The sequence below is a fragment of the Chiloscyllium punctatum genome, chromosome 1, assembly GCF_047496795.1.
Source record: "Chiloscyllium punctatum isolate Juve2018m chromosome 1, sChiPun1.3, whole genome shotgun sequence".
In the NCBI taxonomy this organism is placed as follows: domain Eukaryota; kingdom Metazoa; phylum Chordata; class Chondrichthyes; order Orectolobiformes; family Hemiscylliidae; genus Chiloscyllium; species Chiloscyllium punctatum.
This window is the reverse complement of record NC_092739.1, coordinates 101,663,675-101,807,853: the sequence shown is the minus strand read 5'-3', so window position 1 is coordinate 101,807,853 and position 144,179 is coordinate 101,663,675. Positions and strand designations below refer to the sequence as shown.

At 41.7% G+C, this 144,179-nt stretch overlaps 1 long non-coding RNA gene across 1 annotated transcript; it reads left to right on the top strand.

Moving 5' to 3' along the window:
• Positions 1 to 77,954: 77,954 nt before the first annotated feature.
• LOC140482481 (uncharacterized) lies at positions 77,955 to 132,793 on the top strand. The gene is made up of 3 exons (XR_011961729.1): positions 77,955 to 78,114; positions 80,928 to 81,164; positions 132,675 to 132,793. It is a non-coding gene; the product is annotated as an uncharacterized lncRNA (long non-coding RNA).
• The last annotated feature ends 11,386 nt before the right edge of the window (positions 132,794 to 144,179 follow it).

Sequence of the window (144,179 nt, the reverse complement as noted above, 5' to 3'; positions counted from 1 at the left end):
TTGCCCCATGATGTTTTCTATGTTGTTGCTGTTCTTGTAACCCTGTTCCTGCAACCAGTAAAGACTGGTTTCATCTTTTAATAAAACAGAACATCTCTGTGCTAACAGAATGGTTTAAATCTCAAAAAGAGCACAATTAGAGCATCAAAAAATTCTTAAACGTCAGTTCACCAGATGGACACTAATGATCTGAGTATTAGAATGGCAGCCCATTTTTCTTCAAGGGATTGATATGAAGCGCCCAAGGTACCTGCACTCTGAGGAAATTGGCCATCTGGTGAAAACTATATATCCTGCTCAGCTGCTGCTTACTTTTCCAAGGAAACCTGTTGAAGGTATTGACCTTGGTAATAATACAGATACAACTTAATTAATGCTGTGCACTGCAAAATGCCTACTATTTAAGAAACGGAGTCACCATTACTGACTCCTCAGAAACCATAGCAGGTCTGGGCTGATCAAGACTTTTCTTACCTTTACTCAAGAAGGGTCGGGTTCAGCCTTGAAGGCTGTTCATGAGACTGCCTTAACAGCAGAACTTTTATTTTACTTCATCACATGAATCTTGAAAACTTTTTCGCTCCTTTAAAAGTCCAAGCCATACAATCCTATCTTGTGTAATCTTGCCACAAAATCCATCCCTTGTAGTCAAGGTATTATCCTCATAAATCTATTAAGCACTCCTTCCAAGCATGTTATGTAGGGCTCAGAACGGCTCATATTTTTTCTTGCTGTGGAGCAACTAGGGTCTTGCATAGGTGTAGCATATCTCCTACTCCCTTGCTACCAGTTGCCTAGAGAAAAAGACCAGAATTCCATTCCAAAACTGAAGAATGGTGACTGGATCCAAAATGTTAACTCTGCTTTCTCTTCACAGATGTTGCCTAACCTGCTGCATTTTCCCAGCAATTTCTGATTTTGTCCAGGATTCCATTAGTGTTTTCATCATTTTCTGTACATGATATTTCATTGATAAAATGTTTAGGTCGTTCACTGTTTCTAGTGGTTCAGTATTTCAAAAGCACTCTGTTTTATCCTTTGACATCAATATGATTTAAAAATGCAGGAGGTTATGGATGACCTCATATTTGCTACATCAAAATTAATTTGCTGTATGCTGTTTTTTTCACAAAATTGCAGAATCAGAAATTATTTATAATACAGCTCAATATATTTTTGCAAACTCTCCCCAAGAGCAACTTAAGAAGTTCCAGTTCTCATCTTTCTGTGCACCCAGGCAAATCTTTACTCTTCAGATAATGATCCAATTCCCTTTTGAAAGCAAATGTTTAGGGTTAGGATTAGCTCACTCCATCCCACTCTTAGGAGGTACGTTTAAAATCCTAACATTCACTGAGTATTTTTTCCTCACATCTCCTGAGATTCTCCTAAATAATATCTTCTTATTTTTGGATCATTCACCAATTCAACACTTTATCCCTCTCTCATCTATCTAAACCCCTGACAATGCTGAGTGTCTCAATTAAATATCCTCCCAACCTTCTCTTTTTTGAGGACCATGAAGCAACTTTTCCAAACTATCCTATACTGGAAATCCCATATTCATAAATGTCTCCTGCAATCCCTTAATGCCTTCACATCCTTTTCAATATATACAGGGAATTGGACATAATTGTAATGTGTTTAACTGTTTATGTGCTGTGATGACAAAAGACACAATCAGGTAGGTTTTCCTGTATTTTCACAAAGAAAAATTATAGATTTATTGTAGTTAAGAGTAGTCTAAGAAGCATCATAAAATGTGCTCTAATTTTTGCATTGTCACATATTTTAAGTACACATGCACACAAGTAGATTACAGGATGGGGAAAGGCAGATTTAATAAGTTAGAGCCCAGAAAAAAATTAAAGGCACATTCAGTAAATGGAGCTGGATGAATTGACTGCTTGAAGCTGTCTGTGGTAACTCCATAGGCATCACTCAATGGTCCTGTTGCTTCTGACATTAAGATGACTTAAAGATTTTGTCAGCATTTACAGAAGAAAGGTCAGAAATTTGAATAGATGCAAGACTATCAAAGTACTTTTGACAATGTGAAAGTTGTGCTGATAACTACAATAAGCTTTGCAGCACCAGACTGTGAGAAGCCAATCAAACTAACTGTTCATGTTAGTGACATCAGTGTGGCCACTGTTTTACCACAAGAAGATGAAAAAGGGATCGAATTACACCCATTTCATCAGGCTATTTTTCCAAGAAACTGACTCGCTGTCGACATAAATGTTTGGTCAGAGAGAAAGAGACAATGAGTCTTCTGTTGGATTTGTACTGGTTTGATTTTTACATCGTTAAACATGCTGAATGTTACATTTACAGACTATAATCCTTTGATTTTTTTTTGGGTGGAAGTAATTTGGGATAAGAACTTATGGCTGTTTTGGTGAAGTTGAATCCTCTAAAAATACAGTTTAGAAATAATTCATGTGCCTGGAAAAGACAATGTTTTAGCTGATACTTTGTCAAGATCACACATAAAGGAAATCAGAGCAAGACAGACTTCTGTAAATATGATTACTATGAAATAAGACCATAAGACCATAAGACATAGGAGTGGAAGTAAGGCCATTCGGCCCATCCAGTCCACTCCGCCATTTGATCATGGCTGCTGGGCACTTCAACTCCACTTACCTGCATTCTCCCCGTAGCCCTTAATTCCCCGAGACAACAAGAATCTATCGATCTCTGCCTTGAAGACATTTAGCGTCCTGGCCTCCACTGCACTCTGCGGCAATGAATTCCACAGGCCCACCACTCTCTGGCTGAAGAAATGTCTCCGCATTTCTGTTCTGAATTTACCCCCTCTAATTCTAAGGCTGTGTCCACGGGTCCTAGTCTCCTCACCTAACGGAAACAATTTCCTAGCATCCACCCTTTCCAAGCCATGTATTATCTTGTACGTCTCTATTAAGTCTCCCCTTAATCTTCTAAACTCCAATGAATACAATAATGCATTGTATGTTTAAAGCTAATATCTTATTTGTTAATGTAACATAATATGTTACACTATGTTAATATGTTAATGTAATATAGAAGTAAAGTTTCAGAAGAACTTCTTGGTGAGAAACTAAAATGTCTGTTAAAGATACATTTTCATTTTCCTTTGGGGGGAGGTGGGATGAAAGATTCACATAGATATATAATTTTTGGCAGGTGAATTTTACTATGCAGTCACTTTTTGATGGAGGTTTTCTATGAAGTGGCTTATCGTTATAAAAGTTTTCTCTAAAATAAAATAAAGCCAGAGTCCCTGTGAAATAATAACTCTACTCCAATATTGCTTGGAAAAAATAAGATGGCTGTTGTTTCCTGTTTTCTATTGTTGGAAAATGGTTTGTACTGTGGTGGACAAATATTGGTGACTATCGGTTTCCTTTTTATTGCAGAATAAGCAGTAGTTAGTTTTAATTTAGAAAACCCTGAAGACAAAAGCTTTTAGGTCAGTTCAGATGAAACCTTACTGGGATCAGGAGCAAGTTCAATTTACAGAAGATCATGGAAGACAGTCTCCTCAGTTACAAAGTTTACTTTGGTGAAAAAGGTGAATTTAGCTAAAAATCTGCAGATTATTAAAAGATAAGGAAATGTGAGCTCTAGGCTTTTCTTTGTGTTTATGCAAGATGACTATGTAGTGCACATGAAATAAACTGGAGAGAATCAGTTCACAGAATTGCCAAAGTGTTGTTGTGAATAATGCGACTTGTCCCATTGTGTCTGCACAATCTAATGGAACTTTCTTGCATTTTTCCCTTACTCCTTGTACATTATTTCTGCCCAAGCAAACCAGTCTATCATATACCCTTTTGAATGTCTCGATGAACAGCTCCAGCACACTTCCAGGCAGTGCATTTCATTCTCTAACTATTTATGATGTGAAAAAAATTCACATTACCATTTGGTTCTTTTGCAAATCACTTTCAAACTGTGCCCTTTCATTCTTGTTTCTTTAATGACCAGGAACATTTTCAACCTAACCATTCTATCCAGCCAGTTGCTGAAAACCTGTCAGCATATCTGACAGAGATATACTCTTACCCTTCTAGCATTGAGGAAATCACTGGGTTGTGGACAAACTGGTTCACCCCCAAGCTCTTCTTTAGTTGAGAAAAGCACAATACATGGCGGTGTTTTTTCTGTTTACAAAAGGCAGGGGCCTTTGTATGAATTTATATTACATCTAACAATTATAAGTGAGTTGAACTGATTGTGAGTTGAACTGATAGTCTTAAACAAACCCAGAGAATGCTAGGGAAACGCAGCAGGTCTGGCAGCATGTATGGAGAAAAAACAGTTATCGTTTCAAGTCTAGTCTGACTCTTCTTCAGAACACCATTTAGCATCAGCAGTATTTTGCTTTTGTTCACAAGATAGTTTTAAATTAATCTTAAGTAAAATCCTGAATAGAATTGGGATTACAGCATAAAATGAAGGAGGAAAGTTTGGCCCTTCAATCCATCGAGTTCTGCTTCACCATTTAAAGGGATCATTGCTGCTTTTATAATCTTCAACTTCTATTTCCTGCCTTTTCCCCATATCCCCTGATTTCCTTACTAAAGAAAGGGGGAGGCCAAAGTGAGCATATGCCCCTTAATGAATGAGTCAGGGGAAATAATACTGGAAAACCAAGGTACAACGCAAGGGTTGAGCAAATACCTCACTCCAGTCTTCACAGTAGAAGAACTAATAGCAGCGCAGAATTGCGAAATTAAGAGTTAAAGTTAAGGAGGGAATGAATTCAATATCTATCCCTGAAAAAAAGGTATGAAGGAAACTAATAAGGACTTAAGATTAAGAAGTCCCCTGGACCTAATGGAATGTACTTTTGGATATTAAAGGAAGTTGCAACAGAGCCAGTGGATGCACTGGTTGTAATCTTCCCAGTGTCCTTAGATTCTAGAAAGTCCCAGGAGATTGGGAAATTGTAAATGCAACAGCTTTATTCAAAAAAGGAAGGTGACCATAATAGGTAACTGTAGGTTCATTAGCCTGACATCTAACATTGGAAAAATGTTGGGGTCTATTATAAAGGATGAAATAGCAGAGCATTTAAAAATGCACAACAGCATGGCTTCAAAGAAAGAAATGAATGCACTGGTGATAACTTTGTGATGAGACAAACTAGGTGGGAAGGCAAATGGTGAGGATGCAGAGTGATATAGACAGGTTAAGTGAGTGGGCAAAATCTTGACAGGTAGAATATAATGTGGGAAAATTTTAACTTTGGCAGGAAGAATAAAACATTAGAATATTAATTAAATGGTGAAATATTGTAGAAAATTACAGCACAGGGGGACTTAGCAGTCTTAATGCACAAATCACAAAAAGCTAGCAAACCATATCAGCAGGTAATAGGGAATGCAAATTAAATGTTGGCTCTCTTTTCAAAGGGAATGGAGTATAAACATAGGCACTAGCCACAACACATCTGGAATATTGTGAACAGTTTGGTTCCCTTATCAGTACCTATACTAGTATTGGAGGCATTTCATAGAAGATTTATTGAGTTGATTTAGTGCAGGAAGAGATTTTCATATGAGGAGAGATTGAGTAGGATGGGCCTATACTCATTGGAGTTCAGAAGAATGAGATCCAGCCTTAGTGAAATCTGCAATAAATTCTTAGGGGACTTGACAGGATGAATGCAGAGAGGTTATTCCCCCTTGTTGGAGAATCTTTGACAAGATAGCATAATCTCATCCACCTATTGTACTCTATGCTACTTTCCCCCCACCCCCCACCCCCCTCTCATTTATCTCTCCACTCTGCAGGCACTCTGCCTCTATTCCCGATTAAGGGCTTTTGCCCGAAACGCCGATTTTCCTGCTCCTTGGATGCTGCCTGAACTGTTGCGCATTTCTAGCACTACTCTAATCTAGACTTTGAGTAAGGGCTGTCCAGTTAGGGCAGAGGAGAGGCGGCATCCCTTTTCTCAGAGAGTAGTGAATCCGTGCAATGCTTTACCATTGAGGCTGGGTCATTAGGTAAACTTATAGTTGAGATAGACAATTATTGAAATGAAATCAAGAGTTATAGGGCACAGACAGGAAAATGGAGTTGAGGATTATCCGATCAATCATGATCCCATTGAATGGCAGAGCAGGATCAATGTACTGAATGGCCCGCTTCTTTTGTGATGTCTTATAGTCTTATGCTCTAAGCCATGTAATTTGGATGTACTGTCCTATGCTCCCTAAGCAGGTCATGGCGCAAGGGAACTGAGCTCCAGAAGATGGAGACTGCAAGCTTTACACCATTAGGTCACATCGATGATGGAGTGATGACATTGTGAGCATGCTCCTTAAAGGTACACTACGTGTCTTCTGTGAGATATAATACAACAAATATAAGGTGAAACTAGTGTCTTGTTGATGTTGACTTCAATGGACAAAGGGGTAGTAGTTGCTGTTCACGGAGCATGTCATAAAATGTTGGGATATGATGAGCAAGTTGGAGGCCAAGAGAAGACACTGGTGAGCTGAACCCACCAAATAATCATTCAGACTTTCAATTTGGGAATTGGCACTATCGAATTTCTTTCTGGTAGATGGGAAAATAGTGAATTGCATATAAATAAGGTTGGTTTAATTAATAACAAGATATCAGTGCATGGGACCTTGCTACTTACTGGTGAGATTCTCATCTTGCCATTGAAACCTAAGTGGAAAACCAAACTCTTTTACTAACATTGAGAATCTCATTTTGCACCTCACGCCGCATTCTCCCAAATTTCTCACCATTGTCCCCACCGTTCAAGAGCTGGGAAGATTCTGCCAACCATCTCTCCACAGCTTAACTATGATGCATGAGGCATGAAAATATTTTTAAGCTGACATCTCCTAAAATAATTCACCACCCAAACAAAAGCACAGCTTTCCTCTTTCTGCATTTTCCTCTTTAAAGCACCTAGGGTCATTTTGCAGCATCAATTGTGAATTGTTTTTGTGATAATTCCATCTCCAGAGTAAGAGAAGCTGAAAGTACATTATTTGAAATGTACACCTTTAAGAAAAAGAAACTGCTTTTGACATAGGTGATGTATCACATCAAAATATAAAAGTGTTCATGTGATTTTTGAGTGTGCTTTTATCCTCAACACATTTAAGGTTCACATAGCCTGTCAACATTGCATGTATGTTTTTTGATTTCTCCACTGGTATGCTCCTGTCTAGTACATCTCAATCACATACATGAGTCCGCCCCAATGCATTAGCAGAAGTGATGGACGCACTTTGCCTGCCTACATGACCCCCCTGATAATCCTGTTTCGCAGACAGGCTCCCTGCTGCACAGAGCACAAAAGCTGCCTCCGTGCTTCCAGTCGATATTCTGACAGATTTGATCTAGCAAATTAGCATGTTTTGGGAGGGCATGATCAACGACCTTTTTGACACTCTCAGAATCAATACAAAGGCAAACAGAAGCATATTTTTTCTGCTTTAGTTCTCTCTGTTCACTTCTGACAACCCATATTTGTCCACCATAAAGCCAGGTCTCTGGAAAGTTTAAAGGGAATTTGATTAAATATTAACAAATTTGCCAAATCATACACACAGGCAGTTTTTTAAGAGGCATGGTAATTTCTTTGTGAAGCATTTTCATGCACATTAAACTTTATAGAGCTTATTTTCCAGTACTCACCACTCCCACACCCCTACCCTACAACCGGCATCTCAGTCATATTAACGTTCTTGGCTAGGCACAAGACCACAGGCATAACCTAATGTTCTGTTCTGGGCACTGTGATCCTGGTTCAGACCCACCTCCCGTCAGGCTGGAAGGGGTGGAAGTTGATGTCCACCTGTTGGTAAGCCTTGCAACTGCATTCTTGGCTGGTGGCCATGGGCTTTCTGACTGATGCTTGATAGCAGAGGGTCCTTAAGCGAGTGGGCTTAAATACTAACAATTCCCATCAGATCAGAACAACAGTGGGACTAGTATGGGCGGCACGGTGGCACAGTGATTAGCACTGCTGCCCCAGAGACTGGGGTTCAATTCCCACCTCAGGCAACTGTCTGTGTGGAGTTTACACATTCTCCCCTTGTCCATGTAAGTTTCCTCCGGGTGCTCTGGTTTCCTCCCACAGTCCAAAAATGTGCAGGTTAGGTGCATTGGCCATACTAAATTACCCGTAGTGTTAGGTGAAAGGGTAAATGTAGGGGAATGGGTCTAGGTGGATTGCTCTTCGGAGAGTTGGTGTGGATTGTTGGGCCGACAGGCCTGTTTCCACACTGGAAGTAATCTAATCTAAATCTAGTATCAAAGTGAAAAACAGAGGTTTAATACATAGACTGAATCTTTCGTGCTAAAATATCACCCTAATATACATTTGTTATGCCTTTTATGCCATGTCAAGGGTATTGGTGGAACATTCCTAATTTAATTAAGAAAGTAGCCATGAAAGCTTCCATCCACAGGCCAAAGATGTGCAGCTTATGTGGATTGGCCATGCTAAATTGCCCATAGAGTCTAGGAATGTGCTGGCTAGGTAGATCTGGCTAGGTAAATGCAGGGTTACAGGGATAGGTTAGGGGGATGGGTCTGGGTGTGATGCTGTCCTTCGGAGGGAGGGACGGTGTGGACTCAAAGCGCTGAATGGCCTGCCTCCACACAGTAGGGATTCTATGATTATATGATTAAGATTGACACCGACACCTTTATCATCCCTTCATAAAGCATCTTGCTACAGCAAGAATAATAAACCAGTTCTATTCTCTAACACAAGATATGTTGCTCACCATTACCAAAGATTCCTTCAAAGGAATAAATACAGGAAGGAAGGAATGGAAGGAAGGAAGTGGGGGAAGAGAGAGAGGAAGGAAGAGTAATAGAAGTAAGTGAGAGACGGAAGGATGGACTGAGGAGGGAAGGGAGAAAGGAAGATAGGATAAAACTATTATTACTAAATTGCTTTTTATGTTTTCTAATTATCCAAAAGCACTTTATAGTCAATGACATGTTTTGGAGCACAGACGACTGCTGTACTGTAGAGATCTGTGGCAGTTTATTTATACTAAACAATGTCATAAAACCAGCAATGAGAAAATGAATAGATAATATATTTACTGATTGGCCAAGACTTCGGGAGAACTTTTAAATAGTGACATGGGATTTTTTTTTAATTCATCTGAAAGAGCAGACAGGACGTCAGTTTAATATCTCATTTGGAAGATGCAGATCAGTCCCATTTCCTCTAACATTTCATATCAGGACATCATGACATGACAGGAACTATTTGTACATTCCTGACCTATTTTTACAGATCTCAGTTTTCAACATTAACTAAATAATTCTCAACCAGTCTTACACACAATTGTCACTCTTTTCCACAATGCTCTGACAATTTGTTGCTAATAAAGCACTCATGAATCAATATCAAACAAATTCAACCAAAGGAATAAAGAAGAAAAACATCAGGGTAATATCTTGGCAGTTAATGCATTCATGTGCACTGTATCCTGCTTTATGCTGCAATTTCAATTAGAAAAAAACTAACCAGAATGTCCCACAGGCCTGGGAGAATCCTTTTGCTCACATGCAGAGTCATGTGCCTGCATTTTCAGTATTGGAACATGCTGCATCACGGAAAAATAGGATATAAATCTGTGAGGTGAATTCCCACACACTATATCCAGAATTTTAATTAAATCTTGCCACAGAGTCATAGAGCTGTACAGCAGCGAATCAGACCCTTCAGTTCAACTAGTCCGTGCCAACCAGATATCCTAAATTAATCTAGTCACATTTGCCCATATCCCTCTAAACTCTTCCTATTCATATACTCTTCCGGATGCCTTTTAAATGATATAATTGTACCAGCTTCTACTAATTCCTCCAGAAGTTCATTCCATTCACTCTCTGTCTGAAAAAGTTACCTCTTAGGTCCCTGTGAAATCTTTCCCCTCTCACCTTAAACCTATGCCCTCTCATTTTGGACTCCCTTACCCTGGGGAAAAGACCTTAGCTATTTGCCTTATCCATGCCCCTCATGATTTTATACACCTCTATAAGGCCACCCCTTAGCCACTGACACTCCAAGGAAAATAGCCCCAGCCTATTCAGTTCCTCCTTCTAGCTCAAACCCTCCAACCCTGGCAATATCCTTGTTAATCTTTACTTAACCCTTTCAAATTTCACAACATCCTTCTGATAGAAAGGAGACCAAAATTGAATGCAATGATTGTATTCTGGTAACAAGTGAAGAGTAGAGGCATTGACACTGCAGAAAAAGAGCAGAAAAAAATCGAGCTAGTTGTTAAATCACATAATCCTGTTTAAATCCAATATTTTTCACTTGTTGAAGAGAAGAAGGGAATAACTATCATGGAGTTCATTTTTCATTGTTTTCTTTTGATGGAGGAGAAGGAAAAGAAAGAGTGACGCTGTATCTCAGCTGCGCCAACATCCCACAGATGGGAAGGCCATAAATAAATGCCTCGAGGCACAGAGAGCAGCAAGTTGGCCAGAGGGCACATGTGTGAGATGGACCACAAATGGTCCCTTGGGCTGCACAGTGTTTTTTAAAAGAAGTACAAGACTGAACTAAACATGGTTCTGTTTGCTTCTTAGTGAGTCCATTCAACACTTGTGTTTCTAAGAAATGATTAAGTATTGGTACAATAGAGAAGTAAATATATGCCTTCTTGTCTATTTATTTAACATTTGTTTGTGAGGGCAGCAACAAAAGACATTGAAGTGGAATTGCCTCTTTGCATGAATGTGAGCTTGTACCCACAACCATCCAGTGCGGTGAGTTCCTGATATCAATTGCGTTGTCAAAAGTGGCACTAAGCTGAGGAGCTTCTCCATGTCAGAATTACAGGAAACAAAAACAACATTGATAGAGATATCAGAAATTTTGTGAAATTTATTTTTCTGCCTCGGAGCTCAAGGTGGGGCAATACAGACAGTCCCCTGGCTATGAAGGGATTCCATTCTTGAGTCTGTTTACAGGTAAAATTGTTTGCAAGTCAAACACAATGTAGGACAATAACAAATTGCTATTGATAAGTCTCAGGTAATGTTCTTAAGTCAGATCTTTAAAATTATTATCAATACACCCCTTTATGGGATCGTGTATGGTTTGTGGATTCATAAGCCAGGCATAAATAAAGTGAAGACCTGCTATATGCAATTGGAAATGAGTCATACAGGTCTACAGTATAGAAAAAGGCTCTTCATCTTTCCTGTCGATCAAGTCTGGGCCAGTCTAAAACAATCACCTAACTATTCTAATCCCATTTTCCATTTCTTGGCCCATAGCATTGTTTGGCTTTTCATTTGTTTAGTGGGCGGCACGGTGGCACAGTGGTTAGCACTGCTGCTTCACAGCACCAGAGACCTGGGTTCAATTCCTGCCTCAGGCGACTGACTGTGTGGAGTTTGCACTGTCTCCGTGGGTTTCCTCCGGGTGCTCCGATTTCCTCCCACAGTCCAAAGATTTGCAGGTCAGGTGAATTGGCCATGCTAAATTGCCCATAGTGTTAGGTTAGGGGTATGGGTGGGTGGCGGGTCGGTGTGGACTTGTTGGGCCGAAGGGCCTCTTTCCACACTGCAATCTAATCATGAACGTACATCTAAACACCTTTTGAACTCAGAGTTTCTGTCTCTACCACCCTTACTTACAATGAGTTCCAGACTTCACCACCCTCTTTTTTTCCTCATAGCCCCTTGTAACTACCAGCCCCTTCCCTTAAATCTATGCTCCCAATTATTGATTACTCCACCAAGGAGAAAAGTCTCGTAAATAAAACAAAGAACTGTGAATGCTGATAATCAGAAATAAACAAAAATAGAAATTGCTGGCAACATTTGCTGAAAGAAAATAGAGTTAATGTTTCATTTCCAGTGACCCTTTGTCAGAACTAGAAGCAGCGAGGGATAGGTGATATTTATATACATGCGCATTATTACAGAAAAGGAGATCAGAAGATTAATAAGAATGATAGGACTTATATCAAGGATGAGACAATAGATTTGACAAAAAAAAACTGAAGAAATTTTATATTTTTCCCTACAGCAATATTAAAGCACAGTAAATAAAATAAATGGTAAAATGAAACAACCCCCTTCCTTTCACAATCAGGGTGGTGCAGTTGCTCATTGGTTCATACTGCTGCCTCACAGCGATAGGGACTCTTTTCAATTCCAGCTTCAAGTGACTGTCTGTGTGGAGTTTGCACATTTTCCCTGTGTCTGCATGCATTTCTGCTGGGTGTTTCAGTTTCCTCCCACAGATGTGCACATTAGGTGGATTGGCCAGGGTAAGTTAATCCATAGTGTCCAGGTTTGTGTAGACTAAGTGGATTAGACATTGGAAATGTGGGGTTGCAGGATGGGGAGCTGAGTTGGGTAGGATGCTTTTCAGAGGGTCAGTGCAGACCCAATGGGCCAAATGGCCACTTTTTGGACTGTAGGGAATCTATGAAGAATATTGAAAAGGCGAACCATTGATAAGTAATGTCATAATTAAATCCCCATTGAATGGCAATAAGTGGGCCTAGACTCAGGATTACAGTTATTGAGTCATAGTCATAGAGATGTACAACATGGAAACAGACCCTTCGGTCCAACTTGTCCATGCCGACCAGATATCCCAACCCGAGCTAGTCCCACCTGCCAACACCTGGCCTGTATCCCTCCAAACCCTTCCTATTCATATACCCATCCAGATGCCTTTAAAATGTTGCAATTATACCAGCCTTCACCACTTCCTCTACAGAGAAAATCAACAAAATTTTACATACAGAGGATTGTTACACTATAAGATGCCTTATTATAAATGCTTATTGAGCTGCAGATCATAATACTTTATAAAGAAGAAGTCTCACTTAAATACGTGAAAAGAAAGAATGGAAAAGAATACAACAATAGTGAAGGAACAGTCAGGGTGGTGGAGAGGTAATTCAAATGACATAGTTGTCTCCTATGCTGAAAGTGTGTTGCTGGAAAAGTGCAGCAGGTCAGGCAGCATCCAAGGAGCAGGAGAATCGACGTTTCGGGAATTCCTGAAGAAGGGCTCATGCCCGAAACGTCGATTCTCCTGCTCCTTGGATGCTGCCTGACCTGCTGCGCTTTTCCAGCAAAACATTTTCAGCTCTGATCTCCAGCATCTGCAGTCCTCACTTTCTCCTAGCTGTCTCCTATGTGTTGTAACTTGTATGATTCAATTATTCTAACAGTAATGGTAACTTTCCGTTTTAAAACTTGTTGAAGGTGAAGCATAGAAAAGTAATTTTATGTTGGATAGATTATTTGGAAGTTAGAAGAAATACAAGAATTAAAGATTGCAGTTTCTGGAAAACTGAAATAAAAACAGTAAAAGCTGGATATTTTCAGCAAGCTGTGGCAGCAACTGTGAAGAGAATTAATAAGCAGATAAATTTTAAAAAGAGTTCATATATTCATATGTGCTGTCTTTGAAGGCAGTTCCTTTGTGCATGAATAGGAGGGGAATAGAAGGATATGATGAATAAGAAGGGAATAGAAGGATACAGTTCCTGTGAGTGAAGACAATTTTAGTTTGGAAGGGCTAAATTTATCTGCTTAGAGGGCCAAAGGACCTCTTCCTGTGCTGTGTTGTTCTTTGTCTGCTGATGCTTCACGCTTAGCTGCTTCCTTCATCGACTTTTCTTCAGTGGTATCTTGCTGTTGTCCTCTGTTCTCAGGGTCAGAATATGGAGGCAAGTCCCAAGTCTCCCTCCACCTGAAGAGGAATCATACACTAGCCATCTAGTCAACTGAACTAACTGACCCCATCAAGACCGTATATAAAACCATAAAGAAATCAAACCAAGAGTGAGATGAAATAAATAAGTTGTAGCCACTGATTGATGTGATTGATATCTTTGATAATCTGCAAATACTTCTAGCAAGACTTTCAGATGATTTCCTAGTTTTTGTGATGGTGCACCTCTGACATCAAATGCTACATTGCAAGCGCACCATCATCTTGTAATCAAAGTGCAGCCATTTGGCTTTTGAATCTTCATATAATAACAGCTAGCTATAGATAAATTGCAGATGTGTGGCTCCATTCTGTTATATACATGTGTATTTATTCCTGCTTCACTTAAGAACATACAGGCCCTAACCCGACTCGTACATCTGACTATTTGTTCTCCTAAATGTAAACTGTTTACTTTGAACATCTTTTATATTTTTCTTATACTTAACCAATATATTGTCATTAAATCCCCAAATTAGGCATGTTTATTTACAGTGCACTTTGAAACATAAAGCAGTAAGATAAATCTTGACTTATGCTTGAATAATTATCAATAATGTTACAGTTATGTTTAATGACATAGGTGACCTCATGTGTATGTATTGGAGATAGAGATGATAAACATTCATTCCCGTTGACTGAAAGCTATAATTATGTATATTCAGTAACTATAACCCAACTGTAATTTTGTAGTGAAATAGCAACATTCTTGGCATACTGATTCAATAGTACAATAGTTGCAACGTTACAGAATATTAAAAAGGTAACTGTGCTTTTCTGGATGAGGTAACAAGAATTCCCTGCTGAATTGTTCATCTCTTCAACATGATTTTGTCATAAAATGAAAATTAACTCAAAGGATTATACCAATGCAACCAAAAAATAAATCAAAAATTAGAATAGTTCTGGCTTCAAATTGATAGTCCTTTATTTAAGTTTAAGCATTGTCACAATTCAAAATGTGGGGAAGAATCTTATAATTTACAATGAAATCACACACACACACACTCCATAAGTTCACATAAATTCATTTCCATCTTTTGTATTGTTAAAATTACCAGGCATTCATGCATATTTGTCATACTAGGTAAAAACAATGACTGCAGATGCTGGAAACTAGATTCTGGATTAGTGTTGCTGGAAAAGCACAGCAGTTCAGGCAGCATCCGAGGAGCAGTAAAATCGACGTTTCGGGCAAAAGCCCTTCATCAGGGTCTGAAGAGTGCCCAAACTTCCAATTACTTAGTTGCCAGAGATCTTAGGGCTTGGTGGTGGTGTGGTCACAGTGAGTGGGGAGGGGGTGTCATGTTGAGCAAATGAGGACCCACAAGGTCTGTTTTTGGGAAGGCCCACCAAACCCCAAATCAAGGCAATTAGAAGCATTCCCTTCCTTTCAGGTATGGAGTTGTAGATGGAGCATTGGGGGGTGGTGGAGATGGTAATGTTGAGGGTTTTGGGGAGATGTGAGTGTGTAAAACTCACCAATCAGAGCTTGGCAGCTCTTGCTCTTGTGCTTAGCAACACAAAACCCCAGGATCGGAGAAAGACATAGCACAGGTAGAATAAAGTGGAGGTTTCGTGGACTTTGGGTCACTGGGGTGGTTGTTAGGGGACAGCAGCCCAGAAACAACAACAACAACAACATTTTGAATGGCACATACTAGTCCTTTTGTCTTCTATGTTTCAAAATTCATTTCCAAATATTACTTATTTTTGGCTGGCTCTTCTCTCAGGGTTTAATGGGGTTAGGGGGGCATGGTCAATAGCAACAAGCACAGGGTGGGGTGTCCCTCAATGAGCTTCTCTTACTGGAGTCCAATCCCTGGATCAGGCAAAGGAATGCCTTTTATTGATGGAAAACACTTGCCCTAAAACTCCTCCTTCCAGAGTCCGCTACCCATGAAGGTGAATAAACGAAGCTGCATCAGAACATTATTTCAACAAGCCACCACACACTGCAGCACAGGGGAACTACACAGAGCAGAGGAAAATCACCTAGACAGTGTATTCAAAAAGAATGGGTGCCAATTAACACAGTCCACCTATTTCTTAGCAACAAACCCAAACAAACAGACAAAACACGTCCAGAAACCCTAGTCACTCTCCCCTACATCAAAGACATCTTGGAAATGACTGCCAGACTACTCAGACCCCTTGGCATCATGTAGCCCTCAAACCCATCAACAGACTAAAACAGCAGCTAATGAACTTGAAAGACCCTATACAGACAACAAACAAAACTAATGTCATTTACAAGATACTGTGCAAGAACTATAACAAACACAACAGTGGACAAACAGACAGAAAACTAGCCACCAGGATACATGAACACCAAGTAGCCACAAAAAGACATAATCCTCTCTTACTAGTATCCTTACATACAGATAAGGAAGGACCCCACTTCGACTGGGCCAACACATCCATCTTAGGTCACGTCAAACAGAGATACGCAAGAGAATTCCTAGAAGCATGGCATTCCAATTGGAACTCTATCCACAAGCACATTGAGTTAGGTCCCATCTACCACCCCCTGAGAAAAAGAACAGGAAATGACATCACTAACTCAAAGATACCCAAACATATAAATAGAAAGCAGAACCATGTACTGTGCTTCGCCTGGAGGCCCACTGAAAATGTACCTATTAGGGTGACAAAACATCTGGAAATGAACCTTCCACCTCACACAGCAATAGGCTGCCTGCTATTGGATGAGTACCAGCTAATATGAGCTGAGGTCTTCAATTGTTCATGAATTAGCCATTGAAAGCATTTCTAATGGCAGCAAGGTAAGTAGGCCAATCAGGGCTTTCTTGCCCAGCACTTAATATTTGCCACCATCCCAATGATTAACATGCTCTACCCACTTTCAAGCTAACCATTGATGAGAGCAGAAAAATTTAACCCCTGAAGTTGCCAGTGAAGTGCACCATGAGCTATTGAATGCTTTCTGGGACTGATTCATTCTAAACTCCTGCTACCCTTTCATATTGCCACAAGAAGGTAAAACATCGAAGTTCCATTTCCTGATCTTCCACGATAACTCTCGTAGAGAAAAACTTCGGAAAATTGGATAACTGTTAACCCGGCAAAATTTCAATCCCATTGAGTTTGGAGATTCTTTTGCTTGGAATTTCCATGGAAATCTAAAGGAGCAAAGAGTTGATTGATAAATGATACCAAATGACTATTTAATGTACCAGTTTCTCTAGGGTTTTCTTTCTGCTGAAGTAGACTGGGAGAACCCCATGTAAATCCCCAGTAAGCTCCACAATTAGCCCCTTAGCTTAAGCACGCTTATAAAATAGGACAACAGGACCTTGACAAAGCATTGAACACCATGTTCAATCTTTATTTCAAAGCCAATCAGCTGGAGTTGTGTAACATATAGCTGCTTCACTGCCACCGAAACATTTGCCTTGACCAGCTGGCAGTAGTGTGCTTATCAACATGCGCTCCTGACTCTAATCTCAATAAAGTAGGCACTGACATATCAGTGACTAAGCTGTGGGAGTTTGGAGGAGGCAGCATTGCCGGTGCATTCTCTAAGATATCCGTGCTCCTTTCCTCTGAGGTAAAAGAGGAGAATATCTTGCAGAATCACCCTCTTGACTGTGGAGACCATGGTGCTGCCAGCTGCAAGGAGAAAAAGGCAGAATATGTCAATGAGGGGGCTGGAAGTTGTGGCATGTTATGAGTACATTCACAGTGTGAGTAATGTGAGAGTCACACAGTAATGGACAATGGTTCTTACTTGGTTGCCACAGGACTGGTCCCAATCCTCGTGTGCAAGGGCTGAGATCATCTCCTCACGGGAGGTGAGAAGCCAAGCTTTGGACACCCCACCATCTCTCCTGGCTCTTTCAGCCCTATTATGGACCATTTTTCTTGAATTGAGAGAAACAGAGGGAATCGTGTCAGATGAATGTGGATGGCACAACTGGTAGTGCTGGTGCAGGCAGAAGAAAAATGGTGAGGTGTCCCGAGTGAGTAAGTAGTAAGCACAGGGAGCTTACAAAATGAAATCTATAAGGAAGGTTGAGGTGGGTAAGAGCAAGTGCAGGAAGTTGGTATATGAAGCAGTGAGATTGGCAAGGCTGAGACTTTGTGGGAGGTGGGTACAGGAGCAGAGAAGGGGTGAGTACGAGGTAGCAGTGAGGAAATGTTGACACTTACTCAGATGATGGATTTGTAGCATCGCTGGGCATTTTACCAGCCAGCCGATGTGCACTGATCCAGATGGCAACCTTGCCCCAGACTTGCAGGGGCTGGTATTATGGCCACTTCTGCTGGCCCTGAGAGAAGAGGACAGGACTCTTCTGCAGAACCCATCCACCAGGCCCCCCGAGGAATCTGTCTGCAAAGCAAGCTCCCAATTTCTCCTGGTTTGCTGTACCTGAGGAAATGATTTGAAGTGTGCAAGGCAGCTCTGACTGCCAGTGCTTGACAGTGTGCATGACATCCTTTAATATGATGCCAGCTCCACGGATCCCAGAATATCCAAGTCATGGTGAGTATTTCCTCTTACAGCAAGTGGGAACATCAGGCTACTTTTAACAAGCTGAGCTGCATACAGAAGTAAACACTAGTTAATGCAGTCCATCTACAAAGGCAACATGAGAAAAATCACTAGGACTCACTGTGCAAACCCTCAATGAAACTCGATGAAAATGATAATTTACTGATTTCTGATAAGTTTCAAAACAATTGGTTTTAATCAATGCAAATAAGTTGGAAAGTGAGGTAAGAATATAAACAAACATGCCTTTTTTCAAAGCTATTCTGTAAAAAGATTCAGAAGTAGCAGATTCAATTCAGGGACAGTACTGTATTATCAGAGTGAAATCAAATTGATGACTTAGATGCTGCTATTGGCTTTGGTGATGTAGTTAGAGAGATGGAGAAACATGGGGGAGGGGGACATATTCGACAGGCACCATTACCACCACCAGCCCCAAATCTGACCTGTATTTGAAGGCCATCCCATCAACTTCCCTTATAATCCATTCTACACTGGATGGTTAAGGAATCAACCATTCTATCCACCCCAAGGTCTATTAAAGTCCTTAAGGGACTGCTTCTGCTGCTTCTAGTGTACTATCATTGTAAGGAAGGGCTTTGTAATGCTAGTGGGCTGAAAATCACCCCATACAATTCGCTCAATGATTGCAGACTCCAGAATCATTATCCAGTGATTACTGATAAACTATCTGGAGTTCATTAGTGTTGAAATATGCAGGTCATTTCCAAATGGTGAAGAACTGGAGCAAATCCTATTTGATAGAGCATCTACTAATAACACTAAATATCCCACTGTGAACTCACTTGCACAATTATTTGTGATACTAGGTGTGGAATCATGTATTTAGACAGCACCCTGGTGGCAAGCAAAGAAAATTGCATACATGCCAAGTTTAAAAAGCTGGGACCAATTAAAGAGTCACAAATTGACCTTTGACTGCAGGTACCTATGGGAGGCACAGAGCATCATTTAACATCTCCTCAAGGTATTTGCTCAGTTTGTGAAGACCTTCAGTTGGGGGAATCCCATGGGAAAAACATTGATGGAAGTACTATTGCTGGGTCAAAAATAATTGTTAGAAATTAACATGAATTGGAATGAATGTGCAAGTGCTAGCAAAAACAAACCTTGATGCATTAAAAGAAAACTAGAAAAGGCATTAAATATGCATTATTACTCCACATCCGTTAGCAACATCAGCTTGGCGGATTGAAATTGGAAGATTTATTACGCATCACTGTAAAGGATTCCATGAGAATGCTTTAATTGTGATTTCTTGTTTTCCATACGAATGTCTTCGAATCCTATACCCTTACAGGGGAACGAGTCCACTATTGTTGAGGTGAATACTGGCCTGAAGCATTCATCACTAGCAACCTTGAGCACCAGATTCCTTGGCCGGCAATGACACATGAGATGTTATTTGGGAAAAGTGACAGGCATTTCACAGTTGCCTGGACAAACGATGGGACTCCTGTTTTGGTGCTTTTGGAGGAAGCCGATGAAATTAAAGGCCAGTCATGCAATTAACTGCAGAGTGGCTGCCTTTCCCATGATGGGAAAGTGGTGGCTGCTGTCTACATAAAGCCTCGTAGATCATACTTCTGAATGCTAGGTCCCACAATTTGGTGCTGAGTGCCTTGCAGAAAAGTACCACCTACCCTACCCAGCTCCCACAGTGGGAGCCTGCAAGCAAACTGCATGGGCTTCCTTGCTGTGCTCCCCTCATGGTGAGTTCCATGTCAACTACTGAATTCATACCAGTGGCATACTGTGTCCTTTGAGGGAGCATTAACTGCCAGTTAAGGGTGTCAATTGGCCTTCCCAACACTATCCTGTTCGTTGTGAAGATAGAGATGGAAATGGCACAATCCTGTTCAATTTAATATCCCGCCCATTACAAACATGGCACACAGGAGGACATTAAATTTCACCCTTGGTTTCCATAGGTCTGACTAAGAAACAAAAGCAGAAATTGCTGGAAAAGCTCGGCAAATCTGGCAGCATCTGTGGAGAGAAATCAGAGTTAATATTTTGGGTCACATGACCCTTCATCAGAATGGTTCCTCTGGTTCAGTTCTGATGAAGGGCCACTCATCAGTATAGAGGGCTGTTGTAGGCTGCAGCAGGACATTGACAGGATGCAGAGATGGGCTGAGAGGTGGCAGTTGGAGTTCAACCTGGATAAATGCGAGGTGATGCATTTTGGAAGGTCGAATTTGAAAGCTGAGTACAGGATTAAGGATAGGATTCTTGGCAGTGTGGAGGAACAGAGGGATCTTGGTGTGCAGGAACATAGAGATATTAAAATGGCCACCCAAGTGGACAGGGTTGTTAAGAAAGCATATGGTGCTTTGGCTTTCATTAACAGGGGGATTGAGTTTTAGAGTCGTGAGATCTTGTTGCAGCTCTATAAAACTTTGGTTAGACCGCACTTGGAATACTCCGTCCAGTTCTGGTCACCCTATTATAGGAAAGATGTGGATGCTTTGGAGAGGGTTCAGAGGAGGTTTACCAGGATGCTGCCTGGACTTATCTTTTGAAGAGAGGTTGACTGAGCTCGGACTTTTTTCATTGGAGAAAAGGAGGAGGAGAGGGGACCTAATTGAGGTATCCAAGATAATGAGAGGCATAGATAGAGTCGATAGCCAGAGACTATTTCCCAGGGCAGAAATGACTAACATGAGGGGTCATAGTTTTAAGCTGGTTGGAGGAAAGTATAGAGGGGATGTCAGAGGTGGGTTCTTTATGCAGAGAGTTGTGAGAGCATGGAATGCGTTGCCAGCAGCAGTTGTGGAAGCAAGGTCATTGGGGACATTTAAGATGCTACTAGACATGCATATGGTCACAGAAATTTGAGGGTGCATACATGAGGATCAGCGGTCGGTGCAACATCGTGGGCTGAAGGGTCTGTTCTATGTTCAACCTGAAACATTAACTCTGATCTCTCTCCACAGATGCTGCCAGACTTGCTGAGTTTTTTCCAGCAATTCCTGTTTTAGTCTCTGATTTACAGTATCCACAGTTGTTTCAGTTTTTATTTAGATCCAGCTAAGAAATTGAAAGGGAGCAAAACAAATAAGGAATCAGAATGAATTTCTACCCAAGTTTGATGTCTTTTTTCTCAGGGTCAAAGAAACTGAATCCTGCAGAAATGTTGATGTTCATACAGTTGGTGTGGTTATTTGGGTCACGTGCTGTTTATTGACTAACACGTGTAGCACTATATCTCAGCAAATAGATTCACAGGACAGAAAAAGGCCATTTGGTCCATAATGCCAGCACCAGCTCTTCAATGTCAAGCACCAATCTCTTCCTTTCCCCCCCATATCCAAATAATCATTCAATGCCTCAAATGAACTTGCCTCCACCACAGTGCATTCGAGACTCTAATTACTCACTGACTGAATGGATTTTTTTCACACATCATCTGCACACCAGTTTACATGTCGTCTTGTTCTTGCTCCTTTAACAAGCAGGAAAAGTTTTCCTTATTTACTCTGTCTGACCTACTCATGATTTTGAAAACTCCATAAAATCTCCTCTAAGCCTTCTTCTTTCCAAGCAGAACAATCCTAACTTCTTCAATCTGTCCTCAAAACTGAAATTGTTTATTCCTGGAATCATTCTTAAAAATCATTTCTGTACTCTCTGCAATACATTCACGTTTTTCCTATAATATGGTACCTACAACTGTAGACATATAAATGTAAGGGAGAAGTTCCTGTCAGACAAAGCAGTACAAGAATCTATAGCTAGAGATAGCAGCTTACTTTTCAGCCCATCTCACCTTCTTTATTGAAGATAATAACAAATAAAATTAGGAGTCCAAGTCTGGCTGAAGACTCGTTACTGCCCAGATCGACATAGCAACCAGGTTGAATTTCCTCCACAGAAACGTCAAGAGCTCAGGGAAGAAAGTTGGGCACAGAATGTAGTAAAATTAATGAACAAAATAGAAAGACTTCTGTTCATGTAGTCTCTTTCACAATCAGTGAACATCTCAAAGCACTCTGCAGCCAATTAGATGCTTTTTGAAATGTAATCATTCTTATAACGTAGAAAATACAACAGCTAAATATAAACAAGGATGAGACAACCTGTTTTATTTTTTGATGTTGACTGAGAGTTCTTGTGGTCATGTCCTTATCTCTGAGCCAAGAGATGTGGGTTCAGGTCCCACATGTTCCAGAAGAACGTAATAACGTTGCTGGACTGATTCATTGAGAAAATGTAATGTTGACGGAGAGATAAGAGACAGACATGAAAGTTAACTCCCCTGCTCTTCTTCAAAGTAATGCCATGGGATCTTTCACACCAGGTCCCAGTATAATATCAGCTCCCAGACTGGAACCCAGTCTTAACATCGGTGATGATGCTCTCACTTTAAAAAAGGTTATTTTGTCCTCGGTTTTTTTGAAGAGTGATTGGAAAGGTAGAGGTGCACAAATGGCAACTGGAGACAGACTAAGTCAGTAGTTTATTTTTAAAAGAGTTGTAACAATGGAAGGGGAGTGGTCAGCTCTCACATGTAAGGCTTTCTAATTTTTTTTAGCAGTCAGAGCTGTTTGGGGTTTCAGAAAAGTTGGAAGCTTCAGAGAATGATTTCTAGCTGCTTTCCTTTATTGGTCAGAGTATTGAGTGCAGGAGTTGGGAGATCATGTTGCAGCTGGACAGGACATTGATTAGGCCATTGTTAGAATATTGCGTGCAATTCTGATCTCCTTGCTATCGGAAGGATGTTTTGAAACGTGAAAGGGTTCAGAAAGGATTTACAAGGATTTTGCCAGGGTTGGAGGGTTTGATCTTTCGGGAGAGATCAAATAGGCTGGGGCTGTGTTCCCTGGAGGCTAAGGGGTGATGTTATAAAGGCTTATAAGATCATGAGGTGCATGGATAGGTTTAATAGATAAAGTCTCTTCCCTGGGGTGGGGGAGTCCAGAACTAGAGGGCATAGGTTTAGGGTGAGAGGGGAAAGATATAAAAGAGACCTAAGGGGTAACTTTTTCATGCAGAGGGTGGTACGTGTATGGAATGAGCTGCCAGAGGAACTGGTGAAGGCTAGTACAATTACAACATTTAAAAGGCATCTGAATGGGTATATGAATAGGAAGGATTTGGCGGATATGAGCCAGGTGCTGGCAGGTGGGACTAGATTGGATTGGGATATCTAGTTGGCATGGATGAGTTGGACCAAAGGGTCTCTTTCCATGCTGTACATCTTTATGACTCAATGACTCTATGACTTTCTCTGAGATCGCTCTTGATGTTGTTTCCTCCTGGATTGGAGAACTGTGTGTAAGAATTAGTGTCTGAATTTACCTTTTTGTCAAGGGTGTGTTTATGGGATGTTACTATATTGGAACAGTAATGGGTGCTGTATTTATTATTCAGTTAAGTTGTCCAACAGTTAAGTTATTCTAAATTCCTTTTTCTTTTATTTGTATTTTAACTACAGTGTTTAAATAAATTGTATTCTGCTTAACATCGAGTAATTTGACTGGCTGCATCACATCTGGAACACACATTTCATGTCTACCTCTATAATAAGAAAAGTTAGGGTCTAGGTTACCTTCTTAAAATATTTTGAGGACGTCTGGTCTGATCCATAACATGTCTCATTGAAACACTGAGCATCCAACAGTGCAGTATTCATTCAGTACGGCACTGGAATGTTACCGGCCTTGTGTGCTCAAACCCTGGATTGGAATTCTTGGTTATCATCTCAGCCATGGCTGACAGTGTTGACAGATAATCAAAGAATTTCTCATTCAAAATACTGCTACACAATTTTTTGTGTCTTGGAGCATGGCAAATATAACCCCACTTTTTAAAAAAATGGAGTGAGGGAGAGAACAGAGAATGATAACCTAACATCAATTGTGGGGAAACGTTGGAGTCTATTATAAAGAATGCGAGGAAAGCATGCCGAGAAAATACCAAGGGAGTGAGACAAAATGCATGAGGATTTATGAAAGGAGAATCATTTGATAAACCGACTTCTGTGTTTTGAGGATCTAGTAGATGTAATTTGTTTGAATTTTCAGAAAGTATTTTATAAAGTTATGAGAGGTATTTTTCTGCAAATTCAAAGTATATGGGATTGGGGTAATACATGGGCATGGATTGAGAATTGGTTATCAGACAGACACCAGAAATTAGGGATAAATGGGTTTCAAAGTGGAAAGCAGTGACTAGTGGGCCCCAGCTATTCAGACTATATATGAAAGATTTGGATGAGGGAATCAAATGTAATATTTTCATATTTGCTGATGATACATAACTAGGTGGGATTTTGAGTGATGAGGTGAAGCAAAGAGATTTCAAGATGATTTTGAACAAGTTGAATGAGTGGACAAATACAAGGCAGATTCTCCAAAGCTGTTTGAACAGCATCCTCCAAACCCATGTTGCTGAACATCGACAACAGCTCAGCAGGTCTGGCAACATCTGTGAAGAGAAATCAGAGTTAACATTTCAGGTCGAGTGACCCTTCCTTGGGACTGAGGGTCCTGTTCCGAGAAAAGGGCACTCGACCTAAAAGGTTAACTCTGATTTCTCTTCACAAATGCTGCCAGACCTGCTGAGCTTTTTTTGATTTACAGCATCTGCAGTTCTTTCAGTTTTTATGCCTTCCATCTAGAAGGACAAGGACAGCAGATACATAGGAACACCAACATCTGCCAGCCCCTCTCCAAACCACTCACTACCCTGACTTTGAAATATATTGCCATTCCTTCAGTATTGTAGGGTTACGACTATAAATGGATTGCAATAATTAAGAAAGCAGCTTGTTAAATGCTGGCCCAGTTGGTGTTGCCCACTTCTCTTGAACAAATACATTTTTTAAAAATGCAGTATAACATGAATAAAGGTAAAATAATCCACTTCAGTCAGGTAAAGGAATGGCAGAATATATTATGTAAATAGTGATAGATTGGGAAATGTTGATGTGCAAAGGGACTGAGGTGAATTTACATGCCAATCACTGAAAGCAAGCACACAGGTGCAGCAAACAGGGAGGAAACAAATAGTATGATAGTCTTCATTGCACAAGCAAGGAAGTCTTACGGCAGTTATACATGGCCTTGGCGAGACAACACCTGGACTATTGCATGAATATTGGTCTCCCTATGTAAGAAGGTATATATTATCCATAGAGAGAGTGCAGTGAAGGCTCATTAGACTCATTAGACAAGTCTGAGCAGGGATTGGGGCAATGGTGCCTGTATTCAATGCAGTTTCATCAAATGAGGGAGGATCATTCAAAAAAAGATAATATTATGATAGGGCTGGACAGACAGGATGTAGGCTCAGGCATCCAGAAAAAGGCCTCACAGTTTCAGCATGGTAAACCATTTCATACTGAGGTGAGGAGAAATTTCTTTCCACAGAGGATGGTGACTCTGTGGAATTCTCCAGCACAGAAAGATGTAGGGGTGACAGCACTGAATATGTTCAAAAATGAAAAAGATTTCGAGAGACTGAAGGTTTCAACGAATATGGGGAGACCAGGAGTGAGGCAAAGAAATAAAGGACCAGCCATGGTCATGAATTAGTCTCTGCCTTTCGGGTCAAATGGTCTACTCCTGCTTCAATTTTCTATGTCCCGACGAAAGTAAATTATAATACGTTATAATGCAATTACAGGTGTTTTGGTTCAAAGTTACACTATTTGTTAATTAATTCCAAAATCATTACAAAAGTACCAAAGATAAATATTTCTGATGCAACTAAAGCGTCAGTTGCAATTCAATTTTCCATTTCTTTTTATGAATGTTGATCCTAATGTTTCTGCAGCACCCCACTTCTAATGTTCACTTCGGCTTTCCTTTTCCAGAGTAAAAGATAAACAAGGAAAACCACATTGCAAGATTAAGGTTTTCAGAAGGAATGTCACTTGATCAAAAACATGAAAGGTTTGTAAAAATGTCAGGCATAATTTTAAATGGATTAGTGGCCTCCCTAGCAGTGGTTCCTCGTCAGTGCAGAAATTTGCTCTTCTTTATATTTCTTTGTGGCTTCTAATGTGTGCCACTTACCTCCAGCTGATATGAATTTCCCTAATATTCAATAATCACTTTCAACTCCACTGGGGATGTCTGGTAGCATCTGTGCAAGCATATGTTAGACATCTCCAAGCGGGTCACTACTTCATTTTGTCACAGGCTCTTTTATCATCTGGAGAGTTACAAACATCCCTCCCCAACAGGCTCTTCCAGATGACACAACATGGCTCAAATAAATTTGGAGCAGTACACATTAACCCATCATATCCTGAAAACCTTTTAAGTATACAGAAGGCCAAAAATGTTTTTAAACTTATACTCTATGTTTAATATTGCCATCTAGTCCATGAAAACAGATAAGCAAATCAACAGTAAAAAGCACTATGTTTGAAATATTGCATATACAAAGCAATTCTTGCCACAAATGACACATCAGCAAGAAAATGTGACTTTTGAGGGTTCTCATTGAAACTTCATCTACTTCACTCAACACATCTATTATATAAAACATACGTAAAGACAATTGTCAAGTTACCATCTGAATGAGAGAGATATGGATGAGAGCTATTTTAATACAAAATTGCATTTCCACTTAGCCATTTCTTTTGTCCCATGTCTTTTACATCAAATATTCAACTATATAGTGGAATGCTTTGTCACAAGCTTTTGGTATGTCCAAGTCTCTACTTACGTTCTATTTGTGTTCTTTCAAAATATTATGGTGATCAAAGAAAGGGTTAAAGATCTAATGCTGCTCAAAGATCTCCGATACACAACAATTCAATATAACAAGGTTACCCTCCGACGTTATTGACAAAACAATGCTTTCTATCAATAAAAATGTTCCTTCTCATGCTCGGTGAGTTTTACTGTAAACAGTACTCTCTGTTTCTTTTCTCCCTTGACATCAGTAATGATGTTTTTACAGAGTATGAGTTTCAGATTCATAAAAGATTGACAAAACGGTGATGCTCTCTCTCTCTCTCTCTCTTTCCCTGAAAGGGTGGACCACTCGTTTCTAAAGATAGAGAAGAGGTTGGGGGGATTGAAAGAAAGAAAAATAAAGCTGCCACTTTACAGAGCTAACAACAAAGCTTGTGCTCAATAGGTAAGGGTTCAGTTCATATTTGTTTAAATCCCAAGAAAAAATGAAAAGAAATCAGGTGGCACAAAGTCCATTTTTGTCGCTGTGTTGTTGCAATGAATATCATGCTCAGCAAGACACTGTGGCACCTGGTTGACCAGACCTTGTGCACCACAAAGCCATCTGGGGGTAATTATGACAAGGTATTCTTTTAGTACCAGATGGGACCAAGGAACAGAAGCTCTACCACTCCCAGTCATTTACAACATAATTCCTTTCAATGATATACTTAATCCTCCCACCAGCTAGGCTTTTCAGATTGCTGTTGTTGCTGTTCCTTTATGTTAATTCAGTTGAGTGAGCCACCGGCTCCTCGAGGGACTAAAGAAATTATTCATCCACAAATTGTTTCCACTATGGCAAGTACAGTAACTAAAATAAAAAGAGAGAGAGAGAGAGAGTTGGGAGGGGGAAGAGTGAGAGCTGAAATTACCCTAACGAAGGTCAAAGCCGGCCTCTGCGTAACACCAGCTGAGCTCACTCAGCCACCTGTTAGTGACAAGGATTCTGCACACGCTCACCATGCATTTAACCAGTTTAAGGGGCCTTTATTGACAAGCAGCCTTTCCTGAATCTGCGGGCACTGACACTCGCCTTCTTTGTCATTATGGACCGCACAAGTCTCTTTATTCAATTACGTCCATAAGCCTATCCAGTTCACATCAATGCCCTTTTATTTTTATATCACTTTCTTTTGTCTGCCAAAGGGTTTGGTTTTATTAGGGAGAAATAAAGCAAGCTGGGATCACAGTAAAACTGGATGATTAAAAGGAGCGGAATTTAAATTTTGGGGCTGTCAGTAGCAAAGACTTAAACTGAACTTAAATTCTGGAGACTGGACAAATCAAATTGATCTTGCTGTAACAAGGATTTGTTTTACTATGAATTGGGATTGCATTGTTTTTAAAATCCTTCTTGAAATGCCCATGATTCATGCAACACAATTCTTCTCGCATTAAAATGTTAATTTTAATATTCGTAGACAAAACATATTCTAGGTGTTTTTTCATCGATCAAAAATACTAATGCTTATTCCCCTTTTGCGATCGAACACAAAGGTACATACGCAGCTGGGATCGATAGTGGAAATCATTTCGGTTGGATTCCGTCCTGACTAGGGCCTATTTTTGGACTTGGGATCGATGTCTTGGAGGTCCGTTGGAAGTCTTTATGAGATTTAATTCCTGGTACTGAAGGGAACAGAAATGGAAGTTACATCTTCCAACCCGAGTGTGATAAATACAGTGCTTAAAAATATTCTGACAGAAAACTGCACAAAGAAGATCCCATCCTGACCTGGGATGGCCTTTAAAAGTAAGGGTGCTATTAGAATTCATAACTTCAGGATGAGATGGATTACAGGTGGGAAGGCCTCAAAATTAAAAGGTAAATACTAATATAACATTCAAAGACTTGGAGGTGCCGATTTTGGACTGGAGTGTACAAAGTTAAAAATCACACAACACTAGTTATAGTCCAATCATTCAAAATGCCTTTGCATATTTTTTCATGTTTTGTCTTTTTGGCACAGGTTTACACAAGCTATTGTAGCATACTTTACTTATTCATGCTCTGCCTTGTGTTCCACCCACACCCACCCCATCCCGCCTGACTGAGACCAGTAGAACGGTCAGTGGTGGATTCTCAGAACTGACATGCTCAAAGAGGAGGAAGAACTGCTATGAGTGAGTGTCAGAAATCCAGGTTACCGGAGAGATGTTCAGTCTTTCCAGTCAGAACCTGCTTGACTGCAACTACTGAGAATCACATTCATCTAGATTTGGCTCAGACTTTGCTGATGGAAAGTTTCATTTTGCAAAGAAGGTTATGTAATGAATGCCAGAAGTGTAGTAAATGCTAATGTCACTAGACTGGTAATCCATAGGCCCAGGCTAATACTTAGGGGATAAAAACAATGACTGCAGATGCTGAAAACCAAATACTGGATTAGTGGTGCTGGAAGAGCACAGCAGTTCAGGCAGCATCCAACGAGCAGCGAAATCGACGTTTCGGGCAAAAGCCCGAAACGTCGATTTCGCTGCTCGTTGGATGCTGCCTGAACTGCTGTGCTCTTCCAGCACCACTAATCCAGTAATACTTAGGGGATATGAGTTCAAATCCACCCACCACAACATCTAGTGGAATTTAAGTTCAATTGATACAACTGGAATTGGCAGTTAGTTTCAATAATGGTGATCATAAAACTCATCTTTTTTTTAAATCGCAACCATTTTAACTGTTCTGCAGAGAAGGAAATCTGCCATCCTAATCTGGTCTGATCTATGTATAACTTGTGACTTGAGATCCACAGTAATGTTGACTCTTAACAGCTCTCTAGAAAGTCTTGGAAGTCATTTAGTTCAAGGGCAAATAGGAATAAGCAATAAATGTACGGAGAAAAATAGAGTTCACATTTCAAGTCCAGTGATCCTTTGTCATAACTGAAAGCAGCTGGCTAATGGTGGAAATAGTGAATTTATGTCAAGGACAGTGATGGGGTTGAGATGGAGGAGTTGAATAGATAGAGACGGTTCCCAGAGAGAGAGAGAGAGAGAGAGAAAGAGAGAAAGAAGGAGACAAAGAGAATGATGGTAATAAGCCAGGAAAGAGATAAATGCTGAATTGGTACTAATGGAAAGTTTGAATAGTTGGACATGTGTTGGCTGTGCTTGGAGCAACCCAAACAGAACAGGACCTGAGAATGTTGAGGTGGGTAAGGAACGTGAAGGAAGGTTTTCATGCTCTGAAATTATTAAATCCAATGTCAAGTCCTGACAGATTGCTCCTAAGGAGCACCCAAGGAGTAAAAGGCTAACAGGAAAGTTGAGGAGAATTTTATTTGACTCAGAGTTGTTGGCGGTCAGGAACTGTCTGCCAGAAAGGATGGTTGAGTCAGAAACTCTCATAACATTTAAACAGCATTTAGATATTTACTTGTGTTACCTAACCCTCCTGGACTACTGGCCAAAATCTGGAAAATGGGATTAGTGTACTCAGATCTTTGTTAACTATTATGGACGTGATGGGCTGAAGGGCCTTCTGTCGTGCAAATGTCTATGATTCTACCTGAGAGGGCATTGGAGACTATTTTTAATATCCCATCTAAAAAGCAATCTAACAATGAAGCTTGATGATAGATGACTAGTGGCATGGTGGCTCAGTGGTTAGCACTGCTGCCTCACAGTGCCAGGGACCTGGGTTTGATTCCCGCCTCGGACGACTGTCTGTGTGGAGTTTGGACATTTTCCCTGTGTCTGTGTGGGTTTGCTCTGGTTTCCTCCCACAATCCAAAGATGTGCAGGTTAAGTGGATTGGCTATACTAAAATTGCTTATAGTGTTCATGGATGGTTAGATGCATTCGTCGGGGTAAATGTAGAGGCATGGGTTTGGGTGGGATACTCTTTGGAGGGTTGGTGTGGACTTGTTGGGCTGAAGGGCCTAATTTCCATACTGTAGGGATTCGATGACTCAGTTTTTTGTCTGCAGATTTATGATAGCACTGGGAATTTATTTTTCTTACTATTTCTGCCCATTCACCCTTTTATTGCTTAGTTGAAATATTGTTTAATTCGGCTGCAATTTTTTCCCATCAATTATAATGCATCCTTTAAGTGTTCTCGTTCATTTAAATTACACTCACAGGTATTTTCTCCTCTACCATCAGAAGTCTCCTGATGCATCTGTGTGAATAATTATGCGAGTGAACTCAGGCCAGATTTAGTTAGGTATAATCACAGTGCCAATCAAAATATCATTTAATATCTGCATCAAGGTCAGGTTGTAGCTGGAATATGGCTGCATCTTCTTGCTGCAAGCTGTAATGCTGAATCAAGGGATGATATCAAGTAGTGCCTCATATCCACACCATGCAGCATACCTTCAATTTAATAGTTGTCAGTGTGTTCAATGATGGATTGTTCTGTCATCTACCTGTAAATGCATATTGGAAATAAGGTTTCCTTTCACTTCATTTTTATCTTGGAAAAGGTGGATGCTAGGAAATTATTTCTGTTAGACGAGGAGACTAGGACCCGTGGACACAGCCTTAGAATTAGAGGGGGTCATTTCAGAACAGAAATGCGGAGACATTTCTTCAGCCAGAGAGTGGTGGGCCTGTGGAATTCATTGCCACGGAGTGCAGTGGAAGCCGGGATGCTAAATGTCTTCAAGAGATTGATAGATTCTTGTTGTCTAGAGGAATTAAGGGCTACGGGGAGAACGCTGGTAAGTGGAGCTGAAATGCGCATCAGCCATGATTGAATGGCGGAGTGGACTCAATGGGCCGAATGGCCTTACTTCCACTCCTATGTCTTATGGTCTTATGGTCTTATCCAGCATTTCTTAGTCCCTTACTCCATTAGCCAAAGCGAAAGTTAGTTTTAAGCTGCAGTGCCTTTTGAGGATCTTTAGTTTTTCAGAACTTTTGTTCCAATCACTGTAAGAGGCTTCTAATAATCTTATGAAATTCCCAGTTTCTTAACTTTTCCTTGAATAAATTTTCCTTTTTAAAGTCATACAGCACAAAAACACACCCTTCAGTCCAGCCAATCCATGCCAACCACAATCCATAACTAATTTAATCCCAACTGTCTACTCCTGGCCCATATTCATGAACTTTTCCAAATATCTTTTAAATGTTGTAACTGTACCCACATCCACCACTTCCTCTGGAAGCTCATTCCACGTATGAACCACTCTGTGTAAAAGAGTTGCCCCTCGCGTACTTTTTAAAACTGTCTCCTCTCACTTTAAACATATGCCCCCTTGTCTTGAAATTTGCAATCCTAGGGAAAAGACCATTCACCTTATCTATACCCCTCCTGATTTTAAAAACCTGTAAGGTCATCTCTCAACCTCCTACCCTCCAGTGAAAAAAGTCCCAGCCTATCCAGCCTGTCCCTCCATTCCTAGCAATATCCTGGTAAATCTTTTCTGAACCCTTTTGCTTAATAATATCCTTCCTATAACAGGGTGATCATAACTGGACACAGTTCTCTAGAAGAGTGGAGGAGATGATGGCCTAGTGGTATTATCGCAAGACTGTTAACCTAGAAATCTAAATAATGACCTGGGGACCTGCACTGGAATCCTGCCACAGCAGATTGTGGAAGCTGAATTCAATAAAAATCTGGAATAAAGAGCCTAATGATGACCATGAATCCATTGTCGAATCTTGGGAAAGAAACATCTGGTTCACTAATGTCCTCTAGGGAAGGATAATGCCATCCTTACCTGGTCTGGCCTACATGTGACTCCTGACCCACAGCAATGTGGTTGACTCTTAACTGCCCTCTGGGTAATAAATGGCCTGGCCAGCAATGCTCTCATCCTGTGAATGATTTAAAAAAGAGAGGCATCACCATTGTTCTGTACAACTTCAACGTGACTTCCCAACTCTTTCACTCAAAGATCTGAGCAATGAAGGCAAGCAGGCTAAACACCTTCATAACCATACAGTCTGCATGTGACACAAACTTCAAACAATTATGTAGATAAACCTTGAGGAATAAACTCATTTTTGGTGATACTGAAGACAGATGTTAGTGATTCAGCTGCTAGTTTTATATTCCACCTGATTCTTCTGCACAATAATACAAAGGTTCAGCAACCCTAACATGTCCCTTGGAGTTTATACCCAGAATAATATGTATGATTATAGAAATGAGTTCATATTGCAGAATTGAATACAATTAACAACTGTCTTTAGATTTTACATTAACATTATTTATTATCCCTACACATTAAATACTGCTTAACCTCATGACGTAGATATTCCAGATTCTGATTTGTAGGCCAATGGCAAGAGAGTCGAGAAAATGGTGAGATTGGGAAAATGGTGAGATTGGGAAAATGGTGAGATTGGGAAAATGGTAACATCAGGAAAATTAGATCCTCAACATGGAAAGAGGCTTGGTTTTAACTGATGGAGGAGATAGGGTTTGCAAGGAAGACAGAAACATGAAGGTTTGGGGTTGGGGGTCACCTAGATTAATGGCTGAGCGTGCGACTCACTGTGCAAAGCATGACCTGTGTTGCCTTTCATCCTCATCCAAATTGCAAAAGCATAATATTAATGAGAAATGACTACCAACTAACCTGCAATTGCATTAATCAAGCACTCATAAAGTGCAGGCTTTGGACAACTGAAATGATCAAATTCTGCATGTGAAATGCAAGCAGTAACCAACTTCGTCAAATACAACTCCTAGTCACAAGCAAACTTTGCTATGTCATTTGTCATTACAAATTGATCATAATCATCTCTTTGAAGTAGAAGTAACCTCAGGAATGCTAAAATTGTCACCTGCAGGCCACAATTCACAAAGCAATCGAAGGACTCATAGGCTGCACAAGGGAGTAGAGTTGATTTCCTCTCACCTTGAACCGGAAGTTTTTGACAACATGCTCTGATATGCATCACTGTCTTTCTTGGTTGACATGGGGGGGTTGGTAATGGGAGGCATGTTTCAGTAATCCTACTGCCCTCATAATCTCCAACTGTATCTCTGCAATGTGGTCTTTACTGCAAACATTGGGATAAGGTCCATGGTGTCAAAGGTCCATATAGAGATATTCCATGGCCCTCCTTGTCAGAATCTTCCATTTCCCACTGAATCAAGGACTATAATTAACTGTAATTGATGTGTAATGCAAATGCTGACTGCTCGCATTACCAAGAACCTGTTTTGTTTCTGATATCCCTCACATAGTTTCATTGAAACCCTGACTGATGAATCTAACCACAGCAAGGGTCATCTTCACTATTGCTGTGATACAATGAAGGTACAGAGAATTTGAGGAGAAACAGTGTAAAGAATGTATTATTTTTGTGTTTTTCATTGTGGAAAATGAAAGGAATGTTATTTTCAACATCAGGGAAAAGGTCCTCCTTCAAGTTTAACCATGAGCTGTGAATTTCAATTGTTAGCAATGAACACCTTATTTCCTTACATTTGCAACTCAGTATTAGCTAATCTTGCCTCATTCTAGGTTCCCTTTCCTCTCAGGGAGACAGGGAATCACCAGCAGGCACCCATAGGAAGGAGGATCCTGACACAGACCTCAAAACTTCCCTCTCAGGACCCCTCCAGAGGTATCCAGTTCTTTCTGCCACCTTCTTACCTGTGGTGCTGAAGCCTGCAGAAATCCAAGCCAAGGACAGTGAGCTTGCACCTGACCAGACAACTCTTAGTATGCCTCAGTATTCTCAGCCAAAGCATCTTTGGGAATGACCTTCCAAGTCTTCAAGACTAACAATGCTACTACAGAGCAGTTGCATGCATGAGAAAGTACTCAGTAGTTGAGGGAGAGAAGTGAGAAAAAACATATGAAGACCACATAAGTGGCATGGGTGATACAGCATTGTAAGGGTTAATTGTACATATGTAAACATATAAGCACTTTCACTCTTAACAAATGATTTTGTCACTGTCAAGTGGATGTTGGTTAAGTCACACCCATTTCGAAGAAAAACAGCCACTTCAGACATCTCAAGGATGAAAGAGGTTGTAATGGCCAAGCAATGCTCATCCCTCATGAGTATAACTCCTTGAATGCAGATAGCATCAGGCATCACAAATCCTTGAATTATGACATTGAAGGCTGTAGCCAAGGCATTGAACTTTCACTTGGATAATACTGAAGCTACAAACACAATGTGTGGGTATTGTATTAGGTCGTTGCCCACACATGTCATCTGCACCCACTTTGTGAGTGAGAACATAGACTAAATTAAGATTCTGCACACCTCTGGGAGAAAATATTATTTGCTTTTCAAGGGAGCACATGCCGTTCAAGACTGGGAGATTTATATTGGAAAGTATCCATGTTGACTTGCCTATAGAATGCAATGGATTGCACAAAACTCTGCTTCTCCCTGGTTATCTGACAAAGGAGCAGCACTCCGAAAGCTTGTGATTTCAAATCAATGTTTTGGACTATAACCTGGTGTTGAGTGACTTCTGACCTTGTCCACGCCAGTCCAACACTGGCACCTCAACATCATCCCTCTGGTTAAACACTAATGTACAGAATGCTCAAGCTTTTCAGCACAATTTAGGAGTCTATAGGAAATCTGAAGCATTGATGGCTAATTGACGATGAAAAGGTCAAAAGCAGATGCCTCAGGATTTCTTTCAGCTGTGTCACCACTCAACAATCACCTTGGTTCCACTTCCTCACCCCCAACTTCCTGTAGGGACTCCATGCCATTCTCCCAGTTTCATTATTTCTTTGTATCTGTTCTGATGATGCCACCTTACACAGGTGGGCCTCAGAAATTCCCACTATTTTTCTAAACTGATGATACCCAACCACCATGGTTGATCGACTGATTTCCCGCACTTCTGCCCTCATCGTTTCCCTTCTCTCCCATAAAAATGATAGGGTCCTCACTTTTCCCCCCACTAGGGTCTGGTTTCAAAAGATCATAGGACACTTTTACCACCACCTCAGGTGGAATGCCACCACTAATACATACTCCTCTCCCCTCCCTTGTCAGCATTGTCTCCCCTCCCTGGTTCACTTCTCCTCCACTCCCAAGCCTCCCCACAGCCCCACCTACCTTCCCATGGAATTGCAAAAGGGCCACTACTTGTGTACCTGTGTACCTCCCCCTCCTCACAATACAAGGTACCAGACACGCATTCCAGGTTGAACAGTGATTCACCTGAGCATTACTGAATTAGTCTACTGCATTCATTGCTCACGATGTGGTCTCCACATTGGAGAAAAATAATACAAACTTTGTAGAACACCTTTGATCTGTCAGTAAAAATAACACCGAGCTCCCAGTTGCTGCGGCTTTAACACACCACCGTGCCTCCTGGCTACATTTCTATTGCAGGCCTGCTGCAGTGCTCCTATGCAGCTTAACATACTTTGGAGGATCCCCTACCTTATCTTCCACATGGGTACCTTACAGCCCTCATGGAAAAACATTGAACGTAACAGTTTCAGAGCATGAGCCCTTCCACCATATTCACTACCCATCCCCAACCCCAGGTTCTGTTTTGTGTGGGTTGCTCCCAGCACAGCCAACCCATTTTTAACAATCCCATTAGCACCCATTTAGCACTTTTCTCTTTTCCAGCTTATCATCAGCAATCCTTTTATATACTTGTCCTTTTTATTCTCTCTGCGCCATCTCCATCTATTTAATGCACTCCTTCCCCAAGATCCACCCCTTGCCCACTATCAGCATAAATATTACACTTTCCCAACTGCTTCCAGTTTTAATGAAAGGTCACTAGATTCAAAACATTTTCTCCACAGGTGCTGTCAGACTAGCTGAGTTTCTCCAACACTTTCTGTTTTTGATTCCAATATGATATGCTGACTAAAGCTTGAAGGCTACCCAACCTAAACCATGTGAGGTTCATCCCTTGTCTCACTGACTGATGCTTTTTCCCTAATGTCAGTGGGACCTGCAAAGTGCAGATACTTGAACGTGAAAATCACTTGAGAATATCAAGCATGCAATCAGATGGAAAATAAATCATTTATTCAGCAACAGAAAAGTTCAAGAACTGCAAAAGTAATCAGTTCCACAGGTACTTAGCACAAAGCAAGGAATGCTTGCATTTTAACCAGAAGGAAGTTACACAATTAAATGATATCCAGACCCAGGCTCATTCATCCTGGAAGTGGTTTCGTTGAAGTACAGTCTGGCTTCCGTCCTGCTATATAATCTCATCATTATTTTCATAAGATTGCATTCAATCCCTGCTTTTTTGGCTTTAATAGTGAAGGGCCCACTATACCATAATAATATGGTACACCCTGTCTCAATTATATTGCAAAGCTATCTAGGCCAGGCACTGAAATGTCATCTTAAGGAGATCAATGGTTTTTACCATATGACTCTGGTGGAAATCCTGATAGCTTTGTGTCTTAACTCTGCATTAGTCTGATGGCTTTGTGAAGGTGTCATCAGCCATGCTTGGTGTTGAAAAACTCTGCAGATGGTAATGTGGCACTCTCAGTGCACTACACCTAAACTAAGTCAATGATATTAAAGAATGTAACTGCCAAGCTACTTTACTCTCCTCATCATAGGGGAAGGATATAAATGGCTGTAATCTGGAGACTGTAGTATCAGTGACATCTCAGTGTCTAGGGTTCTACACTGTCTACTACACCACTGATACCAAGCAGCTTGGTAGTTGGATTGTAGAATGCTCCTTGATGCCAGATTATGGAGGTCTATGCCAGGTATCCTTGGGAGCTGCCTGAGGCACACTTACAAAAGAACTCACAGCATTATCTCAGAGTACAATGGGACCTTGATCTGATAGGCCAATGGGCCAAGGAGTGGCAGATGGAGTTTAATTTAGATAAATGTGAGGTGTTGCATTTTGGTAAAGCAAACCAGGATAAGACTTATGCAATTAATGGTAGGGCCCTGAGGGATATTGCTGAACAAAGAGACCTAAGGATTCAGGTGCATAGCTCCGTGAAAGTGGAGTCGCAGGAAGATAGGGTGGCGACGAAGACATTTGGCATGCTTGCCTTCTTTGGTCAGTGCACTGAGTATCAGAGTTGGGATGTCATATTACGGCTGAAGGCCACTTTTAGAATGTTGCTAACAATTTTGGTCCCCCTGCTGTAGAAAAGATGTTGTTAAACTTGAAAGTGTGCAGAAAAGATTTACAAGGATGTTACCAGGACTGGACAGTTTGAGCTATAGGGAGAGGCTGAATAGGCTGGGACATATTCCCCTGGAGTGTTGGAAGTTGAGGGATGACCTTATAGAGATTTATAAATTATGAGGAGCATGGATAAGATGAATAGCCAAGGTCTTTTTCCCAGGATAGGCAAGTTTAAACTGGAGGGCATGGGATTAAGTTGAGAGGGGAATGATTTAAAATGGAATAGAAATTCAAAAGAACTGCAGATACTGGAAATCTGAAATAAAAACAGAAATTGCTGGAAAATATCAGCAGGTGACCATTCACTGGACCCGATATGTTAACTCTGATTTCTCTCCACAGATGCTGTCAGACCTGCCAAGACTTTTTAAGAGACCGGAGGGACAACATTTTCACACAGAGGGTGGTGTTGTATGGAAAGAGTTGCCAGATGAAATGTAGACGCAGGTTCAATTATAACATTTAAAAGGTATCTGGAGGGTACATGAATAGGAAGGATGTAGAGGGATATGGGCCAAATGCTGGCAAATGGGACAAGCTCTATCTTTTCTCTGGGGTGGGGGAGTCCAGAACTAGAGGGCAGAGGTTTAGGGTGAGAGGGGAACGATATAAAAGAGATCTATGGGGCAATTTTTTCAACAGAGGGTGGTACGTGTATGGAATAAGCTGCCAGAGGAAGTGGTGGAGGCTGGTACAATTGCAACATGTAAGAGGCATTTGGTTGGGTATATGAATAGGAAGGGTTTGGAAGGATATGGGCCGGGTGCTGGCAGGTGGGACTAGATTGGATTGGGATATCTGGTCGGCATGGACGAGTTGGACCGAAGGGTCTGTTTCCATGCCGTACATCTCTATGACTCTACGATATATGGTCGGTGTGACAAATTGGACTGAAGGGTCTGTTTCTGTGCTGTATGACTATGAATCTGTGACTTTAGTTCCTGTAGTTGCAGGGTTTTATCATTCTCCTCTGCTTCCTTAGTTGACCTTCACTTGCTGCTTGTCCTTCTCATTGCCATTGAACATTACTATTCTGGCCAATGAAGTTTTGTTTTTGTTCATTTGTGGGACATGGGTGTTGCTGGCTGGCCAGCATTTATTCCTCATCCCTAGTTGCCTTTGAACTGAGTGGCTTATTAGGCCATTTCAGAGGGCAGTTGAGAGTCAACCACATTGCTGTGGCTCTGGAGTCACATGTTGCCCCACGTAGGCCAGGCCAGGTGACAATAGCTGACTTTCTTCTATGAAGGATATTAGCAAATCATATGAATTTTTTGTGACAATTGGCAACGGTTTCATGGTCATCAGTCGATACTTAATTCTAACAGTTGAGCTGGTAGCAGCCAAGCACTGAAGCTAAGAGCCGTGAGGTATATCTGTAGATGCGTGAGCTGTGTTTGCACACAAAGTGACCTGGCAGAAACATGCAAGGTCACAAGTATTCCTGATCTCCAAAGTGATGTTCTGAAGTGGTAACTTTATGTCAGATGATAATATAGTGAGGCTGGTCATTTGTTGAATCCCATTTACGTGGACCAAGTGTAGAGGAGGATGGTGTTCATGAAGCATGCTGGAATGTTGTGATGGAGATTGAATTAGCCAAAGGCCCAGGGAAAGCACCTAGTTTCTGGAGGAAGGAGAGAAGAAATAGAAGCTTCATAGAAATTAGATGATTTGGAGCATGCAAATGGATGGAAATAATCTAGCGATTACTAAATAATGATATTCTGAACATCAAAATGATAAAGTTTAAGAAGAAAATTAGAAACTCTTTCTTCATAGTCAAGCTTCTGATTATTGTTATTTTCACTATGTTTTCCCACAGTCGCCCACATAATCAAGGGAGCAGATAATGTTGCCTCATAGAAGTTTATGATACAGAAAGACATCATTTCAACCACTGCACTGGCTTATTGAAAGGTAGTCATGTTTAGTTTCACACCCACAATTTGTTCCATAACCATAACATTTCCTCATCCTCAAGAACCTGTTGAACTCTCTTTTCAATTATTTATTGATGCACTGAAAAAAGCCATTTTTAAAAAGTTATTGAAAGGAAGAGATTTATTATATCATAATAAAATTATCATAACTATCATCAGCTTTGGATCCCTACTATTTATGCTGTAAGTAGCAATCTATACATAACTTTTTATTTGGTATGGTCTACATAATGCTCAGCATCATGCAAAATGTTTCCTGCAGGGGCTATATTAAAATGTGTTACAGTTAGTAGAGTAACAATGCATTGTTTGTTTTTAATTGTGAGGTTGAGTTGATGCATATCAGAAAGAAGTAAGTTATAAAGATTTTGAATAACATGCTCTTATGAATACGCTTACAATACATTGCAATAAATGACACCAATTATAAAATATCCCTGGCAAAGTCAGCATTCCAGAGATGCACTACTGCAATTGTGCATCGACATGAACACAAATTCAGCAGGCACAGTAATCATTCATACACTCCACGTAATCTCTGGTGAGCTGGAGAGAAAAGTGCTGCTTATTCATACTATTCTTAATGGATGCAAAAAGAGAGGAAAAGAAATTGGTTACCTAATTGAGCACTGAATCTCCAGAGCACATGTTTTATTTCTCCTCAAAGATTTGGATATTTTGCTGGCAGATGACTCCACAACAGCTTCATCCAAGAACTATTTTCATTTCAATCAGGACAGCCAGCTATTTGAATATAGAGGATTGCCATCGTCATATGTAATGAAATCTGAAACATCCACTGCCTTTTGCATGCCATCAGTTGATTCTTGGATAGGGTCAGCCAAATGGATACCCTTGTTGATTTTTCTTTACATTGGCCGAAAAAGAAGTAAAGAGCTTGTATTTTCATAATACCATTCAGGACCTCAAAATATTCCAAAGTAATTTTGATATGTAGTCATTGCTCATGTGTAGATAATCCAGCAGCTAATTTGAATACAAATAGCAATCAGATATAAGACTTGATCATCTGTTTAAGTGATGTTAATTGATATTGGTCAGGACACCAGGAAGAACTGCTATGATTTTCATCAAAATGGCTATGGGATTTTCCATATCCACCTGAGAGGGCAGATAATTTCTCTACTTAATAGAATTATATCTGTTTAAGACAAAAGGAGCACTAAACACAACACAAGATCACTGAATACTGTACACAATGTTCAGCCAAGACAATGTAGTCAAGAATATTTCGTGGAACATTGAACCTCACAACTTTAAGAGTTGGGAATCAGTTGTGCCAAAGCTGATGCACAAAAATCAAATATCAAAACAGCCATAAGAATTTAGGGACCAATAGTGTGTTAGTCATGGGAACATATTTCAATCTAGTCCACCTCTGAGGTTAAACTGACTGGTCTATAGCTATGAACTTTACTTTTTTTTTAACAAGGTGTAAAGCCTGCAATTTCCCAATGCTCTAGGAACACCTCAGAGTCTAAGGAAGCCTGGAAAGCAATGACCAGTGATTCCTCAATTTCCATTCTCACTTGCCTCAGTATCCTTGGATGCATTTTATCTAGTCCTGGTGCCTTATAAATTTTAAGCACAGGCAGCCTAACCAGTACATTTTTTTTTGATTAGATTACTTACAGTGTGGAAACAAGCCCTTCGACCCAACAAGTCCATACTGACCTGCCGAAGGGCAACCCACCCAGACCCATTCTCCATTTACCTCTTTACCTAACACTATGGGCAATTTAGCATGGCCAATTCACCTAACCTGCATATTTTTGGACAATGGGAGGAAAGCAGAGCACCCAGAGGAAACCCACATAGACACGGGGAGAATGTGCAAACTCCACACAGTCAGTCGCCTGAGGCGGGAATTGAATCCGAGTCTCTGGCGCTGTGAGGCAGCAGTGCTGACCACTGTGCCACCGTGTCACCCATAATTTGTAATCAATTTTAAACTTTTCTAAGATCTGAATCACATTATTTTTCTCCTTCAGCTGGGAGCATCTTCCTCTTTGGTAAAGACAGATACAAAATCTTAATTTAATACCTCAGACATGTCTCCTACCTCCATATGCAAATCCACTTTTTGGTTTCTTATTGACCTCACTCCTCCTTTTGTTACCCTTTTTTTATTTAAATGCCAAGAGAATACTGTTGAATTTTCTTTTATATTATCTGTTAGTCTCTTTTCATACTTGCTCTTTGCTTTACTTATATGATCTTTCCATTTTTCCACTGTGAGCATTTTATATTCAAACTTGTTCCCTGTTGTATTATCACCTGATATTTATAAGCAGATATTTTACTCTTCATCTTAACCTCTGTCTCTCCTGTCATTCAGAGGGTGTAGGATTTGTTTTTTCCTGTATTTTCCTGTCTTTGAGGGATTATGTCATTTTGGTGAGCTATCTCTTCTCTAACGCAGCCCATTGTGCAAATGTTGTCCTGCCTGCCAATTGTTGATTGTAATTAATCTGGATCAGTTCTATTCTCACTCCTTTAAGTTTGTTTTCTCCGAGTTAATTATTCTCACTCTGGATTGCTTCTTGAACTTTTCCATAGCCAGTTTAAACCTTTTGATATTGTGGTTGTTGTTCCTTACATATTCCCCACTTGACACCTGATCAACTCGGCCGGCCTCAATCCCAAGAGTTAGGTATAGCAATGTCTCTTTTCTCTTTAGACTAGAAATGTGGTGCTCCATATACTTTTTTTCTGAACACAATTGAGGAACTCTTGCCCCTCATTATCCTTTGCACTATTACTGTCCAAATCTATATTAAGTTATTACAAGTCTCACCTTATAATTTTCTCATATTTCTTGCTTCTCTCAATAATTTCTTTGCAAATCCATTCCTATGCACTATTCCAATGAGTTGGTAGTCTGTTGACTACACTGACCAATGCATCTAGCTGAATAGGATCTGTCTTCGACCTAGTGGAGACATCCTCTCTCTCAAGCAATGCAAAGCTCTCCTTAAACTATATCATCAGCTACCTCCTTTTCTTGCTTTCTAGTGTTTTCTCAGCACTTGTATCCTGGAATATTTAATACCTAGTCCTGCTCTTCTTTGACTTGCCTCTCTGACGTAGCCATAGCTTCATATTTCCCTGTGTTAACCCATATCTGTAATTTTCCATTGTTTTTCATGACAATCTATGCATTCACACAATTTCACAATGATCCTAATTCCAAATTTATTATTTTCTCCTATATTCTGAATGCACTTAATATCTTCCTATCTTTTTCTTTGCTGCCTTCTATGTAACATGGACATATTCCCCATAGCTGCCCTGTATTTTAACTTCATGCACCATATTCCCCTTTTCGATTTTAATGCACTTTGCTAATTCCTCTGCAAATTTAGTTTGATCCAGGCTTGTCCAACAGTCAGCTGACAAGCTAAAATGTGGCCCATCAAGGGGTCCAACCCAGCCTGTGACAAGGGTTTGAAATAAAGAGAAATACACATGGAAGATTCTACAAACAAATGCCTCTCCAGTCACAGGCCGTTTCCCCTCTGCATTTTTGTGAAAAGAATTGTTGCTGAGACCTTCAACAACAAAAGCCAAAGAAGTCCTTGGTTGAAAGACTATCGTGTAAATGATTGTAGCTTTATTAAGACTGAGGCTGGGATCAGAGGGACCTTGGAATGCATAACCCCAGACTAAGATCCATATGGATGGGTTTCCTTTGGAACCTTTAACTGGCTGGTTACCTTCGTAATAGTTAATATTTGCTTTACCTCTCACGTTGGTCGTGCTTCTTGACTGGCCTCGCTGGAAATAGCAGCAACAATTTTTATTGATTGACTAAATCGATCAAAAGAAAAGACGAGATGGTTAGGGTGGAGACAGAAGTAGCTCTCTGGCAAGGACAGAGATGGTTGCGAAATATAGACATCTATTCCATGTGATCAAGGAGTTTGCAGGAGGGTCTGAACCCACCCACTTTGGTTTCATTACGGGAGCAAGGGGGAAATGGTTTGAGCAAAATAGCAGCCTTATGACGCTTCTTGGAATTCCATAGTTTAAGTCATTTGTCCAAGGTATCTCCTGGCTTACCATCATCCCGATGCTGGAGATTCTCCAAATCTTCAATGATGGATGAGAAAGATTAATTTTATTTGGGGTCCTCATCCATCCTGGTACTGGGACACAATGGGTATTGCATGGACACTCGTTATAGGTATCGGTAATGGGTTAAGTGGTGGTGGGACAAAGAAAGTAGGATTGCTTTCATATAATGCAGATTTGTTTGCAATACAGTCAATTTTCAGAATATAGGTAATTTTTAGATAGTTAGATAGGTGATGGGATTTTATCATTAAAAGCATTGAATCAATCTATTCAGTAATCTGATCAGAATGACCGTTCCTTATTGGTAGGTATGTTCCTCACTGCGTGCGACAGATCCCTTCATTTTCTGGTGTGGCTTGTAGTCCCATCCTCTATAGCACCAGTGATTTCCACTAGAGTTACTTAACTGTGGATAGGCAACATTAATATCTAGACAAGACACTTACACGCATGTTCTCCAAACAGTAGAAAAGATAGATAAGGAGGTTAAGAATGCATAGGGAAAGCTTGCCTTTATTAGCCAAGATATACATACAAAAACAAGGAGGCTAGGCAGGAACTTGTATAAAATACTGGTTCGAGCACAACTGGAATATGGCATGCAGTTCAGATCACCACAGCATAGGAAGGATGTGATTGCTCTAAAGAGGTGGCAGAGGAGATTTACCAGGATGTTGCCTGGGCTGAGGAGTCTGAACTATGAGAAAAATGTTGGATCTGCTGGTTTGTTATCCTTAGAGCCATGGAAGGTGAGAGAGACATGTTTGAGGGCTATATAATTGTGAAGCACATAGATATGGTGGAAAGGAAATATTTTTTTCCAACAGTGGAGGGGTCAATAACCAGGAGGAATAGATTTAAGGTAAAAGTTAGAAGACTAAAAGCAGAGTTGAAAAAGATTTTCACCCAGTACATCCTGACAGTCTGGATCTCTTTGCCTGAAATGGTGTTTTGTTTCTTGCTGGCTTCCTGTGAGACTTCACTCTCTCCATTACATCAGGCTCAGTCCTGGTCCTGCTTGGCAGGTACAGGCAACCTTACCCTCGAAGGGGGGTGTGCAATCCTGTGACAGGGTCGATCACCAACGTTTTGTTGCACTCCCTCGTATGAGCAGTTTTCTCTGTAGATATACAGAAGGACTGAGTGGCATCCTGATAATGTGCATGAGTAGCTTTCCAGTAAGTGTTTACCATCCACACTGTCTGTAACTCAGAAAACATTTTCAGAAAGCATGGACTGTCTCCCACATATTCAGTTTATATCTCCCACCTGCTACTGAGCTTCACACATAGTCCTCCTCTTGATGTCCGTGTGCACTTGTACTCTTACACAGCCTGGTGCCATGAAGTTTGTCAATTTACAGTAATTAGATAGTGAAACGTACTCTTGCAGAGCACCGCAGGTTGTTCATACCCTACCTGCACCAGACTCAGTTTCCTGTAGGCTTCATTGTGCTGACCTATGCTGCTATCTCCATCCACACCAGCTTTGTCAGACAGAACAGCTCCCTGCTGCCATCCCTGCAGGACCTCAGGTCTTTCCTGGATGGTCAGGAAGAGAATTTGAAGCAAGGCAGTTCTGAAATGTGGAGCCACTTGTCTTGACTGGGACATCCTGAACAACAAAACTGTAGTTTAGGGGTGAGGGATACAATGGGAAATTATAAGGACAAGAAAATGTGGCTGCAGCACCAAACCCTGATTGAAACTATTAATTCTCAGCTAATATCCTGAAAAGCCATGGCCGAAATTCCTGAAAATTTTACAATGAAGCGTAAACAGGAATGCAAAATAGCTTAAGAATGACGGTACAACTCAAAGTAGCATAAAGGGAACCAAGACATAAGGCAAAGGTTGAAACTATGCTCTCTAATAAAATGATAAAGTCAGACTTTGAGAGAGGAGCAGAGCCAAGCAGCTCTTTGATTCTCACATGATAATTTACAGCATTTTACAACAAGATGTTTTTATCTCCTTCCAGATAATATCGGTTAACTTGACATGCTTGGCAATGCCATTCATAGAACATGTTTAAAAGTTTGTAGTTTTGTTTAATACTTTGTGTCTGGATTCCACAAATTTGAACAGAATTATTGTTTCAAATCTAATCCACTTTTTGAAATATAGTTCTATTGGGAAAGTGATTTATTCAGTGCGAAAATAGACAATTTGTGCTTGCATACCTGCAAGGTTAACTCCATAAAACCATAAGAAACAGGATCAGGAATATGCTGTTCAATACTCTTGATACACAGATTCACAATCCTCTCAGAGAAGAAATTCCTTTTCATCTCAGTCTTAAATTGACTCCCTTTATTCTGAGACAATGACCCCTGGTCCTAGACTCTCCATGAGGCGAAACATCCTCTCAACAATTACCCTATCAACCCCTCAAGAATTGTACATGTTTCAATGAGACCATATCTCATTTTTCAAGACTCTTGTGAGTAGTCTCAACTGCTCACAGACAATTCCTCTATACCAGGGATCATCTGAGTGAACCTTTTCTGAACCACCTCTAATGAATGAACCGCCCACTAAATAATAAAAACTACTCACTGAACTCCAAATGTGACTCACCAGCATGTTGTACTGTTGTATAAGACTTCCAACATTCCATTAGCCTTCCTGAGTACTTGATGCACTATGTGTCAGCTTTCTGTGTTTCATGCACAAGTAACTCAAGTCGCTTTGTGTTGCAGTTCCCAGCAGTTTTTTTTCTCATAGATTAGAATAATAGAAGCCCTACGTGTGGAAAGAGTAATTTGGCCCATCAAATCTGCACCAACCCTCCTAAGAGCATTCCACCCAGACCTAAACCCTACCTTATCCCTGTAACCCCACTTACCATGGCTAGTCCACCCAGCTTACACATCCTTGGACACCATGAACAATTCAGCATAATCAAGCAACCTAACCTACACATCTTTGGAATGTGGGAGGAAACCAGAGCACCTGAAGGAAATCCACGCAGACACGGGGAGAATGTGCAAACTCCACACAGACAGTAGTCCAAAGCTGGAATCGAAACCGGATCCTTGGTGCTGTGAGGCAGCAACTCTAGCCAATGAGTCATCAGCTGCCTAACTTTGATTATTATTTAATTATTTCATGGCATTTTCATTTAAGTAACATTCTGTTCTTTTGTTCTCCATTCCAAATGAACAAATTTACATTTTCCCACAATATACTCCACTTGCCAAAATTTTGCCCATTTACTTCACCTCTCTGCATCTCTCTGTAAACCTCTCACAATCTCCCTTTCCACTTATTTTTATTTGTCTGCAGATTTGGCTACAGTACAATCACTTCCATTCTCTAAGCAATTCAAACATATTGTAAACAGTTACAGTCCCGAACTGATTCCATTGGAACCCCATTGGTCACATGATATCAACCTGAAACAAAACTCTTTATCCTCACTTGTAGTTTCCTGACCATGAGCCATTACCTGCAAATATACTGACTCCAATGCTATCTTATGAATGAAGCTTGGATGAGATACCTTGGCAAACACTTTCTGGAAGTCCAGATGCAACACATCTGGAGACATGCACAAGAAATCCCAGAAGCATGGCATTCCAACCAGAAGTATATCAACAAACACATTGACTTGGACCCCATTTACCACCCCTTGAGAAAATAAACAGGAAATTACATCACCATAGGAAATAATGTCACCACAGGAAATGACATCAACAACCCAAGGAAGCTCATACATATAGACAGAAAATGGGCTGCACCACCTGTGCTTCATTCAGAGGCTCACTGAAGGTGTTACCTAGTATGGTGAAGAAACATCTGAAAACGAACCTTCCAGCTCAACGAGCAAAGCTACATCCATATCCGCAACACATCTATTGGTTCGCCTCTATCTACTCTGGTTGAGAATTTCACAAAAATCTCTAAGGCTTGATTTCTCTTTCATGAAGTTGTGCTGACTCTGCCTGATTGGATCATGATTTTCCAAATGTGCTGCTATTACTTCCTTAATAATTGATTCAAATGCTTTTCAAATAATATGTTAGGCCAATTAGCCTATAGTTACCCGTTGTTTGCCTCCCTCCATTTTTGAATAGTGTGTGACATTAACAGCTTTCCAATCCACCAGAATCCAACAACCTTTGAAAAATTACAACCAAACCATCCATTTTCTCTGTAGTGACCTCTTTTTAGATTCTAGGGTGCACATCATCAGGCCCTAGAGAGGTATCTGACTTTAGCCCCATTAGTTTATCTACTACTATTCTTTAGTGATGGCGATGGTTGCTTAATTCCTCCTCCTTATTCTTTAGTATTAATGGAATTTTCTAATTATCCTCCACTGTAAAGTCAACTACTTACCAAATCACAGGTGAATCTTTTAAGATGAAGCGGAAGAGGAAGAGGATCTAAATAACTCCTAAAAATGGAAGGGATAATAGATAGTCCATGAAGAGCAACCTCCACAAAAGCAAATCGACATGCAAGGACAAAGAACCCTGTGGAATATCTGTTGCTAATATAGCAAAAAATACCAAATAATTGATTCATAGGGCAAGAATATTAGCTACAATGTCAAAGAATTTATACTTTAATATATTCATCTCAAATGAAGGACTGAGTGAAATTTGGATTGCTTTGTTCTCCCATCCACACCTAACTATAGCCATTTTAAAAATTTTAATACTTTTATTGATCATAGAAATTGGTCTACTTTTTTTTCTAATTGGTAGTGACTCTTTGTAAAGCAAATCATAGCCTTGGATTCATAACCTGTTCACTACCTAATAGTCAAAGCTATCCAATAATGGCAGAGACTGTTCCATATTGTTCTTTCACTTACCCATATTTCTAAACCTTTCCTATTCATATACCAATCCAATGCCTTTTAAATGATGTAGGCCAAGTGCTGGCAAATGGGACTAGATTAATTTAGAATATCTGGTCGGAATGGACAAGTTGGACTGAAGGGTCTGTTTTCGTGCTATACATCCCTATGATTCTATAACTCTATGCTGATGCTATTTGACATACTTAATGTCTTTGCATTATTTACAGAATCTGCTGAGGTAGGGAAGACAATACTATTAACTTCAAGAACCATCTGATTGTGGCTTTACTTTGCCATGAAGCTGTAGAATAGTGCAAAACAAAGTTGTTATGATCCCAGCTAATGTTATTTCTGGACAAGTCAGATCCCAGGCTGAAACTTAGCTTAGGCCTAGATTAGAGTGGTGCTGGAAAAGCACAGCAGTTCAGGCAGCATCCGAGGAGCAGTAAAATACTCAAAAAAAACTTCTAACTGAAAGCAAGCTTCAATATTTACTCACTTTGCTTGTAAAACTCTCATGCTGTATACAAAGTCTCATAAGAATGTTTCTTACTCATAATTATAAATTATTCCCATAATTCTAATAAGTTAATCATCAAACCTCTTCATACAGACAAGCCACAAGTCTCTTGTTCAAACTACAAATGAAACACTAATGACATATACATTTTAAAAATTAACACACCTTACATTACATCTAATTGGCTTTCACACTGTTAAACCTAATTCTTTGTACTACACCCTCACTTAAGTTACTGGTTGTCCCCACTGCATTACACAACCAGTCAGCTCTTTGTGATGACATTGAAGTCCCCAATCAAAGTACATTGCATGTCTTTTTTGCCCTCAGATTCTCTCAAGTGATGCCATATCTTGTGGATCCATCCTGCTGGTAAGAAAGGAAATGCACAAGACCGATAGTGGTGGAGCCTGATGCATTGGCTATAAGGTATACTTTGGTGAGGTTTTTCTTTGTTCATCAGGGCATGTGGGCTTCCCTAACCAGGCTAGAATTCTTTGCCCATCTCTTTGTGCACTTAGGAAAGTGGCTGTAAGTTGCAGCTGGTGATATTCCAATATATCTGGTGCCCTTGTCCTTCAAAATGGAAGTGTGGTGTGTTTAGAATGTGTTGTCTAATTATTTTTGGTGAATCTTTGCAGTGCATCTTGGAGATAGTACGCACTGCTACTACTGACCTTCAGTGATGGAGGGACTGAAGGTTTCTGGATGTGATGTCAAGCAAGTGGGCTGCTTTGTCCTGGATGATGTTAAGCTTCTTAAGTGTTGTTGGAGCTGCACCCATCCAGGCAAGTTGACATTGTTCCATCACACTTCTGACTTGTGCATTGTAGATGATGTAATGGCTTTGTGGAGTCAGCAAGTGTAGGGTTCTAGTTTATGATCAGTAATTTGCCGATTTTAAAGTGGTTCAAATCACCCTGAGATCACTGACTCTTGACACTGACTTATTTAGGGAATGTGAAATGAAGAAAGCAGGTGACAGGTTTTTCAGGGCAAAATAATCTCTCCATTTATTTACAATATGAAGGGTAAGAATTATACAGGAAATATAGATAAATGCAATAAACAGTGAATTAACACTACCACTTATACAGAGGACAGTAATACTATTTGATATAATATTAGCTATATTAAATAAGATTAGAACTTAAAACAAGAGTTTTAATCACAGAAACTTGAATCAGGTTTCCTACACTTAGGGTCCCATACACTCTCACACCTGCCTTCCTGTCCCTGCTAGTGAGGTAGGAAACTTTGAGGTCTCGGGCGTTGTAGCCTAGCACTGAGGAAAACGTGATTTTAAAGTACATCCAGTTACTGAGGTTCTCTTGGTTCAGAACAGGCCCGTGTCTCCAAGCTGGTGTTCAGATCGCGCTTGGTTTGTCTTCTCGTGTCAGTTTCTCTGTTCGGCCTCTGTGGTTCTTGGTTTCGAAGCTGCTTGTTGGGGTTGGAAGCCTGTGGGGAAGCTGTTTCTGCAGAAGCTTGTTGTTAAAAATGGCTCTCTGTTCAGGTCAGATCAAGGCTAGCAGTTATACAGACTGTGTACCCTGTTAACTCCCTTCGAATCTGTGTTGTCCGTTATTCTTCCTTCTGAAGACAATTGGTTTCCCGATGGCTAGAGTATGTGTGAATGGATTTTGATTGAAGTCAAATATCCAGTATCTCTGTAAACTCCATACTGTCTGTGCTGTGTAAGCCAATGAAGGGCTTTTGCCCAAAACGTCGATTTCGCTGCTCGTTGGATGCTGCCTGAACTGCTGTGCTCTTCCAGCACCACTAATCCAGTATTTGCTTTCCAGCATCTGCAGTTATTGTTTTTACCAAGTTTAAAAGTTAGTTCCAGTCTAGTGTTGGTTTGATTGCTTGCTCTCTTAGAGTCGAGGCGTATATTGGACTTCCAGGCTGAACAATAGTCCCAGATTGAAATCATTCAGGCCCTCTGTGTGTTTGTTGCCGCCTGAGCTCAGGATTTTGTTCAGTGTTTTTACATATTGGATGAGTCCAGGGTTTTGTCCAGTATTTTAGATGATGTGGATTGTTACTCAATCCAAGAGAAGTGAGTGACTCACGCAGGATTCTTAAGCTGGTCCTGAAGATATTCAATTTATATGACTGGTCCAGTTTAGGTTTTAGTTATTGCTACCTGCAGGATATTTTTCTTTATAGGCTAGAACACCAACCTGGAAGTAATTCCCATTAAGATTTTGACCATTGAGAGCAGTTTATAGTTCTATAATAGAACAAAGGCTTACCATCAGGAACATGATTTGCAATTGCTGGTGTTGGGCTGGGGTGTACACAGTTAAAAATCACGCAACACCAGGTTATAGTCTGACTGGTTTATTTGGAAGCACTAGCTTTCGGAACCACGTGATGAAGGAGCAGTGCTCCAAAAGCTAGTGCTTCCAAATAAACCAGTCAGACTATAACCTGGTATCATCAGGAACACATTAGCTGCAATTCTTGGATAGTCTGAAAATACCCTTTGCTCCACATACCCCTTCACACTTAAGGTGGAAACTTTTGTTCCCAAAGCTTGCGTAAGAAAAGGGCCCTTAGTAAGGCAAAGTGATTCCATACCCAAAACCCCATTGCCTTTTCACTGCCATTGAAGTAAATTCAGTATGGCAAGGCCAATTGTTGACCTTCCTGACCCATTACCGATCAAGGCCACGAAATGACCTATTAAGGGGCTCTGGTAACCACCTACAAGCTACAAGCAGGACTGTCACTATGTAGCTTGCCTGATTGTCCAACCTATGTGCACAGCTTTTCAGCTGGAGGTGGGACCCCTCAAAAAAAGGCAATCAGTATCTTATTAAAAGATTGACACAGGGCAGGGAGGATATATACAGGCAGCCAATCCCCCTACACTTATTTCCAATCCTTGTTGTACTCTTTCCCTCTGATCCTCAACCTGAGAACTTCTCGTTCCCCACAAATAATTCACCTTCTGCCTTTGTCCTCTGTGATCCTCAGTGCTCTCCAGAAACACCGAAAACCTCCTCTGTGGTGCAATTGAGTACAAGATGCAGCCTGCCTCGAATTGGCTGCTAGTTCTCGTTGGGTGAGACCCGCACTCCTGGCGTCTTAATTCCAGGTGAAGGTCCAACAGTGGGCTCATGAATGCCTGATTGGCATTAAATTCGATTAGACTTGCTTGCAGGAGTCAGGATGGCTGTCTTGCTGGCTCTCTAGCCAGTTTTCATGACTTCTGCCAACTCAATAAAATTTCACCCATAAGCCAGACTGCTTGTGAGGGGCATATAGAGGTCAACAAAAAGGTCCTCCTACTCCTGGAACGTGAACGCTGGTGACTCAAGATTATACTCTAAATTCCATCCTTGTCCACCAGATTTACAGTGCACAGCATTAAACCTGTAAATAGCAAAGAAGTGTTATTAACTTCAATTAACACATTACTATTTAAGCACAGCAACTTAGAAGGGAAAATACACTTAGTTTATTATTTATCACTGTCGTGGTGTCAAGCAATATATCGAGAAGGTAATGACTAATCATATGTTTATTGCATCATGAACACAATGCCAATATCTATGAAACATATATCAAGAGCATGAATTTTAATAACCATCCTTTTTTTTCATTTTGCTTTGTATGATAGCAACCTACTCAGTAGTAGGGACTTGTGCTAACAAGAACAAATTGAATAACATACTGCCTCACTCTATTAGCCCTGACTAGCATGTCTGATTAGGACATTCAGCACACTCCCCATTGTAAATGTGATTGATAAATGCTGAAGAGAATTTGTCAAAACAACATAGACTACACCCAGTGGGACATCAATATGCTCCATTTATTCACCAATTCAGTGCCTCTTGCATTGGTTTGTCACATAAAATTAAGACTAGCCACTAACCAGCTATGGAGACATCAGGCAGACTGTGTTATATATGCATATTAGTCACATGCTTAACAATTTGGGCTGTCAAGCTTGATTGGTGCAGTGACCTCTGGGGCAGGAGTTGAAATTTCCAGTGTGGCTGAGACAAGCTCAGCTGTTCCAGTTCCCAGTCCATTTCCTCTCAGATCTGTGCACAGATGCACAGCCCTAAGCTATAATCTCTGGCCTCGTCCAAATGACAAACTGCGCAGCATAGATTATTGCAGTATATTAAGTACCACAAGTCTGTAAATTACTGTGATCTGCTGAGCAGCAGAACAGTCTGCCTGCAACCTACACAGGATTTGGCGATGAGCTGTTCTGCCAAAAAGAAACTAAGCTGCTGATAAATTTCTGACTAAATGTTAGATTCTAATGTCTACTATGTAGTCAATATGTTTACCCCCTTTTGCTATTTCTCACTAATTCTCAAGGCATTGAGAATACACTGTTGTGCTCCATTACAAAACATTCTAATTTTTTTTTGATAATGTAAAAGAATGCACTACATCATTAAATTCACTACAGTTGTTCATGTTGACCAGCACTAGAAGTAAACATTTGTGGTATTCTCAAAAAGTTGACATCGGCTCATCTTGGCTGAAAGGTTGGCTTAGAATCACATATGAGGAGAAAGTGAGGACTGCAGATGCTGGAGATCAGAGCTGAAAATGTGTTGCTGGAAAAGCGCAGCAGGTCAGGCAGCATCCAATGAACAGGAGAATCGACGTTTCGGGCATAAGCCCTTCTTCAGGAAGCTCTTCCTGAAGAAGGGCTTAGCCCAAAACATCGATTCTCCTGCTCCTTGGATGCTGCCTGACCTGCTGCGCTTTTCCAGCAACACATTTTCAGTTAGAATCACATATGGCAAGGAAGCATTGAATAATCATTCTGATTTTTAAAAAACTTTTATTCTCTTTTATAATGTTCCTTTTACATAACAACTGCAAATTTCAAGTTCTGCTTGAAATGTTTGAAGAGACAAAAGTAATCTTTGTCTTCTATGCTGGTAATGTCATATAGAAGATACAGCATGTTAAGGGTAGCTCTGATGATGAGATTAAACCAGGTTGAATTTCTTACAGATTTGGAAATTTCAGAAATAAATTATATTTAAACAGAGGCAGAAGGTGAAACTGTACATTTTTGCTTTCAATTTTATTGGTTTATCATACTCATCCTTGGCTGCATCTCACTGTCCACAAATCCATTGACAGTGCACTTTGTGTTACACTATCCCATTAATCCCATATAATTCCCAAACTATGCTACACAGTCTTATGCTTTTCATAACAGTATACTCCAAGCATACAGCAGCACATCGGAATTTTCAACAACCAGGGAAAAATTGACTAATATGACCTCTATACAATTCAGACTTACAAGAATCAGAGAAATATTATGGTTCATCATACTGCATTGATTCTATTAGCTAGTCTCGTTCTGTTATCTCGTACCAATCTCTCAGTTCATTCTTTCTCAAAAATGCTTTGGATTGTTGTTTAAAGTCACTAATTCTTGAAACCAGAGGGTAGCTGGTTGCCTTAATAGAATCACACAGCACAGAGGGAGGGCATTCCACTCTGGTTGTCTCTACAAACAAACTAGTCAGTTAGTACCACACCCCTGCTTTTTAATAACAGTCCTAAAAATTATTTCCCTTTAAATATTTATCCAACGCTATTTTGAAAATCTCTATTGAAGTTACAGTACATTTCAGATCAAAATAATTTGTGAAAAACTAAACATACATGTTATTCATAGTTTGCCAGCATGCTGGCATATTTAACACTTTTTATGTTATAAGAAATATTTTATTGAATCATTAAAGTTGCTTATTCTGATTCTTTGTATACTTTTATGGTAACATTGAAGCATACTTCCTTTTGACTTGGTTTAAGTAAACATGGATTATTAAAACAGTAATTCTGCACATTGATAACACCCAAAACTTATTGAGAATGAACTTTTTAAAATTCATTTGTGGGATGTGGGCGTCACTGGCTGGCCAGCATTTATCGCCCGTTCCAACAATTATTTTTATTCGTGGCCACAGGAATAAAGCTTACTAATGATAATCTTTCACTAGGAAAATGACATCCGGGCAAATCTACCGCAAACAAATCTTGAACACATGCTTGGAAGGATTTCCAGCTCAATTGCACAGATCTAAATCCAAAAATATAAAGGTTGTTCAATAGTCTGCTTATGATGCATGCTGTGTGAATGACTTTTTCCTTCTTCAAGTTCCTCAAAAGTTCTCAGACAAAGATTGGTACAACAATTGGGACTAAAAAAAACAGTAATGTCATTTTCCTGAGAGTTCCCTAATCTCACCCTGAAAAAAATGATGAAAGATTGAGAAAATGCATCAAGAATTCTGGGCATCTTTGTTTATCAATTTCCCACAGCATTGTATGTGGATGAAAAACCAAATGGATTTTCAGGAGAAGTCATGATAGAAAGTTTGGGACGATGATTGAGGATATGTAATAATATTTCTGAAGAACCTCCAGCAAAGCCTTTAGCCATAATATTTTGATTTGGTTTGATTTATTGTAGTCATATGTACCTTAGTACAGTGAAACGTTTTGTTTGTGAGCTGTTCAGGCATATCACAGTTAGTAAGGACACAGGGTGCTTAGACAGAGTGAGGCTTACTGGTCACACTACAAAGGAAGTGCATGAAGCAAGATCAACATGAGCAAGATCAACATTATTTGAAGTTAGACAGTCCATTCATCTGTCTAATACCAGCAGGAAAGAAGCTGTTCTTGAACCTGGTGGTGCCTGCGTTCAAGCTTCAGTTTCTTCTGCCTGATGGAAGAGGTTGTAGGAGATCATTATCGAGGTGGGAGGGGCCTTTGATGATATTGGCAGTCCTGCTGAGGCAACAAGAAGTGCAAATGGATGGAAGTTGGCTTCTGTGATGGCCTGGGCTATGCATGCAACCTTCTGTAGTTTCTTACTGTCATGGGCAGAACAGTACTATACCAGGCCGTTGTGTGCCTGGATAATGTGTTTTCTATGGTGCATCTGTAAAAGTTAGTGAGAGTTCTTATGGACAAGTTGAATTTCTTAAGCTGCCTGAGGAAGATAAAGCGCTATTGTGACTTCCTGACCATCGTATCTACATGGGAAGTCCAGGACAGATTGTCAAATATGCACATTCCATAATAAGCTGATAGAGATCTGCTGAAGTATCGTGCAACATAATATTTAGTCTAGTATTCACAACTTGTAGTGATGCTACCAGGGGCTTTTTGGCAGAAGTCACAAATTGAGTTGTGATTTCTCCTTTTGAAAAGATAAAATAAAAGCTTCTCCCTGCTTTGGACTGGAGCTTGAAAGACTCTCCTCAAGGTCAACCACATTATGGGTCAGTATCCTAGTTTTAGAGAATCCAGGCAGAATCAATTCAGTATAGAAAAGATTCTAAGATCTCAGCATCTTGCTTACACCATGGATCATACCCGACATTTACATTTTTTTGAATGCAACAAGAGTTTTATGACTGAATCTCATGATTGCCATCATTCGACATCCTTTGCTGCAGTCAGTTTTTATAGAGTTGTTCCATCATTCACTGTCCCTCAAACGAGTATTAAACAACAACCCTTTGGGACATTAGGTTCACAAATAATTTATTGAAACTATTGTCATATGAACCATTTTTGAAGCTGGACACTTTTGTGAATTGATATCTCTGACCAAAATGTGTTAGATGAACTATTGAAAAAAAAACTTGTGATCCACACCCCAAACTGTTAATCAATTCATCAGTCCCAGCTGTGGGCAGCCTCAGGTCTGACTGAATGTACAAAATCCTCTTGCGCAATGTCATAAGAACATAAGAAATAGGAGCAGGGGAAGGCCATCTGACCCATTGAGCCTGCACCGCCATTCAATAAGCTCATCCTGATCTTTTCATGGACTCAGCTCCACTTAATTGCTGGCTTACTATAACCCTTAATTCTTTTACTGTTAAAAAATCTATCTAACTCTGCCCTAAAAAACATTGAACAAGGCAGTCTCAAATGCCTCCCCCCACCCCCCTCCACCCCAGGGAAACATAGACTCGTGAGCATGACGTCGGTGGTGGGCAAGTTGTTAGCGGGAGCTGAAAATGTGTTGCTGGAAAAGCGCAACAGGTCAGGCAGCATCCAAGGAACAGGAGAATTGATGTTTTGGGCATCAGCCCTTCTTCAAGAATGAGGAAAGTCTGTCCAGCAGGCTAAGATAAAAGGTAGACTTGGGGGAGGGGCATTGGGAATGCAATCGGTAGAAGGAGGTCAAGGTGAGGGTGATAGGCTGGAGTGGGGTGGGGGCGGAGAGGTCAGGAAGAAGATTGCAGGTTAGGAAGGCGGTGCTGAGTTCGAGGGATTTGACTGAGACAAGGTGGGGGGAGGGGAAATGAGGAAACTGGAGAAATCTGAGTTCATCCCTTGTGGTTGGAGGTTTCTCAGGTGGAAGATGAGGCCCTCTTCCTCCAACCGTCGTGTTGCCATGGTCTGGCGATGGAAGAGTCCAAGGACCTGCATGTCCTTGGTGGAGTGGGAGGGGGAGTTGAAGTGTTGGGCTACGAGGTGGTTAGGTTGGTTGATCTGGGTGTCCCAGAGATGTTCTCTGAAACATTCCGCAAGTAGGCGGCCTGTCTCCCCAATATGGAGGAGGCCACATCGGGTACAGCGGATGCAATAGATAATGTGTGTGGAGATGCAGGTGAATTTGTGGTGAATATGGAAGTATCCCTTGGGGCCTTGGAGGGAAATAAGGGGGAGGTGTGGGCGCAAGTTTTGCATTTCTTGCGGTTGCAGGGCAAGGTGCCGGGAGTGGAGGTTTGGTTGGTGGGGGGTTTGGACCTGACGAGGGAGTCACGGAGGGATTGGTCTTTTCGGAATGCTGATGGGGGAGGTGAGGGAAATATGTCCCTGGTGGTGGAGTCCGTTTGGAGGTGGCGGAAATGACGGCGGATGATACCTTGGACATGGAGGTTGGTGGGGTGGTAGGAGAGGACCAGTGGGGTTCTGTCTTAGTGGCGGTTGGAGGGGTGGGGCTCAAGGGCGGAGGAGCGGGAACTGGAAGAGATGCGGTAGAGGGCATCGTCGACTACGTCTGGGGGGAAATTGCAGTCCTTGAAGAAGGAGGCCATCTGGGTGGTATGGTTTTGGAACTGGTCCTCCTGGGAGCAAATGCAGTGGAGACAAAGGAATTGGGAATATGGGATGGCGTTTTTACAGGGGGCAGGGTGGGAGGAGGTGTAGTCTAGGTAGCTGTGGGAGTCAGTTGGTTTATAATAAATGTCCGTGTCGATTCGGTCACCCGAGATGGAAATGGAAAGGTCTAGGAAGGGGAGGGAGGAGTCTGAGACGGTCCAGGTGAATTTGAGGTCGGGGTGGAAAGTGTTGGTAAAGTGGATGAACTGTTCAACCTCCTCGTGGGAGCACAAGGCAGTGACGATACAGTCATCGATGTAGCGGAGAAAAAGGTGGGGGGTGGGGCCAGTGTAGCTGCGGAAGATGGACTGTTCCACATATCCTACGAAGAGGCAGGCATAACTGGGGCCCATGCGGGTGCCCACGGCTACTCCTTTGGTTTAGAGGAAGTGGGAGGATTGGAAAGAGAAGTTGTTCGGGGTGAGGACCAGTTCAGTCAGTCAAAGGAGGGTGTCGGTGGAAGGGTACTGGTTGATATGGCGGGAAAGGAAGAAGCGGAGGAAGAAATTGTTGGGGGGAGTCCTGAGGAACAAGATATACATGTATTAGGGATAGTCAACATGTCTTTGCGCATGGGAAATCATGTCTCACAACCTTGATTGAGTTTTTTGATTAAGTGACAAAGAGGATTGATGAGGGCAGAGCGGTAGACGTGATCTATATGGACTTCAGTAAGGTGTTTGACAAGGTTACCATTGGAATACTGAGTAGCAAGGTTAGATCTCATGGAATACAGGGAGAACTAGCCATTTGGATACAGAACTGGCTGAAAGGTAGAAGACAGAGGGTGGTGGTGGAGGGTTGCTTTTCAGAGTGGAGGCCTGTGACCAGTGGAGTGCCACAAGGGTTAGTGCTGGGTCCACTGCTTTTTGTCTTTCATAGAAATGATTTGGATATGAACATAGGAGGTATAGTTAGTAAGTTTGCGGATGACACCAAAATTGGAGGTTTAGTGGACAGTGAAGAAGGTTACCTCATATTACAATGGGATTTTGACCAGATGGGCCAATGGGCTGAGAAGTGGCAGATGGAGTTTAATTTAGATGAATGCGAGATGCTGCATTTTGGAAAAGCAAATCACAGCAGGACTTATACACTTAATGGTGAGGTCGTTGGGAATGTTGTTGAACAAAGAGACCTTGGAGTGCAGGTTCATAGGTCCTTGAAAGTAGAGTTGCAGGAAGACAGGATAGTGAAGAAGGTGTTTGGTATGCTTTCCTTCATTGGTCATGGAACTGAGTATAGGGTTTGGGAGGTCATGTTGTTCCTGTACAGAACATTGGTTAGGCCACTTTTGGAATATCAGAAGGATGTTGTGAAACGTGAAAGGATTCAGAAAAGATTTACAAGGATGTTGCCAGGGTTGGAGGATTTGAGCTATAGGGAGAGGCTGAATAGGCTAGGGCTGTTTTCCCTGGAGCATTGAAGGCTGAGTGGTGACCTCATAGAGGTTTATAAAATCATGAAGGGCATGGATAGGATGAATAGACAAAGTATTTTCCCTGGAGTGGTAGAGTCCAGAACTAGAGGGCATAGGTTTAGGGTGAGAGGGGAAAGATATAAAAGAGATCTAAGGGGCAACTTTTTCATGCAGAGGATGGTACTTGTATGGAATGAGCTGCCAGAGTAAGTGGTGGAAGCTGGTAAAATTGCAACATTTAAAAGGCATCTGGATGGGTCTATGAATAGGAAGGGTTTAGTGGGATATGGGCCAAGTGCTGGCAAATTGGATTAGATTAGATTGGGATATCTGGTCGGCATGGACGAGTTGGAGCGAAGAGTCTGCTTCCATGCTGTACATCTCTATGACTCTTTAACTCTGTGACAATTAAATTATTGTTTATGTCAGGGGAATTAAAAAAACACATAAAGTTCATTAACGTCCTGCAGGAAAAGAAGCTGCCATCCTTTCATGGTATGGCCTATATGTGACTCCAGACCGTCAGCAATATGGTTGGCTCTTAACTGTCACCTGGCAATTAGGGACAGGCAATAACTGCTGGCCTGGCCACAACACCCTCTTCCCATGGATAAAAGTATAAAGAAAAACTCAATGCCGACATCTCTCAGCTAAATTCCAATCTTAATGTGATTTGACTTCTATGAACATGTAAACATATGAATTAGTAGCTGAAATAGACAATTCATACCCTTGATCCTGCTCCACCTTTCAATAAGGTCATGGCTGATTTGAGTTAGTTCTGAATTTCACATTCCCATCTTCCTCCAAAAATCTTCAGATTCTTGTTCAACAAAGAATACACTTCTGCCTTAAAAACACTCAATGATCGAACCTTCATTACCTTCTGAGGCAAAATCAGACAATCCTGTGAAAGAAAAATATTCCCTTCATCTCTGACCTAAAAGGATGACCCTTAATTTTTAAAGAGTGCTCTTTAGTTCTGGACTGACCCATAAGAGGAAACAATCATTCCACATTTACCTTGTCAAGACTGTTCAGGATCTTACATAATGTATTCGAGTCTTTCCTCACTTTCTAAACTCCAGTGGAAACAAGCCCATCATGTTCAACCTTTCCTCATAAGATTAGATTCCTTACAATGTGGAAACAGGCCATTTGGCCCAACAAGTCCACATCGACCCTTCGAAGAGTAACCCACCCAGACTCATTCCCTTACATTTACCCCTGACTAATGCACCTAACACTATGGGCAAGTTAACATGGTCAATTCACCTGACCTGCACATCTTTGGACAGTGGGAGGAAACCGGAGCACCCGGAGGAAACCCATACGGACACAAGGAGAATGTGCAACCTCCACACAGACAGTGCCCAAGACGGGAATTGAACATGGGTTCCTGGGATTCCTGAAGAAGGGCTCATGCCCGAAACGTCGATTCTCCTGCTCCTTGGATGCTGCCTGACCTGCTGCACTTTTCCAGCAACACATTTTCAGCTCTGATCTCCAGCATCTGCAGTCCTCACTTTTTCCTGGGTATCAGCCTAGAAGACTACCACAGAAAGCAGTTGAGGCCAAAACATTAAATATCCTGAATGACTTAGATATAATTCTTAGGGCTAGAGAGATCAAGAGGTATAGGGAGAAAGCAGGAACAGGACCTTGAGTTGGATGATCGACCACGAACTTATCAAAAGGCAGAGTAATATTGAAGGGCTGCATGCCCTATTCCTGCACCAATTTTCTGTGTTTCTAAATTTCTATATCAATCTAGTAAACCTTTTCTAACTGCCTGTAATGAATTTATATCCTTCCTTAAATAAGAACAAAACTGTCCACAGTATCTGAGACCTTATCTCACCAATGTCTTGTAAAACTGAAAAATACCTTTGCATTTATGTTCAATTTCCTCTATAATAAGGGACAGCATTCTATTTGCTTCTTCATAACTTTTATTCCTTATCCAGCTGCAAACGGAATGTACTTTTAATTTTTAAAAAATCGTTTACAGTTGTAGCAGCTTCTGCAGAGTTCCAAATGAGGAGGATCCATTGATAATTGCCCCAGTTCCCATGAAGGAAATGGTCAAGTGACTGTTTTCAGCAACCACTCAGGTCCTGTTGCAGTGAGACCAATGTCAGTGCTGATTAGGAACACGATGTCTCACTACTAATAATGCATGCTTTGCACCCATTTTAAATCTGTAAAATGGGCATGAGGCATCAATTTGTACTCTATGATCATAATGGCACTTGGTTTCCCCTTTCCATTTAATGGCTTATTCATCTTCTACTGAGGGTGATAAATCAAGCTAGGATATAACACTGATATTCTTTTTGCTACTATTATTTTAAAGGGAAGTACTTGTTGGAAATGATGAAGTTTGTCGAAGGTATCATATTTAAATGAATTGAGATAATCCTGCTTTGAACTGATTTTAAGTTTCTCTTTTTACCTCAACCAGCTGCAAAGTCAAATATTAAACTTCCTCCAAATCGAGACGAGCAAACTCAAACAGAGTGAAAGCTAGAACTGCAACTCCCAACCTCCTGGTTGAGAGTATTTAAGTAATATTTTGAGTAATGACCATGTGTGTGTGGTTAGTATTCAGCAGGTTAACTATGCTACCTTCTCATCCTAAACAAAGTCTTTTACAAGACAAACATAATGACACTGCTGATTAATTAGCAGGCCTCAACCCCCAGCACTCAAGCATGATTTATTAAGACATGTCTCTAACATGAGGCATTGTGCTGGCTGGATTAATGTAGTTGGGTTCAGGATCTCACTGGAACGTTGCATTTATAGTACATAAAGTATTAACCCTCTGAGATCCCTTATCTACTTCAGCTGACAGAATATCTATTGTATGAAAAACACATAAATATACATGTTTCACCAAGTTACTTTCCAATAAATCAGATGCACAGTTCTGTTCTAGGATCGTGACAACTGTGAATATGTCAAAAATGTATATGCATGTAATTAAGTAACTAATTATATTAGCACATATACTCAGAATGTCTCACAATGTCCTTCCCAAATTGAAACCTTGTTTGAAAAGAATTACTTATTTGAAAAGAAATTCTGTGTTCCCTGACACCATTGTCAAGACATTGTCTCCTTTAATGGGCGCCACCAAGTTTGTTAAGTAGTAATAGAAAATTAATGAGTTGTGTGTTTTCATTACTCTAATGAAAGGGTCTGTTTCCATGCTGTATATCTCTATGACTCTCGTCCCTCTTTGTGGATTCCATTTAGAAAAAAATATTTGAATCTTGTCAGTGCAATGCACTCTGTTACTTATGACATTGATGTTATATGTCTCTTTTTAAGCAGCTGTCCTAAATTTTGCAACATTGTAGCTGGATTCAAAGATTGATTTCAGTATTTAGTAATTTCCAAACTGTTGCAGATCTTTTCCTGTGAAAGATTCTACTATCTTTAACCCCTGCAAAGTAAACCTACGGAGTCCAATTGATGGTCAGCTTGAAACTTCAACTATGAGAAATTTCAGATCATCAGTCTTTAGCTCATCAAGTTGACTAAACTCCCTAGGAGATTCAAACCAGCAGGATTGTTTCATCGTAGAATATGTCTACAAGTATATTTCAGCAGAATCAACCTTTTTTTAAATTTACCAATATTACCCTTCAAATTCCTTTTAAGAATTCTAGGATATCGCTGTCTTGATTCGGGCTTGTGAGCATAAAAGTATGGGACTACAATCTTTTATACTTGCTGATAACTATTACTGTAAAACCAATTCTAGATCACAGAGATGACTACAGTATCATATAATATATAATACTTCAAGGCAATAACTTCACTTAAGCAGAAAGCAATTATTTTAGGAAGACTAAATATTCAATGTTACATTTTTTCGATGAGTGTTGGTTTTAACGTCAATCAAATATTGTTATAACATGATCATACTACTTTCAAATATACATAATTTTTAAATCCAACTTGAAAACCTTTTTTAATATTTAGAAGATTTAAATAAAACTGTACTCGCAATCCAGTGTAATTGCTTTAAAGTGTCTTTTTCCGAACCTTCAAGGGGAATTGGTGGTAAAATCAACTCTGTTCTGATCTATATCGCTGTGCTGTGTGTGTCTATGTTTTGTGCCAGTTTTTAGGAACTGATGTTTATCTCTGCTGCTATTGAACAGGAAATCATTGTTTATTGCATATCTCAGAAATATTTTGTAAAAAAAATCTTTCACGTTTGTTACAACTGTCTTTTTATGAATACTTGAGGTTCACTACTCCTCTGTCTGGATGTGGTGACAGTGTTTGGTCATTTCCAACAGTAAAGCTTTCAAAGTTCTTATGTGTCCCATACAATATTTTCTCATTGACTTCTTAGCATATATTCAAATGATAAAGATACATATGCTTTTGATATGATAAAATATGGAGCAAAATATTCATACAAAATGATGGTTCATTTCAAACTATATCACAATAATAAAATTATTCAGAATTTTAGCAGAAGATTTTTTACAGATGTCCATTCATATAGGCAATGTAATGACTTATGTGTTCACCCTGGTCCTTTATTCAGACCATAATTACACAGAAATTAATTACTTACTCCTTTTTATAAGGATATTGGGGAAGCTGTATCTTGAAGTAGACAAGGAATCTGTGATATTACTCTTCTTATATTCCTGATTTAGAACACAGTTAAAAACTTCACCTATTGTCCTTCATCTAGTGCAAAATTCAATTTTAAAATGTGAATTTTTGTATTATGTATGGCCAAATTCACACAGATCACAGAGAGCATTTCTGCGTTTGTACCATTTTTTCTTTTATATACCGTACAGATAATGCTGGTGTAAAATAATTTACTTCCTCCCCATTCCAAAATAGACTAATGCAATATTAAAAAGCAAAGCAAAAATGTAGTTGCATTGTACCACCAGTGTGTTCATTTCTCCATTTGATCTTTACAAAGAGGTGAAAATTATAAAGTTGCACAGCGTCTGAAAGAGAAGAGGCAGACTAACTATTGGGCTAAAGACCCTTCATCAGTTACTAATGACCTCTATTCAGTCCTTCGGATATGAACAGAAATATTACTTTTATTTTCTTTCTTTATTCCAGGTTTGAAATACACTTATATTATTATGATTTCTTGTTGCATTTCATCTTTTGTTGTTTGCTGCATCTCTTTCCATGGAGTGGCTCCTCTATTAAAATGCTTTTATGTCTTTAGGTGACTTCTCACTTAAGGCCGAAGGGCAGAATTTGATGAATAAATGATTAATTTAAAGCTAGTTTTTTTAAAAATCCACTTTTCAGTCGCTCTTAAAGTTTTCATCTGTGATAAGTGAATCTAAGTAAGTACCAGATATACTCCTACATTATGTGTAGATATTAAAAATCTGAAGCAATCACAAAATAGTCAGGAACATAATCAGAATTCTTGCTTACTTCACTCAGTCTCTCCAGTTATCCTGCCAGATCTGAGTATACAATCTCGGCTGAATACTCCAGCGCAGCATTAAAGGGATCTGCAATGCTACAGATATCATATTTTAGAAAATGTTCCCATTTAGATCAATATGTAAGATGCTGTGGCATTATTTGAAAACAAATTGAATTATTTGTACCAGGGCTAACACTTGTCCTTCAGCAATCTAGGCTGCTCGTTGGATGCTGCCTGAACTGCTGTGCTCTTCCAGCACCACTAATCCAATCTAGGTTAACTGGCCATTGTTACAATTACACCTCGGTTCTCTAATTTGTCACAGTTCCAGATGGGATTCCCCAAACTGGAAAGTTCAAAGGAGAAGACAGATAAATTGTATCCCTGTCTTTGTTCAAGAATTGGAGATGCCGATGTTGGACTGGGGTGTACAAAGTTAAAAATCACACAACACCAGCTTATAGTCCAACAGGTTTAATTGGAAGCACACTAGCTTTCAGAGCGACGCTCCGAAAGCTAGTGTGTTTCCAATTAAAGCTGTTGGACTATAACCTGGTGTTGTGTGATTTTTAACTTTGTTCAAAAAGGTTTACTTTAAAAGGATCCCTTGATAACTTTCCCCTAGACCCAGTTTAACATCTATTTTAAAAGAAGCTAACTTAATGGGCTTTCTTGTGTTCACAGAAAAAGTGAGCTTATTACTCCCTAAACATGAGCAACACACATACTCACGGATAGAAATAAGAGGTAAATCAAAAATAAATATCCTTTTTAAATAAAAGATACACAGAACAATCTCTGAAGTGTTCACAAGGATGATGAAAGCAGAGAGGAAAGAGTTAATATTTAAGATATTGTAACAATGTCATTAACACGGTAATACCTCAGGAAGACTCCATAGTTATCTGTAATAATGTTAGTGAGTCACAAAATGAGCATCAGACTTGTAATGACCTTGTGAATGGAAGTACAGCAAATCAAATCAGGGAGGACAAAGGACAAGGAGGCACTTGCGGAAGACCTTGTGAATACAGCAATTAACACCTGGTCTACAAATCAAATCAAGGAGGACAAAGGCTATCAATCTGGAACATCTGCTGATAACAGTGATGGGGAACAAAGGTGGTTTTTGCGAAATGTACCCGTAACTTGTAGATTCATAAAATTGTATAAATAAACCAGCCCAAACTGTATTTGATGAGAAGTCGGTGCAATTGACTTCTCCCAAAAAGTTTTGTCAATAAATTCGGTGTTTGACCCACTATCGATCTGAGTGTGGCAATATTTTACCGACCACAGATGGGTACTTGAATGATGTGGATGAGCAATAGGATTTATTAATAGCATTGACTTTGATAATTGTTCTTTAAGATTCTTGGTTTTATAGATTAATTGAAATTTCTTCATCCTTATTCTTTTTTCTGTACTCGGAGAAAGAATCTTTATCACCAAAATAGAATAACTAGACATAGCTCTTCATAGCATGCTAATGCTTGCACCCGGTGATACAAGGTCATTCAGCCCCACCTGTCCATTCCAGTAGAGTTGAAGCTGGCTTTTCAGCTCATATCCAAATGTATTCCTGGAGGGGAAAACAGACTTGTCTGCAAGAGGTGGCTTTCTGTCAACAGGGGAGAGACAGGTAGGCTCATCCATATTGTTTCTTGTTAACTCTCTTAATGTTTAACATTTCTCTGACAATTTAAGTGTGACATTCAATTGGTGGCACACAAGACTTTGACAGTGACTGAATTTAAATCCATAGCTTATCTGTAGTAATGCACCTTTTAAAAATAAGACATTTTGGAATTAGTAGTAAAAATGTCTATATATATTTTGGGGTTTTGTTCCATAATTATAACATTTATTTAACCTCTTTGTTGTTTGTAAACCTGAATGAGTGGAAGCTCTCCACTTGGTTGGGTGAGTGCAACTCGAAAAACATTCAAGAACTCCATACCATTCAGTGCAATCAGATCCACATTTACCACTTTAAAATTCCACCCCTTCTATCACTCATATAATGTGGCAGCGGATGTACCACCTCTCCTTGACCATAGCCATTCAAACCCATGGTCCCAACCATCTAGAAGAACAAGAGCACCATGGGTTCCTTCAAGCTTTCCTTCAAGTCACACACTATCAACATTGACTTGGAAATACATCAACATTCTGTCACTGTCACTGGGCCAAAAACCTGTAACTCACTTCCCAACAGCACTGTAGATGTAGCTGTAGTGCAATACTTGAAAATCACAGATTACCATCACCTTTTCAGCCACAACTAGAGATGACACTAGATGGTGGCCTGTCCAGTGCTGCTCACACCCCATGAAAACAGTAATATATCCCATTCAGTAACTGCAGAGAATAAATGTTGACAGTAATTAAATGGCTGTAGGATGTCCTGAAGATTGAAATATGCCTCTGTAAAATGTAAGCTCTTGCTCCAGGTTTCATACCTACCTACTGTATTTCTATCCATGTAGATACTTGTGACAACTGTTAAAATTTACTGGAAAACTATTCTCTGCATTGCATCTGTTTCAAAGTGATAGTGGTTCTGAGGTGACATATAGAAGTTACTGGTTAATGTAGCAAAAGACATATTGACAAAATGGTATGTATTTCATGCAGTGCAAAAAAGGTGTACAGACAACTATCCCAACAAGTGCCACAATATACTGGATAAGAATAATATAGTATTGAGTATATAGCAAAAATCGCTCCAAACATTGCTCATATACAACAGTCTCTTTCATTAATCACTGTATGATCTGTATAGTCATGATTAGAAGGCACCATCATTAGCTGTTGTGTTCATCCATCCACAATTATTCACAGTATTCAGGATTGACACCCGATACTAGATAAATGGTCAACAAGCTTCTGTCAACTGTAATGGTGCACTTCAGGTTGCAGCAGATGGCTGCACAGGATGCAGTAAAACTTAAGCCTATCCCACTTTTCTTCATTGCTTAAGGAAGAATAACTCTTTTCAAGATAATTTCATGACTAAGTGATGTGAACACCATTTTTCATGTGCCATGCTCATATGCACAAATAAAAATTTGATAAATACAGGCTTTAACTTCTAAGATGTGTTTCTCGTTCTAATAAATCACCATTTAATGAAATGTGTGTTTTGTTTCATCATTGTGTGCTTTGCTTTTCTATATTTTTCAAATGTAACTTCATACCAGTTTTTGCCTTTTAAAATCAAACTCAATGTTTCTTAATGGGACTCAGCGCTGATAATACCGAGCAGTTGTATCACTTTACAAACAAAGGTGAGGGGACAATTTTCATCTTCAGCTCTATTTAGCCAGATGGTGAGCAAGGTTACTGTGATGGCCAATCATCAGAATCAATGAAGGATTTGTTGGAACTGGGTTTATTTTCCTTCAGGGTCTTAATTACAATTAGGTTTTTGAACTGTCAGTGTAAAGCATTCTCCATGTAGCTAGCTTGCCAAATTATAATAGGAAATAAACTGGAACAGGCAAACTTGAAAGACCTAAATCAACACCCCAAAGGAAAAGGTTAGAAACATTAGGAAAAAAGTAAAGCACTACTTCAGAGCAACAGACAAATTTATCAATGCAGCTGATATTATTTTTGGAGATTTCAGATCCCACAGTGAAATCTACCTTGATAGAACAGATATGGTCTTATCAATAATTAGACAATTTATTACACAAACTAAATTAAGGTAATCTTGAATAAACTAAATGATTTACTTATAACATGATTTTGAAAGATTTTGAAATACACAATAAATACAAATTCATCTATCCCAACACTCATGCATTATAGTAGTCAAACCCAGAGAGACCTCCCTTCTCTATCAAATAGAGTTCAAAGAACAAAAAACTATACAGCACAGGAACAGGCCCTTTGGCCCTGCAAACTTAGACTGACACATTATGTCCTTCCATACCCATAAAACTGCCTTCATTTACAGGATCCGTATCCCTCTATTCCCTTCCTATTCATATATTCATCCAGGTGCTTCTTGAATGCTGCTGTTGTGTCGGCTTCCACCACCATCTCTGGCAGCACGTTCCAGGCACTTAGTACTCTTTGTGTGAAAAACTTACCTCGCACATCTCTTTAAACTCTCCCCCTCCCCACAATGCACCTCGAACCGATGTCCCCTATTAATTGACCCCTCCACCCTGGGGAAAAGCCTCCTACTTTCCAATCTATTTGTAGAGTCTTACAGAACAAACCCTTCAGTCCAACTCATCCATACCTACCAAGTTTCCCAAACTTAATTAGTCACACTTGCCTGTATTTGGCCCATATCCCTCTAAATATTTCCTATTCATGTACCTACCCAAATGTTTTTTAAATGTTGTAACTGGACCTGCATCTATCACATTGTCTGCAGATTATTTCAGATATGAACCACACTCTGCATAAAAAAATTGTCCCTAAGATCCAGTGACCCTTCTTCAGATCTGATTGTAGCAAGGAAATAATTGGTATTTATGCTGAAGATGGAGTGGGGGAGGTAGAGGAGTAAGCAATAGATGGAGATGGGGCCCAGTGAGAAAGAGCAAACCAGATTGGCAGACAAAGCAATGGGTAAATTTCAGCCTAGGAGAATAAATAACTGCTAGTGGAGATTGTCGGTAGCTGACAATGAGTTGGTTGTGGTAGCAGCCCATGTGATGATGAGCTCTGGTGTGTGAGGGTTGGGGTAAGAACATGGAGAAGGTGCTCAGGCCCGAAAATTATTAAACTCAACATTGAATCCTGAAAGTTGCAGGGTTCCAAAGTGGAAAATAAGGTGTTGCTCTTCCAGCTTGCACTGGGCCTCGCTGGAGCACTGCAGCAAGCCTGATTGACTGGGGAACACAGTGGTGTGTTGAAGTGGCAGGCAACTGGAAGCTCAGAGTCTTTTTTGCACACAGAATGAAGGTGTTCTGCAAAGTGGTCATACGGTCTGCATTTCAGCTCCACAGTGTAGAGGAGACCAGATTGTGAGCAATAAAAACAGAAGACCAGAAACACAAACAGAAATTGCTGGAGAAACTCAGCAAGCCTGGCCATAAGCCTGTGGAGAGAAAACAGAGTTAACATTTTGGATCCAGTGACAACTTTTCAGAACTTTTGCAGTTCTTTTTTTTTGTTTAGTGTTTAACTCACTGTAGACTAGATTGAGTGAAGTTCAGGTGTATCACTATTTGTAGCGAGGAAATGATTGGTATTTATGCTGAAGATGGGGTGGGGCGGTGGAGGAGTAAAGGTGGAGATGGGGCCCAATGAGAAAGAGCAAAACAGTTTGGCAGACAAAGTAATGGGTAAATGTCAGCCTCGGAGAATATAAAATTTGCTCGTGGGGTTTGTTGGTAGCTGACAATGAGTTGATTGTGGTAGGAGTGGAAGGAGTGACTGGGGCTTTGGATACTGAAGAGAGAGGAAGTAAATGGACAGGTATTACACATTCTTTGGTTGCAGAGAATGTGCCATGGGGCAGCTGGTGGGGAGCTGGAAGTGGACAAAGAATGGACTAAGGTGACCTGGAGGCAATGGTCCCTGTGGAAGGCTAACAAGACAGGGGAGGGGTACATGTGTCTGGTGGGGTCATCCCACTGAAAGTGGTGGAAATCACAGTTAATGATCTTTTAGATGTGGATGCAGGTGTGGTGTATGTGAGGACCAGTGGGACACACTAGTATTTTTGTAGGAGGGAAGAAAAGGGATGAGGGCTAATGTGCAGGAGATGGATCAGACATGACAGAGCAACAGGAAACCCTTGGTTGAGGAAGGCAATAGACATTTTGGAGGCCCCCTTGTAGAAGGTGGCATCATTGGAACAGATGTGACAGAGACAGAGAAACCAGGAGAATAGAATTGACTCTCTTTACAGGGAGCAGGCTATGAGATGTCTAGTCCAGGTAACTGAGGAAGATAGTGGGTTTGTCGTGGATATTGGTGAGCAGCCTATCCCCAGAAATAGAAACAGAGATGTTGAAGAAGGGAATGGAAGAGTCAGAGATTGGCAAGGTGAAGGTGAGGATGTGATGGAAATTGGAAGTGAAATTGCTAAATTATTCCTATTCTGGATAAGAGAGGGAGGCAGCACCAGTGAGGTCATTGATGTAAGAGTTGTGGGTGGGGACCTAAGCAGGACTGGAACAAGAAATATTCCACATACCTCACAAAGAAACAGGCAGAACGGGGGCCCATGTGGGTACCCATGACCACACCTTTGACCTGAAGAAAGTGGGAGACGTAACCGGAAAACTCGTTCACAGTGAGGACGAGCTTGGCAAGACAGAGGACAGTGGTGGGTGGGGTCAGTTCAGGCTTTTTTTCCAGGAAGAATTGAAGAGCTGTGAGAGCATCCTGCTGGGGGATGAATGGTTTAAAGGATTACACATCCATGGTGAAGAGGAGGCAGCTGGAACCTGCAAACTGGAAAATCTGCAGTAATGTTGATGTAACATTTCAAAGGGATTGCAGGTGTAAGTGGGAGGGAACCGGACAAGGGGAGATAAAATCAAGTTGAGATCGGAGGAGATTAGTTCTGTGGGGCGGAACATTAAGTCTGCCCAGGCAGTCCTGTTTATAGATTTTGGGAAAGAGTTAAAAGTGGGCTCCTCAGTATCCAAAGCCCCAGACACTCCTTCCACTCCTACCACAATCAACTCATTGTCAGCTACCAACAATCCCCACTAGCAAATTTTATATTCTCCGAGGCTGACATTTACCCATTGCTTTGTCTGCCAAACTGTTTTGCTCTTTCTCATTGGGTCCCATCTCCACCTTTACTCCTCCACCGCCCCACCCCATCTTCAGCATAAATACCAATCATTTCCTAGCTACAAATAGTGATACACCTGAACTTCACTCAATCTAGTCTACAGTGAGTTAAACACTAAACAAAAAAAAATGAACTGCAAAAGTTCTGAAAAGTTGTCACTGGATCCAAAATGTTAACTCTGTTTTCTCTTCACAGGCTTATGGCCAGGCTTGCTGAGTTTCTCCAGCAATTTCTGTTTGTGTTTCTGGTCTTCTGTTTTTATTGCTCACAATATTGGGAGAGTATTAACTTGGAGGCAGTAGAGGGGAGATCACAAGATAAAATGAGATTAGTGACTATTATGGACACAATAGCCTAGTGTGACATGATGGGGTCATGGTTCGGGGGAGATAAGACGAAGTGTCTGAGAACTGGCGTTCAGTCTCTGCAATATAGAGGTCAGTATGCCAGACATCAACAGCACCACACTTATCAGCAGGCTTAATGCCGAAGTGAGGGTTGGATTTGAGAGCAGTCAGTTCCGAGAGCGATAGGTTGTAATTGGAAAGGGGGGAGGGCAGAGAAATTAAGGCCACCAACGTCACATCAACAGTTCTTGATGAACAGGCCAAGTGTACGTAAAAGGCTACAGGAATGGGCCCAGGTGAAGGGAGAGTGTTGGAGCTGGGTGAAAGCATCTTTGGGATGAGGAATAGAATATATTTTCACCCACGTAAAAATGTGAATCAGCATATAGACCGTTACCTAACATAGGCTGAACATCAACATTTTGATATGTCTTACCTCCCCCGGGTCATGAACATGCCAGAAAAAGTAAAGACACTGTTTTCATGACTTTCATTGACATCATCCCCTCTTTCCTCTACACCTTCCCACCACATTGCTTCCCAGTCCTAAACAGCCCACATCTTCCAAGATCTGAGGACAGGAATACCCAGGTAGATTCACCTTTCAGCTTATTCATGTTTTACAAAACCCACCCTAACTCTATTTTGACCCTTCAACCCCAGGGCATCAATGTGGACTTCAACAGTTTCCTTATTTCCCCTCCCCCTACCTTATCCCAGTTCCAACCTTCTAGCTCAGCACCATCTCATGACCTGTCCTACCTTCCAATCTCCCTTTCCACCTATCCACTCCACCCTCCTCTCTGACCTATCACCTTCATCCCCACCTCCATCCACCTATTACACTCTTAGCTACTTTCTCCCCAGCCCCACCCCCCCTCCCATTTATCTCTCCACCCTGGAGGCTCCCAGTCTCATTTGTGATTAAGGACTCCTGTCAGAAACGTTGGTTTTCCTGCTCCCCGGATGCTGCCTGACCTGCTGTGCTTTTCCAGCACCACTCTAATCTTGACTCTGATCTCCAGCATTTGCAGCCCTCACTTTTGCCTCCATTTTGGCCCTTGTCCAGTCTGTTCCTGCTTACACCGATGACTCTTCCCAAAGCCTCCACCTCTTTGCTAGATTCTTGGCTCTAGCCATCCTCTTTTTCCATGGAGGTCCAATAGCCTTAACTGCAATCTGCTTTGAACATGCTTGTTCCTTCCTTAAACAGAGACTAAATCAATTCCCATCCACCAGCATGACCTACCTAATGCTTGACTTGCCTCACATTATAAACCCTCTTTAATTCCACTCACTCCTTCAGTTAAAATGTATTGCAATCGGATACTGTATGGTTTTTAACTGTGCCTTTTAGTGAGATGTGTGACACATGCTGATTCCATTCTTGTTCAGGCCTAATGCCTCACCCTTTCTCAGACATTGTTGATTATATTCTGCTGTTTCCTACTCTTGCTACTAAATTTAATTAACTTTGTATCCAATTTTCATCCTGACATCACTTTCACAAGTTTCATCTATAACTCTTCCCTTCCTTAACATTTCTGTCTCCATTTTAAGGGATAGACTTTATTCTCTTAGTTACCTCAGCTACACTTTTTCTGCCACTTAATGTCAACGAGTTTTGAGAAGATTTGCCACTCAGGTTGAGGTTCTGGATGTAAGTTTGCTTGCTGAGTTGGAAAGTTTATTTTTAGATGTTTTGTCACCCTACTAGGTAACATCTTCAGTGGACCTCAGGCGAAGCACTGCTGATAATTCCTGCTTTCTGTTTATATGTTTGGGTTGATATGTCATTTCCTGTTGTGATATCATTTCCTGTGGTGATGTCAGTTCCTGTTCTTTTTCTCAGGGAGTGGTAGATGGGGTCTAACTTGATGTGTTTGCCGATGGAGTTCTGGTTGGAATACCATGTTCCTAGGAATTCTTGTGCGTGTCTTTGTCTGAGGATGCATGTGTTGTCTAAGTCAAAGTGCTATCCTTCCTTATCTGTATGTAAGGATTCTAATGTCGTTTTGTGGCTGGTTGGTGTTCATGCATCCTGGTGGCTAGTTTTCTGCCTGTTTGTCTAATGTAGTGTTTGTTACAGTCCTTGCACAGTATTTTGCAAGATAAAAAGAACAGGGAATGACATCATCATGGGAAATGACATCACCAACCCAAACATATAAATAGAAAGCAGGAATTATCAGCAGTGCTTCGCCTGAGGCCCACTGAAGATGTTACCTAGGAGGGTAACAAAATGTCTGGAAATGAACCTTCCAGCTCAGTGAGCAAACCTACATCTAGAACGCAATATCAAGGCTATAGTCCAGTTTCCCAGTTTGTTCAGTCTCTCCAATACATCTGTTCAGATGATGTAAACTTCCACATCAGTTTTTCTGAGTTGTTTTCCCTTTTCACCAATCAATACACCCTGCACCTGCCCTCCACATCCCATACTCCACCCAACTCCTCCCTCCCTCCCCACCCCACCCCAGCCTCACCTTGACAGGGCTCTCCATTTTAATTCCTGCCTTCAGTTTTCACCATTCCCTGCCCTTGCCCATCCTGCCTCTGGATCATGAAGATTCTGAAAAACTTTCATGTTTGACATATCATCCTTCATTATTGAAGCCATAACTAGCTTCTTGTCACCATCCATTGCATGTTTTCCTCAACTATCTTACAAAATAGTAATTCCCTCTGCCCTATGTATTACCTCTCCTACTATTACCCCAATATTCCCACTTCATCCCACTGTGTCTTCATCCCCAAGCAAATCGCCTACAAGATAAAATTCAATGGACTGAGTACTATGTCTGATCCTTCCCCATCAAGTCCCATTTTCTAAACTCTCCCTGGTCCAGGTTCCAGTGGAGAATATAGAAAGTTCTTTGAAGTTGCACTTGGTTCACAGCATCATTTGCATGAATTACTGACAGGACCATGTGGCCAAATGTTCAAAATGGTGACAACTTATCACCAGGTTGCATTACCCTTTGGGTTGAAACGTCTTAATGAAGAGGCAGAGCAACTACAGAGAGAGAAAGAAATGCAAGGTCATCGTGAACTCCAGATCCCAGTACCTTCTGGGACACAAAGCCCAAAGTGTCCTATCATCATTTTAACAAGGTCAGCCTAGTGGACCTTACAGAATATAAGTTCCCTGATTGGGGCTGTTAATCTGGACCAATCAGGGACCTGTAGCTGATGGATAAGATCAGGAGTGCCAGAGGTTCTGTTCACTCTGACAGCTGGCCCTGAGGAAGCTGGATCAGTATCAAGGACTTTCCACATGTAAATAAAGGGTGACTTGGTGATGGGATACTGGCCTCTATGATGTTATTTCATGCCCAATATCTGTACATCAAGTATTGGCCAATTTTGACATATAAAAAAAGGGGAGGATTGCAGGTGCTGGAGATCAGAGCCGAAGAATGTGGTGCTGGGAAAGCACAGCAGGTCAGACAGCATCCGAGAAGCAGGACAATCGACGTTTCGAGCGTAAGCCCTTCATGAGGAATTCCTGATAAAGAGCTTATGTTCGAAACGTTGATTCTTCTGCTCCTCAGATGCTTTTCCAGCACCACATTCTTCGATAGTTTTGTCATATGAGGATCTATGACCAAAATTTGTGACTCTCAACGGATGTCACACTTGAATTGACAGATAGCTGGTGATATATTTCTTCAGAAGAATCAGAACTGATGTCTCATTCAACATTACCTGTATTACATTTGTCACATAAAATCAAAATTATCATGCAACTTTATTGTATATTGTCAACCCATGATTTTTTGAAAAAAGTGTAGTGTCATTTTTGGTGAAATGTGCCAAGCTTAAAATTCGTAGGTATGCACTTAAATGAAATTATTTTTCTATTTTATCTTTTGCAAAAACTCCAGGACTCACTTAACAGGACTAGTACTTTTATGGAACTGGCAACACAACCAGTTGGAGCCCATCCATAGTTCAGTAACACACTCATTTACCAGTGTAATGCTCCACATTTGTTTATAGCCTGAGGAAGCTTTGCTCAAAGATTATAATTATACTATTTTGGAGTGATGGTTTTCCTGCTTTGTGTGTGTTCACAGACTCAGCATGAAATATAATCCAGGTTATAAAATAATTCTGAATGAGTAATTTTCTACTCTTTGCTATCCCTACTAACAGATGTGGGGAGATGTTTTAGAGCTAAACAGCTGCTATCAATAATGGATTTAATGCATAAATACTAATTGCTGCATATCAAATAGAAAATCATGTTTACATTCACTATGGCTGAAACTGCATTATTCAAGCATAAATTTGATGAAGAATCACTGATCAGCATTCTTCAATACTTAAGTATGTAGCTAGCTCTCATCACCCCACCACCTACCTGTTTTGTTTTTAATTAATGATGCATTTACTTGACAAGCAGTGAGATGGCAGCAAATCGCTGAAAAGCACTCACAGGTTGACCTCCAACTATAGTCAGTCTGAAAACTCTTGCTCCCAAATGTGACTATACATATACCCAACTAATTTGTGTAGATTGCAATGTGAAATAGATGGTTTCAAAAAGTCTACAAGACAAAGCACATGTTCAAACAGTCAGAGAGCAATAATTTTCCAGTTAAGACATTACAGAGAAGTTATACCTGAGTTCAAGTTTCTTGACCAACTGAAAGAGTTAAAGATGTGACTACTATATCCCATTAAACAGCACTTAGGTAACACAGCCACAGCCCACAAATCTTTTCACTTCAACATTCTAACAATACATCCTGTTAACTCTCGCCACAGCCCCACTGCTATTCCAAGCACACTGTCACACAGACTGGTGCCATGGTTGACCCTGAATATATGCTTTGTAATGTTACTGTAGCATGAAGGAATTGAGAAAAGAACTGTGTGTATACATCATAAGAAGGTAATAAGGCATTACAAGGCCAACTTCACACTCAGTTTGTCTACCGAGGGCTTTTTTCATTTACAACAATAACCCAATGTTTTGGTAGGCAGGCTCCAGTCCACTTAGCAAGTGAGGCGGCATGGGTGGAATGCCAGGTATGTCTACAGAGCAGCACAACGCAGGCAGGCTGACGCCAGAAGAGAATAGGCAGGTACCTATTGAATTACAGGATTTCTACAAATCTAATCCACATGTAATGCGAGACTCATTATATATCCAGCCTCAGCCAGAGCCGAGGACGACAGGAGATGTGTGTGACCCATGGGCAGTGATCCCAGCTAAAAACCGTTAAAAGGCAGCTTGGCCCTGGGAGAGAGTTTTCTTTTTTTCTCTCAGGAAAGGTTATACGAAGCATGACAACTGCTTGTTTTGTGCTCACCAAGCAAGCAAATACCTCCCAGCTCTCCACCTCCTTTTTTTTTAAAACGATTGTTGTCACACTTCCTTTCCTCAACAAAATGCCTAGAGATACTGAAGCTATCCTGTGGTGCTTGACACGAGTTGACTGGTTGTCAGGGTGCTGCTCCAGGCTGTCAGATACCTGAATCCCATCACTTCTCACACTTTGGAAGCTCTTTCTTCTCTTCAACCCCTTGGTGTGGCCTCCCTCACCCAACCTCTGTGGTAGGTAAGGACAAAAAAAAATTGCTAATTTAGCTGTAGACTTTATGCACAACTCTCAAAGGTGGCATGTCGAATATGCATTAGCAAGAATGTGAAGGACGAAATGCATTAATCTCCCCACACAAGAAACACTTTGGATTTGAGCATTTTTCAAATGTTTAAATGGGTGTTCTCAAGCTAACTATTGTCTGACCTCTTTTAGAACTCACATTCAGTAAACATAACCAGAGGCAAAACTTGATGCTGTTGAGGTATCCAAAGATTAAAGAGATTTTGATGTAACTTCGATTTATTTCATGAAATGTATTTCTTCACAATATTTTGAAGTCATATGAAGACATTTTAAAATCTGAATGTTGCTATTACATTTCATTACTTTTTCTTATTTGTCTCCAACAAAAAAAACCTATTGGCTGCTATCTAATCATTGCCATATTGTTGTTATCTGTATGTTAAACCAAATAAAGATTTGTTACAGCACACAGGGAGTGATTTGGGATTGGAATGTACTAAATGGAAGTGTAGTGGAGGCAGGTTCAGCTGAGGCGTTCATAAAGGCAATTGATGATTATTTAGATAGAATCAATGTACATGAACATGGGGAAAAGATAGGAGATGGACAATAAGTCAGTATGCTCTGTGAACTAGTGCAGGCACAATAGCTAAATGGCCTCCTTCTATACCATAACAATTCTGTGATTTTCTGACTAACTGTGTTCCATTTATGCTACATCTTACATAACATATATATCTTGCAAAGAGGTGTGCTTTCAATGTCATGCCTTTAGGCTTCTGTTTAATCCTGCTAAGATATCATTACACATTTACTTGAATAGTCTGTGCATATTTCATTAACCAGGAAAGTACACTATTGTACACCACTATAATAAAAGAGGCATTGCTATTAGGTTCACATGACAGGTAGGGACAGCTTCTCCTGAAAATAATATATTGCGAGTTATTAGGATTTTCTGTATCAAATACACAGTCTAACAATTATAGAATTTCAATAGGCTTTGAGGAATAAAACTTAGTAAGCATGGTGTTTATATAAGATAATGCTTATTTCACCAATGTAAAAAAAGTCCTCAACATCAGTATTTATTTGCTGGAACATTGGAATCACTAAAATTCAATTTTTCTTGAACATACATCCGCAAATGTCTAAGATTAATGCATTGGTTTAATGAGATCAATACATACTAGATGCATAATGGATTAATGCATACAGGGGTACAGTGGCTCAGTGGTTAGCACTGTTGCCTCACAGCATCAGGGACCTGAGTTTGAACTTAGGTGACCGTATGGCATTTGCATGTTCTCCCTGGGTCTGTGTGGGTTTCCTCCAGGTGCTCCGGTTTCCTCCCACAGTCCAAACATGTACAGGTTAGGTGGATTGACCATGGTGACCAGGGATGTGCAGGCTTGGTGGATTAGCCATGGGAGATGCAGGGTTACAGTGATGGTGTGGGAATGGGTGGGATGCTCTTTGGCAGATCGGTGTAGACTCAATGGGCTGTATGGCCTGCTTCCAAATTGTGGGAATTCTGTGGAAATAAATCTTGATTTACCATTGTAAAATGGGACTAAAGTATACAATATTTCATGTTGCTATCTGGTATGATTGAAAGTGCATTGTCCCAGCTGTGGACTTCAACCCCAAACTCAGAAAAGCCACTTCTGCTATACCAGTGATTTTAACATTTCTTTCATCAGTTGCCTGAACAAGGTTCCAGAAGAATGTTATATGAACAGTTGATCAAACTAAACCTGCAGCGCTATGGTATAGGGCAGGGGAATGTACTTATTGGATCGATTTGCTGAAAACTAACATGATGTGAATGATGGACCAAATGGTCTCCTTATTTGCCATAATGAATCTGCTACAATTTGTGTAGCTGAACCTTCTAAAGGAGAATACAGTCATTTCTTCTATAACGTGATAGTCGTATTCACATGCAAACCCACGTTATAAAAAAATCACACAGTACAGGTGCACAATCCTTTATCTGAAATGCTTGGGACCACTGGTTTTCAGAATTCAGATTTTTCAAATTTCAGAGTAAGTGACATCTTGATCGTGATATCTTTAAAAATCTTACCGGAGAAGCAGACTCGCTGTGGGTAATGGGCCTTGAGACAGAATTGAGACCTGCCAGTGCTGGGCCACACCCACCCACGTCGCATCTGAGTGATATGCATCGGGTGGGTGTCAACTTGGCTTAACTGTTTGCACACCAAACAACCTTGTTAATGAGAAAAAACTTCACTAAAAAACCTTCACACTTTGGAGATTCTCAGATTTTGGGATTTCGGATAAAGGGTTGTTTACCTGTACAAATAACATTTAAAGTGTTGCCGATCTAATTGTGTTATAACCAACACACCTTTTACAAGTTTGCATCTTCGAAACAGAATTCACCAATCATGTTAAAGCCAATTCAGGTTAACGAAAGATGTGTTACAGCAGAACTGAGTGTATGAAAGTCCTGCCAAGTATTGTTAAAAATATTTTTAGTCAACCTGTTCAGCAGTGTTATTACACATTACTAGAGCAGGAGGGACTTGAACCTGGCCTCTGGCTCAGAAGCAGGAATGCTACCACTGCATCAAAAGAACTCTCAGGTATAATTAAACTCTGAGCAAGTGTGTGCAATGTCACCTGACAGCTCCAAAACACATTTAGGTTAAGAGACTCAAAGAAAATTTTAAAAATGTAAATTTATCCATCTTTCAAACACCCCAAAAGCGAAAGGACAGTATTCACTCATTGTGCCATCCAGATTGCTCTTATCCTGCATTTTTTTTAATTCCAAGTTGGAGTGGGACAAAATCCTGGAATACCCTCCCTAAGGGCATTGTGGGCCAGTCTACTGAACATGGACTGCAGCAGTTCAAGAATATCCCACCGTATCAGGCAATTGGACTCTGTGTGAGAACATCAACGGCTATGTCGCGGGCATCTTGAAACCCAGCTAGAGCGATCTCCGAGCCTCATGAACTTCAAGGTGAAACCTGGCGTGGTCTGGAGCCAAGGCCCATTGTGGACGAGAGGTGAGGTGCCAACGTAGTATGCATCAGAAAAGACTGTTGTTCTGAATTTTTTTTTCTCCGATGCTGGACTTTATGTTTCTCTATTTCCTAAGGTCTAGTAACTGAAGAAGCTGTACCTGAGCACCTTAGTACCTAAGGTGGTGCTGTAAGTGGCAACTTATAAATTTTTCACTGTACTTATTTGAGTTAGTGACAATAAAACTAATTCAATTCCATTCAGTTCAATTCAACATGACTTTATAAAAATTTGGTAATGAAACTTTGAAAAGTAAGTCAAAAAGAAAAAAAAACGTTTTATTTCTGAAGAATCATGTAACGATTAACTAGATGTCTAGTGTAAGTATTCAGGAATTGTTAATTACATACCAGCTTTTAAATGAATGAGATATCCAAAACTGTCCATGCTGTGCGATTCCATAAGCACAGACATAGTGCAGGGGAAGGAGAAGATCTGGATTTTATTCCACATGTGATTTCTCGCTCATTCTGTGAAGGAGGGGGAAAGGTTTGCCCTTTGCTCATACCACAGGGGGATGGCCTCGTGGTATTATCAAGATTGTTAATCCAGAGACCCAGGTAATGTTCTGGGGACCCAAGTTCGAAAACCACCATGGCAGATGGTGGAATTTGATGTTGATAACAATCTGGAATTAAGAGTGTAATGATGACCATAAACACTTGCTGATTGTGGGAAAAACCCATCTAGTTTAGGGAAGGAAACTAACATCCTTAACTAGTCTGACCTACATGTGACTTCAGACCCACAGCAATGTGATTGACTCTTAACTGCCCTCTGGGCAATAAATGCTAGCCTAACAAGTGATGTCAACATCCTGTGAATGAATAAGCAATGTCATGCTGATGTACTTGAGGAGATGGAAATAGAGGCCAAGTCTAATGGAGAACAGCATCAAAATCTCCAGAACTTCTTAATAATACATGCATTACCTTTTTGGTAAGATTATTACTTCTTCTGTGTATTGATGGCTAAGTGATATTGAATCTTGAGAGTTGTAGAAGGCATCTTTGAACCTGGGTAAATCAGAGAAAAACAACATAAATCTTGCAAATGAATGAATGAATGATTTATTGTCACATATATTACCCTCCGACCCCCAAAAAATCCAGCCACTATAGGCAGCGCAAGAAAACATCATCTAATCCTAAACAATTTTTCGGACATTGTCTTGGTTCAGAGATGGAGCATGAGAAAGAAATTGATCACAGAAAATGAGACCACATATGACTCAAAACAAGCGATGTAGCATGTGGGCTTGTCATTAGCTTACAGTCATAGAGATGTACAGCATGGAAACAGACCCTTCGGTCCAACTCGTACATGCCGACTAGACATTCTAACCTAATCTAGTCCCATTTTCCAGCATTTGGCCCATACCCCTCTAAACCCTTTCTAGTCATACACTCATCCAGATGCCTTATAAATATTGTAATTATGCCAGCCTCTACTATTTCCTCTGGCAGGTCATTCCATGCACGCACCACCCTCTGTGTGAAAAAGTTGGCCCTGAGGTCCCTTTTAACTGTTTTCTCCCTCACCCAAAACCTATGCCCTCTTGTTCTGGACTCCCCCACTCCAGGGAAAAGACCTTAACCATGCCCCTCATGATTTTATAAACCTCTGTAAGGTTACTCCTCAGCCTCTGACACTCCAGGGAAAACAGCCTTAACCTATTCAGCCTCTCCCTATAGCTCAAATCCTCCAATCCTGACAACATCTTTGTAAATTTTTTCTGGACCCTTTCAAGTTTCACAACATCCTTTCAATAGGAGACCAGAATGCACACAATATTCCAAACATGGGCTAGCCAATGTCCTGTACAGCTGCAACATGACCTCCCAACTCCTATACTCAAAGCTCTGTCCAATGAAGGAAACCATACCAAATGCCTTCTTCACTACCCTATCTGCCTGTGACTCGACTTTCAAAGAACAATGGACCTGTACTCCAAGCTCTCTTTGTTCAGCAACACTCCCCAGGATCTTATCATTAAGTGTATAAGTCCTGTTCTGATTTGCTTTTCCAAAATACAGCACCTCGCATGTATTTAAATTAAACTCCACCTTCCACTCCTCAGTCCATTGGTCCATCTGATCAAGATCCCACTGTACTCTGAGGTAACCTTCTTCCCCGTCCATCTCCAGTTTTGGTGTTATCTGCAAACTTACTAATTATACCTCCTCTGTTCACATCCAAATCATTTATATAAATGACAAAAGCAGTGGACCCAGCACAGACCCCTGTGGTGCTCCACTGGTCACAGGCCTCCAGCCTGAAAAGCAACCCTCCACCACCACCATTAAGCCAGACATGTATCCAAATGGCTAGTTCTCCCTGTATTCCATGAGATCTAACCTTGCTAACCAGTCTACCATGAGAAACCTTGTTGAATGCCTTACTGAAGTCCATATAGATCATGTCCACCACTCTGCCCCTCATCAATCCTCTATGTTATTTCTTGAAAACATTCAATCAAGCTCATGAGACATGATTTCCCATGCGTGAAGCCAACATGTTTGTAAGTTGAGACAAAGGTCAGTCCAAACATATTTTACCCAACTAGTCAACTAAGAAACATTATTTGATGACATTTTCTCTGGCTACACACCAACACAATTCATGGTGAAGTCTCATTATTCTTTTGCTACCACTAATGCGCAACTCTAAGAAAACATAAATGGCAGCACAGTGGTTCAGTAGTTGGCACTGCTGCCTCACAGTGCCAGGGACCCAGGTTCGATTCCAGCCTCAGGTGACTGTCTGTGTGGAGTTTGCACATTCTTCCTCTGGGTGCTCTGGTTTCCTCCAACAGTTCAAGGATGTGCAGGTTAGGTGAATTGGCCACACTAAATTGCATATAGTGCTCAGGGATGCATAGACTAGGTACAATAATCAGGGGAAATGTAGAGTAATAAGGTAGGGGAATGGGTCTGGATGAGATTCGGAGGGTCGGTGTGGGTTTGTTGGGCCAAATGGCCTGTTTCCACACTGTAGGGATTCCATGATGATAAATGTTACTGTCTCTTGTGATACTGTTTACTTTAATTTGTTTCTATATTCATTTTCACAGATACTTCCCTACAGTAAAAATACCTAATGTTAGCTCTGAAATTGAGGCCTCCATGTCTAGAAGATTTAATTCAGTGGGCAGGCCATAGGTGAGGAATTAGTCTCCTCTGGGCTTCCAGTCTATTCTTAAGTTGAGGAATTCCAACAGGATGCAATGCATACTGCTCTTACACATGCTCATTATGGGGCCACTCCTCCCACCTCTGTCAGGAACCACCAATTCTGCCTTAAGCAATTAAGATCAAGTGAAAGACAGTTGAAGTACACAATTTACCATTATGCTATCCTTGCAGAAGTTGATATTGATCACTCAAGTGCTACTGGAAACACCAACAAAAACAAAACACTTACATTCAACTTTTCTAAAGAACACTCTTTTGTATCTTTGTGGCAAGATTCCAATCCACTAAGTCTGAAGCCTCCTTTTACTATTGTATTAGGTTCATTCTCTATCTTTGCTGTTCCAATAAGGATTGTCTTAACTTTTCAACATCTTGTCATAGTCAAAATCCCTTAGCCCTGATAACATTCTGCAAGTTGTGGTTAATGAAACCTTTTCTGAGTTGTATGTATATTCCTGTAAATATGCTGATCAGAATTGCTCACAATACTGCAGTTGAGGCTTTTGGTTTCATGTACTTCCTTGACATATAAGAGACACTAACATTTGACTGAGTGAACCCTTGTACAACTGAGTTTTGTGTTTCCTCAGAAAGGAGAGAAAGAAGAGATTAATGTGGGCCACAATCCACGAACATGCCCCCGCTCAGAACTATGGGTCTATCTACAGCAAATGGTTCAAGAAGGCAGCTCACCACTGCCTTCTCAAGGGCAACTAACAATGGGCAATAAAGGCTGGCTCAGACAGAAGCACCCACACCCCATTGTTAAACATTCAGCCAGGATCTTATTGAATGGTATAACAGGCTTGAAGGATTAAACAACCTACTTCTGCTCCTCAGTCTTAGGTTTCTCTTTCAGAGCCTTGTGGTAAAATCTGCCTCACTGAAATTGTTTTACAATGCTATCAAAATGATCATTAGAAATGTGACTCATTTTGAAATTGTTTATGCTGAGAAACAATTTTATTCAATTATCAAAGGTTTGACACCAACGGAAAGCAGCATAAATGATGGTCCAGATCTTATGAATTGGCAATGACAGTCGGATTGCCAACAAACTTGAAAATTTCTCGACTCAAAACCGCTGCACGTTTTTCCTGGTTCTTCTGAGCCCAGACTTCACTACGCCCCTCAGAAAGTTGTCAGAATGTATATAGTCAGAGAAATCAGGGATCATATAAAACAGAGAACAGTGAATGCTGGAGATCAAAAAGAGAAATTCCTGGAGAAGCTCAGCAGATCTGGCAGCATCCATGGAGAGAGAAACAGTGTTAATATTTCAATCCCTTCTTCAAAATAAGATAGTAGCTCAGGAAAGGTGACATTTATGCTGATGATGGTGATGCGAGATAAAGCAGTGAGCAGATAGATGCAGAAAAGAGGATACCCAATGAAGGGAATGTTGATAGTAGGTTTGGGAAGCAGGGACTATAGATGGGTGTAACGGGGACTATGTGTTTTTGAAAATGGATTGGCTATACTGAAAGGAACTGATTTCAATATAAGGTCTGTGAGCACTGGGTAATTGAGAAGGAATGGGCTGTTCATGCTCTGAAATTACCTGATGATGAGTCCTGAAGGCTGTAAGGTGCCCAAGTGGAAGATGAGGCATTGTTGCTCCAGGTTGCATTGAGCTGCACTGGAGCACTGCAGCAGGCTGGAGATAGAAATGTTGGTATGGGAACACAATGATGTATTGAAGTATGAGCAACTCAAAACTCAAAGTTGTTTTTATTGACTAAACTTAGGTGTTCCACAAAATGGTCACCCAGTCTGCATTTTGTCTCACCATTGTAGAAGAGACTGCATTGTAAGCAGTGAGTTCAGTGAATTCAGATTGAATAAAGTGCAGGTAAATCACTGCTTCATCTGGAAATGCCCATGGTGAGGACAGAGAAGGTAAGTGGACAAGTATTACCTCTTTTGCAATTGCACGCAATAATGCTTTGGGGATGTCACTGAGTCATAGAGTCATAGAAATATACAGCACAAAAACACTCTTTAGTTCAACTTGTCCATGCTGAGCAGATATTCTAAATTAATCTTGTCGCATTTGTCAGCATTTTGCCCATATTCTACTAAACCCTTTCTATTCATATATCCACCCAGATGCCTTTTAAATGTTGCAGTTGTACCAGCCTCCACCATTTCCTCTGGCATCTCATTCCATCTCACACCACTCTCTGCCTGAAAAAAGTTATCCCTCAGATCCTTTTTAAATCTTTCTCCTCTCATCTTAAACTTACGTGCTCTCATTCTGGATTCCCTGACCCAGGGAAAACACCTTAGGTATTCACCCTATCCATGCCCTTTATAAACTTCTGTGAGGTCACCCCTCAGCACCCAACACTCCACGGAAAATAGCCCCAGATTATTCAGCCTCTCCCGATAGCTCAAATGCTCCAACCCTGACAACATCCTTTCAAATCTTTTCTTACCCTTTCAAGTTTCACAACATCCTTCCGATATCAGGGAGACCAGAATTGCATCCATTATTCCAATAGTGGCTTTACCAATGTCCTGTACAGCTGCAACATGACCTCCCATCTCCAATACTCAATGCACTGACCAAAAAGAGCAAACTATCCTGTTTACCTGTGACTCAACTTGCAAGGAACTATGAACCTGCACTCCAAAGTCTCTTTGTTCAGCAACATTCTCCTTGACCTTACCATTAAGTGTGTAAGTCCTGCCCTGATTTGCCTTCTCAAAATTCAGCATCTCACATTAAATTAAATTACATCTACCACTCTTCAGCCCATTGACCCATCTGATCAAGATCCTATTGTACTCTGAGGAAACCTTCTTCGCTGTCCACTACATCTCCAATTTTGTTGTCATCTGCAAACTTACTAACTGTACCTCCTATGTCCACATGCAAATCATTTATATAAAAGATGAAAAGCAGTGGACTCAGCATCAATCCTTGTGGCACACCACTGGTCACAGGCCTCCAGGCTGAAAAGCAACCCTCCACCACCACGCCCTGTCTTCTACCTTTGAGCCAGTTCTGTATCCAAATGGTTAGTTCTCTCTCTATTCTGTGTGATCTAACTGAAATCCATACAGATTATGTTCATTGTTCTGCCCTCATCAATCCTCTTTGTTACTTCTTTAAAAATCTCGATCAACTGTGTAAGACATGATTTCCCACGCTCAAAGCCATGTCGACTATCCCTAATTAGTTCCTGCTTTTCCAAATACATGTAAATCCTGTGCCTCAGGATTCCCTCCAACAACCTATTTTTCCTGTCTATATTTCCCTGACTTTTCCTTACCACCTTTCTTAAATAGTGGCACCACATTAGTCAATCTCCAGTCTTCTAACACCTCACCTGTAGCTATCGATGATAGAAATATCTCAGCAAGGAGCCCAGCAATCCCTCACTCCCATAGAGTTCTAGGGTACACCTGATCAGGTGCCAGTACTTATCCACTTGTACACATTTTAAGACATTCAGTACCTCTTCCTTTGTAATATGGACATTTTAAAAGATATTGCTATTTATTTTCCCCCACGTTATCTATCTTCCATATCCTTCTCCACAGTAAATGCTGATGCAAAGTATTCATTTAATATCACCCTCATCTCCTGCAGTTCCACACATAGGCAACCTTGCTGATCTTTAAGGGGCCCTATTCTCTCCTTAATAACCCTTTCGTCCTTAATGTATTTGTAGAATTCTTTTGAATTCTTCTTAATCCTATTTATCAAAGCTATCTCATGTTCCCTTTTGCCCACCTGATCTCCCTGTTAAGTGTATTCTTACTGCTTTTATATTATTCTATGGGAATCACTCAATTCCTGCTGTCTGTACCTGACATTTGCTTCCTTGTTATTTTTGACCAGTAGGGAGATGCTGGGAATGATGGAGTAGATCAGGGTTTCCCAGAGGGAACAGTCCCTGTGGAATGCTAATGTAGGGAAGAGGGGAATATGAGTGTGATGATAGCATCCTGCTGGAGATGATGAAAATGATAGTGTCTGATTCTTTGGCTATGGGATGGTGGGATGGGAAGTGATGACAAGGAAACCCTAACAATGTTGTGGAAGGGAAGAGAAGGGTTGAGGGCAGAAGCACAGGAAATGAAGTCAGACACAACTGGGGCACCATCAACCATTGTAATAGGGATTCTTTGATGGGGAGAAAGGTAGACATTGCTGAGGATACCCTAGAAGAAGGTGGCAACTTCAGAACAGAATCAACAGAAATGGAAATAACTGTGAGAATAGAATACATCTAGACTTCCACAAAGTCCCATGTGTATCTTCAGTTGTATACCAATTCTCTGACAATTCAGAGACACAAAGATTTGGCTCAATCTTTGTGACACCTGACTGAAGTGCAGCCTTCTCCTATGCACATAGGTGCCAGTATAGAAAGTATCAGTCATAATCTTCACTGTGCACTTGCAAATAAGAAAATAACACTGTTGTCCTTTCACTCCACTTATTACAAAGATTCTTCTTCCCTATCAGTGCCTTCTGCAGTTACACAATGATATGAGCAGTTGACTCTCCATTGTCCCAGCATGCTGATGCTGTGCTGTGCAATAGCACAAGGAAAGTTAAGCTGGATGATTATTCCAAAAACATTTGAAGCAATATAACTTTAATGCTGTTCAAACCATAAAATTCGATATGTCAAATTCTCTGCTCAAAATTAAATTCTGACTAACATCTTGGCATATGTTCTACACATGACCCATGAGTATTCTGCACACTACATACCTGGTACTTGTGGTTACACCCTGTTTTTAACACTTGGCCTTTTGTAGAGTAGCTTTAACAAAGGGATGATGACAGTTGCTTGACAAATATTCTTGGGTCTTTTAAACTTAAAACACCACGTGGCACCAGTAGGCAAACAATGCTTTTCCCTCACCTGTTATCTCACCTGACTTAATTTCCACTTCTTGCTATTTTTTAAAGTATGACAATTCCTCCATTTCAATTGGCACTGGAACAAAACTTGACTTTTGTCATTTGAGCTGTTGCTGTTCACACATTTCCCTTGCCTTTTGTTGAATTCTATAGCCTATGCTTCTGATGTCTGTGCAGTTCTCAGTTTACTTGACTGAAATAGGTTACCTTTTGTAGAATTGTCACATAGTTTGAGTTTAACATTTAAAAAGCAATGATAGAAGTTGAATGATGTGGGCCTTGGCAAGACTTATGTCAGAATCAGACAAGAATTTGGGTGAGACCGATCTCGATGTCAGAAGCATCTCACTGCATCTTTCATGTTTTTGCTGAGTGGCAAGGTAAATTTCTTGCTTGAAAGAAATGAGTTGCCAATTAAGGGGGATAAGTTGTTGAAGACTTTGATAAGTTAGGATATTAACAGGCACTTTAAAACACTAGTTCAGCATTAACAAGAGTGTTCTGACCAATTGTGGGGCGATGTGGAGTATTTGAGATTTGAAAAGAATGATTCGTCGGATAAAGGACTTCAATTATGCAAGGTCAGTTCTTCATAGAACACAAGAGATTTGATTGAGGTTTTCAATATCACTTGGTATCTGGATAGAGTAGATAAAGAGAAATTGTTTCCACTGGCACAGAAGTCAAGAGCAAGAGGGGACTGATTTAAGGTGAATGACAAACAAAGACAACATATGGATAATGTTTTTTTTCAATGCTGTAAGTGATTAGTGTGCTTCCAAGAATGTGGTTAAGACTGTGCAATTATCTAAAGATAAAAAATTTGCAAAGGCACAAGGAAAAGACTGGGGATTGGGTCCAGCTGAGTTAGTTTTGTAGAGCATGACAAAATGACCTCCTTTGTATTGTACGTTTTCTGTGATTTAGATGCATCAAAAGCAAAGAGTAATATACTCTCTCAAATGGTGTTGCCAGTGTATCAGCATATGCACAGAGATACACAGATCACTGTCTGGTATGCTGTGGAGGTGCTGGTGTAGGACTAGGATGGACAAAGATAAAAATCACACAACACCAGATTATAATGCAACAAGTTTATTTGGAAGCATTCGCTTTTGAAGCATATAATATTCCATGACACTGTAATCCTGTTGCTGTAAATTCTGTGTTTTAGGATTATGCTCCATAACTCCCTGATGAAGAAGCAGTGCTTTGAAAGTGAATGCTTCTAAATAAACCTTTTGGACTATAACCTGGCATTGAGTGATTTTTAACTTTGGTATACTGACAGCAGTAATGATGCCTTTGTTTTGACATCTGCATTTGAGCTATTGTAACTTACCAGAGGGTTATACTAGGTGTTAAAGACAGATGACATACCTCAGAATTATAACGTGCATCCCATGTACACTTTAGCAGCACACGGAGAATCAAAATTTGAGAGGGGGGACCTTTTAGCATGCTGAAATACATCCATTTTGTAGTATGCTGGAGAAGCCGACAGGCAGAACGGTTGGTAGAGGATTGCAAGAAAAGGAATTTGTGGAATGTCCATGAGATGACTTTTTGGAGCGGCTTGTGGAGGACCCCTCTAGGGAAGAGGCAGTACTGGAGTTAGTGTTGTGCAATGAGGCAGCTTGATAAGGGAGCTTAAGGTGAAGGAACACATAGGTGGCAGTGATCATAACATGATACAATTTACTGTGCAATTTGAGAGAGAGAAGGTGGAATCAGATGTAACTGTATTACAGTTGATAAAGGCAACTACAGAGGCATGAGGGTTTTCTATATGCTGTACAAGATCTCCAACATGAGTGGCCAACACTTGATAACAGCTTAATGGTAAATAGCTCATAAACAGGAGTCTGCAAATGTTGAGGTAAACAAGAAATTGGAGAGAGGGAAGAGGCTATCTGGAGACTTCTCTCTGGTCAGATTCTGTATGATGAAACTATTAAACACAACCTACATCATTTGACAACACTCCACACTTTACCTTCTCACTGATTGACTATCGCAGCATCTGTTTGACTAACAACGCACAAGCAAAGGCTAACATTCAAAAAATATTCTAGACCATTTGAGATTATAAATAAACAGTTGAATTTCAGTTGAAGAGACTGCAAATGGTAGGAGTGGTGATTATATCACTGGATTAGTAAACCAAAGGCTCAAGCTAATGCTTGTTCAAATTCCAATATGAACATTGGTGGAATTTGAACTCAATTAATAAAAATTTGGAATATGCAGCTTGTCTCAGTAATGATGATTGTCATCAACTGTCATTTGATTCACAAAGTAAATGTGCCATCCTTGCTTGGTATGGCAGCATGTACCTCCAAATTCACAACAAAGTGAATGACTCTTGATTGCTTTCTGAAATGGTCTGGTACATCATTCAGTTCAAAAGCAATGAAGAATGGGCAATGATTGCTGATCTTCCCAACAAATGCTTGCATCCCATGAAAGAAGTTTTAAAAAATGACTATGGAGGACAACACCAAGCAGATCTGATACTAGAAGGCCCAGTTTCAGCTTGCACAATCTATGTGTGTGTGGAAGTAGTCTGAAATGCTGAGTAGCAGAGACCGAAAGCCCTAATCACAGTTTCTTCAACAATGACCAGCATGACGCAACAGCACACTGGCGCATCTGAGCCCCACTGGTTAACTCTTGCTGTCTTAGTTTATATACTAACTTATCTTATAAGAGACTAAAGAAATATGTGCAAACTTCAAGAGGGGTGTAATGATGATGATGTGCATTTTAGATCAGAGTCCAGATTGAAAACATTTGTAGGTGAATCATGAGTGCATGGTGACCTGAGTGGAATTTATGGCGAATGATTCAGTTGACAGGGTCTGGTACTTGAATAATTTTATGTCTTTGAGTACGATGTGAGGTCATCAACCGACATCTGGCACTGAATCCAGAACTTTGTAGATTGTCCCCCAATATTGATTGTCACAACTACTTGGTTTCATTGCCCTGTCAGTGAATAATGAGAGGGCTCTGGCTCCTGCAGGTATAGAATACTTTTCCTTCTTATTGCATCTTCTAACAAGTGCAGTGCCCAAGGACCTTGAAACCCCAGGTGTCCCATGTTGTGGGATGTCTTTACTCTCTTTACACATCAGAACAATTTGTACAATGGCTTCCACTACCTGCTCCAGCCACTACACTATACTACCCCTTTTATAATTGGAATGATATTATAACCTGTATCACAAAGCAATCCCAGTTACAATGAACAGCTTTGTATTTGTAACAGTAAAGGTAGAGCTGAAAAAGATCAATTTTATTCATTTAAATTAATAAAAATTTAAATTTAGTTTTGAAATGGATCCATATTCTATTGATTTCTAAAAATGATAAAAGTAAATGTTTTATCTTTTCACAGGGCATGGCATATATTTTCAGAAACCACTGCATCTTGCTGGGAGATAAATGAGCCACTTTATCATATTACTGATTGAAGTAGCAACACAACATTTTAGAAAAAAGCTTTATGTAAAATATTAATTTGCTGTGTCATTGTTATGTCAGTCTAAAGTGCTTCATATAACAGAGACTGTTTAAGTGGCTACCATTTTCAGGTTTATTTTTATCATTTGGTGGTACCATCATAGTTGCATTGTAGAGAAAGAGGCGCCTCAATACTGGCAGACATTCCATTAGTTTTATTGATCAGTCTGATTTGCATTGTTTTCAAAGAGTTGAATTTAATACCCGAACATGTTGTAATTTCTGCAAGAAAGTAACAGAGGATATAGAGCCAGTATTATAGAAACTATATTGTGTGTATTGTGCCACCTTCAATGCAATTAGAGTCTGAAAGTTTTCATCAGTCATAGTCACTGATCAACGAGGAGCAGCTAAACGATATGAGTGTTTGTTGCTTTAATCAGGAGCATAATTCAGAAACATGAACTTTTCAACAGCTAAGGTAGCAACATGGAAGCAAAGAAGTGTTTTTTTAACCTTAGGAGAAAGTGAGGACTGCAGATGCTGGAGATCAGAGTTGAAAATTGTGGCACTGGAAAAACACAGCAGGTCAGGCAGCATCCAAGGAGCAGGTGAATCGATGTTTTGGGTATAAGCAATCCTGATGAAGGGCTTACGCCTGAAACATTGATTTTCCTGCTCCTCAGATGCTTTTCAATGCTGTTTTTTTAACCTTGTCTGTTCCTATGCTATCCAATATACTCACACATCTGCATTTGCATTTGATGGAAATCTATCGAATCTATTGGCCCAGGATCATCCTAGTAAAATTTCTGAAAATAATTTGGCACAAATTTAATCATGGGATAAAGCTGTCCTTAACTGCCCTTGCACAGGTATTTGCAAACAGGGAACAAGAGTACAGCACTTGGCGATTGGAGCCTGCTCCATCATTCAGTAAGATCATGGTTGATCTTACTGAAACTCCATAATTCTGCAGTTTCCCAATAGTCTTTCATCTCCATTGTAATCAAGAATCTATCTGCTTCTGCCTTAAAAATATTTATATTCTGCAAGCCCAGCCTTTAGAGGAAGAGAATTCCAAAGACTCACAACTCTCTTTTAGAAATGAATGATTCCTCATCGCTGCTTTAAAAAGGCACCCCCGACTTTATAAAATTGACCCCAGGTTCGCAAAATTCTTTCAATATTTACCCGATCAAGTGCCTTAAGATCTTACTTGTTTCAGTTAAGTAATCTCTCATTTTTCTGAACTCCAGAGGCTTCAGGCCTAGCCTGTCTCGCCTTTCTTTGTATGACAGCCCACTCATTTCTGATACTAGTTCACTAAACCTTCACTGAACTGTTTTCAATACTTTAACATTGTGCTATAGGTTCAGTGAACAGCACAGATGCAGTCTCACAAGTACCCTGAGTAACCTAAGCATAACCTCCCTACCCTTGCGTTCATTTCCCCTTACAATAGAATGTAACACTCTATTAACTTTCCTGATTGTTTGATGTACCTGCATGTTAATCTTCTGTGATTCCTGCACTAGGACACCCAGATCTATCCAGAACTTAGAGATCTGCAAGCTATCACCATTTTTATAAGCTATTTCTTTTTAATTCTTTCTGTCAAAATAGACAATTTCACTCTTTCCCATATTGTACTCCATTTGCCAGATTATGCCCATTTACTTAAACTATTTATATCTCTTTGTAGGCTCCTTATGTTTTCTTCACAACTCATGTTCTTACCTACCTTTGTGTTATCAGCAGGTTTGGCTACCAAACCTTCAGTCCTTCATCCAATTGATTTATAAATGTTGCAATAAGTTGAGGTCCCACCACCGACCTGCACAACATCACTTATGACATCCTGCAAGCCTGTAAAAGCCCAATTTTCTTTCTACTTTCTGTTTCCTGTTAGCCAGCCAATCTTCTATCCATTGTTGGAAAAGTGCAGCAGGTCAGGCAGCATCCAAGGAGCAGGAGAATCGATGTTTTGGGCATAAGCCCTTCTTCTCCTGCTCCTTGGAGGCTGCCTGACCTGCTGTGCTTTTCCAGCAACACATTTTTCAGCTCTGATCTCCAGCATCTGCAGTCCTCGCTTTCTCCTAATCTTCTATCCATGCCAATATGTTACCCCTTACACCATAAGCTTTCATATTTCGCAATAACATGTGATGTGGCACAATATCAATTGCCGATGAAAATCTAAATATAATACATCCGTTGGTTCCGCTTTATCTACAGCACTGGTTAGTTCAGCAAACTATTCCAAAAAAAGATAAACGTGCTTTCTCTTTGACAAATCATGTTTGCTCCATCTGATTACATTGAACTTATCCAAATGCCTTGTTATAATAACACTTTTTCCTATGACAGATGTTATGCTAACTGTCCTGTGGTTTTCTGCTTTCTACCTCGCTTCATTTTTGAATAAAGGAGTTACGTTAGCTATTTTCCAAGATTAACTCGATAGTGGTGAGCTGCCTTCTTGGACTACTGCAATCCATGAGGAGTAGTTACACCCACAGTGAAGTTAGGGAGTGAGTTCAGCAATTGTGAGGGACCAGCAAAATAGTTTCAAGTGCAGGTGGCTTGGGAATTTCTAGGCAGTTGCATTTTCACACATCTGCGATCCTTGTGCTCCTAGGTGGGACAGGTCACTGGTTTGGAAGGTGCTGTGGAAGGAGCATGTACCTTGTTGATGGGATATGGTGGAGTGATTGCTTTTTGCAGATGTTAGATAGCATGCCAGTCAAGTGGGCTTTTTTGTCCTGGATGGTGTTAACCTTCTTGAGAACTGTTGGGGCTGCATTCATCCAGGCAAATGGGGAGTATTCTATCAGACTTCTAACTTGTGCCTTATAGATGGTGGCAAAAGTAGTACTGCAGATGCTAGAAATTAGAGCCAAGAGTGTGGTGCTGGAAAAGCACAGCAGGTCAGGCAGCATCCGAGGAGCAGGAAAATGGACATTTCCTGATGAGGGGCTTTTGCCTGAAACATCGATTTTCCTGCTCCTTGGATGCTGCCTGACCTGCTGTGCTTTTCCAGCACCACACTCTCTTGTGCCTTATGTTGGTGGACAGACTCCGAAGAATCGGAAGGTGAGATAATCATTGTTGACCTGTCGGCTAACTTGAATGGAGGCAGAACTTAACAGATCTCTGCCTTTTTTTGATAACTGAGGAAGACAAGCTATAAGATAGAGAAATTTACTCAGGTTCACTGAATGAAAATTATTGCTCGATGACAAAATGATCATCAACTAAAAAAACATTTTAAGAGGACTTTAATGTTCATATTGCTCTGAATACAAATCACACTTCAAACTTAGGACTATCTGTGCACTCTTTGTGATTGTTTCAGACAAAATACTATTGCAATGATAACTTGCCAAGTTTTTTGAAGTGCGAAATGTTTGGGAGAGAAAGGAACCAAAGTGCTAAACATAAAGAGACTTTAAAACCACAAAGAAAGTGCTATATTTACATTCTCACAATTAGTGCTTTGTTATTAGGATAACCAGCAGTACTATGCTCTCAAAAACAGAGCAGTGGACATGATCTATATGGACTTCAGTAAGGCATTCAACTAGGTTCCCCTTGGTAGACAGGTTAGATCTCAGGTAATACAAGGAGAACTAGCCACTGGGATACAGAACTGCTCTAAGGTAGAAGATAGATGATGGTGGTAGAGGATTGCTTTCCAGACTGGAGGACTGTGACCATTGGTGTGCCACAAGGATTGGTGCTGGGTCCTCTGCTTTTTGTCATTGAGATAAATGATGTGGATGTGAACATAGGAGGTATAGTAAGTAAGTTTGCAAATGACACCAAAATTGAAGATGTCATGGACAGCAAAGAAGGTTACCTCAGAGTACAATGGGATCTTGACCAGATGGGCCAATGGGCTGAGAAGTGGCAGATTGACTTTAATTTAAATAAATGTGAGGTGCTGCATTTTGGAAAAGCAAATCAGAGCAGGACTTACACACTTAATGGTACAGTCTTGGGGAGCATTGCTGAACAAAGAGATCTTGCTGTGCAAGATCATTGAAAGTAGAGGCACGGGTAGATAGGATAGTGAAGAAGACATTTGGAATGTTTTCCTTCATTGGGCAGAGCATTGAGTATAGGAGTTGGAGGCTCATGCTGTGGCTGTACAGACCAATTCTGGTCTCCTTTCTATTGGAAGGGTGTTGTGAAACTTGAAAGGATTCAGAAAAGATTAAAAAAGGATGTTGCCAGGTTTGGAGGATTTGAGCTATAGGGAGAGGCTGAACAGGCTGGGGCTGTTTTCCCTGGAGCATCAGAGGCTGAGGGGTGACCTTGTAGAGGTTATAACATCATGAGGGGCATGAAAAGAATAAATAGACAAAGTCTTTTCCCTGGGGTGAGGAGTCAAGAACTAAAGGGCATAGGTTTAGGTTGAGAGGGGAAAGATATAAAAGAGACCTAAGGAACAACATTTTCACACAGAGGGTGTATGTGTATGGAATGAGCTGCCAAAAGAAGTGGTGGAGGTTGGTACAATTGCAACATTTAAAAGGCATCTGGATGGGTGTGTGAATAGGAAGGGTTTAGAGGGTTTAGAGGGATATGAGCAAAGTGCTGGCAAATGGCTCTAGATTAGGTTAAGCAATCTGGTCATCATGGATGAGTTGGACCAAAGGGTCTGTTCCCATACTTTACCTCTCTATGATTCGAATAAATTTACAAATATGCATTCCTATTGCATATTTAAATTATTTCTACAATTAAAATAATGGATGTATTGTTTTACCCTAATTTTAATAATAAACCATTTAGGCAATTCTTAATAAACATCTTGGAATATTTTTTGGAAATCTTTAGTTAGGAACCATTCTCAGAGTAGCTCTTTCAGTCCTGCAAAAGTTTCTTCAACAACCCATAACCACTTTGTAAAACATTTGCTCTTTAGCTGAATATTATATAGCCAAGTGGAGATGGAGAACAAAATTCAAAGCATTTTGCTGTATGCATAATTAATAATTATGCAGAGCTCATAACAAATTTGCAGACCTTGAAGCTAAGTAATACTCTTTTTAATATACTGTCAGATGCCATCTGCTCTTTCTAATCAATAGTTTCTCTTCTAATTCGATAACAATATTTTGTGAATTCACACATAGAGATGTACGTAGAGATGTAAGCACAGAAACAGACCCTTCAGTTCAACTTGTCTCAGAAAGAATTGCAAAACTCTGTCAAGTCTGATTGCTGTCTTGGAATTTTTTGATTCTCAAAATGAAAGCACATATAGAATATAAAATAATATCTTTGGTTTCTGGACAGGCTCACATATTTTACTTTGTTTGAATGGTAAAAGGCATGCCTAAAACCAGAACTGAACTGATGAAAAGCCAATTATCTCAATGCTGCCTTAATTAAGTTTGCGTATCAGGTCACTCAATGCCAGATATGAAAAATTTAAACATCTACTGGTTCCCTGTATCTATCCTGTCTTTTACCTCCTCAAAGAACTCTAATAAGTTTGTCAGGCATAAGTTTCCCTTCATGAAGCTATGCTGGCTGTTTGTTTCTGTTCTGTATTTTTAAATGTGAGCTATCACATCATTTATAATAGATGCTAATAATTTTTGCAATAAGAATGAGACATTAAATGCTGGGGAGAATCTGAGTCATGATTTAAAGTCCAGAAGAGAAATATTTATGTTTGCTCATATCATTTGACAAGATAGTGAGACAAATAAAGTCCACAGCTAAAACACTGGATATTACAATTCACTTTCAATGGAGGTTTCCAGAGATTATAACTGTAAATAAAACTAAGTTGATTGCACATGAGTTACTGCCTTGGGGTATGTAGGTAAATCAAAGTTTAAGGGAAGAGCCAGGGCATACCGATATTGAGTTTGAAAGGGTTAAGCAACGTACATTTGACAGGTGGATGCGAGCATTAGAAACTGAAATCACTTATGAAGCTCTTAAACAGTTTGTTCTCTTAGAAGCTTTTAAAAAAACTCACTACCTTCTGAAATAAGATCACGTGTTAAGGAAGGAAATGAGATTGTTAGACTGGCAGCAGTAATGGCTGTTGATTATATAATAATCTATTAAACTATATCCTTCTTCTGTCACCAACCACCCCCCCCCCCCCACTGCCATCTAAAAGGGATAGAAAATGGATAACTGGGAATGCCCTAATGTCTGCTCCTCAGATCAGAAGGAATAGGGATGAAAATCAGAAGCTGAGGTTCTTGCATTGAAACAAGGTGAGACACATTCATTTAGAAAGTTGGAAGTTGTGAGGGAAATCCATGGGATTTATTGCAGTTTAAAAGGATGAATCTGAAAAAGAAACTCAACAGGAAAACATGATAGATCAGGTTCTAGCTTTTACTACAATTAAGAGATAAGCGATAAATGCTGCTGTGAATGCAGAAAAATACATAAGTTAATGAGAGATATGAAGTGTATTGATCAAAAGAGAAGATAATGCCTTGGTCTTTAAAGGAAGTATTCAAGCCAATTACCATATTAAGGGAATGGGCTACTCCAATTCTCTTGATGGAGAATGATTTAGCTTTACTCCAGAGTTCAATGAAAGCCAGTGGTGGCATATGGGATTGGTGGAGAATATATCCCAGTTCCGTTGTACAATGTCTAGTTGGAGCGTGACTTGTTCCTGAAGTAGTGGAGTGGGATAGTTCAGACATTGCCTGTGGATGAAATAGATTTGATTCTGTAGAAGGAATTAGCAAGAGTGGAAGTTGTAGCTTCATCTATAATCATAAGTCCAGTTACAGTTAAAGAGGCAGAAAAGTTGCAAAAACTGGTTGCAGATACTTTTCCCTAATGTGTAGTGGCCAGAACAACGGCTAAACAAAGTGCATCACCAATAGTAGAGCAAGCAGATTCTAGGGTGGCTGAAATGTTATTTAAGAATGAGGGTAATTCAAAATATGTGAACAGCATGTCTTCATTAATTCGGGTTCAGGAATTAGACCCAAAGTTAAGTCAGCTAGCAGAGCCAACCCACGCTGAGGCTGAGGCTGAAGGAGGTCCAGAGCACTATTCCATGAAAAATGGAGCTTTGATGAGGAAGTGGCGACATCCTCATAGACCCACAGACAAAAAATGGACTGTTGTTCATTAAATAAGAGCACTATCCTGATGCCATAAGGAGACATTGCAAGCAGCACTTGAAATTCCTATGGCAGGAAATATAGGAATACTGAAAATGCAAAAATCATTGAATAGAATCATTGCATCACCAAGACTTTGTAAAGACACAGTGCGGTTCTGTAAAATTATCTTACATGTCAGGTGGTAGGAAAACTTCCACTTGTAATTGAATCAGCACCTGTGATACACCTAGCAGTTTTTGAGGAACCATTCTTTCAAGAGTTAGGAGACTGTGTAGGAGCGTTACTGAAAATGAAAGCAGGTCATGTATATATTCTTGCACCAATGGATATGATAACCCAATACCCAGAAGCTATTCCTTTAAGGACAGTAACAGCAAAATTTATTAGTGGAAAAGTTAATTCAGATTTTTAATTGTTCTGGACTACCAGTTGTGTTACTATCTGATCAGGTAACTTGATATGTAAAGTTTTTGAGAAAATCATTAGCAACTTGCTTGGGAAACATTTGAAGTCAACTGTATATCACCACAAATACAAGGAACTTTGGAAAGATATCATCACAATCTCATACTGTCTTGAATATCTAAAGGATTAGATTTCTTACTATTTGCTGCCAGAGATTTCCTAAATGAATCTAATGGTTTTAATAATGATTAATTGATTCATGGTCAATAGATTAGAAGTCCATTAAAATTGATAAGTGAGAAGTCTTGAACTACCAAAATAAATCCTTAATGTTGGATTATGTATCCATGTTTCTAGAAAGACACTCAGTATCATATTCATTAGCACAAGAGCATTTGAAAGCTTCATCTGTGAAATGAAAAAAACTGGGCAAATCCTGGCAAGGATATAGCTAAGTTTACATCAGAGTGGTGCTGGAAAAGCACATCAGGTCAGGCAGCATCTGAGGAGCAGGAAAAGCAAAAGCCCTTCATCAGGAATAGAGGCAGGGCACCTCCAGAGTGGAGAGATAAAAGAGGGTGAGGGTTTGGTTGGGGAGAAGGTAGCAAAGAGCACGATAGGTGATTGGAGGTGGGGATGGAGGTGATTGGTCAGAAGGGAGGGTGGAGTGAATAGGTGGGAAGGGAGGTTGGCAGGTAAGACGGGTCATGAGGACAGTGCTGAGTTGGAAGATTGGAACTGGGGTAAGGTGGGGGGAGGGGAAATGAGGAAACTGGTGAAGTCCAAATTGATGCCCTGGGGTTGAAGTGTTCCAAGGCATAAGAAGCACCACTCTGATCTAAACTCTGGTTTCCAGCATTTGCAGTCCTCACTTTTGCCAAGGAAATGGCTTATCTCTCTGAATCCTGTGAACAGGGACCGTTGAACAGACCATTAAAAACCTTTCTTTGCATGCAAAACACCATTATATTTTTGCCTGTATGTGTTTCGGAAGGTTTTGTCAGGGTTAGAGTTGAAATAGTAAAGTTATATATCACTGTTTAATAGTTGTTTACTTGCATCTACAATTTTGTTTGCAATAAATATTTATTCCTGTTAAGTAGAAAAAGTTGATTCCCGATGTCAGTTAATTTGGTCTAAAAGACAGACAAATTGGAGAACTTTGCACACTTTAATAAAATCTTCAACTTTTTGATGAATCTGAAACATTCTGAGGCTCAATTTCCATATGTGTCATCCCAGTGAGGTGAGACAACATGATATGTGATAGGTTTGCTGCCACCATACTGTTTAACTACTGAGATCGATCAGAACTACTTACTGCGAACTCACTGTGGTCTGCGACCACTTGCTGGTCTAATTAGAAAAGTCGATTGCTTTGAACAAGAATCAGTTTACTGGTTGTTAGCAACAAATTGTTACATATTTCATAAATATGGTACACATTGTTACTTAAACTTTGAGGATCTTTATATTACATCTTACTCAGAGAGTCATAAGTTATATGCACAGAAACAGACCCTTCAGTCCAACTCATTCATGCTGACCAGATATCCTAAACTGATCTGGTTCCACTTGCCAGCATTTGAACTACATCCTTCTGAAGCCTATTCATGTATCCACCCAGCTGCCTTTTAAATATTGTAACTGTACCAGTCTCCATCACTTCCTCTGGCAACTCGTTCCACACACTCCTCACCCTCTGCATGAAAATGTTGCCCCTCAGGTTCCTTTCAACTCTTTGCCCTCTCACCTTAAACCCATGCCCTCTAGTTTTGCATTCCCCTATACTGGGAAAAGGCCTTATCTAGTCACCCTATCCATGTCCCTCATGATTTTATAAACCTGTACAAGGTCACCCCTCAGCCTCCAATGTTCCAGAGGCAAAAACCCTAGTCTATTTAGCCTTACCCTGTAGCTCAATCCTTCCAACCCTGGCAACATCCTTGTAAATCTCAAGTTTATCAATATCTTTGGTATAGCAGGGAGATCAGAATTGAATGCTGTATTTAAAAGTGGCCTACCCAATGTTTTATAGCTTCAACATGAGATCCCAACTCCTATACTCGAGCACTGACCAATAAAGACATGTACCAAATGCCTTTTCACCATGCTGTTTACCTGTAACTCCAATTTCAAGGCACACCACTGGTGTGCAGCCCTTCACCACAACCCTCTGTCTCCTACCTACAAGCCAATTTTGTATCCAATTGGCTAGCTTCCCCTGGATTCCATATGATCTAACCTTGCTAACCAGGCTACCATGCAGAACCTTGTTGATTGCCTTGCTAAAGTCTATATAGACAACATCTACTACTCTGCCTTTATCAATCTTGTTTGTCACATCTTCAAAAAACTCAATCAAGTTAGTGAGACACGATTTATCACGCAAAAAGCCATGTTGACTCTCCCTAATTAATCCTTGCTTTCCAAATACATGTAGATCCTATCCCTCAGGATACCCTCCAAACACTCACCCACCACCGGTGTCAGGATGACCGGTCTATACTTTCCTGGCTTCTCCTTACCATCTTTCTTCAATAATGGCACTGCATTAGCCAACCTCCAGTCTTTCAGCACCTCATCTGTGGCTATCAATGACAAAACTATCTCAGCAAGGGGCCAAGTAAACTCTTCCTTAGCTTTCCACAGAGTTCTGGGATACACCTGATTAGGCCCTGGGGATTTATCCACATTTTAAGATGTCCAGCACTTCCTTTTCTGTAATGTGGACGCTTTTCAAGCTATAACTATTTATTTCCCCAAGTTCTCTAACTTCCATATCCTTCTCCACATTAAATACTGAACACAAAATACTCATTTAGTCTCTCACCCATCTCCTGCTCCACAGCCTTGTTGATCTTTAAGGGGCCTTATTCACTCCCTAGTTACTCTATTTCCCTTCACATATTTGTATAATCTCTTTGGGTTCTCCTTAACTCTATTTACCAAAGATATCTCATGTCCTCTTTTTGCCCTCCTGATTTCCCTCTTAAATGTACTGTCTGTACCTAACAATACTCCTCCTTCTTTTTCTTGATCAGAGCCTCAATTTCTCTAGTCATCCAGTATTCCCTACACCTACTAGCCCTACCGTTCATACGAACAGGAACATACTGTCTACTCCTTCAGGATTCTAAGTAGTTCTGACATCGAATTCATATGAAATTGCTTATATTGAGTGGTGCTTATGGATCTCCTCAGTATTAATACTTTCAACCCTTTCCGGCATTAACATAATAACAGGCTCTTTGAAATTACACAAGATAAGAGAGTTTTGGGAAAGAGAATGAAGATATTTATGAGCAAATTATAATGAGTCATAAAGAGTTTTTATTCTGTGATGAACAAAGTACTCATGGACACATCTAACTTTGAGATGTTGGTTAGTGCTTATAATTTGACATATGTGAAACAGATAGATAAAACATAGACTATTTATTAAACAGTGAAAAGCTTCAGAAATCTGAAGCAAAAAAAGACTTAGGAGTACAAGTTCAGGATTCACTTAAGGTTAACATGCAGTTTCAGTTGGCAGTTCAGAATGCAAATGAAATCTTAACATTCATTTCACGAGGGCTAGAATAAGGAGCAGAGATGTACTGCTGAGGATGCATAATACTCTGATCAGACTTCATTAGGAATATTGTGAGCCCCTTATCAGAGGAAGGATGTGCTGGAGTTGAAGGGGTACAGAGGAGATTTACAAGGATGATCCTGTGGATGAAGAGCTTGTCACATCAGGAGCAGTTGAGGATTCCGGGTCTGTGTTTGATGGTGTTTAAAAGGATGCGGAGGGATCTAATTGAAACTTATAGAATACTGAGATTCCTGAATAGGGTGAAAATGGACAACAGTAGGTGAGACTAGGACCCAAGATTGCAGACACAGTATGCAGGAATAACCCATTAGAACAGAGATGAGGAGGAATTTCTCCAGCCAGAGGGTGGTTAATCTGTGGAACTCATTGCTGTAGATGGTTGTGGAAGCCAAATCGTTAAGTATATTTATCACAGAGATAGATAGCTTCTACATCAGTAAGGAGATTGGGGTTCTGGGGAGAAGGCAGGAGCATTGTATTGAGAATCATATCAGTCATCATTGAATGGTGGAGCAGACTCGATGGGCTGAATGGCCTAATTTTGCTCCTAATGATGGTCTTACAGTCTATATAACAGTGCAGTGTCTGTTGTGAAAAAAGGTCAGTGTCCTGAAATAGTAGCTGATTTTCTTTCCATAAATGCTGAGTAGCTTGAGCATTTTTTTGTTTCAATTTCCAAAAATGCAAGTATTTTGCCTTTGTTGAATTCTTATGAAGTTTCAGTAAGTAGTTAGGATGGATACAAGGTTAAGGAATATAAAAATGCTACTGGCTTAAAGTAAGGGATTGATATCACTAAACAGGTTTGTAGTTTTATATTATACAGCTGGAGTAATCCATCTTATGAGTACTGATGTAATCTTTAATGAAATACTACACTGCTGAGTAAAGCTTCTATGAAGGAGGCACAAATGGCATTTGGTATGGAGCATGATAAGCCTTGTCTTTTGGGAAGACAGTGGATCCACATTTTATCCTCACAATTAATTGTAATTATTGACAAAATCTTGGACTCTGAGCAGCTGATAAAGTAAACCCAAGTGCTCATGTATTTTGTGATAATATTCCTGAAAACTAAAATATGGTACATAAGTACTGGATCATAATAATGTGAATGATAGATATTGATCAATTGGGCCAATGGGCTGAGGAGTGGCAGATTGAGTTTAACTTGGGTAAATGTGAGGTATTACAATTTGGTAAAACAAATAGGACGTATACAGTTAATGGGGAGCATTGTCAAACAGAGAGATCTAGATGTTCAGGTACATAGTTCATTGAAAGATGCATCACAGGTAGACAGGGTGGTTAAGAGGGCATTTAGCACACTTGCCTTCATTGCTCAGAGCATTGAGTTGGGACATCATGTGTAGGTTGCACAGGATGTTGGTGAGGCTACTTTTGGAGTACTGTGTACAGTTCTGATCACCCTGCTTTAGGAAGGAAAGTAGTAAATTGGAGAGAGTTCAGAAAAGATATACTACATGTTGGCCAGGAATGGAGGGTTTGAGTTGTAAAGAAAGGTTGGATATACTGGGTTTTTTTCCCTGGAGTGTACGAGGTTTTAAGGGGTGACCTTATTGAGGTTTATAAAATTATGAGGGGCATTGACAAGGTTAAAAGCAAATATCTTTTCCCAGAGTGGAACTGGCATGTTCAAAACTCGACCGCATATTTTTAAGGTGAGAAGAGAAAGATTTAAAAGGGATCTAAAAGCAACATTTTCACATACGTGGAATGAACTGCCAGAGGAAATGGTAGCTGCAGGTACAGTCACAACATTTGAAAGACATTTAGAAAGGTATATGAAAAGGAAAAGTTTAGATGGATATGAGCCCAATGCAGGCAAGTGGGACTAGTATAGTCTGGGAAATGTGATTATCATGGACTCATTGGACCAAAAGGTCTGTATGATTCAATGACTCTATGACACACACTTCAGAACTATCATATCCAAAGGCAAAAACACTAAAGCTAATACTCAGGTAACATATTATCGAGGGCTCCAAGATATGGTAATTTTGAGACCTGCAAGAAAAAATACTGTTGGGAAGTTTCAGTATGGTTGACTGTTCAAAATGACAAACAAGAAGCAAGTGCCTTGGACAGGCTAATGTACAGAAACTGTGGAGAGTAAGAAAGTGCAAGATGAATAATGGGTCCAAAAGTCAACCTTGCATCAGATAATGCTCTAAAGAATAAAGATCATCAGATGATGTGTGGAAAACACATTGTCATTTTAGTTCTCATAAGAGCAAGTAGAATTGATAATTTTAAATAGCTTACACAATAAAATATAGATCCTAGAGCATGTTCAAAACAGGAATGGATGCAAACATCCTCATGATTTTCAACCTTTTGTGATTGCCAGTAAACTTAAGATAAAAAAATCAGAGAGGCAAAACGAAATTAATCAATATGTTGGGCAGTTGTATATTGTAATGTACCAAATAAAGAGCAATGAACTTTGTCACATGGGTGGATTTGTACTGAAAATGCCTGTTCATCTAATGTCATCTAATAAGGCTAAACCCAGAATTGTTGTTTGGGATTTTGAAGAGCAACTGGGGAGAGAAATGTTAGAATACACTGTGCCACAACCAGAAAATAAATCTTTTAGTTTTAGCTCTTTGTTCAAATATTTGTTGAAATGGTGAACAATTGACATGAATGCAACATACATTTCAGACAGAAGTGCCTTTGAAACCACACCAAGAGGCAGCAGATGCTGTAGGATACCTATAGAATGAGATTTCCATATTCTCGTTCAAAGTATTCCTTCTTTATCCATTAAATGATAATTTTTATATGATTTGCTCTGTGAAACATTAGCTGTGCATACGAACTCAATTGTTCTTTCAAGCAAAAGGAATTTCTTAATTGTATATTAATTACAGACAGATGGTGGGAATAAAATGGACATTTAATTAAGTGCCCGATAAATAGAGACAGGTCAGAATCTGCCCATTTACAGTTCAACTGTTTCATCAATTGACAGTCTTGGTGTCCAGTCCGCTCCAAGAACAGCACCCATCTAATCAATTCAAAACCATCATATCAGACATATACAAAGACTGCATGTCTAATAATATAATTGATCAGAATTAATGAATGTCTAAAAGTAAAAAGCAAAAATATGAAGCCATGTGAACCTACTGTGATTTCTTGACTCTTGTTTGGTGGTACATTATGATGCTTCTCACTTGTGGCCAGCTGTCATGACGACAGGTTAATGACCCTGTTTGCCTGTAATGGCCTTTGATTGCTGTCCTCTGTGTGTGAATGCTGCAAAATGGTGGAGATGTTCTGTACAATAGCATAAAGCTCAAATGTCATCCTGGAAGTGAGTTGTGGGCTGGAGCGGGAGCAGAACGTTCGTGGGCCCAGTCCTGGAGGCGAATCACAGGTCGAAGCCCAGTGTGGTGACTGGAGTGAGCACAGATCAAGCTGGGTGTCGAGTCATGGTCAGAGCATGGAGTGGGGAGCAGAGCGAATGCAGATCGAAGTCGGTGCTGAATCGTGGGTGAGAGCCCAGTGCGGTGAGCCAGAGTGAGCACAGACCGAACTGCGTATCGAGTCACTGTCAGAGTCCAATGCGGTTGGCCAGAGAGAGCACAGATTGAGCTGGGTATCGAGTCACTGTCAGAGCCCAGTGCGGTGAGCCAGAGAGAGCGCAGACCGAGTTGGGTATTGAGTCACTGTCAGAGCCCAGTGCGGTGAGCCAAAGAGAGTGTGGATTGAGCTGGATATCGAGTCACTGTGAGAGCCCAGGGCAATGAGCCAGAGAGAGCATGGATCGAACTGGGTATTGAGTCACTGTCATAACCCAGTGTGTTGAGACAGAGAGAGCGTGAATCGCGCTCGGTATCGAGTCACTGTCAGAGCTCAGTGCGGTTGGCCAGAGAGAGCACAGATTGAGCTGCGTATCGAGTCACTGTCAGAGCCCAGTACCTTGAGCCAGAGAGAGCGCGGATCGAGCTGCGTATCGAGTCTCTGTCAGAGCCCAGTGTGTTGAGACAGAGAGAGCATGGATCGCATTCGGTGTCAAGTCACTGTCAGAGCCCAGTGTGGAGAGCCAGAGAGAGCACGGATCGAGCTGGGTAGCGAGTCACTTTCAGACACCAGTGCAATAAGCCAGAGAGAGCGCAGATCGAGCTGGGTATCGAGTCACTATGAGAGCCCAGTGCGGTGAACCAGAGAGAGCATGGATTGAGCTGGGTATTGAGTCACTGTCATAGCCCAGTGCGGTGTGCCAGAGAGAGCACAGATTGAGCTGGGTATCAAGTCACTGTCCGAGCCCAGTGCGGTGAGCCAGAGAGAGTGCTGATCGAGCTGCGTATCAACTCACTGTCAGAACCTAGTACGATGAGCCAGAGAGCGCCTAGATTGGGCTTGGCATCAAGACACTGTCAGAACCCAGTGCGATGAGCCAGTGGGCACGTAGATTAGGTTTGGTATTGAGTCACTGTCATAGCCCAGTGCGGTGGGCCAGAGTGAGCGCAGATTGAGCGGGATATCGAGTATCTGTCAGAGCCCAATGCGGTGAGGCAGAGAGAGCACGGATTGAGCTCGGTGTCGAGTCACTATCATAGCCCAGTGCGGTGGGCCAGAGAGAGCACAGATTGAGTTGGGTATTGAGTCACTGTCAGAGCTCAGTGCGGTTGGCCAGAGTGAGCACAGACCGAACTGGGTATCGAGTCACTGTCAGAGCCCAGTCTGGTGATCCAGAGTGAGCACAGACCGAACTGGGTATCGAGTCACTGTCAGAGTCCAGTCTGGTGAACCAGAGAGAGCACGGATTGAGCTGGGTATCGAGTCACTGTCAGAGTCCAGTCTGGTGAACCAGAGAGAGCACGGATTGAGCTGGGTATCGAGTCACTGTCAGAGCCCAGTGCAGTGAGCCAGAGAGAGCGTGGATCGAGCTGGGTATCGAGTCACTGTCAGAGCCCAGTGCGATGAGCCAGAGAGAGCGCGGATCGAGTCACTGTCAGATCCCAGTGCAATGAGCCAGAGAGAATGCGGATCGAGCTGGGTATCGAGTCACTGTCAGATCCCAGTGCAATGAGCCAGAGAGAATGCGGATCGAGCTGGGTATCGAGTCACTGTCAGATCCCAGTGCAATGAGCCAGAGAGAGTGCTGATCGAGCTGGGTATCGAGTCACTGTCAGACCCCAGTGCAGGGAGCAGAGACAGTGCAGAGAGAGCTGAGTATTGAATCATGGATCAGAGCCTGGAGCAGGAAGCAGAGTGAGCATGGATTGAACAGTGTGTCAGGTCGCAGGATGGTGCCTGGAGGGGGAGCAGAGCGAACGCGGATTGTGTTGGGTGTCGAGTCACAGGTCAGAGCGGAGCGTGGAGCAGACAGCGCAGATCGAGCTGGGTATCGTGTCACAGGTCAGAGCCCGGAGCAGGGAGTAGGGAGAGTGCGGATCAAGCTGGGTGTCGAGTTGCAGGTTGGAGCCCTGAGTGGGGAGCAGACTGAGCATGGATCGAGCTGGGTATTGAGGTGGGGGGTCAGGGAGCAGGGAGCAGAACGAGTATGGATTGAGCTGGGTGTCACGTTGTGGGTTGGAGCCTGGAATGGGGATAGAGTGAATGCAGATGGAGCCGGGTGTTGTGTCGTAGGTCAAAGTTCAGAGCGGGAGCAGAGTGAGTAGGGATCAAGTTGGGTATAAGGTTGTAGGTCAGAGCCTGGAGCGGGGAGCAGAACGAGTGTGGATCAAGATAGGTGTCGAGTCGTGGTTGGAGCCTGGAGCAGGGAGCCGAGAGTGCGCAGGTCGAGCTGGATGTCTGGTCATGGGTCGAAGTAAAAGCAGGAGCAGAGTGAGACCAGGCTGGTCAGTCGGAAGAGTCCTGGTGGCGAATCGTAGATGGAGGCCAATGCATTGAAGCAGCATGGTCCCATGTTCTGAAGCCTGGCAGGCATGGACTCAGTGAGAAAGGGCTATATTGTGAGGACTTTAAAGACACATTTTAATTCTCATTCTGGGCTACTTAAACTTTGTCTTCCCATTCTAGTCTTTTTCATTATTTCAATTCAATAACAATACAACAATAAAGGCTGTTGTATTCTAGTACAGTGAGGCAATTGTGTTCATGGCAAGGGAACAGAGGAGAAGAGGATCCCAACAGTAGCGTCCTGAGAGGATTGCCTCAATTATGACAGCAATTATTCATTCACTGCAGTGAAGTACATTTGGTCCTCCCTGCCTTCCTAAGAGGGATAGACCTTGGATATGATCCAGACTCCTTGTCTCACTGTTGTCCAGCTCTAGGCACTGGAGTTCAGACAGAGAAAGAGATGGAGCACAACGCAGTATCCAAGGTAACCCATTGATGAACAGCTGTGTCTAGCCCTCCATGACAGTTCACAATCTCTCAATGGAAGGAGCAACACATTCAGTAGTGTGTGGTCTCAGTGCTCATTGCCTGCAGGACTCCTTCATTCTCCATGCCAGTGTGTGTAACCTGTCTCGATGCTCAACCACATCTTGGTAAGAATAAAAACGAAGAGAATGAGGGTCCTAATTGCATTCATTTGAGACGATTTGGAAAGACACGCTTCCTCAGAATACATGCTGCCATGATTACAAGATTAAAACATTATTTGAGCCTTATAATCTTCAACATTAAGACGGACTATCCTCCTGAATTTTATAGGTCTCCACTGTAATAAGTCATCAATGTCACTTTCACAATAGCCTCTTTGGTTTACAAGACAATTGCTCCAAAATCCTTACCCCTGTTAAGTAGTGACAAAAGAGGGCTATGCACCATGAATCTTACTGCCTAGACTGTTCCTCCAGTGGAACTCCAGCATAACCACCTTCTACTGGGGTGAGGACGTCCAGATTGGACTTACCACTTTTGATCATAGTCTTTTTCCTCTTAACCTGCAAATGATAAAGAACGTTGTAATGATTATGTTGTTCTGGTAAATACCTTCAAAACAGTGAACAACATACATTTTGTTGATGAACAACATTTGTCAATGCTCCTAGCCAGATAACAGATATCCCAATCCTTATTGCCATGCGATATGCAAAGTCTACATTTAAGCAAAACAGTAGGCAACCCCCCATTTGAACCACTGCACGCATACACCTGCTAGATAAGTCAATCTCTGAAATGGTTAGTTGGCCAATGACAGACTCAGGAGATTATCAAGCCTTACCAATCACTGTTGCCAGATTCTCGAGACGATCCTCTGCTGCTACCCCTAGCCAGGCTGCTGAGGTCTGAATGGTGGCAGCCTCTATCCATGTTTGTGCACAAAGACATTCCTTTCTGGAGGAGGGCTTGCAGGCAGCCACTGCCAAGGTCTGGAACCAATCTCATCTAACTTCCTGACCACGTCATCAATTTTGCCTTCCAACTGTGAAGAGACAAGAAGCATTCAAGGATGGAGTTCAAATCTTCTCACAGACATCTGTATTTCAGAGGTGGAATGAGGTTTGTGCATTTGAAGATCCTTTCCTCCCCAACAAGGGTCCTAAATGTTTCACTTCTACCATAAAATCCATCGACATTAAAAAGCAGCCTATTCCACAGGATTTGAAAGCATTGCAAGAAGAAAAATTTCATCTCCAAAGTTTTCTTTCTAGTGCAGCATCCACAAACCCATACCAAGGTACCTTTAAATGCATGGCTATGACTGAATTGGGAACATTGCACACACCAGAATTGTGGCTGGATCCTCAAAAGAGGAGGAAATTGAATTTATGTTGACATTTTTAGAACAGCTTCCTTTATAGGGGACCATAACATTCATGGTCACCAGAGGAGTCTTGACGTTCTAAGAAAATGCAAGTTAGAGTTCACTAAGTGACATTTATAATGTGTCCTTGGTTTCAGTTATTTGTACACATTTTCGAGCGAATGTCAGCTATTTGCCATAGACAGCCCTGAATTCCATAATAAAGTGGAAACTGCAGCTTGAGGCTCTGTCAGAATATTGTTTGAACAAAGAGGTTAAAAGACAGTCAGGGAAATATGTCTGAAAATCCTTCATACTTCCATGCTTCTGGGTGATAGGATGGTGAAAAAGGAAAGAAAATGACATATAAAAGAAGAAAATTGTCAAAATTGTCTTTTCTTAAAATGTGAATTCTGAAAACCTCCAGCTCTTTCTGCAGCAGCATTTGTAAAAAATGTGGCAAGCTTCATTGAGTTAATTATAAGAAAACTCTGACGATGTTCATTTCTCGCTGTGGTACTTTGATGAGTATATGTGCACAATAATTGCATCCTAAAACACTTGGCAGATCTGCAGCAGAATCAAATTTCGGTTTCACTTGATTCTGTTCATCTCATTCAGGGAATCTAATAGACATCGGAGTACACAATATGAGAGTTTTAGTGACATCAGAAATAATGCTGGAAACCAAAGACCGAAATACCAATAATGTCACTAATGGGAGACTGAATTCTACCGCAATTATAAAATGAAAGTGCAGTTACACCATTCCAAGACTCTGGGATAGAGTGATTGCACAGGGTCAATGCAATGTCTACATCAGACTTTCAGAATGCTGGCAAGTTCAGAAATGATGGGAGATGGAAAATGAAAATGGTGAAGTCTTTGAAGTGATGGAAGTGTAAGTGGTCTCTTCTGACTATCTATAGGTAACCTTCAAGATCGTCTCCTCCTCAAGGAATGCATTAGCTGAGCCCCATCTTGTGCAATCTAAGATCTAATCAGCTGCAGACTGAAGCTCATTTGTTGAACTACATGGAAATACAAAATGGAATTGTCGCCATTGCACTTTAAAATGCCAAACAAATACTGATAATGTCTTATACAGCTATTATCACCGACACTGATCAGAATACTTCTGAGTGAGCTAACAGATCTGTGTATTCAGTGATGGAATATTACATGATAGATTTAAAAGCTCAATGCTTTGAACCTTTTCTTAGTTCACAATCAGGATCTAGATACTTGTATTATAGGTGACTAAAGAATATTTGGGCTTTGATCTAATTGTAACATAGAAGTAATATATAGTTTCTTTACACATAACACCCGGAGAAAATCATCCCCAATTTTGTCTGCTTAACTAATTATTATTACATTTTTTCTGCAGCTAACACTGTGAAGGAGAATTGTTTTCAAAATTACAGTGACCCATCAGGACAATCCATGCGAAAATTTTCTTAGTGATAAAAGTAAAGGCTGTTGTGTAAAATAATTATAAAGTTTATGAAAAAAAATGTAATTACCAATACAATATTCTGCCCTTATTTGTTTAATGCAATTTTTTACTTTAGTATCCTTCAAGGTATGTGTGCCTTGAGTATGCATAATAAGGAGGTGTCGGTGTTGGACTGGGGTGGACAAAGTTAAAAAAAATACAATACCAGGTTGACGTCCAACAGGTTTATTTGGAAGTACAAGCATTCAGAGCGCTGCTCCTTCATCAGGTAGCTAGTGGGGCAGGATCATAAGATACAGAATTTACAGCACAAGATCATAATGTCATGCAACTGATATAATATATTGAACAAACCGAGATTGCTGTAAAGTCTTTCATCTTTCAGAATGTGTTGCAGGTTTCGATTCATTAATATGTAAATCCCAGAACTTCTTTCAAGTCACATTCCCAAGATAGCTTAGGCTTTATTTAAAAAAGATTGACATCTCAGCTCAGACAATGCATCAAATGTTGTCAATGATAGACAACGGTGTCTATCTCATACAAAGCAGGCAAGGATACCTCGAGGCATGGTACACTGGCGAGATCAAGCAGATGGCACAACAACGGATGAATGGACACCATGTAACAATCTCCAGACAGGGATGTTCCCCCCCAGTTGGGGAACACTTAGAGATGTACAGCATGGAAACAGACTCTTTGGTCTAACCCGTCCATGCCGACCAGATAACCCAACCCAATCTAGTCCCACCTGCCAGCATCCGGCCCATATCCCTCCAAACCATTCCTATTCATATACCCATCCAAATGCCTCTTAAATGTTGCAATTGTACCTGCCTCCATCACTTCCTCTGGCAGCTCATTCCATACAGGTACCACTCTCTGCGTGAAAAAGTTGCACCTTAGGTTGCTTTTATATCTTTCCCCTCTCACCCTAAACCTATGCCCTCTAGCTCTGAACTCCCCGACCCCAGGGAAAAACTTTGCCTATTTATCCTATCCATGCCACTCATAATTTTGTAAACCTCTATAAGGTCACCCCTCAGCCTCCAATCCTCCAGGGAAAACAGCCCCAGCCTGTTCAGCCTCTCCCTATAGCTCAAATCCTCCAACCCTGGCAACATCCTTGTAAATAGTTTCTGAACCCTTTCAAGTTTCACAACATCTTTCCGATAGGAAGGAGACCAGAATTGCTTCAGCGGTCAGTGACATTTGACCTTGGATCTTCGGGTAACCATCCGCCAGTTTGGATTTCAGGATATGCAACAACGCAGAGTGCCCAAGCAGAGGCTGATAGCTAAGTTCAATACCCATGGAGGATGTCTAGGAGAAAGTGAGGACTGCAGATGCTGGAGATCAGAGCTTAAAAATGTGTTGCTGGAAAAGCGCAGGAGGTCAGGCAGCATCAAAGGAACAGGAGAATCGATGTTTTGGGCATAAGCCCTGAAGAAGGGCTTATGCCTGAAACGTCGATTCTCCTGTTCATTTGATGCTGCCTGACCTGCTGCGCTTTTCCAGCAACACATTTTTAACCCATAAGGATGTCCTCAACCAAGACCTTGGGTTCATGTCATACTACAGGTGACCCCTTTACACTGTGCACTCTCTCATACACACACACTCTTACATACTCACACACTCATACCCTGTCCCATACACATGCGTTCTCTCGGATTAACACACGTACACACCCCACCCCCATACTCACACCTATGGACACACCCTTCACAGGCTTATACTCCATCACTCTCACACACTCTACCAAGCATGCACACACTCACAGGCACTCGCACTCACGCACATGCACATGCGTGCACACACATACATTCTCTCTCTCTTTTTCTCCTTCACATACACGCACATACTCACATTAGTCTATGGGGTGAATCAGACTATAACCTGATGTTGTGTGATTTTAACTTTGAGTATGCACAGGCATTTAGACCAATAACTGTTTGTTAAAGGAATTTAAGAAGTTGTTTGCATTTTTAGAAAGTGAGCAAAAGGTCGACCTTTAGGAAGTCAGCAACAGCTAAAAAAGAGTGACCCATAGAGAGAGAGAGATTTGACATCATAGAACTATTAAAAAAAACTGACACAAGAGATAAGATAACAAAAATACCAAAGAACTGCAGATGCTGGAAGTAAGAAACAAAACCAGAAATTGATAGAAAAACTCAGCAGGTAGGGCAGCATCTATGGAGAGAAAACAGGGTGAACGATTCAGGTCTAGTGACTCTTCTTCAGAAGTGCTTGTAGGTAGGAAAGAGTTGGTAATTAAGCTAAAGATGGGGTGGAGGAAGGAAGTAGGAATAAGTGATAGGCCGAGATGGAGCCCAGAGAGACAAAACAATTGGGCAGATGAAGAAATGAGTAAAGGTCAGCCTGGGAGAATCAATACCTGCTGGTGGGGAACTGTAGTGACTGACAATGGGTTGTGTGTGGAAGCAGCCCATGTAATAACAAGGTTCAGTGTGTGGAGGTTGAGGTAAGGACATAGGAGAGGTGTTCAGGCCCCAAACGTACTAAACTTGGTATTGAGTGCAGAAGGCTATCAGGTTCCCAAGCAGAAAGTGACATGTTTGTTCTCCAGCTTATGCTGAGCTTCACTGGAGCACTGTAATAAGCCTGAGACAGAGATTTTGACCAGGGAACAGGGTGGTGTGTTGAAGCAGATAATTGGAAGCTCAGGGTTATTTTTGCGAAATGGTCGTCAAGTCTGCGTTTCATCTTCCCAATGTGGAGGAGACCCCATTGTGAGTGTTGAATATAGTAGATTACATTGAGTGCAGTTAAATCTCTGTTTCACCTGGAAGGTGTGTCTGGAAGGAAGACGTACCATCAAGGGTGGTGCTGTTGTAGTCTGGCGTACTGACCTCTACATTGTGCCAGCTCTCAGACACCTTCTCCTACCATGGAACACTAGGTCATTGTGTTCACAAGAGTCGCTAATTTTGTTTCATTTGGTGATCTCTCCTTCACCCCCTCCAAGCTCATAGTCCCCCAATCCCACATAGACCTGTTCTACTTCCCTTCCAAAATTCACAAATAGGACTGCTCAGGCAGACGCAATATTTCTGCCTGCTCGCCCCATAGGACGCACCTCTTCCTACCTTGATTTGAGTTTTTCTATCCTTCTCCAGTCCCTTCCCACTTCTATCCGTGTTTGCTCTAACACTATTTCAGAATTTCCAGTTTGCAGGATCCAGCCTCCTCTTCTTCATCAAAGATGTGCAATCCCTTTACACATCCATCCCCCATTAGGATGGTCTCAGGGCTCTCCGCTTCTGTCTGGAACAAAGGCCTGAACTGTTCCTATCCTCCAGCACCCTCCCCCACATGGCCACGCTCATCCTCACTTTGAACAACTTCTTCTGTAACTCTTCTCACTTCATTCAGGTCAAAAGTGTGACCATGAGCACTAGTTATGTCTGACTCTCCGTGGAGTTCATCGGACATTCCTTGTTCCAGTCCTGATCTGGCCCCCACTCATAACTCTTTCACTGGTACATCAATGGCATAATTGATGCCGCTTCCCTCTCTCGTTCGGAATTGGAAAAGTTTATCAATTTCACTTCTGATTTCCACCCTGCTCTCACCTCCACCTGGTCTATCTCTGACCCCGCCCTTCCCATCCTCAACCTCTCTGTTTCTCTTTCTGATAACAGGCTGGCACCAATATCCATTTCAAACCCATCGACTCCCAAAGTTACCTGGACTATACATCCTCACACCCTGCTTCTTAAGAACAGTAAATTTAATTCTCCCAGTTTCTCCATGCCTGGTGCATCTGTTCTGGTACTGCCACCACTTAGAGGGCCTCCAAAATGTCCACCTTCCTCCTCCACCAAGGATTTCCCACATGAATTGTGGTTGACAAGCCCTCATTCATGTCACGCCTGACTCCTGTACTTTGGTCCTCACCACTTCTCTTCCCTCATGCAATGTTGATAGGCGTCCCCTGGTCCTCACTTACTACCCCTCCTCAATCCTCATCCAAAGGATCATTAGCCAATACTTCAGCTAACTCCAGTGGGATGCCACCACCAGATATTTATTCCCCTCCCCTCCCCTCCTTTGTTAGCCTTCAGCAAGGACTGTTCCCGTGGGGACACCTTAGTCCACTCCTTCTCCACTCCCAACACAACACCATGTCTCCACAGCACCTTTTCATTTAATTGCAGAAGGTGTAAGATTTGCCTGTTTACTTCCTATCCATGGCCCAGACACAGCTTGTGGGTGAGTCAGTGATTTGTCTGCACTTTACTTAATCTAGTCTCCTGTATTTGCGGCTCACAATGGGAACCCTGCAGCCTTTCATTCTCAATATCGAGTTCAATAAAGAACTGAGACTTTCTCCCATGTCCTTAACCCAACCCCCAAACACCAGGCCTTGTTATCATAGGGGCTGGCTACCACAAACAACTATTGTCAGCCATCAATGATCCCCATTATCAGCTACTCATTCTCCCATTTTGATCGCTGCCCATGTCCTTGTTCAACTGTGTTTTTTCTCTCTCTGGCCTCCATCTCCCACCATTGTTTACTCTTCATCTCTCCGTCTATCTCATTTTCAGAATATATACCGACCTTTTCCTACCCACAATTCGTTCTGAATAAGGATTACTGGACCCGAATCTGCTTTCTTTCCACAGATGCTGCCAGACCTGTTAAGTTTTCCAGAAATTTCTGATTTTGTTTGAGAGAAAATAAGAGGTTGGAGGACTTCAGGGGTATCAAAATAAAACAGCATGAGAAAGAATATATCGAACATTACAGCACAGTACACGCCCTTCGGCCCTCGATGTTGCGCCGACCAGTCATACCATCTAACCTACACTATTCCATGTACGTCCATATGCTTATCCAATCACGACTTAAATGGACTTAAAGTTGGCGAATCTACTACCATTGCAAGCAAAGCATTCCATACCCTTACTACTCTCTGAGTAAAGAAACTACCTCTGACATCTGTCCTATATCTATCACCCCTCAATTTAAAGCTATGCCTCCTTGTGCTCGCTGTCACCATACTTAGAAAAAGGCTCTCCCTGTCCACCCTATCTAACCCTCTGATTATCTTATATGTCTCTATTAAGTCACCTCTCAACCTTCGTCTCTCTAATGAAAACAGCCTCAAGTCCCTCAGCCTTTCCTCGTAAGACCTTCCCTCCATACCAGGCAACATCCTAGTAAATCTCCTCTGCACTCTTTCCAAAGCTTCCACATCCTTCTTATAATGCGGTGACCAGAACTGGACACAAAACTCCAAGTGCAGCCGCACTAGAATTTTGTACAGCTGCAGCATAACCTCATGGTTCTGGAACTCGATCCCTCTATTAATAAAAGCTAAAACACTGTATGCCTTCTTAACAACCCTGTCAACCTGGGTAGTAACTTTCAAGGATCTGTGTACCTGGACACCGAGATCTCTCTGCTCAGCTACACTACCGAGAATCTTACCATTATAGCCCAGTACTTTGCATTCCGGTTACTCCGACCAAAGTGAGTCACCTCACACTTGTCCGCATTAAACTCCATTTGCCACCTCTCAGCCCAGCTCTGCAGCTTATCTATGTCTCTCTGTAACCTACAAAATTCTTCGTCACTATCCACAACTCCAGCGACCTTAGTGTCGTCTGCAAATTTACTAATCTACCCGTCTACGCCCTCATCCAGGTTGTTTTATAAAAATGACAAACAGCAGTGGACCCAACACTGACCCTTGTGGTACACCACTGGTAACTGGACTCCAGGATGAACATTGGTAAAAACAATGACTGCAGATGCTGGAAACCAGATTCTGGATTAGTGGTGCTGGAAAAGCACAGCAGATCAGGCAGCATCCGAGGAGCAGTAAAATCAATGTTTCGGGCAAAAGCCCTTCATCAGGAATACAGGAGAGGGCCTGAAGGGTGGAGAGATAAATGAGAGAAGGGTGGGTGTGGGGAGAAAATAGCATAGAGTACAATAGGTGAGTGGGGGTGGGGATGAAGGTGATAGGTCAGGGAGGTGGGGAGAAGGTAGCAAAGTGTACAATGGGCGGATGGGGGTGGGATGATGGTGATAGGTCAGAGAGGAGGAGGGAGTAGATAGGTGGAAAAGATGATAGGCAGGTAGGACAAGTCATGGGGACAGTGCTGAGCTGGAAGTTTGGAACTGGGGTGAGGTGGGGGAAGGGGAAATGAGGAAACTGTTGAAGACCACATTGATGCCCTGGGGTTGAAGTGCTCTGAGGTGGAAGATGAAGCGTTCTTCCTCTAGGCATCGGGTGGTGAGGGAGCGGTGGTGAAGGAGGCCCAGGACTTCCATGTCCTTGGCAAAGTGGGAGGGGGAGTTGAAATGTTGGGCCACAGGGCAGTGTGGTTGATAGGTGCGGGTGTCCCAGAGGTGTTCCCTAAAGCGCTCTGCTAGGAGGCGTCCAGTCTCCCCAATGTAGAGGAGACCACATCGGGAGCAACGGATACAATAAATGATATTAGTGGATGTGCAGGTAAAACTTTGGATATGGAAGGCTGCTTTAGTGCCTTGGATAGAGGTGAGGGAGGAGGTGTGGGCACAGGTTTTACAGTTCCTCGGTAGCAGGGGAAAGTGCCAGAATGGGAGGGTGGGTCGTAGGGGGGTGTGGACCTGACCAAGTAGTCACGGAGGGAACGGTCTTTGCGGAAGGCGGAAAGGGGTGGGGAGGGAAATATATCCCTGGTGGTGGGGTCTTTTTGGAGGTGGCGGAAATGTCGGCAGATGATTTGGTTTATGCGAAGGTTTGTAGGGTGGAAGGTGAACAACGGGGTGGGGGGCTTCTGTCCTTGTTACGGTTGGAGGGGTGGGGTCTGAGGGCAGAGGTGCGGGATGTGGACGAGATGCGTTGGAGGGCATCTTTAACCACTTGGGAAGGGAAATTGCGGTCTCTAAAGAAGGAGGCCATCTGTGGTGGAACAGGTCCTCCTGGGAGCTGATACAGTGGAGGCGGAGGAATTGGGAATACAGGGTGGCAATTTTGCAGGAGGTAGGGTGGGACGAGGTGTAATCCAGGTAGCTGTGGGAGTCAGTGGGTTTGTAAAAAATGTCGGTGTCAAGTCGGTCGACATTAATGGAGATGGAGAGGTCCAGGAAGGGGAGCGAGGTGTCAGAGATGGTCCAGGTGAATTTAAGGTCAGGGTGGAATGTGTTGGTGAAGTTGATGAATTGCTCAACCTCCTCACAGGAGCACGAGGTGGCGCCAATGCAGTCATCAATGTAGCGGAGGAAGACGTGGGGAGTGGTGCCGATGTAATTACAGAAGATTGACTGTTCTACGCAGCCAATAAAGAGACAGGCATAGCTGGGGCCCATACATGTGCCCATGGCTACCCCTTTGGTCTGGAGGAAGTGGGATGATTCGAAGGAGAAATTGTTAAGGGTGAGGACCAGTTCAGCCAAACAAATGAGAGTGTCGGTGGAAGGATGAACATTTCCCATCAACGACCATCCTCTGTCTTCTTTCAGCAAGCCAATTAGTGATCCAAACTGCTATATCTCCCACAATCCCATTCCTCCACATTTTATACAATAGCCTACTGTGGGGAACCTTATCAAACGCCTTGGTGAAAGCCATATACACCACATCAACTGGTTTACTCTCATCTACCTGTTTGGTCACCTTCTCAAAGAACTCAATAAGGTTTGTGAGGCACGACCTACCCTTCACACAACAATGCTGACTATCCCTAATAAAATTATTACATAGAACATAGAAAAATACAGCGCAGTACAGGCCCTTCGGCCCTCGATGTTGCGCCAACCGAAGCCTACCTAACCTACACTAGCCCAATAATTGAACGACCATAAAGAGGGAGAGTCCACCACTGATACTGGCAGGGCATTCCATGAACTCACAACCCGCTGAGTAAAGAATCTACCCCTAACATCTGTCCTATACCAACCTCCCCTTAATTTAAAGCTGTGTCCCCAAGTAACAGCTGACTCTATACGCGGAAAAAGGTTCTCACTGTCAACCCTATCTAAACCCCTAATCATCTTGTGTACCTCTATCAAATCTCCCCTAAACCTTCTTTTCTTCAATGAGAACAGCCCCAAGTGCCTCAGCCTTTCCTCATACGATCTTCCTACCATGCCAGGCAACATCCTGGTAAACCTCCTCTGCACCCGTTCCAGTGCCTCCACATCCTTCCTATAGTATGGCAACCAAAACTGTACACAATACTCCAGATAAGGCTGCACCAGAGTCTTATACAACTGCAACATAACCTCAGGACTCCGGAACTCAATTCCTCTACCAATAAAGCCCAGTACGCCATATGCCTTCTTCACAGCACTATTTACCTGGGTGGCAACTTTCAGAGATCTGTGTACATGGACACCAAGATCCCTCTGCTCATCCATTCTACCAAGTAGCCTACCATTAGCCCAGTAATCCATCTTCTTGTTACTCCTACCAAAGTGAATGACTTCACACTTAGCTACATTGAACTCCATTTGCCACCTTTCTGCCCAGCTCTGCAACTTATCTATATCCCACTGTAACCTGCCACATCCTTCTTCGCTGTCCACCACTCCACCGACTTTTGTATCATCCACAAACTTGCTCACCCAGCCATCAAGCCCTTCCTCCAGGTCATTTATAAAAATGACAAAAAGCAATGGTCCCAAAACAGATCCTTGTGGAACACCGCTAGTAACTGCACTCCAAGATGAACCTTTACTATCAACTATTACCCTCTGTCTCCTTCCAGCCAGCCAATTCCTAATCCAAACCTCTAATACACCCTCAATGCCATACCTCCGTAATTTTTGCAGTAGCCTACCATGGGGTACCTTATCGAACGCCTTGCTAAAATCCAAATACACCACATCTACTGCTTTACCCTCATCCACTTCCTTAGTCACCTTCTCAAAGAACTTAATAAGGTTTGTGAGGCACGACCTGCCCTTCACAAAACCATGCTGACTATCCTTGATCACATTATTCCTATCCAGATGTTCATAAATCCTATCCCTTACAATTCTCTCTAAGACTTTGCCCACAACAGAAGTGAGACTCACTGGCCTATAGTTACTAGGGCTGTCCCTACTCCCCTTCTTGAACAAGGGGACCACATTCGCTATCCTCCAGTCCTCTGGCACTATTCCTGTAGACAACGACGACATAAAAATCAAGGCCAATGGCTCTGCTATCTCCTCCCTAGCTTCCCAGAGGATCCTAGAATAAATGCCATCAGGCCCAGGGGACTTATCTATTTTCACCCTTTCCAGTATTCCCCGGACGTATTCCCTACATACCTCAAAGCCATCCATTCTAATCATTTGTGACTCAATATTCACATCAGCAACAACATCCTGTTCCTGAGTGAATACTGACGAAAAGTATTGATTTAGTGTCTCTCCAATCTCCTCTGCCTCCAAGCACAACTTCCCACTACTATCCTTGACTGGACCGATACCTACCCTAGTCATCCTTTTATTCCTGACATACCTATAGAAAGCCTTAGGATTTTCCCTAATCCTACCAGCCAAGGACTTTTCATGTCCCCTTCTCGCTGCTCTTAGCTCTCTCTTTAGATCCTTCCTGGCTACCTTATAACTCTCAATCACCCCAACTGAACCTTCACGCCTCATCTTTACATAGGCCGCCCTCTTCCCTTTTACAAGGGATTCCAATTCCTTATTAAACCATGGCTCCCTCACAAGACCCTTTCCTTCCTGCCTGACTGGTACATACTTATCAAGGACACCCAATAGCTGCTCCTTGAACAAGCTCCACATATCATTTGTGTCCTTCCCTTGAAGCCTATTTTTCCAATCCACACATCCTAAGTCATGCCTCACCGCATCATAATTTCCCTGCCCCCAGCTATAACTCCTGCCCTGCAGTGCACACTTATCCCTCTCCATCACTAAAGTAAAAGTCACCGAGTTGTGGTCACTGTCCCCGAAGTGCTCACCTACCTCCAAGTCTAACACCTGGCCTGGTTCATTACCTAGAACCAAATCCAGTATGGCCTCACCTCTTGTTGGCCTGTCTACATATTGTGTCAGGAAACCCTCCTGCACACATTGGACAAACACCGACCCATCTAACAAACTTGAACTATAGCTTTCCCAGTCAATATCTGGGAAGTTAAAGTCCCCCATAACAACCACCCTATTACTTTCACTCTTCTCCTGAATCATCCTTGCAATACTTTCCTCTAAGTCTCTCGGACTATTAGGAGGCCTGTAGAAAACTCCTAACAGGCTGACCTCACCATTCCTATTTCTAACCTCAGCCCAAACTACCTCAGATGGCAAGTCTTCCTCCATCGTCCTTTCCACCGCTGTAATACTCTCCTTGACAAGCAATGCCACACCTCCCCCTCTTTTACCCCCACCTCTGACCCTACTAAAACATTTAAACCCTGGAACCTGCAATAGCCATTCCTGTCCCTGTTCTACCCACGTCTCTGTAATGGCCACAACATCGAAGTCCCAGGTACCAACCCACGCTGCAAGTTCACCTACCTTATTTCTTATACTTCTGGCATTGAAGTATACACACTTCAAGCCACCTTCCTGTTTACCGGCACCCTCCTTCGAGATCGATGCCTTGTTCCTAACCTCCCTACACTCAAGGTCCTGTACCCTAAAGCTACAGTCCAGGTTCCTATGCCCCTGCAGAGTTAGTTTAAATCCTCCCAAAGAGCACTAGCAAACCTCCCCCCAAAGATGCTGGTGCCCCTCAGGTTCAGGTGGAGACCATCCTGTTTACAGAGGTCCCACCTTCCCCAGAAAGAACCCCAGTTGTCCAGAAACCGGAATCCCTCCCTCCTGCACCATCCCTGTAGCCACGCATTTAACTGTTCTCTCTCCCTATTCCTCGACTCTCTATCACGTGGCACGGGTAACAGACCAGAGACAACAACTCTGTTCGTTCTAGCTCTGAGCTTCCGTAACCAACTCATCCCACACGGACTCCGGACCACCTTTAAACCAGCAGAGTTCGGACCCAAACAGGACAAATGGTACAGACTACAGATTCAAAAACACCAGCAACAGTTCTCCTTCAGGATCCTCCGCTCCACGCTTGCAGCAATGCGCCGGCACCTAACCTCTCTCCAGTCAGCCCTGCCTCAGCTGAGGGCCACACTCCCTCAGAATTGCAAAGGACCCACTCTGTACTACATCCTCAGGAGAATTCATACTCTCAACAAACAGTATTTCAATTCCATCTCAAACATCAAAAACTGTAAGTACAACAAAATTTTATCCATCCACTTCCATAACCAGCGCTCCTCAATCATTCCAGAAGCTTCCCCTGGCCTCGGAAACACCATTAGCCATGCGGCTGATGCAGCTACCACCCCCACGCTGAGTGATGATGTCACTTCCACCCCCATCATGGCCACTCCCACTGACACTTCCAGCGCTCACATCATCGCTGATGCCACACGCTCAGTGACTTCCGCCAACCCTACTGCCATGATCACCACCACTTCCGCCCCCACCAGTGCCACTCACCTGCATTCTGCTGACATGCCCCCCACAGACCCCACTCTCACTATCCCCACCCCCCAGAACCCCGGGGGGAACCTTACCCCTGCTCATGCCTCCACCCCCATTCCCCCCACCATCACACCCACTCCAGGTACTGGCTCCGACCCCACTCCCAGCTCCACACCCACACCAGATCCCAGCTCCCGGCCTTGCCGAGTTTTCACCATCCCCCCAGACCTCTCACTCACTGAGGACGAACGAACAGTCCTCAGCAAAGGACTCACCTTCATCCCCCTCCGTCCACGCATCAATGAATTTAATACACGCCGTGACATCGAGCAATTCTTCCGCCGCCTCCGCCTCCGAGCTTACTTTCACAATCAGGACTCCCGCCCACCTTCCAAGCACCCCTTCGCCCACCTCCAACACACTACATCCACCTGGACACCCCGCGCTGGCCAATTACCTGCCCTCGACCTCTTCATTTCCAACTGCCGCCGGGACATTAACCGCCTCAACCTGTCTACCCCCCTCCCCCACTCCAACCTCTCACCCTCACAACGCACAGCCCTCCAATCCCTCTGCTCTAATCCCAACCTCACCATTAAGCCAGCGGATAAAGGGGGCGCAGTGGTAGTCTGATGCACTGACCTCTACACCGCTGAAGCCAAACACCAACTCGAGGACACCTCTTCCTACTGCCCCCTCGACCATGACCCCACCCCCCATCACCAAACCATCATCTCCCAGACCATACAGAACTTCATCACCTCAGGAGATCTCCCACCCACAGCTTCCAACCTCATAGTCCGGGAACCCCGCACTGCCCGGTTCTACCTCCTTCCCAAGATCCACAAGCCTGACCACCCTGGCTGACCCATTGTCTCAGCCCCTACCCCACTGAACTCATCTCTACCTACCTCGACACTGTCCTATCCCCCCTAGTCCAGAAACTCCCCACATATGTTCGAGACACCAACCACGCCCTCCACCTCCTCCAAGACTTCCGTTTCCCCGGCCCCCAACGCCTCATCTTCACCATGGATATCCAATCCCTCTACACCTCCATCCGCCATGACCAGGGCCTCCAAACCCTCCGTTTTTTCCTTTCCAGACGTCCCCAACAGTACCCTTCCACTGACACTCTCATTCGTTTGGCCGAACTGGTCCTCACCCTTAACAATTACTCCTTTGAATCGTCCCACTTCCTCCAGACCAAAGGGGTAGCCATGGGCACACATATGGGCCCCAGCTATGCTTGTCTCTTTGTTGGCTACGTAGAACAGTTGATCTTCCGTAATTACACCGGCACCACTCCCCACCTCTTCCTCCGCTACATTGATGACTGCATTGGCGCCACCTCGTGCTCCCGCGAGGAGGTTGAGCAATTCATCAACTTCACCAACACATTCCACCCTGACCTTAAATTTACCTGGACCATCTCTGACACCTCGCTCCCCTTTTTGGACCTCTCCATCTCCATTAGTGACAACCGACTTGACACTGACATTTTTTACAAACCCACTGACTCCCACAGCTACCTGGATTACACCTCTTCCCACCCTATCTCTTGCAAAAATGCCATCCCGTATTCCCAATTTCTCCGCCTCCGCCGTATCTGCTCCCAGGAGGACCAGTTCCACCACAGAACACATCAGATGGCCTCCTTCTTGAGAGACCGCAATTTCCCTTCCCACGTGGTTAAAGATGCCCTCCAATACATCTCGTCCACATCCAGCACCTCTGCCCTCAGACCCCACCCCTCCAACCGTAACAAGGACAGAACGCCCCTGGTGCTCACCTTCCACCCTACAAACCTTCGCATAAACCAAATCATCTGCCGACATTTCCGCCACCTCCAAAAAGACCTCACCACCAGGGATATATTTCCCTCCCCACCCCTTTCCGCCTTCCGCAAAGACCGTTCCCTCCGCGACTACCTGGTCAGGTCCACACCCCCCTACGACCCACCCTCCCATTCTGGCACTTTCCCCTGCCACCGCAGGAACTGTAAAACCTGTGCCCACACCTCCTCCCTCACCTCTATCCAAGGCCCTAAAGGAGCCTTCCACATCCATCAAAGTTTTACCTGCACATCCACTAATATCATTTATTGTATCCGTTGCTCCCGATGTGGTCTGCTCTACATTGGGGAGACTGGACGCCTCCTATCAGTGCACTTTAGGGAACATCTCTGGGACACCCGCACCAATCAACCAAACTGCCCCGTGGCCCAACATTTCAACTCCCCCTCCCACTCTGCCAAGGACATGGAGGTCCTGGGCCTCCTTCACCGCCGCTCCCTCACCACCAGACGCCTGGAGGAAGAACGCCTCATCTTCCGCCTCAGAACACTTCAACCCCAGGGACTTGTGGACTTCAATAGCTTCCTCATTTCCCCTTCCCCCACCTCATCCTAGTTTCAAACTTCCAGCTCAGCACTGTCTCCTTGACTTATCCGGACTTGTCCAACCTGCCTATCTCCTTTTCCACCTATCCACTCCACCCTCTCCTCCTTGACCTATCACCTTCATCTCCTCCCCCACTCAACCATTGTACTCTATGCTACTCTCTCCCCACTCCCACCCTCCTCTAGCTTATCTCTCCACGCTTCAGGCTCACTGCCTTTATTCCTGATGAAGGGCTTTTGCCCGAAACATCGATTTCGCTGCTCGTTGGATACTGCCTGAACTGCTGTGCTTTTCCAGCACCACTAATCCAGTATTTGCTTTCCAGCATTTGCAGTCATTGTTTTTACCTCTAGCTCCCTGAACGCCTGCCTAACATCCTCACCTGTAGTGCCTCGGGTTCCTCGCCTGCGCGCTTTTATAGAGAAAAAATACCTTCCCAGGTAAGCTAGCACGACACCAGCTTCCGGGTCCGCTAGGCGTTTAAAAAAAACTTTAAATTTTAACTGTTTAAAAAAATAACTGGACTATACCGCGACTTAAACTAAACACCATCAGACAGCCGTTACCTGCTCCGCCGAGAGAGTGAGGATTTATAATCATTCTTTTCTAGATGATTATAAATCCTATTTCTTCTAATCTTTCCAACACTTTACCAACAACTGAAGTAAGGCTCACTGGTCTATAATTACTAGGGTTGTCTCTACTCCCCTTCTTGAACAGGGGAACCACATTTTCTATCCTCCAGTCTTCTGGCACTATTCCTGTAGACAATAATGATTTAAAGATCAATGTCAAAGGCTCGGCAATCTCCTCCCTGGCTTCCCAGAGGATCCTAGGAATGAGAGAATGAAAGAATGAGAGATTAGATGACTTCAGGACTATCTATTAAAAAAATCTGGTATTCATGACAGCAAACATACAAAGAACTTTAGATCAAGATGTGGTATCATGGGAAGGTTTAACTAGATTGGTTATGTGTAGTGTTTTTTTAGGAGCTGAGTCTTTGCAAGTGGATGACCAAATCAGTGATATTAGGCCCTCCACAGAATAAACAATTTGGAGTTGAACAGAACCGGGATTGAGTTCCTTGCAAAATGTTTTGCTCATGTTAATGATGTGGAGCTCCTTTGAAATTAGGATCAGAATCTTGAAAACTCCAATGAGGAAGGCAAAGAAGGAAAAGGTGGCAGTGTAGATCTGTAAGATAATGATGCTATTTGTACAATAGAAAGGAGTAAACATTGTTAAATAATTCATTGACAGGTGAGGATGTTACTGACTAGGCCCATGCCTAATTAGATAAAAACAATGACTGCAGATGCTGGAAACCAGATTCTGGATTAGTGGTGCTGGAAGAGCACAGCAGTTCAGGCAGCATCCAAGGAGCAGCGAAATGGACATTTCGGGCAAAAGCCCTTCATCAGGAATTTTTGCCTGAAACATCGATTTCGCTGCTCTTTGGATGCTGCCTGAAATGCTGTGCTCTTCCATCCCTCATTATCCAGGGACAGTTTTGAGTCAAACACATTGCTGTTGGTCTGGAGTCACATGTAGGCCAGACCAGGTAAGGGTGGCAGTTTGCTTCTTTCAAAAACATTATTGAACCAGATTTTTTTCCTGACAATCAATAATGCTTTTATGGTCATTAAACTCTTAATTTCAGGATTTTATTGAATTCAAATTCCACATCTGTTGGTTCTCAGATGGTTTCTGGATTAACAGTCCAGCTATAATAAATGCCATTGGGTTGTCACCTCCTGTGGTTGAGAAAACCAGGTTATGGAAACAGTTTGGATAGAGATGAGAAATGTTAAAGGTAAAAAGTAACTTATGAGAATGGTGTACAAGCCCTCTAACAGTAACTGAAAGATAGGGTGGGTCATGAAGAAGTAATGATCTCTTATGAGAAAAGCAAACAATAATCATGAAAGGTTTTTTTTACCTTATTAAATGTTTTCTCAAAATCCAAATATGTTACACCCAAACATTCCCTTTTATCTATCTTGCTTGTTCACTCCTCAAAGAATTCTAATAAATTGGTCAGGCATGAATTCCCTTTCATGAATCCATGTTGGTTGTATTTGTTTACATTATGTATTTCTAAGTGCTCTGCTATGACATCCATCATAATAAATTCTAACAATTTTTCAAAACAGAATGACAATTGGCTTTTTGTTCCATGATTTTTGTTTTAATCTCCTTTAAAGGGTAGGATGCAGAAAAGTAATTAATGGAGGAAAAGTCAATTTCAATGAAGAATTAATCTGGATCAAACAAACTGTATTCAAACCTTGGTAGGAAAGACAGTGACTGGTCAGTTTTCTGCATTCAAAGAGGAGGTGGTTCAGGCAAAGTGAATGTAAATTTCTTCCAAAGAGAACATGAGAGCAACCGCATTCAGAACTTCATGGATGACAAAAGAGATGGAAACTATGATCAGATGAAAAGAAACTGCTTATGGCCAACATCGTAATACGTTCGAAAATCAGGCTAACCACAGAAGGTTGCGAACTTGTTGAGTCTGGTATAAAATCAATATTTGTGAATGATACAAAACTTGAAAGTATTATAAACTGTAAGAAATTTAATGTAGACCTTCAGAAGGCAATAGACAAGTTATTGAAGTGGGCAGATAGGCCCAGGTGAAGTTAAATATGAACAAGTGTAAGGTGATACATTTCAGTCAGATGAGCATGGAGAGACTATATAAAGTAACAATTCCAAAGGCAGTTCAGGAGCAGAGAGACCTGGATCAATACATGTATAAGTCATTAACCCTAGCAGAACAGGTAGATAGAGCCAGCAGGAAAGCATGGAGTATCCCAGAATTTAATAATTTAGGAATGCAAGGGACATGAACAATGACATTATGTTGAATTTACATAAGGGATTTGCCATCCTGATGAAGGGTTCCAGCCCGAAACATTGATTTTCCTGCTCCTCAGATGCTGCCTGACCTGCTGTGCTTTTCCAGCAACACACTCTCAACAATAAGAAATTTGCATCCAGTTCTGGGTGCTGCACTTTGGAAGGATGCCAAGATATTGATGGGAGTTTCAAAGAGGTTTCAGTGATGATTCTCGTGATGAAGAATTTCAGTACTGAAAGTAGATTGAAGAATCTACAGCTGCAGAAGAGAAGTCTCAAAGAAGATCTGATAAAACTATTCCAAGACATGACAGATGTAGACAGGGTAAAATTTCCACTCATGAAAAATTGAAGAATGAGAGGATACCTTTTTTTAGGGTCTGGGAATTAAGGGATGCTTGTTTGATTAGGAAGAATATGAAGGATTACAAGGAGAAGATGGGAGAATGGCACAAAGTAGGATGCTCATTTTGAAGGTGGTTATGAACGTAATGGGCCAATCGATCTTCATCTGTGCTTTAACAATTTTATAATTGTGTGGTACTGTAAATATTTATGATTGATCACAGACTTGCTTTCACAGATCACTTGTTAATCTTACTGTACTCAATGGAAAACAGAATGTTGTAAATCACCTGGGGAACTGCAACACCACAGTAAAAATAAATATTGGCTTTTTTTTCATTTTATATTGATCACCAAAGACAGTCAGCATAAGTTAATCAACTTTTTCTGAGATAGTGGCTCCAACTTTGACAATCAAATTAAACAGAGGTTACTTATCGTCTGTGGTTAATAAGAAGATAAGATTATTGAAGGAACATGTGTTTTCCCACAAATATTAACCAGTTTCTGTCAACAGAGAAGAAAGACTCATGTTCCTATTTGAATATGCAGATATACCTAGTTATGCTATTGAGTCCCAAACTAGTTATTTTAGTTAGATACCAGAACATAATAACATCTGGTCAAATCTGTTGAATAAAGAATTGCTGGCTGAAAGAGACTGGAACACCCAAGTTTGTAATTTTTATTTCAGGTTTCTATTGAATTCAAATGAAATAAAAATTGGGACAGGCAATCAATTCACTATCACTGAATTTATGCTGCACACAGAGTCAAGATTTGTTCCTCTGAGTGAAGATGTACGCTCATGACCATCCAATATCTAAAGACACAATTGCAGAAACTAAAAATGTAGTAATGGTGTCTCCTTGTGAAGTAAATGGAACATTCATGTCTTCCACTTGTCTGCTTTCATTTCTTTATAGGTGGACTGAGAAAACACTTGGTGCAATGAAGTCATAAATTAATTGCTACATTGCTTCATTGCCCAACAAGTGAGCACAGAGAGTTATGATCAGATTCACTCCCTTCAATCAATATAACTTGTCTTCACATGATAATGTGAAATAATAAATAGAGCAGAGGACCCTTTATCTTAAGCAATATTCACCCTACTGGCCAAAAAAATCCATCTCAGAATAATAATAATGTGTTTTTTCAAATCCTGCTATACAACAGGTACTCTGTCAAAATGTTTTCAAAGAAGAACCTCCTTCTCGCTAAGATGGGATTGCACTGTTCTTCCTGTAAAGATTATCATAGAAACCCTTTATTAAAATCTGTCATGACTGGCTTACAGAGCATAATGTGCACAGATGTTCATCCGCACTACCTCAGTGGTAATGTGGCAGCAAAAAAAACCTTACTCCTTATGAAGGTGCCATGTCAATGCATTCTGCTTGCACCTATTGAAATTGTAGAACATTAACTCTTAGACCAATAAGCCCGAAACATCGACTCTACTGCTCCTCGGATGCTGCCTGAACTGCTGTGCTCTTGCAGCACCACTAATCCAAAATCTGGTTGCCAGCATCTGCAGTCATTGTTTTTACCCAATAAGTTTATGTAGCAATCATCTTCAGCTTGAAGGATATGAAATAATTCTGAACAAAGATCAAAATATTGCAACCCAAGTTGTCTAACCTTGTGCTCTCTTCATTTAAAGCATTTTTATTTTACACATTTTCAAAGGAACTGATTAATCACAATACACAAATATGAATAAGAATATATTTTATATAATTTTGTCTGTTAAGTTTTAAGGACTTGCATTTGGAATTCATATTGCTATATTGTTCAGCTCTTTTCTGTAAAAGCTATAGGCTTTTCTCATCCACATACATCTGAAAAAGTTACAACAGAATTAAGTTGGGAGTGATCAATTAAAACCAGACAAATGTGTACAGATCAGATATTTGTAAATATAAGCAAATTTAACATGTTAGACATTACTGGATTTCAAACCTTCTTCTCATAGCAAAGGATAAAATAGTATTTCTTTTGGAAAATACAAATTTTGCGGGAAAACACATGTTCCTCCAGTAATCTTATGTTCTTAAAATAAATAAGATGATAAATAACCTCTGGATAAAAGCAAATTACTGCAGCTGCTGGAATCTGAAACCAAAAGAGAAAATGCTGGAAAATCTCAACAGGTCTGGCAGCATCTGTAAGGAGAGAAAAGAGCTGACGTTTCTAGTCTAACTGACTTTGACATAGGGTCAGTTAGACTCGAAACATCAGCTCTTTTCTCTCCTTACAGATGCTGCCAGACCTGCTGAGATTTTCCAGCATTTTCTCTTTTGGTAATAAATAACCTCTGTTTAATTTGATTAGGACAGAATATTTATAAACCTCATGTATTTAAAGTAATATGAGTAATGCGAATAACTTTGGACATATGCTTTTGCTCTAGATGGTGACATATAAAGACTGGATGAATGCATCATAAATCTGCTTATTCAGTCTTTTATTGACTGAGCAACTAACTTAAACTGTTTGCACCTAGGAAGGTGTTCACATTTATGCTAGTATTGGTAAAGATTGTTAATGAAGTTCCATTTTTTGGCAGGTACACCATTCATTGCCTGTTCTTGGGGAAATTGCTAACATTGCAATGGAATTCTTTAATTGGAGTCAAGCCATGGATGTACAGTGGTTTAAACACATCTTCTGCTCATTATGCAACATCCTGTTAGGCAGTTTCATTCAGGACATCAGGCGGACCTATGACAAATCACAACTGTGATACTCCACGTTTGCTTCCTCCAATATCCACCTCCCCATCTCGCATAACACTGGATATGGAGGAAAGCACATGTTTACACCTCAAGGCTGAAATTCCAAGTAAGTATGATTGTGTAGTCTGAAGAATTTTTAAAAACACAGGTGTCATTTCATCTAAGAATTTGCAAAGTCAGCAGAGTACTCAGGGGAGAATTATTTCAGATTGCTATATACAGTCAGTACAATCCACTCTCCTTGTGCTGTTAATTGTTTGTGGCCATCAGCAGGGAGCTTAATATAGGTAAAAACCAGCAGAGTTCGGAACCGAACAGGACAACTAGTACAGACTACAGATTCAAAAACACCAGCAAGGGTTCTCCTTCAAGATCCACCGCTCCACACTCACAGCCATGCGCCAGCACCTAATCTCTCTAGAGTCAGCCCTGCCACAGCTGAGGGCCACACTGTCTCAGACCTGCAAAGGATCCCTTCTGTATTATATTCTAAGAAGAATTCATACGCTCAAAAAACAGTAATTTCTACACCAACTCAAACTTCAAAAACTGCAAGTACAACAAACTTTTATATAACCAGCACTCAACATTCCAGAAGATTCCCCCGGCATCTGGATTTGCTCAGATGCCATTAGCCATGCGGCTGCTGCAGCTACCATCCCCACAGTGATTGATGATGTCACTTCCGCCCACCACAGTCACTTCCGCCCCTCACAATTCCTCATGCACCACATGTGACATCACTTCCGCCCCTCACATCATCGCTGATATCACATGCACAGTGACTTCCAACCCTTCTACTGCCATGTTTGCCATCACTTTCACCTCCACCAACGCCACTCAAGTGCATTCTGCTGTCATGCCCCCCCCCCCCCCCCCCGCAGATCCCATTGTCATCATCCCCATCCCCCAGAACCCTGAGGGGAACACCACCCCTGCTCATGACTCCACCGCCATTCTCCATACCACCACACCCACTCCAGTTACAAGCTCCGCCCACACTCCCAGCCCCATACCTACAACAGATACTAGCTCCCAGCCCTGCCGAGTTTTCACCATTCCCCCGACCTCCCCCTTACTGAGGACGAAAGATCAATCCTCAGCAAAGGCCTCACCTTTATCCCCTTCAGCCTACGCATCAATAAATTTAATACACGCCGTGACGTCGAACACCTCTTCCGCCGCCTCCACCTCCAAGCTTATTTTCACAATCAGGACTCCCACCCACCTTCCGAGGACCCCTTTGCCTGCCTCCAGCACGCTCCATTCACTTGGAAAAACCGCGCTGGCCTAATACCCACCCTTGACCTCTTCATTTCCAACTGCCGCCGAGACATTAACCCCCTCAACCTGTCTACCTCTCTACCCCATTCTAACCTCTCACTCTCACAAGCGCAGCCCTCCACTCCCTCTGCGCCAATCCCAACCTCACCATCAAACCAGCAGATAAAGGGGGTGCTGTGGTAGTTTGGCGCACTGACCTCTACACCGCTGAAGCCAGATGCCAACTCGAAGACGCCTCCTCCTACCCACCCCCTCGACCATGACCCCACCCCCCATCACCAAACCATCATCTCCTAGAGCATACGGAACCTCATCGCCTCAGGTGATCTCCCACCCACAGCTTCCAACCTCATAGTCCAGGAATCCTGCACCACCCGATTCTACCTCTTTCCCAAAATCCACAAGCCTGACCACCCTGGCCGACCCATTCTCTCAGCATGCTCCTGCCCCACCGAGCTCATCTCTACCTACCTTGACACTGTCCTATCCCCCCTAATCCAGGAACTCCCCACATACATTCGAGACACCACCCACTCCCTCCACCTCCTCCAAGACTTCCGTTTCCCCGCCCCCAATGCCTCATCTTTACCATGGATATCCAATCCCTCTACACTTCCAGCCGCCATGACCAGGGCCTCGAAGCCCTCCATTTCTTCCTCTCCCGACGTCCCCAACAGTACCCTTCCACCGACACTCTCATCTGGCTGAACTGGTCCTCACCCTTAACAATTTCTCCTTCGAATCTTCCTACTTCCTCCAGACCAAACTGGACACATGTATGGGCCCCAGCTATGCCTGTCTCTTTGTTGGCTACGTAGAACAGTCCATCTTCCATAGTTATACTGGCACCACTCCCCACCTCTTCCTCCGCAACATTGATGACTGCATCGACGCCACCTCGTGCTCCCGCGAGGAGGTTCAGCAATTCATCAACTTCACCAATACATTCAACCCCGACCTTACATTCACCTGGACCATCTCTGACACCTCCCTCCCCTTCCTGGACCTCTCCATCACCATTAATGATGACTGACTTGACACCGACATTTTTTACAAACCCACCGACTCCCACAGATACCTGGGTTACACCTCTTCCCATCCCACCTCCTTCAAAAATGCCATCCTGTATTCCCAATTCCTCCACCTCCACCGTATCTGCTCCCAGGAGGACCAGTTCCACCACAGAACATACCAGATGGCCTCCTTCTTTAGAGATCGCAATTTCCCTTCCCACATGGTTAAAGATGCCCTCCAACGCATCTCATCCACATCCCGCACCTCCGCCCTCAAACCCCACCCTTCCAACCATAACAAGGAAAGAACCCCCTGGTGCTCACCTTCCACCCTACCAACCTTCACATAAACCAAATCATCTAACGACATTTCTGCCACCTCCAAACAGACCCCACCACCAGGGACATATTTCCCTCCCCACCCATTTCTGATTTCCACAAAGACTGTTCCTTCCGTGACTACCTGGTCAGGTCCACACCCCTCAACAAACCACCCTCCCGTTCTGGCATCCTGCCCTGCCACTGCAGGAATTGCATAACCTGCGCCCACACCTCCTCCCTCACCTCTATCGAAGGCCCCAAAGGAGCCTTCCACGTCCATCAATGTTTTACCTGTACATCCACCAATATCATTTATTGTATCCGTTGCTCCCGATGCAGTCTCCTCTACATTGGGGAGACTGGACGCCTCCTAACAGAGCGCTTTAGGGAACATCTCTGGGACACCCGCACCAATCAACCCCACCACCCTGTAGCCCAACATTTCAACTCCCCCTCCCACTCTGCCGAGGACATGCAGGTCCTGGGCTTCCTCCACCGCCGCACCCTCACCACCCGACGCCTGGAGGAAGAATGCCTCATTTTCCACCTCAGAACACTTCAACCCCAGGGCATCAATGTGGACATCACCAGTTTCCTCATTTCCCCTTCCCCCATCTCACCCCAGTTCCAACCATCCAGCTCAGCACTATCCCCATGACCTGTCCTATCTGCCTATCTTCCTTTCCACCCATCCACTCCACCCTCCTCTCTGACCCATCACCTTCATCCCCACCCCCATTTACCCATTGTACTTTTTTCTACCTTACCCCACCCCCCTCCCTGACCTGTCACCGAAAAGTGCCCGAGCAGAGGCTGATAGCTAAGATCGGTACCCATAGGGAGGGCCTCAACTGGGACCTTGGGTTCATGTCACACTACAGGTGATCACCATTGCACAATACATACGCACAGACACTCCTACACACACATACACACATGAACACACATATACACAGACACCCACACACACTCTTACAGACACACACACTCCCACACTCACACAGGCATCCTCTCAGAGACTTAGACCACTCTACACTCATGCACACACACATACACTCTCTCTCACAGACACTCACAATACCCCACCCCAGCCAAGCACACATACTCCCACACTCACACATGCATCCCCTCACAAACTTAAGACACTCTACACTCACTACACACACACACACACACATATAATATCTCTCACACTCACAAACCCCAACACAGACAGACAGACACACAGACAGACAAAGACCCACATGCACATATATATTTTGTGGGGTGAATTTGTACTTGTAGAGTTACATTGTACTTTGCTCAAAAACTGCATGAATTCATGTAAAACTCTGTTATCTCATTTTTTAGATTAGAATCAATCTAAACATCATGGCATAGACAGAGAACACAGGGGGCTAACACTGTCAACATATTCTCTAGCTATCACCCATTGTTACAGCTAACCTGAGAATGCAACTTTTATATATATATAAAAAAGGTTTTGTGACTTACATATGAAAGAAGTGAAACTATCATGGTATTCAAACAGATGAAAGACTCGACAGACAATCAAGGTATTTTTCAATGTATAATTTCAGTTACATCACACTGTAAACGTTTGCTATAAATTCTGTGCCTTACAATTGTGTCCTCCACAACCACATGAAGAAGGAGCGGTGCTCCGAAAGCTAGTGCTTCCAATTAAACCTGTTGGTGTTGTGTGATTTTTAACTTTGTACACCCCAGTCCAACACCAGCATCTCCAAATCATCACAGAAACACATCATTCGCCCCAAACTGTCCATGCTGACCAGGTTTCCTAAACTGAAGTAGAATCATTTGCCCATGTTTAGCCCATATACCTCTAAATCTTTCCTATAATTTGGAGAAAACTCAGAACTCATTTTAAGGAGAGGTGATGGCCGAGTGGCATTACCGCTGGATTGTTAATCCAGAGATGGCAGATTTAAATCCTGCCATGGCGAGTTGTGGAATTTGAATTCAATAAAAATCTGGATTTAAGAGTCTGATGATGACCACAAATCTGTCTGGATCATTAATGCCTTTTAGGGAAGGAAGCTGCCATCCTTACCTTGTCTGGCCTACATGTGACTCCAGACCACAGCAATGTGATTGACTTTAATTAGTGATGGGCAATAAATTTTAGCCCAGCCAGCAGCACTGTCATCTTGTGAATGAGTAAATAAAATAACTTATTGGCAACTCATTCGACCAAGACAGTCACATATTGTAGGCCACTCACTGGCACGGTTTAATCTTTCTTGCAGGAGGAGGTGGCACTCAGCGGGAGGCAGTGGAAAGAAGTGGGCCAGAGAGGGAGCTCCATGATTTTGACCTAAAAATAGTGAAGGAATGATATATAGTTCCAAGTCACAATGGTGTATTGTCTGTGGTGCCCTATGCTGTCCCTAAGCATCTAATGCCTTTATCCCTCTCAATAATAGAAGACTTGGGTTTGGGAGATGATGTGGAAGGAACCTTGGTGAGTTGTTGCAGTGTATCTTGTTTCGTTACACACATGAGGAATGGCATTTATTTATATGAGGTACCCGAAAATAGCCCCCGTTCTTGAAGATATATTGCTTAACAATAATCCTGGACCTTCAGCAGAAGAAGAGAGAAATCACATGTTAAAAAAATAACCCGTCTACTATTTTCCCATTGGTTTACAGACATTGAAGCCTTACTATTACTCTGGCAGTGATACCAATTCAAAGAAGATGAGGGAGTAAAGTGGAACATTGCAGTCAGTTTGGATAATATCAATTCATGCAGTTCCCTTATGTATTACGCTACTGAAAGTGCCAAAGAATGTTGTTTTATTGCCTTTGGCCCATTTCAGGCAATTGTGAGGACTTATCTAGTATCCATGTTATGTCCTGTCTCCCAGGCAGACAATGCTGTTGCAAGTGAGTTGGTTCTGATATCTGATCCTCTCAATCAGCTCAACAGCAATAGCAGGTCAAACATGACCTCTACTAACTAGGCTTTTAAAATATCTTCAGACAAAGTTATCATACTTATGACCTCTCAGATATCTTTCAGTGAGTGAAATGGTTCTGCTATGGTTATGACAATACTGTTTTGAAGGCAATACATTAAAAAAGATGAGAAAATTTACCATGTCAGTGTTTGTAACATAAGTCATGAAGAGGCACAGAGAACAAAGATGCTAAAAAAAAGATAACCAACAGCTAGCAGGAGATTTTCTCCTGAAATTTCTAACTATCTGATGGGTGGGTTTTGTCTTTTAGTGACTGCAAGGGAAGAATGGTCAAAAGAATTATATTACAGAAACAAAACTGGATTCCTTTCATTGAACTGAAGTTTTGAGAACTGAGAAGTTTCTGTAAAATGCACAGCAATTCTCAACCATCAGACAGACAGACATATTACCCACCCCCACCCCCTCCTTCACAGTTTTCTTTCTGTGTTTTGCTCAAGCTGTGTTAATGATCAGGTGATAAAAACAAAAACCGAGGGCAGATTTTCACTTTCAAGGCAGATTGTATCATACCGTTTGGGGTAATGGTGGAAAATGAATGAGCCTCCCTTATCAGGCCTAATGGGCCATCCATACGAGAGGAATCTTTACATTAGTCCCATAATCTGCATTCCTGTTACTCCTTCCACACTTTTTTGCATTAAACTCCACTTGCCACCTCTCAGCCCAGCTCTGCAGCTTATCTATGTCCCTCTGTAACCTCCAACATGCTTTGCACTATCAACACCTCTACCAACCTTAGTATCATCCGCAAATTTACCAACCCATCCTTCTATGCCCTTATCTGGGCAAAACATATCCTAGCAGTATACCACCAGTAACTGAACTCCAGGATAAACATTTCCTATCAACCTTTTGTCTTCTTTCAGCTAGCCAATTTCTGATCCAAGTTGTTAAATCACCCTCAATCCCATGCCTCCGTATTTTGTGCAGTAGCCTACAATGGGGAACCTTATCAAACACCTTACTGAAATCCAAATACACCACATCAATCCCTTTACCCTCATCCACCTGTTTAGTCACCTTCTTAAGGAACTCAATAAGGGTTGTGAGGCATGACCAACCCTTCATAAAACCGTGTTGACTATCCATAATCAACTTATTCCTTTCTAGGTGATTTAAAATCCTGCCTCTTATAACCCTTTCCAACACTTTACCGACAACTGAAGTAAGGCTCACTGGTCTATAATTGCCAGGATTGTCTCTAGTCCCCTTCTTGAACAAGGGGACAACATGCTCTCTTCCAGTCTTCTTCCACTATTCCTTCAGACAATGATAACATAAAGATCAAAGCCAAAGGTTCTGCAATCTCCTCCCTGGCTTCCCAGAGAATCTTCGGATAAATCCCATTCAGCCCTTTTTACACTTTCCAGAATTGCTAATACCTCCTCCTTGTGAACCTCAATCCTGTCTAGTCTAGTAGCCTGTATCTCAGTATTATCCTTGACAAGATTGTCGTTTTCCAGTGTGAATACTGATGAAAAATATTAATTTAGCACTTCCCCTATCTCCTCTGACTCCACAAAGAACTCTCCACTATTATACTTGAATAGCCCTAATCTTACTCTAGTCATTCTTTTATTCCTGATATGCCTATGGAAAGCCTTCAGGTTTTCCTTGTTCCTATCTGCCAATGACTTCTTATGCCCCCTCCTGGCCCTTCTTACCTCTCTCTTTAGGTCTTTTCTGGCTAGCTTGTAACTTTCAAGCGCCCTAACTGAGCCTTCCCATCTCATTCTAACATAAGCTTTCCTCTTCCATTTAATAAGAGATTCAACTTCCTTAGTAAACCATGGATCCCTCGCATGACAACTTCCTCCCTGCCTGACAGGTCCATACTTATCAAGGACACTGAGTAGCTGATACTTGAATAAGCTCCACATTTCAATTGCGCCCATTCCCTACAGTTTCCTTCCCCACCCTAAATCTTGTCTAATCTCATTGTAAATGCCTTTCCCCCAATGATAACTATTACCCTGTGGTATATACCTATCCCTTTCCATCACTGTAGTAAACTGAACTGAGTTGTGGTCGCTTTCACCAAAAGGCTCAACTACCTCCAAATCTAATACCTGGTCGAGTTCATTACCCAGTACCAAATCAAATACAGTATCCCCCTTTGTTGGTCTGTCTACATACTGTGTAGGAAACCCTCCTGCACACATTGGAAAAAAACTGACCTATCTAAAGTCCTTAATCTGTAGTATTCTCAGTCAATATTTGGATAGTTAAAGCCCCCATAACAACTACCCTGTCACTCTCACTCTTATTGAGAATCATCTTTGTGATCCTTTCCTCTACATCTCTGGAACTATTCAGAGCCCTTTTGAAAACTTCCAACAGGATGACCTCGCCTTTCCTGTTTCTAACCTCAGCTCATACTACCTCTGTAGTCGAGTCCTCAAGCATCCTTTATGCATTTGTAATATTGTCCCTGATTAACAATGCCCTCCCCCCAACCCCTACCTTTTACCACTTCCCAGTTCTTACTGAAACATCTAAATTCAACCTGCAGCAACCATTCCTGTCTCTGCTCTACCCATGTCTCTGAAATGGCCACAACATCAAAATCCCATGCTTCAAGTTCACCCACCTTATTCCGGATGCTCCTGGCATTGAAGTAGACACAATTCAAAACCAATTTCTTGTTTGCCAGTCCCCTCTTGCTACCTTGAAACCTTATTTCAGACCTCACTACTCTCAATCTCCTATATACTCGAACTACATTTTAGGTTCCCATCCCTCTGCTGAATTAGTTTAAACTCACCTGAATAGCATTTGGAGAACCTCAATTATCTGAACGTGATGGGTGGGCACTATTTTGTTCGGATAATCGATTATTCGGATAATCAATTAAATGCCTTTCCTCTGGGACTCAGAGTTTTTAAAGTCAGATCCCGTTGAGGAGACTACAGCAGCACAAAACGTGCAAGACCCCCCCCCCCCCCCAATCCCCAACACCACCCCCCCGCCCAACCCCGTGCAATGGTCACCCCCATTCCCAACACCGCCCGCTGCCCCCAACCCATGCAACACTACCCCACCCCCAATACCGCTCCCAACCCCATGCAATACCACCCCTCACCCCCAAATCCGCCCCACCACCCCATGCAACACTGCCCCCACCCTCAATACCACCCCCCGCCCCAACCCTGTGCAACATCGCCCCCACCCCTCAATACCACCCCCAACCCCTTGCAACACTGCAACCCGCCCTCCAATACCGTCCCCACCCCCCCACCTGTCCAACACCACATCCAACACCACCCACGCACCCCCAACACCTCCCTGCCACCAACCCCATCTAACACAGTCCCACGACTCCAACAGCCATCCATCTCCACTCCCCAGCCCCCAACACCACCCCCACCCACCCACCCACCCAACACACTTTGTCCCCATCCCCCAACCCCCCCTGCCTCCAACCCCATCCAACACCACCCCCAGCTCCCCAACACACCCCACCCCCAACCTCATTTAACACCGCCCCGCTCCCCCCCCCCCGCCCCTGTCCCCAACTCCATACATACCCGCTCCCTCTCCGGGGCAGCTGGGCTGGACCCAACAACAGGACTGCTGCAGTTGCCTTTGTGAGGTAAGTCTCCCAATAGCACTCTCTCACACACACATACACACACGCAGCCACAACCACACACACAACTGTTTACTGCAACTTTTTGACAGGTTCAACCTCTGCCCTGTACAGGACAATGTTGGAGAGATTATCTGGGGAAGGGGGGTTTAGGGTACACCCCTCTGTAGAACTCCAGGGAATGTGTGGGGGGAGAGAGATGGCAGGAGGTTAGTCACTTGGAGATGGTGCCTGTTTAATCACTGTAAACAAAAGACACAATTACTGTTGGAAACACATCTTTGATGTAATGTTTCCATTGGAACCTTGAGATCTCTTTCGGATAATCCAATTTTCGGATAATTGGTATTCGGATAATCGAGGTTCCTCTGTATCCCCCCCCCCAGGGTATTGGTACTCCTCCTGTTCAGGTGAAGACTATCCTGTTTGTAGAGGTCTCACTTAACCCAGAAACAGCCCAATTATCCAGGATCCCTACATCTGTAAATTGTGCAAATCATCTGTGAAGCAAGTTTTTCTTGTGCATTTCTGAATTGGAATGGAAATCCACTGCTTTTCCATCAAACATCTGCTATCTGGAACACATGCTCATATTTTACCTTGTGGCCCTGCCCCTGGCTATTAAGCAGGGGTGCACCATATGAAGATCCAATTGCTTCTCATTAGAGGTGGATTGCAGGTTCTCCCTCATTGCAGTAATCTGTTGGTCTGGAAAGCAGATATCTGTTTGCAAGAACACAAACATTTAGGCCTTTAGACATTTCCATTCACTCAATTACCTTCTGCATGCTTCCCTTTGGCCTAAAGTTGAACACCATGTTTCTAGTCTCATCATACTGATCGCTCATCACTTCCATTACTCCATCAACAATTAGCCAGATGTCCTACTCTCCAGCCAGGTTGAGAGCTTCTCCTTCACTGCCTACAAGGATCTTCAGGTCTAAAAACCTCAATCTGCCAAATCTTCACTTTTCCCTGGCACTGATAACCCTTCTTTTTCTGCCGGCAGAAAAGAAGAGTGAGTGTCCAGGTAATGATCAATTACCCACTCCTCTGTCTGGCATCTCTCAGGTCTCCAATGGGTCTTCCTGAATGTCTTGATCATAAGACCACTTTCATCAGACCTAGCAGACCTGGCATTGAGAGGCATATATTTGTCACCCACATGCAGCCACTCTTAGCGAGGCAGCTACTCCTGACATGTGATTTTTTTTTACCCACTAGGCTGATCTTTTCCATCTTGAGAGCCATCCTGTGTTACCCACCTTGTGGTCACAGTGTGTTCACCATTCAGCCTCTCTCTGGCAGCACAGAGGAGGTCATCCTCTGTGGTCTGGTGTCAAACTCAGATGTACTGATGGAGAGCACAGCTGCTAACTTCCAATAATCCTGCCTTCCAGGCTTCCTTGGTCATGTATGTGATCTCTTCTTTCCATTCATTGGGAACAATTCCCAGTACAGCTGGAGGAAAATCTGCAGAGAGGTACCCTAACAATTAGGCCATTGCTAACAATTCAAATAAATCTGGAAAAAGTTGAGAAATTGTGAGAAGGATACTAAAGAGAGGGCACAATTAGGTTAAATGGTGGACAAATGCTTTGCAGGTGAAATTTAAAGTAGAAAAATGTGTGTTGTCCACTCAAACAGGACGAGTAAAACTATTTGAATTAATAAACACTGAAGCTGTTAGGTTTTTCTATTTGTTGTTGGTGTTGTTGGCTGGCCAGGATTTATTGCCTATCCCTTGTTTCCATTTGAATTGAGCGGCTTGTTAGGATCATTTAGGAAGGCAGTTAAGAGTCAACCACATTGCTCTGAGTCTGGAGTCACATGTAAACTAGACTAGGTAAGCATGACAGCTTTTCGTCCCAAAGACATTGGTGAACCAGATGTAGTTTTACAATAGTCAGGTGAGTCAAGAGCACAACCTCAGATTGAAGAGGGGATCCTTCAAAACTGAGACAATGAGGAATTTCTTCAGCCAGGAGGTGATGACTCTGTGGAACTCATTACCACCAAAGGTTGTGGAAACCAAGGCATTGTATTTAAAACAGAGACAGACAGGCTTTTATTTACTAAGGGGGATCAAAGGTGATGGGGAGGAGGCAGAAGTATTAGG